Source organism: Brachyhypopomus gauderio, chromosome 2 (genome assembly GCF_052324685.1).
Source record: "Brachyhypopomus gauderio isolate BG-103 chromosome 2, BGAUD_0.2, whole genome shotgun sequence".
NCBI lineage: Eukaryota > Metazoa > Chordata > Actinopteri > Gymnotiformes > Hypopomidae > Brachyhypopomus > Brachyhypopomus gauderio.
This window is the reverse complement of record NC_135212.1, coordinates 34,812,136-34,955,702: the sequence shown is the minus strand read 5'-3', so window position 1 is coordinate 34,955,702 and position 143,567 is coordinate 34,812,136. Positions and strand designations below refer to the sequence as shown.

The 143,567-nt window shown below is 41.9% G+C and overlaps 9 protein-coding genes and 2 long non-coding RNA genes across 11 annotated transcripts; 8 read left to right on the top strand and 3 right to left on the bottom strand.

Moving 5' to 3' along the window:
- The first annotated feature begins 1,884 nt into the window (after positions 1 to 1,884).
- Positions 1,885 to 6,606, top strand: LOC143501286 (extracellular calcium-sensing receptor-like). Its single transcript, XM_076994927.1, has 6 exons — positions 1,885 to 2,123; positions 2,313 to 2,610; positions 2,721 to 3,506; positions 3,745 to 3,969; positions 4,236 to 4,359; positions 4,905 to 6,606. The coding sequence occupies exons 1-6, from the start codon at positions 1,888 to 1,890 to the stop codon at positions 5,816 to 5,818; spliced, it is 2,583 nt and encodes an 860-aa protein (XP_076851042.1). The 5' UTR covers positions 1,885 to 1,887; the 3' UTR covers positions 5,819 to 6,606.
- An 18,291-nt stretch (positions 6,607 to 24,897) lies between these two features.
- On the top strand, positions 24,898 to 31,181 carry LOC143508678 (extracellular calcium-sensing receptor-like). Its single transcript, XM_076997340.1, has 6 exons — positions 24,898 to 25,133; positions 25,311 to 25,611; positions 26,037 to 26,813; positions 27,022 to 27,246; positions 27,429 to 27,552; positions 30,268 to 31,181. The coding sequence occupies exons 1-6, from the start codon at positions 24,898 to 24,900 to the stop codon at positions 31,179 to 31,181; spliced, it is 2,577 nt and encodes an 858-aa protein (XP_076853455.1).
- A 3,738-nt stretch (positions 31,182 to 34,919) lies between these two features.
- LOC143508869 (extracellular calcium-sensing receptor-like) lies at positions 34,920 to 39,110 on the top strand. Its single transcript, XM_076997471.1, has 6 exons — positions 34,920 to 35,155; positions 35,347 to 35,641; positions 35,861 to 36,634; positions 36,949 to 37,167; positions 37,297 to 37,420; positions 38,197 to 39,110. Exons 1-6 carry the CDS (start codon positions 34,920 to 34,922, stop codon positions 39,108 to 39,110), a joined length of 2,562 nt encoding a protein of 853 aa, XP_076853586.1.
- Positions 39,111 to 41,175: 2,065 nt separating this feature from the next.
- Positions 41,176 to 47,311, top strand: LOC143501280 (extracellular calcium-sensing receptor-like). The gene is made up of 5 exons (XM_076994916.1): positions 41,176 to 41,475; positions 41,686 to 42,459; positions 42,714 to 42,938; positions 45,140 to 45,263; positions 45,913 to 47,311. Exons 1-5 carry the CDS (start codon positions 41,176 to 41,178, stop codon positions 46,824 to 46,826), a joined length of 2,337 nt encoding a protein of 778 aa, XP_076851031.1. The 3' UTR covers positions 46,827 to 47,311.
- Positions 47,312 to 56,619: 9,308 nt separating this feature from the next.
- Positions 56,620 to 78,984, top strand: LOC143501266 (uncharacterized). Its single transcript, XM_076994889.1, has 8 exons — positions 56,620 to 57,276; positions 72,151 to 72,413; positions 72,955 to 73,145; positions 73,269 to 73,362; positions 74,401 to 74,452; positions 76,562 to 76,824; positions 78,330 to 78,556; positions 78,845 to 78,984. The coding sequence occupies exons 1-7, from the start codon at positions 57,178 to 57,180 to the stop codon at positions 78,340 to 78,342; spliced, it is 975 nt and encodes a 324-aa protein (XP_076851004.1). The 5' UTR covers positions 56,620 to 57,177; the 3' UTR covers positions 78,343 to 78,556; positions 78,845 to 78,984.
- Positions 63,468 to 64,172, bottom strand: LOC143508952 (uncharacterized). The gene is made up of 3 exons (XR_013129554.1): positions 64,100 to 64,172; positions 63,652 to 63,757; positions 63,468 to 63,542 (listed from the first exon to the last, which is right to left on the bottom strand). It is a non-coding gene; the product is annotated as an uncharacterized LOC143508952 (long non-coding RNA).
- Positions 64,361 to 65,487, bottom strand: LOC143508868 (uncharacterized). Its single transcript, XR_013129520.1, has 4 exons — positions 65,436 to 65,487; positions 65,191 to 65,316; positions 65,031 to 65,096; positions 64,361 to 64,393 (listed from the first exon to the last, which is right to left on the bottom strand). It is a non-coding gene; the product is annotated as an uncharacterized LOC143508868 (long non-coding RNA).
- A 660-nt stretch (positions 78,985 to 79,644) lies between the features above and the next one.
- LOC143501275 (uncharacterized) lies at positions 79,645 to 82,559 on the bottom strand. The gene is made up of 5 exons (XM_076994901.1): positions 81,432 to 82,559; positions 81,063 to 81,191; positions 80,589 to 80,782; positions 80,265 to 80,412; positions 79,645 to 79,797 (listed from the first exon to the last, which is right to left on the bottom strand). The coding sequence occupies exons 1-5, from the start codon at positions 81,714 to 81,716 to the stop codon at positions 79,645 to 79,647; spliced, it is 909 nt and encodes a 302-aa protein (XP_076851016.1). The 5' UTR covers positions 81,717 to 82,559.
- Positions 82,560 to 87,052: 4,493 nt separating this feature from the next.
- LOC143508867 (extracellular calcium-sensing receptor-like) lies at positions 87,053 to 91,738 on the top strand. The gene is made up of 6 exons (XM_076997470.1): positions 87,053 to 87,428; positions 87,599 to 87,899; positions 88,703 to 89,476; positions 89,696 to 89,920; positions 90,049 to 90,172; positions 90,738 to 91,738. The coding sequence occupies exons 1-6, from the start codon at positions 87,193 to 87,195 to the stop codon at positions 91,649 to 91,651; spliced, it is 2,574 nt and encodes an 857-aa protein (XP_076853585.1). The 5' UTR covers positions 87,053 to 87,192; the 3' UTR covers positions 91,652 to 91,738.
- A 15,218-nt stretch (positions 91,739 to 106,956) lies between these two features.
- Positions 106,957 to 121,175, top strand: LOC143508866 (extracellular calcium-sensing receptor-like). Its single transcript, XM_076997469.1, has 6 exons — positions 106,957 to 107,192; positions 107,366 to 107,666; positions 107,948 to 108,724; positions 109,010 to 109,234; positions 109,445 to 109,568; positions 120,262 to 121,175. The coding sequence occupies exons 1-6, from the start codon at positions 106,957 to 106,959 to the stop codon at positions 121,173 to 121,175; spliced, it is 2,577 nt and encodes an 858-aa protein (XP_076853584.1).
- Positions 121,176 to 124,333: 3,158 nt separating this feature from the next.
- LOC143508677 (extracellular calcium-sensing receptor-like) lies at positions 124,334 to 128,150 on the top strand. Its single transcript, XM_076997339.1, has 2 exons — positions 124,334 to 124,982; positions 127,237 to 128,150. Exons 1-2 carry the CDS (start codon positions 124,334 to 124,336, stop codon positions 128,148 to 128,150), a joined length of 1,563 nt encoding a protein of 520 aa, XP_076853454.1.
- The last annotated feature ends 15,417 nt before the right edge of the window (positions 128,151 to 143,567 follow it).

Below are 143,567 nucleotides of genomic sequence, written 5' to 3'. Positions count from 1 at the left end.
CTAAGAAGGGCTGAGGGTAGGTGGGGTAAGGATAGTACTTGAAGAGATAAATTGTTTGGTGGGTGTGATGTTGAGATATGGGTAGGATTGTCACTTGGCTTTTCCGATAGCCGTCGGGTAGCAGGGTTGTTGGTAATTTTGTGATGGGCTGCATTGTGAGCTTGGAGGGGGGTGGGTCTGGGACGCCAGACTCCACTGATGAGCCTTCTGGAGGTGTTGGGGGCTCAATTCATCGAAACACCAACGAAGGGAGGTGCCTTCCTGATGACCCCAAGGAAAAGCTTGCAAGGTATTGTGTGTGTCCATGTCACTTTGTTTTGAAGGTCAGTCCAGGTTTGTTTGGTGGTCTGAGTACTTGGCAGTTGAGGCAATGGACCATGAACATAGTGCGCTGTGCTTCTGGATCCTTGTCGAGCCAGTATCAGATTGTAGCTGCTGCTGTGTTCTGTTCAAGCAACTAGTGTGTGCATAGGGTGTGTGAAATCTATCTTGTCTTCTTAGTAGTATTGTGTAGGTATTATTAGATCATGGTTGTTGGTTGGTTAATACATCCTAGCCAAGCCTGTTGCATGACTCTGGATGTTAGGTGCAGGATTTATCATCTTCCTGTTTTATGTTACCTGGAGGTGATGTGTGGGTGATCAAATATCAATCCTCTATTATTTTTATAGATCTTCTTGGTATAATTTTTGATGTCTGTCCACTTCTGGGCAGAGTGCCAGTGTTCTCTATTCATTCTGAAATAAATTTGACAGGCCAATTAAGAGCATTTCTGTCCCTAAAAATGCTATAGAACCAGTGTCATCTATTGAGTTTTGAGGAATTTGGATCAGATAAGATGATTCTTTGTGCTTCAGAATACATCCTAATTGTGTTGTCTCCCGTCACATCATCACATCAAAACTAAATGTCCCACAAGCTCACATAGATGCCAAAATATGCATTTTTGGCAATATAGTGTATCAGTACGTATCAATCACATCACTACATTATTTCTTCCATTGAATTTCCCAAACACTGAAATTGTGGAAAACATTCCATTTTGCTTGCTTACGTTATGATTTGTCGCGTAAAAATAAACACAACTAGCATTATTCTGTTTATTGCTAGCCTGTTCTGTTACTTTAAGGCAGATTATAACACTTGTTTTGCTGTGGCCCAAGTTCACAACACAGTTTATTCGTGGTCAGTACAGAAGAAGGACACATGAAAAAAGAAGAAATCATTGTTTCTGATGCCACTGCCTGGAGGTTAGTTATCAATAAAGACCACAGGCTCAGTGTTCCTGCATACATGACCATGCCAGCACGCTTCAGCGATTGTCATGTTTTGGTGCACTTTGGAGAAGCACTTTGTTCCCCATACTTGTTACTCCTCATCTGTCTAATACAGGTCCTCCTTTAAACATAAGATTGTTTGATGTTGACGAGCGAGAACAAATAGCTTTGAACACCCACATCTACAATTATGTCAGGTCCCTTAATTAGCTTTATTGTGTCTAAATATCATTTGGAGTAGCACATAGCTGAACAAACAATTTCTTACCCACTTTTCCAAGTATATGGTTCCCTGTGATGAGAAGGTAACAGTCTGCACTACAACCTCACACTGTTTCCTTACAAATACGTTTCATAGTACAGTACAAAATAAATGAATAAAAGTGGCTAAACTGTTAAATTAGACTAAGCAACTATATCAACTTATAATGCACACGCGCATGCACACACAACACACACGCACGCACATAGTCACCATTATGGTTATAACTTAATACAAAACCACACCTCATATGTTCACACCCTCATTTACCCACTACATAGTGGTTATATAAACCAGTGTAAATCAACCATCTAGACTTTCAGAGTGCTGGGAGGCACCAAGCCCAACATGCAGATCACTTCACGTCTGGTGCGATTTGTATCAGTGCTGTGGATAACTGTGTTCTGCCTTGCAGGATGTAAAGCAAACCCAGTCAGCTGCAGGCTGTGGGCTAAGCCTCAGATGCCTGTATTTTCACTGAATGGAGATTTTGTGATTGGAGGTATTTTCTCTATTCACTACAACATGAGAACAGAGCAGATCAACTATACCAGGCTGCCTCCACAACCACAGTGCTCTGGGAGGTCTGTCTCTGGGGGATTGGTGGGCATTATGTTAGAATGAAAGTTAAACGACAACTGTTATTAAATGGATAACCTCTCATTTTCTAGTTGTGTGCTACATATGTCAAGTTAAAAACAAAACTAAACATATAGGCCTATGATGTGATTTTGTCTATAATTCAGTGTTTTTATTTTTATGTTTATAAATAGCATGGACCTCAGGGAGCTGCGCTTTGCCCGTGCCTTGCAATTTAGCATCCACGAGATCAACAACAGAACTGATCTCCTGCCAGGCATCACGTTAGGATACCAAATATATGACTCGTGCTCTGCAGTACCGATGTCAATCAAAGTTGCATTTCAGTTTACAAACGGGTTGGACACTGTTTTCAGTGACAATCCTTGTTCAAAGTCTGCAGTGGCTGCTGTACCAGCTATTGTGGGAGATTCTTCTTCCACTCCATCAATTGGCATGGCTAGAACTCTCGGTCTTATTGGAATTCCACAGGTGAATATTGCAGGCTACATCACTAGGGTCTCTAATATAAGACTTAATGATTTAACAGTTTTGCCCCTCAAGTAAAGTTTCTTTCTTTTAATTTGTTAACTGATTTGCAGGTGAGTCACTCTGCAACCTGCGCATGTCTGAGTGATAAGAGTCAGTTTCCTGCCTTCTTTAGGACGGTACCTAGTGATCAACACCAAGCGGCTGCACTGGCAAAAATGGTGAAGTATTTTGGATGGACATGGATTGGGGCAGTGCGCAGCGACACGGACTATGGAAACTACGGAATGGCAGCATTTCTAAAGGCTGCGCAGGAGGAGGGGATCTGTGTGGAGTACTCCGAGGCCTATTACAGGACACAACCGCGCAGTAAACTGGAGAGAGTAGCAAACGTCATACGCAGATCCACTGCCCGGGTAATAGTAGCATTTGGTAACATAGGTGACATGAGGTTTCTTTTGGAAGAATTAGCACAGAAACCACCCCCTCCTCTTCAGTGGATCGGCAGTGAGGCGTGGATCACACATCCAGAATTCTTGCGGTTTAAAATTTGCACTGGTGCTTTAGGTTTTGGGGTCCCCCGGTCAGTTATACCAGGATTTCCTGAGTTTCTACTAGACCTCTCTCCAGCACAAGCCTTGAAATCGCCCATATTAACGGAATTTTGGGAGAGTTCATTTAGTTGTAACCTAAAAGTGCGAAAGGACACATCAACTTATCTGCGGGAATGTGATGGTAATGAGGACATCCGCTCGGTACAGAACCCATACACAGACACGTCACAGCTGAGCAACACGAATTTGGTTTACCAAGCTATGTACGCTATAGCACATGCCATCCACAGCGTCATTTGTAAAGATACACAATGTGACAGGACCAATATATTATCACCTTGGCAGGTACAACACTGCTCATTTTAAAACAATTTAAATTAAAAAATCAAATCCTGCTTATTGAAATAAGTAATTTTTTATGTTTCTACAACATATTGACAGAAATGTAAATAAAAAAAAACTTCTCTAATAACAATGCAGGGTATAATCATGTAATCAAACACTATTTGTGGGCTAAGGGTAATTTAATTGAAGACAACACTCAGCACTGCCAGGACTTTTTAATAAGTGTATGTTATTGCAGATACGCGACCAGCTCAAGAAAGTGAACTTCACCACAAAGAACGGTTACCAGGTCAACTTTGATTCAAGTGGAGACCCTGTAGCTGTCTATGAGCTCACAAACTGGCAGATTAAGAAAGATGGTGCTTTAGACTTTGTGCCAGTAGGCTACTATGATGCATCCAGATCGAGAGGACACGAGTTCAGAATGAGCAGTGCTATCAGTTGGGTGGGAGGACAGACTGAGGTACTGTATAACACAACCTGCACACTCACTACAGAGTGACAGTTTTCAAATGCTCGGTAACCTGCAACACATGAGTATTTTCACCACACACTTGCTTTAATTTATGAAAGCTCATGAATTATCTGTTTAATATAACTTAATTGATAATTGATTAGAGTAGGAAAAACTCTGTACAGTGACTATTGACTTACAGGGCAGATGCTTGAAACATACTGGATGTATAATTTGTTTCTCTGATTTTATATTATTCTTGTCGCCTTTACCAGATTCCAGTGTCTGTGTGCAGTGAGAGCTGTCCTCCAGGCACCTGGAAGGCTGTACAGAAGGGAAGGCCTGTGTGTTGTTATGACTGTATACCATGTGCAGAGGGAGAGATCAGTAATATAACAGGTTTGAAGATTTGTACCCTTATTATTTGTATTAGTTTTCAAACTAAAGATATTTGTCGGTGCTTGTTGCATGGGAGTTCACATATCCCAACATGGCAACTTGTGCATATATGTTATATATAGCAACAGCAGACTTATAATAGATCCTGTAGTACAACAGAGTGTTCCGATGTGTACAGAATGTATGTCAATTCCACCAAGACAAGAAAAAAAATGCTCCTAGACATAAAGTCTTTATGGATAGTTCTGTGTTATTTTTGTAATGCTGAAGAAAATATAGAAAGCAGTTCTGAGGTAATCTAGGTCCTGATGCCTAATGATCACATGAAAAGTGAAAAGAAAACTCTAAAAATAAGGATGTGAAAGGAGCCAAGACAACAGAAATCCCAACAATCTGTGTGACTCCAACAATGAAATTATAGTCAGAGATACAGTCATAATCTGGTTGGACAATTCCTTTGGGGGACTGTACTGTGTTTTAAGAAGTGATGCCTTATTTGAGAATGATGTATTTAAGGGTCTGATTTTGCTTTTCTAATTTCATAGACTCTTTGGATTGTATACACTGCCCTCCTGAGTTCTGGCCAAACACCAAACAAGACAGCTGCTTCCCCAAACCTATTGAGTTCCTGTCCTGGGATGACACGCTGGGCATCGTTCTGACAGTGTCCTCCATCACTGGGGCCTTCATGGCAGTGTGTGTTACTGCTGTCTTCTACAAACACAGGACATCTCCTATTGTCAGAGCTAACAACTCAGAGCTGAGCTTCCTGCTACTCTTCTCTCTGACTCTGTGTTTCCTCTGTTCACTTACTTTCATTGGTCGGCCCTCTGAGTGGTCCTGTATGCTGCGCCACACAGCGTTTGGGATCACCTTCGTTCTCTGCATCTCCTGTGTTCTGGGGAAAACAATAGTGGTGTTAATGGCCTTCAAGGCTACACTTCCAGGCAGTAATGTCATGAAATGGTTTGGGCCTCCACAGCAGAGACTCACTGTTCTTGCATTCACTCTCATACAGGTCATTATTTGTGTGCTTTGGTTAAAAATATCTCCTCCTTTTCCCTTCAGAAATCTAAAGCACTACAAGGACAAGATCATTCTGGAATGTCATGTGGGGTCAACCATAGGTTTCTGGGCTGTTCTGGGTTATATTGGTTTCCTGGCTGTTTTGTGTTTTATTTTGGCTTTTCTAGCACGGAAACTGCCTGATAACTTTAATGAAGCAAAATTCATCACATTCAGCATGCTCATATTCTCTGCAGTTTGGATCACCTTTATTCCAGCTTATGTCAGCTCTCCTGGAAAATTCACTGTGGCTGTGGAGATATTTGCTATTCTGGCCTCAAGTTTTGGTTTGATTATTTGTATTTTTGCTCCAAAATGTTTCATTATAATTTTTAGGCCAGATCAAAATAACAAGAAACACCTTATGGGTAAACTTCCCTCCAAAGCTCTTTAAGATGCATTTTTAGATGCTCCAGCAACATTGTGCACTGTGATCACTCATGATAAGACCAACATGACCGTAGTAAGCCATCCTCAGCCATAGACAGCCATTTATGTTTGTAGTATGAGCAAGCCTAATAAACTTACACAAGCTTCACATTATTGACAATAAAGTGCATTCAATAATTTTAGATATTCTTTCAAAATGTCAATTGATTGATGGTTTAACTGTTTTATTGTCCATTCCATACAAATAAATGACAGCAAGACTGCATCAAGCAACTGGCAAAAAATACAGACCACATCCTGTCATGGACATTCTCTGTCGCCAGCAACCAGGCTCTCTGTGTCAGTGAAAGTGTCAGTTAAAGCACCACACGCACGTAGAATGGTTACTTCTCCAAAGCACTCTAGTTTATTTCTCACAACGCCAGTCCTTATGTACCTTGAGGCACTGGTCAAGTGTTACAAAGTCATACTATTTACGGACACAGATTACACAGATATAGATATGTTAGTACCAGTAAAGCCTGTCTAAGCACAGAAATTCTGCACTCCTAGGGAAAACTTGCTCCTGTCTGGAACATGTCTTCTGTCTGGAACGTCTCCATTCCGGTCTTCTTCCTCCTCTCGTCTAGTCTCTTGACCCCAAGGATGACCTCAAGCTTCCTCATTTGGTTGCACGCTATGTTTAAAAATACTGTCTTATATCAGAAACTAGTAATTCTGCATTTTCTGCAACACTCCCTGCTTTTTGTACTCTCGCAGTTCAAACAATAAACATTATCACAGTAATCATAAACTTTGATTGTGAAATAATCATGGAATGAATCATTACTGAAATTAACTAGAGAAAGGGGAAAGAAAAACACATGACATACATTTAACATTACCTATTCTGGAATACAAAATGTTTTGGTGATTTGGTCAGGTGTCTGGTTCTGTGACCAGCACAGAATCGAGGGAAACCGGCCATGGCGCCACAGTCGTGAGAAGATGTCCACAGGGTCGAACCTGCACCTTTTCTCTTCACAAATCGTTATGCTGCGCACAATATCAATCACAGTTCCACAGTTGTTGTGGAAAACAATAGGATTGTCAGTCTTTTCCCATTTACCCAATTGGCGCATTCTCGCCAACAAACAAACTACACTTTGCCATGTCTCATTTTCCAGTTTTGCTAAGGAGACATGGGAAGGGATGTTAGTAAGTTGAAAACAACATACTTGGCAGCTGCAGCACTGCTGCAGTGCCCCGAGCAGGGCAGATAAGGGAACTGAGGGTGTGAGTGAAAGTTCAGTGTTTGCACAATCAGAAAATTTAACCACAACGTCAGAATATGAATTCAATGGGGACCAATAAACGTCTCCCAGCCACAGTCTCTCACGGTGGTTTGGCTTATCCCTAAACCACATCCTCTCATAACTCAAGTCAGGCCTGTCACACACCTTAGCTGTTAAATGAGGTCCCCAGCATTCATAATGCTGTGAGGGCAATCTCTCTTATGCTGCAGTTTGCTCTATCAACTTTTCAGTTGCTCATGTTAAAGTGTTACAACATAGCTTCCAATTATACACATATAGCAGCAGCCCCGGTGCATATTGGACAATTGTAAAATTATCATCAGCAAGCTGAATTTGCAACTTCTCACACAAACAATAGAAAGTAAATAACTGTGAAGGACCTCTCGTCCTGACTCACACACACATTGCTGATTGCTGCTGTGAGAGGCTCCTGCACAACCACCCCTGATGCCCCTTTTGTGCATAGTTTTCTACCTGACAATGGTGGTGTATTAAGTGCAGCAGTGTAGGCCTTCTTCATGTAGGCAACATCAGAGGTGGGGACTCGAGTCACATGACTTGGACTCGAGTCAGACTCGAGTCATTAATATTAAGACTTTTGACTTGACTTGAAAAAATATTCAGAGACTTAGACTTGACTTGGACTTTTACACCAATTACTTGGGACTTGATTTGGACTTGAACCTGTTTACTTGCAAAGACTTGATTTTTTTTTACCCCAAATCTAAATTTTAAAACGCATATTAATATTTATAAAGTGCGCCCCATTTCCGTCCTTCTGACGCAGACCGGCGTTACACCAGATTCTGTGACCGTCGAGTTTTGTGACCACAGGGGGCGCTATTTCACAGTTTCTGTTCAGAGGCACAAACGCTTTACGAATGCTACGTAAACTACGCTGATGCACTTTCTTTACTCGTTTTGTTGGTGTCCATGAGCCAAAATATGACAGATGTTTATATTTACATTTATTTATCATTTATTACATAAATGTACTTAAATAAGATTTACCATCCCCTCACCATTGCAGCCAACAAAGAAATCATGAATGGGATGTACAGGTGAGCCTTTTTAACTGGGGTCACCAATTCTGACGGCAGCCATCAGAATATGTGACCCCACTGAATCTCCAGGTAACAATAGTAGCCTACAATAACAGAAAACAATGAAAAAATAACCCTAACCTTTTATTAGTCTATATTTAAACATTTTATCCAAATGGTTAGAATAACCATTCGTAATGACAGCATCTTGCTTACGAAGCTTGCTATTTTCGTGTAAAATGATGTAACGAAACATTCTTGTTTAAGTACATTTATGTAATTAAGAGAAGATAAAATGTAAATGATCTGTCATCTTTTGGCTGGCGGACACCAACAAAACGAGTAAAGAAATGCATCAGCGTAGCATTCGTAAAGCGTTGGTGCCTGTAAAAAAAAAAAAAAGACTCGAAAGGACTTGAAATTCCAAGTTTCAGACTTGGGACTTGACTTGACGGTTGCTTGTCTTGACTCGAGACTTGACTTGAGTTGACTGTCTTTGCTTGAGACTTGACTCGGGACTTGAGGATAACGACTTGGACTTACTTGAGACTTGCAAAACACTGACTTGGTCCCACCTCTGGGCAACATTATCAGTGTTAAATACAATGACATCTTCATTATCAATGTTGTACTCTTGGAGACACTTCACAACAGCCATAGACACAGTGGAGTGGTTACATTGGTCTAGAAAGACAGTGTCTGCAAGGTAAGCCAACATTCTTCCAGATTCATCCTTCTCCAGTGGTGCAATTAGAATGTTCAGTATACATCGGCCCTCTACATCAGGTGTTTCATAAAAAATGACAGCAACTGGCTTTTTGGAAAAATTCATCTTGAGAGATTCTTTCCCTTGCTGGTAGACATCTCCCAAGTATTTCTCCTGAAGTTGGTGGCTCCCAGGAATTGCACCACCGTTGACCACCTTCTCCTTTAGGAATTTTCTCAACACTGGATGGTCACTCTTTGAAAGGGGAATATTGACAGCTGTGCATGTGGTTACCCAATCTTCACATATCTAATGGCACAAGGGAGGAATAAATCATCAATACAAGATAGAATTAACATTTTCTTTTCATCATTACCCTTTCCAATCTATATTCACTGTTGTTGAAACCCATTATGTAACAAAACCTCAATATGTAACAGGCTGACAAAATGTAATAAATTTTCATGCTATTATGTAATAATTTACACATTTTGTAACAATTTCTGCATTTTGTAATAAGTCGCTTGAACTCAATATGTAATATATTTCTCCACAATTTGTAATAAAATTATTACACATTGCGGAGGCTATTAAAAAATGAGGTAGCTGATTTTTTTGGGGGGTGCAAATGTAATAACATGGTGCATTATGTAATAACCAACAAAAAATGGTATTTTATTCAGCACTTATCTAGCAGATAACATTCACACACAGCCACATTTCACATTTGCCAAGTATGTATAGGCCTAAGGTTATATAGATATAGCCTGTCTCGTATAAAAATGTACTAGTATACAGAAGAATAGAACACTAGAATTTTGAACGGCCTGATGTATCTGGGGCTGAGTTTTCGGCAGGGCAGGCGCAGGTTAAAGTTTTTGGTGGAGAGCCACACGCGTTGTCCTGGGTGATATATCAAGGCGGGGAGACAGCGGCGGTCCGCGTTCATGCGGCGGGTATGGAGAGCTCGCCTTAACTGCACATGAGCGAGCTCCCAGGTGCGGGCGCTGTTCTTTAGCCAGCTGTCTAAGGAAGGAACATCAGAGGGAGTTTCATCCCACGGGAAGAACGAGGGCTGATAGCCATAAACACACTGGAACGGAGTGAGCTTCGTCGAGAAGTGGATGATAAAATTACGAGCATATTCTGCCCAAGGGAGGTAATTATGCCAGTCTCTCCGTGACGAGCAGTACTGACGTAGAAACCATCCTAGTTCTTGGTTATATCTCTCCACTTCACCGTTAGACTGGGGGTGGTAACCCGACATTAAGCTGACAGTAACCCCGAGTGCCTTGCAGAACTGGGTCCAGACTCGCGACGTGAATTGTACTCCTCGGTCAGACACTATATCTTCAGGTTATCCGTAGAAGCGAAAGACATAATGAAAGATGTCTGAGGCTGTTTCCATGGCTGTAGGCAGTTTGGGACGAGGGATCAGACGGCACATCTTGGAGAACCTGTCTACTATGATGAAAACAACAGTGTTACCCCCTGAAACAAGTAGGTCGGTGACGAAGTCAACCGCCAGGTGAGACCACGGTCGACGGGGAACAGGCAATGGAAGGAGTTTACCTGTGGGAAGTGTATGGGGAGTGCGTGATTGAGTGCATACTTCACACGCAAGTATATAATTGCGGATGTTGTCCTCCCACGAAGGCCACCAGTACTTCTAAGCGACGAGGTGTTTAGTACGCGTAATGCCTGGGTGACCAGTACTGGGCGTGTCGTGGGCTAGGTGAAGGAGGTGTCCTCTGAGGGATACAGGGACATACTGCTTTCCTTCGGGACGATCTGCTGGGCCCGTGTCCGTTTGGAGTGCTTTGTCCATATCCGCTTGTATATCCCATCGGATCAGGTCGATGAAACAGGATTCCTTGAGAATGCTCTCCGGTACTCCGTCACTCGGTGTCCTCTCGTGGATTCGGGACAGCGCATCTGCTTTGACGTTCTTGGAGCCAGGTCTGTAACACACGGTGAAACGAAACCGAGAAAGGAACAACGCCCACCTTGCCTGTCGTGGATTTAGGCGTCTGGCGGACTTAACGTACTCCAGGTTCTTGTGGTCAGTGTACACTAAGAATGGATGTTCTGCACCCTCTAGCCAATGACGCCACTGTTCAAGTGCGAGTTTCATGGCCAGGAGCTCACGATCCCCCACGTCGTAGTTAATCTCTGCTGGTTTTAGTTTCTTCAAAAAGTAGGCGCAGGGAAACAACTTCGGCAGATCTCCCTGCCTTTGCGAGAGGACTGCTCCTACACCTACTTCTGATGCATCGACCTCCACTATGAACGGCAGCTTGGGATCTGGAAGGTGTAAGATGGGGGCACTGGTGAACACCGTTTTTAGTGCGTTAAACGCTTGCTCCTCTTTATGAGTCCACGAGAAAGGGCGCTGAGGTCGGTGAGGGGAGCCGCCACGGACCCAAAGCCCCTGATGAACCGACGACAAAAGTTAGCAAACCCCAAAAACCGTTGCAGGTCTTTGACGGAGAAGGGCACTGGCCAACTTGTAACGGCATCCATCTTATCAATGTCCATGCTCATATGGCCCGGGGAGAGGGTGCCCTCGAGGAAAGAGACGGTGGAGACGTGGAATTCACACTTTTCCACTTTAACGTACAGACCATTCTCTTTCAAGTGCTGCAAGACCGCTGAAACGTGACGGATGTGGTCCGAAACGGAAGGGGAATAGATCAAGATGTCATCTATATAAACAAACACGAACGGATCGAAGGTTGGATGCATCCTTTCTGGAGGGCTTTGTTGACATAAGACTCCATGGCGGCATCCTCTGGACGAGAGAGGGGATACGACTTGGACCGCTTTGGTAAGGTTGTACCGGGAAGGAAGTCTATGGCACAATCACAGGATCTGTGAGGAGGAAGCAGACTGGCACGCTCCTTGTTAAACACCTCTTTGTATTCCAGATATTGCACAGGCACAGTCTCGGAAAGGGGTGTGTCAGGGCTTTCAACAGACGTGGACCGCAGCGGTAAGTGCATACAATGCGTTAAACAGTGTGATCCGCATCCTACTAATTCCCTGTCTTTCCATGAGAGTATTGAATCGTGTGTTGACAGCCAAGGGAAGCCGAGTATGACGGGGTCTCTGGGAGAGAACACTAGGTAGAACTACTTCCTGCTTTCCTCCTGTACAGACGCTTTTCTGTCAGCTCTGCCTGTCCTTTCATTTATTTGAGTTATATCTACAAGTTAGTTATTTTTACAAGTTAAAAGGATCCATTACTCGTTACTTCACTTGGTAAGCTTTTTTTACATTCATTTATAAAGGATAATTTAGCATTTTTTACATTCCGACAGTCCGACACTGCGAGTGAACTGTTTTTTGCGCCTCATCCTTGTGAATGGTTTTTGTGCACTGTTTTATCAGCAGCTGATATTGTTTTCAGCTGTGAAATACCTGCCAGAACTTCTTGGGTGTTAATTTTGCACTTTGGATTTTTAACTTGGATATTTGAGCCTTGTGCCCGGTGCTTTTGCGATTATGGCTCATGCTTCCACATCATCTATTTGCTCTGAGTGTATCAAACTGTCTCAGAGGGTTGCAGAACTTCAGGAAAGAATCCATACCTTACATTCTATAAGGGAGGAGGAAGAATATCTGGACTCGATTCTTGCCACACAAACCGCTGACAAAACCGTCCCTGTGACTGGCAAAGAAAGAGACGTTTCTCTCCATTGTCGCTGGGATGTACTGGGGGCAAAGCCTAAGCTCATCTTGGCCTCAACTCCTAATCCCGTTAACAACAACAATGATAAGGGCTGGACCCTTGTTCGGGGGAAGGAACGTAGCAGAAACCAGCACAGCAGCGGCGGCAAGCAGCAATCTCCAGAACAAAACATTCTTCTTGATAACAGATATGAAGCTCTCGCCTCAACTGAAGTAGCAGAAACTGAGCAGTCTCATCACAGCATACTGCCTCCCTCTCCAGGACATCAAGGACATCAAACACACCCCAATCAGCATCAGAGATCTGACTCCAGTCTGGCTGCTAAGCATGCAAATAACTCTGGCCATTCGCGGACCAACCACCAGGCTGCCAACTGTGTTAGCCAGCAGCATGCTAACAAGCATGCTAAGAGGGTTAGCCATCGGGATGCTAACCATGTTGGCCATCGGGGTGGTAACCATGTTGGCCATCGGGGTGGTAACCATGTTGGCCATCGGGGTGGTAACCATGTTGGCCATCGGGGTGGTAACCATGTTGGCCATCGGGGTGGTAACCATGCTGGCCATCGGGGTGGTAACCATGCTGGCCATCGGGGTGGTAACCATGTTGGCCATCGGGGTGGTAACCATGTTGGCCATCGGGGTGGTAACCATGTTAGCCATCGGGATGCTTACCATGTTAGCCGCCGAGGCATTAACGGTGAAAGAAGACAAGGAACACCGCCACAGCTCAAAACGCTGCTAATTGGGGACTCAGTCATCAGAGATGTATGGAGCAACAGTATTAAGGCCTTTTGCATTCCTCGTGTTACTGTCTGTGAAGTGATACCCATGATTCCACACATATTGCATGACCATCCAGCTACGGAAAGACTGATTGTACATGTCGGCTCTAGCGATGTTTACAAACAACAGTCTGAAATTCTGAAACAGGATTTTAACCATCTGTTCGACATTCTGGAGTTTTCCCGGTGTGAAGTGTTCTTTTCTGGACCGATACCAACTGCACGTCGAGGTAGTGGTCACTTTACCAGACTGCTGGCTCTAAACAGCTGGCTCACTACAGCCTGTGCACATCGGAAGGTAAACTTCATTGACAATTTCAACATCTTTTGGAGGCGTCCTGAGCTTTTTAAACCTGATCAGCTTCACCCTAACAGGGCTGGGACTCAAATGCTTGTGGATAATCTAATGTATGGAATCACTCACATGCGGAATCTGCACCCAACCGCCAGCAGTAACGTCAGTAATGTCAGTCAAAGGAGCCCACCATCTCCTGTCAGAGAATCTGTCCACAGTCTCAGAGGTAAACTCCAGGAGATTGAAGAGGTTCTGCAACACTACAGTCTGCTGTCTTGCAGGAACTCACCTCCTTCTCCTGCACACTCAGTGAATTCTTAGGTCTGATACACTGGAACCCATGCTCCTAGTCAGTGCTACATTCCAGTTATTTTAAATAGCCGGTGGCATGGCTCTCAGAATCGAAATAAAAATGTAATCAGAAGAAAACATAAGGGTACAAAACATTGTAACAAACAAAATTTGATCCCAGTGAAATGCACAAGTGATGTAGGCGATGCTGATCAAACACATCAAGTCTTCAAAGTCTCCTTACTAAACGTCCGCTCACTCACAAACAAGTCTTTTATAATAGCTAAATTAATTGAAGATTACTGTCTGGACTTTCTTTTTCTAACAGAGACTTGGCTTGATAGCAATGGAGCAATAGTGCTAAATGAAGCTTCACCTCCCGACTTTAACTATTTTAATGTCTCCAGGGTAAATAAGAGAGGTGGTGGTGTTGCATGTTTTTACCATAAAGCATTCCGCTGTAAGCAGATCTCATTAGGGGAACATCCTACGTTTGAATATCTGGCAGTACAACTCAACAGTACTTATTCAGTTCTTTTGATTGTTATCTATCATCCTCCCAGACTACATGCAGATTTTCTTGAAGATTTTGAAGAAATGCTTTCAAGGATTTTAATTGATTTTGATTATGTTTTAATTGCTGGGGATTTTAATATTCACGTGGATATATCCACAAATCCAATCACTTCAGAATTCATGAGGATGCTTAACTCTTTTGATCTCATACAGCATGTATCAGGCCCAACTCATAAGCATGGCCACATTTTAGATTTGATCATTTCTTAACGTATAGAGGTTAATAATACTGAAATTATTGATGTTGCAATCTCTGACCATTTTGGTGTATTTTTCAATATGTCATTATCTACTAGAACACTCAGTGAAAAGCGCACAATAACCAAGCGTTATCTCAGTGCTGGCAGTGCCGTGGCCTTCACAGACATGATACAGTCCCTCCTTCCCCTTTCAGAAAATGGGAATGAGCTAGTTGAAACATTCACACACAGAGTTAGGAGCTGTATTGATGCTGTGGCACCAAAGGTAAATAAAATAATCTCTGGTAAAATTAAGATGCCCTGGAGAAACACTCCATCTATTGTAAAATTTAGGCAAGATTGTAGGCAGGCTGAGAGACATTGGAGAAAGTCAAAATTGCAAGTACATTTTGATATTTATAAAACAACATTGCAGAATTACAACAGTGAAGTGAAATCAGCAAGGAAAAACTATTTCTCTACCTTAATCAATTCATCCAATAATAACTAAGCTGTCTTGTTCAGAAGCATAGATCAGCTAGTAAACCCCACCTCCTGTGGCTTCCCTGAGACTGTTTCAGTTGAAAAATGTGAGGAGTTTGCTATATTTTTTAGGGACAAGATTACTAGTATAAGGCAGAACATAGCAACAAGCACTAATAGACCATCAACCCTTACATCAGTTACTCAGCCTAACTTTAATATGTCTTATTTCCAAGAAGTTGACATGGTAACACTACTTGATGTGATCTCATCACTAAAATCCTCTACTTGTGAACTGGACCCTTTACCAACATGCTTTTTCAAGCAGGTTCTAAGCTCATTAGCAAATGAAGTTCTAACGATTGTTAATCAGTCTCTGCAATTGGGTGAATTCCCTAAAATTCTTAAAACTGCAATGGTTAAACCACTATTAAAGAACAGAAATCTTGATCCCACAATTCTTAATAATTATCGACCTATATCTAACCTTTCCTTTCTTAGCAAAATAATTGAAAAAGTAGCGTCAATCCAGTTGAATGACTATGTCAAAGTAAATCAAATAAATTACACTTTTCAATCTGGTTTCAGAGCTCTCCACAGCACTGAAACAGCCCTAGTTAAGGTAGTAAATGACTTGAGATTGAATAAGGATGCAGGCAAACTCTCAGTCCTTTTTCTGCTAGATTTAAGCGCCGCTTTTGACACCGTTGATCATGAAATACTTCTTGATCGACTACAGAGCTGGGTAGGCCTTAGTGGCTTAGTCTTAGACTGGCAGAGGTGGGACCAAGTCAGTGTTTTGCAAGTCCAAGTCTTTATCCTCAAGTCCCGAGTCAAGTCTCAAGCAAAGACAGTCAACTCAAGTCAAGTCTCGAGTCAAGACAAGCAACCGTTAAGTCAAGTCCCAAGTCTGAAACTTGGAATTTCAAGTCCTTTCGAGTCTTTTTTTTACAGGCACCAACGCTTTACGAATGCTACGCTGATGCGTTTCTTTTCTCGTTTTGTTGGTGTCCGCCAGCCAAAAGATGACAGATAATTTACATTTTATCTTCTCTTAATTACATAAATGTACTTAAACAAGAATGTTTCGTTACATCATTTTACACGAAAATAGCAAGCTTCGTAAGCAAGATGCTGTCATTACGAATGGTTATTCTAACCATTTGGATAAAATGTTTAAATATAGACTAATAAAAGGTTAGGGTTATTTTTTCATTGTTTTCTGTTATTGTAGGCTACTATTGTTACCTGGAGATTCAGTGGGGTCACATATTCTGATGGCTGCCGTCAGAATTGGTGACCCCAGTTAAAAAGGCTCACCTGTACATCCCATTCATGATTTCTTTGTTGGCTGCAATGGTGAGGGGATGGTAAATCTTATTTAAGTACATTTATGTAATAAATGATAAATAAATGTAAATATAAACATCTGTCATATTTTGGCTCATGGACACCAACAAAACGAGTAAAGAAAGTGCATCAGCGTAGTTTACGTAGCATTCGTAAAGCGTTTGTGCCTCTGAACAGAAACTGTGAAATAGCGCCCCCTGTGGTCACAAAACTCGACGGTCACAGAATCTGGTGTAACGCCGGTCTGCGTCAGAAGGACGGAAATGGGGCGCACTTTATAAATATTAATATGCGTTTTAAAATTTAGATTTGGGGTAAAAAAAAAATCAAGTCTTTGCAAGTAAACAGGTTCAAGTCCAAATCAAGTCCCAAGTAATTGGTGTAAAAGTCCAAGTCAAGTCTAAGTCTCTGAATATTTTTTCAAGTCAAGTCAAAAGTCTTAATATTAATGACTCGAGTCTGACTCGAGTCCAAGTCATGTGACTCGAGTCCCCACCTCTGTAGACTGGTTTAGATCGTACCTAACTGGGCGTGATTACTATGTAGCATTAGGTACCTCTTTCTCCACACGTCAAAAAATAACTTGTGGCGTCCCCCAAGGATCAATTCTTGGGCCGTTACTATTCAACCTATATATGCTTCCGTTACCACACATCATTAATAAACATGGTATTCGTTATCATCAATATGCAGATGACACTCAACTTTATATTTTGCTAGAACCTAAAGCCCTAAAATCAATTTGCTCACTGTTTGACTGCATAGATGATATACAGACATGGATGTCTGACAATTTTTTGCAGTTAAATAAACAGAAGACAGAGGTTCTTGTTCTTGGCAGTGATTCACAAAGGAATGATGTCCAGACTTATTTAAATCAAATGAATCTGAATGCCAGACAATGTGTTAAGAACCTGGGCGTCACCTTTGATAATGAGTTCAGCTTCAAATCACACATCATGACTACATGCAAGACAGCTTATTTTCACCTTCGAAACATTGCTAAGGTCCGAGATATGCTCACTCCTGCTGATAGTGAAAACTTGTCCATGCATTTATCACATCAAGGCTAGATTATTGTAACGCTGTTCTATCTGCTCTTCCAAAGAGCTCTATTTCGCACCTACAGCGAGTTCAGAACGCGGCTGCAAGGGTTCTGACCCGCAGGAGAAAGAGAGATCATATTACACCTGCACTCCACTCACTGCACTGGTTACCTGTCAGCTTTAGAATAGATTTTAAGGTTCTAGTCATGGTTTTTAAATGTCTTCATGGTCTTGCCCCTCTTTACCTGAGTGAAATGATGGTTAGATATGTTCCAGTCAGGTCTCTCAGGTCTTCAAATGGTAATCTACTGGTGATTCCTAAAAGCCGATTAAAGATTGGTGAGGGTGCTTTTAGCCACTATGGCCCAAAGCTCTGGAATTCTCTTCCTGAAGAGCTCAGAGGCATTTCATCCCTGCATAGTTTTAAGAGCAGTCTCAAAACATTCCTGTTTAGATCCGCTTTTAGTTAAGAAACTCTATCTTAATAGTTTTATCTTATTTACTTTACTTTTTATTATCTTATTTACTTTACTTCTTTACTTTTATGTTATTTTAATGTTTTTATCTTTAATTTCTTTTAACATTTTATTTTTGTCTTTTTGTCTTATCTCCTTTTAATGTTTCTTTTTATTTATACTGTAAAGCACTTTGAGTTACATGTATGTATGAAAGGTGCTATACAAATAAAGATTATTATTATTATTATAACTTTTTGACTTCGGAGTGAAACAACCCGACACGAAGAATCAGTGGTTTGGTACGTATGTTCACTATTCCGTTTCCAATGGGTTGGCCACTTACTGAATTTATTCTGAGAGGGGGATGCAATTCTGTGGGAATATGTAGCGATTTAGCTAGGTCAATGTCCAGGAAGTCGCCTCCAGCGCCCGAGTCTACTAACGCAGAGTAGTTATGTGTAATACCGCCCCAGGTGAGTTGTACAGGTAGGTCAAGCTGGGACTTGCTATATACAGAAAGTAACGGTATGCTTACGTTGTCTCGCGAGGGAGATCCTCCTCTGGAATGGGATGGCCGCACAGGACACCTGTCACGGAAATGGCCTTCCTCACCGCAGTAGAGGCAGAGACCATCTTGGATACAACGAGCCCTCTCCCGAGGAGTTAGCGGAGATCGGCCCAACTGCATGGGTTCTGGGAAATCGCGTGACATCTCACCCAGGGAGCGGGATGACTGCACAGGGGGAGTGGCCCAGCGGGATCTTCCAGAAGCAGGACGGTGAGTTGTCAACACCTTATCCACGTTCACAGCTGCTTGAATGAAATCCGCCAGTGACAGGTCATCACTTTGACAGGCCAATTCTACTTGCAGTTCAGTCTTCAGCCCATGACGGAAGAATGTTTTCAGAGCAGATTCACCCCAACTGCTTCCTGCGGCCAACGTGCGGAATTCTCGGGCGCAGTTGAGTACCGATGTTGCGTCCTGCTGCAGGATGATCAAAGACCGAACGGAACAGTGTCGAGAACAGAGCCTATGACTCTAAGGAGGGATCTCTACTGTCCCAGAGGGCTGTACCTCAGGCGCCTGCTTCTCCGGTGAGAAAAGACAGCATGAAATGCACCTTTTGGCGTTCAGTGGGGAACTGTGCAGGGTGGTGCGTAAAGTACATTGAACATTGCATTAGAAAGTTACAGCACCTTTCTGGGGATCCGTTGTAATGCTCAGGAACCGCAACGGGAGGATACTTGATGGCAACACGGCGGCTGTCATGGGCGGAGGTGCTGTGGCGGTGGTGGCTCGATGAACGGCTTCAGTAAGCACTCGGATGGTAGCCTCCTGGTTGCACGCTGTCTTGGTGAGCTGCCTGATGTTCTCCGACATCGCAGCGATGGTAGCCTCCTGGTGAGCCAGATGTTCTTGGGCTTCTGCAGGATCCATGTCATCAGGCGAAGTATTTTGTAACATATGAAAGACACGGAGAGGGATCCTTGTGCAAAAGCTCAATGTTTTATTTTGAATGGTGTGAGTGATAAATCAAATCAAATCAAAGTTTATTTGTATAGCGCTTTTCACAACACATGTTGTCACAAAGCGCTTTACAGGATTTAAAAGGTTAACAATACTATGGGTCCAGAACCCTAATGAGCAAGCCAAAGGCGACAGTGGCAAAGAAAAACTCCCTATGATGGTGGGGAATAGGAAGAAACCTTGGGAGAACCAAGACTCAAAAGGGAACCCATCCTCCATTGGGTGGCCCGTTAACACACAAATTACACAAAATACAGACAAATACACAAGTCACACACAAATCACATAGACTAAGTAAAGGGAAAAATGAAAGTTCTGGGTTTTGATATTGTCACTGTAAATGTCTGTTGATGAACGCCAGGCTTTCATTCCGTGTCGGAGCCGTGATGCTGGTATTGTAGGCTCCAACTGCAATGTTACTCTCCAGGTGAACCTCGGAGGAAAGATACGTGATGTAGTAAATATGTAACAGATTAATCAAAGGCCAAACTAAACAGATAAGTCTTTAATCGAGTTTTAAACATTGAGACTGTGTCTGAGTCCCTGCAAGCGAAGTGAACGCGCTGGGTTATATTGTTCAATAAGTTCACTAAGATAGTCTGGAGCTAAGCCATGCAGTGTTTTATATGTTAATAAATGTATTTTATAGTCAATACGGAATCTAATTGGCAGCCAGTGTAATGACGATAGTACGGGACTAATGTGATCAAACTTTTTAGTTTTTGTTAAAACTCGTACTGCTGCATTCTGAACCAGCTGGAGTTTGTTTATCGATTTACCAGAACATCCAGCTAGGAGACTGTTGCAATAATCTAAACGAGAGGATATGAATGCATGGATTAGTTTTTCCACATCACTAGTATTTAATATGTTTCTAATTTTAGCAATGTTGCGCAAGTGAAAGAACGCTACCCTAGTTATATTATTAATATGTGTATCGAACGAGAGATCTGGGTCTATTGTGACGCCCAAGTTCTTTACCTCTGCGCTGGGGGTTATAGTAAAAGAATGTAGATTCAATGCTACATTACGTATCTTGTCTCTCGCAGCCCTAGACCCAACTATTATTAATTCTGTTTTATCAGGATTTAGTGCTAGAAAGTTACACGCCATCCAATGTTTTATCTCTTCTACACATTTCTCGATTTTACTGTTTGCGCCTAAATCATCGGGTTTTGCCGATAAATATAGCTGAGTGTCGTCTGTGTTGCCGGCCTCAAGGCCTAGGGGTACCTGGGCCGTGCACAAAATGGCATCATAGCCGTGGATGGCTGTATGATGTCCGTAATCAGGTCTCTAGTGTAGTCTCTAGTCCTCCCTCTCTCCCTCTCTCTCTCTCTCTCTCTCTCTCTCTACAATGACAAGAAAAAACCCAACACGCAGATTAATGTGTTGTCAGCCCGATGCAGTAGGCTTCTTCTGAACCTCCTAAGCTACACGGTTTAATGAAATTCACATTTTAAATACATTACATACTTTTAGCTTTTTCAAGATGCATTTTACATCACATACACATTCCAAATTTACACTACAATGCTCTCAATGTAAAGGTCTCAAAGTGCACAAAATCACTCTGCAATATTAACATAACATCGCTGGTTCACATTTATACTAAAAAGTAAATAGCTTTCCAATATGAAGCTAATTTTGTAGCGGACATATATTACTAGAACACAATTTAGCTGTAAAACACGATACAAAGAACCTCATGGCTTCCATGGAGGCCGCCATTTTAGAACCCGCTGCACCGGAGAAGCTGAACAATGCAGCTGAGACACTACTTCAAATAAATGGGAAATAGTGCTTTGACAATCTTAAAACCATACAAATACACTTCTTTAAACATGTGTGGTATCAAATGCTTTAAATCTTTTAGTAAAACGTTAGGTTACAGCACCTAGGAAAGTACAAAAAGCTAGCTTTTACGTCCAAGCCGACTGAAACAGCCTATTCTAAGCTAAATCGCTAACGCATTTTCTATCTTCTCTTTTACCCAATATAACTCACCCAAAACACATTAAAACATGGCATAGGGTTTCACGAACATTTTAGTGAACAGGTTGAACCACTGAAATGTATTTAAAGACATTCCCTACCTCTACAATGACAAGAAAAAACCCAACACGCAGATTAATGTGTTGTCAGCCCGATGCAGTAGGCTTCTTCTGAACCTCCTAAGCTACACAGGGCTGTAGTTGCCTTGCCACTGCAGGCTAAGAGCGCCCCCTACTGGGTGAGACGACAATACAAGCAAATAATGATGTAATGAGAATTACACTATGTTTTGAAATCCAATTAAGTTAAATACAGAAAAATGTAAATAATTTAAAAAAATTATGGGTGCCTATTTTTACTAAAAATAACTTTTTTTTTTCAGTCCGTTACATCTGCGTAGGAATGGAAACTGATGTCGTGCTTATGCATAATCTCGCCTAAGGGTAACATGTACAGTGTGAATAGAAGTGGTCCTAGGACTGTCCCTTGTGGTACACCATATTTAACCTGCACAAATTTAGAGGTTTTATTATTAACACTTACACATTGGAAGCGGTCAGTCAAATATGAACTAAATCAGGAGAGTGCGACTCATTTAATACCTACCGTGTTTTCTAGTCTATCCAGCAAAATGTTGTGGTCTACAGTACCAAAAGCTGCACTAAGATCTAACAGTATAAGGAACGAGACGAGCCCATTATCGGCCGATATTAGTAAATCATTCACTACCCTGAGTAAAGCTGTTTCAGTGCTGTGGTTTGGTCTAAATCCTGATTGGAACTTTTCATGGATACTATTTGATTGGAGATAGTGGTTTAAATTATTGGAAACTGCTTTTTCTAGAATTTTAGAGATAAATGGGAGATTAGAAATGGGTCTATAGTTGGCTAGAATCTGCAAATCGAGATTCTGTTTTTTAATCAAGGGTCTAATTACGGCGCATTTTAATTGTTTGGGCATGTAACCTGTGTTAAGGGAGGAGTTAATCATATTAAGTAAGGGCCCTGCAATGGCTGGGAGTAGGTCTTTAAATAGACAGGTTGGAACTGGGTCGAATATACATGATGTAGGCTTAGACTAATTAATCAGTGTTGTGAGCTCTTTTGCGATATAGGATTGAAACCATTTAGCTCAGTAATATTTTTGGATGCATAGTTACTAATAACTAAACTACTGGGGTTGGATTGGAGGTTAGGCTGCGATGTATTATGACTCTGTAGTCGGATATTATCTATTTTATTATTAAAAAAGTTTTAAAATTCATCGCTAGTGTGTGTAAGTGCTGTATTTAGAACTAGTGTCGTTGATATTTCCTGTTAGTTTAGATACCGTCGCGAAGAGAAATCTAGGGTTATTTTTGTTGTTTTCTATTAGTGTCGAATAGTATGCGGCTCTAGCTTTTATTAGGGCATGTTTATATTTGACTATGGCATCTTTCCATGTGATTCTAAACACTTCTAGTGAGGTGGATTTCCATTTTCGCTCCGCTGCTCGAGCTGCCTGTTTTAGAAGACGAGTGTGGTCGTCATACCATGGAGAAAGCTTTTTCTCCCTAATTAAATTAGTTTTTTGTGATAGGTCGTGTCGCTGTGTTGCGGTAGTCGTTCCAGTCCGAGGTCGTAGGTGGTAAGCAGAGTCCGGGAGGTATCCGTGGATCAGGCAGGAGAGGAGGTCTAGGGAACAAGCAGAGGTCGGTACACAGAAGGAGAATAGCCAGAGTATAACGCTCAGTAGTCAACATAGTCGGCAATACTTCGCATCTAGGAAGTGGGACGAGAGTGATTAAATACGCTAGGAATGTGGGCGTGGTGATAGGAAACAACTGTACGAGGCGCAATCAGGTGACATTCCTGACAATGAATGAAATATTCTCATTGAATACTTTGTTCTGTACAAAGTTGAATGTGCTGACAACAAAATCACACAAAAATCATCAATGGAAATCAAATTTATTAACCAATGGAGGCCTGGATTTGGAGCCACACACAAAATTAAAGTGGAAAAACACACTACAGGCTGATCCAACTTTGATGTAATGTCCTTAAAACAAGTCAAAATGAGGCTCAGTATTGTGTGTGGACTCCACGTGCCTGTATGACCTCCCTACAACGCCTGGGCATGCTCCTGATGAGGTGGCAGATGGTCTCCTGAGGGATCTCCTCCCAGACCTGGACTAAAGCATCTGTCAACTCCTGGTGTCTGTGGTGCAATGTGACATTGGTGGATGGAGCGAGACATGATGTCCCAGATGTGTTCAATCGGATTCAGGTCTGGGGAACGGGCGGGCCAGTCCATAGCTTCAATGCCTTCATCTTGCAGGAACTGCTGACACACTCCAGCCACATGAGGTCTAGCATTGTCCTGCATTAGGAGGAACCCAGGGCCAACCGCACCAGCATATGGTCTCACAAGGGGTTTGAGGATCTCATCTTGGTACCTAATGGCAGTCAGGCTACCTCTGGTGAGCACATGGAGGGCTGTGCGGCCCTCCAAAGAAATGCCACCCCACACCATTACTGACTCACTGCCAAACCGGTCATGCTGAAGGATGTTGCAGGCAGCAGATCGCTCTCCACGGCGTCTCCAGACTCTGTCACGTCTTTCACATGCTCAGTGTGAACCTGCTTTCAACTGTGAAGAGCACAAGGCGCCAGTGGCGAATTTGCCAATCCTGGTGTTCTCTGGCAAATGCCAAGCTGGAGCTCGAACCTGGACCTCCCTGTCTTCGCGGTCATCTGGAACTTAGGGCCTTCAGTTATTTCTGTTTGCTTATTTCTGCTTGAGTTACAAATGGAAAATAAAGACCATTCAGTGCAACCCTCGCCTTCGGCCGCCTCTATTCCCGCGTCACATCTAAACCATGAATTTATAAATCATATTTATCTTATTAATGATGTAACATTTTAAATGATGTAACATTTTAAACAATAAAATAATTAAAACCTAAATAGACTGCATTTTGGCTCCTACAACTGCAGACAGAAATATAATAGGCTACAATAATATAATACAGTACAATAATAAGCAAAATAATTTTATTGTAACCCAGTACTAAAAAACCAGGAAAGAGTGAGTTCAAAATACACTCATGCTCTACATTATTATTTCAAAGTGCATATTGCTGCATTTGTCTTGAGGATAATGCAGCCTTCCCCTATGGATGCTCAGTCTTTTCAGCAATGAGACCTTACATGTCATTCACTGACAGAAATGACACTTAAGTCTAACAACCAGTCATGGCCATCATTGCACCCAACAAGCAACCACGCCTCCTATCTAACAGGGCATCATAGCACGATGGCTATTTAAAGCATTATGACACATACATCCTGACTTCAGAGAGCTGGAAGACCTGACACTGCCATGTCTCTTGCTTCAAGTCTGGTGCCATTTGTATCAGCGCTGTGGATGACCGTGTTCAGTCCTGCAGGATGTAAAGCAAACCCAGTCAGCTGCAGACTGTGGGCTGAGCCTCAGATTTCTGGTCTGTCTATGAATGGAGATTTTGTGATTGGGGGGATTTTTAACATTCATTACTACATGAGTGCAGAACAGAACACGTACACTTCGATGGCAGTCCAGCCACAGTGCTCTGGAAGGTCTGTATGTGTGGGAGGAACATAACGACTGCACCGCATTTAACTGTAGAAAGATGATAATTAAAATCAATTTATATTAGCTTAATTTTATTTATTTACTGTGTTTCTTATGTCATAATATGCTGTGATTTTGTCTTAAATTTTCAAAATTTTGTTTGTTTTACTGCGGCCAAACAGTATGGACTACAGGGAGCTGCGCTTTGCCCGTGCCATGGAATTCACCATCCGCGAGATCAACAACAATTCGGATCTCCTACCGGGCATAACGTTAGGCTATCAGATATACGACTCGTGCTCTGCCGTGCAGATGGCAATCAAAGTTGCATTTCAGTTTACTAACGGCGTGGACCCCGTGTTCAATTACACAAATTCCTGTCCAAAATCTGCAGTTGCCACTGTACCTGCTGTCGTAGGAGACTCTTCTTCCACCTCGTCAATCAGCATGGCGAGAACTCTTGGGCTTTTTGGAATTCCACAGGTTAATTTTGTAGACTACATCAATTTGTCTAATGTTTCCAGAAAATCTGCTATGTATTTTAATAGATAAATAGCTGCTGAGTGATTGACAAACTGTGCCACAAGCCTGTTGTTTAATGCAAAACACGTGGGCTAATGGGAGGTGTCTTGCATTAATTTTTGAGTGAATGCTGGAGAATACTGAGATACCTGCCTGCCTAAAATGTAGACTCATAGTGTAAGATACGTAGGCCAATGTTTATTTAATATAAGAAAAACTACATCACAGCAAAACAATTACCTGAAAAGACTGAATCAGGTTATTAAATGAATGTATCTTAATTATTTCCTTCATTGGCTATATCCTGTTACAAAACATTTACAATAAACAGAAGGGAATTAGTGTAGTGTTTTAACGTTTTTTTTCTTTCTTCCTCTAAATGACAGGTGAGTCACTACGCAACCTGCGCGTGCTTGAGCGATAAGCGTCAGTTTCCTGCATTTATTAGGACGGTTCCTAGCGACCAACACCAAGCCGCCGCACTGGCAAAAATGGTGAGGTATTTCGGCTGGACATGGATTGGGGCAGTACGCAGCGACACTGACTATGGAAACTACGGAATGGCAGCATTTTTACAGGCTGCACAAGATGAGGGGATCTGTGTGGAGTACTCCGAGGTTTATTACAGGACACAACCGCACAGTAAACTGGAAAGAGTGGCAAATGTCATCCGTAGATCAACGGCCCGAGTAATAGTAGCGTTTGTTCACGCAGGAGACATGAGGTTCCTCTTGGAAGAACTGGTACAGCTGCCATCACATCCGCTTCAGTGGATAGGCAGTGACACATGGATCATAGATCCAGAATTTTTGCGGTATAACATTTGTGCAGGCGCTTTAGGTTTTGGGGTTCCCCGGTCAGTTATCCCAGGTCTTCGTGAGTTTCTTCTAAACCTCTCTCCAGCACAAGCCTTAAAATCACCCATATTAAAGGAATTTTGGGAGAGCTCGTTCAACTGTAGCCTAAAAGGATGTGCAGGCATGCGGCGGAAATGTGACGGCAGTGAGGACATCCGCTCACTACAGAACCCATACACAGACACGTCACAGCTGCGCATCACTAATATGGTGTATAAAGCTACATACGCCATAGCACATGCTATTCACAGAATAATCTGTAATGACACGCAATGCAACAGGACAATTAAATTCGCATCCTGGCAGGTATTGATCATTTTGAATTACCTTGAGTTTACATACAAGTTGCATACATTAATTAATAAATGTAATATAAATATTCATGACCTATGATGTAAATACTTTTTTACTCAAGCACTCCAACACCAGTAATACTACTAGTGAACTGTATTTTCTGTAGCATAAAATTCCCTCAGTGTCATGGCCTCTAATAAAGTTGTATCTACTACTCCAGATACTCGACAATCTCAGGAGAGTGAACTTCACCACAAAGAATGGTTACAAGGTCAACTTTGATTCAAACGGAGACCCTGTAGCTATCTATGAGCTCATTAACTGGCAGTTTAGGAAAGGTGGTGCTTTAGACTTTGTGCCAGTGGGCTACTATGATTCGTCCAAACAGCGAGGACAGGAGTTCAGAATGAGCAGTGCTATCAGCTGGATGGGAGGACAGACTGAGGTACTGTATATTACACCCTCAGTTCAAAGCAAAGGATGTGAAACTCCAGTCTGGAGCAAAATACTGGACTGTTCATTTTTTTGGTTGCACTCATGTGCCAGAGTTGTAAACCATAAACCAGTGCTGTTTCATGATCTCTAGGACATTATTTCTCTTAAATGTTCTTATATTTACTTTTTTAGATGCCAATGTCTGTGTGCAGTGAGAGCTGTCCTCCAGGCACCAGGAAGGCTGTACAGAAGGGAAGGCCTGTCTGCTGCTATGACTGCATACCATGTGCTGAGGGAGAGATTAGTAATATAACAGGTTGTGTCATATACATTACAAGTTATGAATGTTTGTTATCATCATCTTTTGCTTTTTTTAAATTCTGTAGAATAAATGGTAATCATACACTACCGTTCAAAAGTTTGGGGTTACCTGGACAATTTTGTGTTTTCCCTGAAATCTCATACTTTTATTTTTCAAATGAGTTGCAAAATGAATAGAAATATAGTCCAGACAAAAAATATAGTTTTTTTTTTATTTGAAATAATTTTCTACTTTAAACTTTGCTTTCGTAAAAGAATGCTCCCTTAGCAGCAATTACAGCATTGCAGACCTTTGGCATTCTAGCTGTTAATTTGCTGAGGTAATCTGGAGAAATTTCACCCCATGCTTCCAGAAGCCGCTCCCACAAGTTTAATTGGGTTGATGGGCACTTTTTTCGTACCATACGGTCAAGCTGCTCCCACAACAGCTCAATGGGGTTGAGATCTGGTGACTGCGCTGGCTACTCCATTACCAATAAAACACCAGCTGCCTGCTTCTTCTCTAAATAGTTTGTGCATAATTTGGAGGTGTGCTTTGAGTCATTGTCCTGTTGCAGGATGAAATTGGCTCCAATCAAGCACTGTCCACAGGGTATGGCATGGTGTTGCAAAATGGAGTAATAGCCTTCCTTATTCAAAATCCCTTTTACCTTGTACAAATCTCCCACTTTACCAGCTCCAAAGCAACCCCAGACCATCACATTACCTCCACCATGTTTGACAGATGGTGTCAGGCACTCGTCCAGCATCTTTTCAGTTGTTCTGCATCTCAGAAATGTTCGTTTGTGTGATCCAAACACCTCAAACTTTGATTCGTCTGTCACTTTTTTCCAATCTTCCTCTGTCCAATGTCTGTTCTTTTGCCCATATTAATCTTTTTCTTTTATTAGCCAGTCTCAGATATGGCTTTTTCTTTGCCACTCTGCCCTGAAGGCCAGCATCCTGGAGTCGCCTCTTCACTGTAGATGTTGACACTGGCGTTTTGCGGGTACTATTTAATGAAGCTGCCAGTTGAGGACCTCTGAGGCGTCGATTTCTCAAACTTGAGACTCTAATGTACTTGTCTTCTTGCTCAGTTGTGCAGCGGGGCTTTCCACTTCTCCTTCTACTCGAACCAACAATTGTAATGCTCCAGATTCTCAACTAGCTTAAAGGAAGGTCAGTTTTATAGCTTCTCTAATCATCAAAACTGTTTTCAGCTGTGCTAACCTACTTGCACAAGGGTTTTCAAGGGTTTTCTAAATATCCAATAGCCTCCTTACACAGTTAGCAAACACAATGTACCATTAGAACACTGGAGTGATGGTTGTTGGAAATGGGTCTCCATACATCCAGTGATGGCTTACCTTGAAAAAGTAATCTGATTACTGACTACTGATTACTCCTTTTAAAAGTAACTTAGTTACTTTTAACTTAGTTACTTAGCTACGTTACTGATTACTTGATTTTAAAAGTAACTACGTTAGATTACAAGTTACTTTAGTAGTTACATTCAGCAGCAAAATAATTTTTTCCAATACTCACTTTATTGGAAGTGCATTTTTAACAGTAACAATGTATTGTTCGGGTTCGGTAACTGAGGCAGAAACTGCGTAATCCAAAAATCCCGAGGAGGGAAACTTTATTGATAACGCAACTCTGGCGCGCGCAGGCCCTGCCCCCCCCAGTGTCACTTAAAGGGCTAAGACTACTTGAGTGGTCAAGTGTCTGTCCGTTAGGGAACTCGCCGTGAGGAGTAGTAGTTGCTACAGTTTCTCCTGACATTACGTTTGTGTAGCTGCATGGTATTATTTGTAAATTTATTTGTAAACGTAATACAAGCGAACTATTCAGTCAGACAGCTTGTGAAACAAAATACCATTACAATTTCAAGCATTTTAAAGTAGGCTACATTAGCCAAAATTCCAGCACTTTTCAAATGTGGAACACAATGCAACATTAAAATTCTTCAGGTAAATGTTCCTTCCCCTGTTTTTGAGGGGTATTTCTTTATACTACCACATATACGGGAGTTACGGGAGAACACTGCAAAAAATGACTTGTAAAACGCGCTCGCGCTCTCACAGGTTCGCGCACAGCGTGCGAAGTCGAGCGCTACGGTCAGACGCAAAAGTGTAACTGAGCCAAGAAGAAAGCAAAAATATATATTTTTACTAGGGAAAATAAAAATAGTAATCCACAGTTACTTGGATAAGTAACTTTAATCTGATTACTGGACTGGAAATAGTAGTGCGTTATATTACTCATTACCATGTGGTAAGATTAGAGTAAAGTGGTAAGATTAGAGTTACTGACATTACTGCATACATCTATGTAGATATTGCATTAAAAACCAGACAGCTAGAATAGTCATTTACCACATTAATAATGTATAGAGTGTATTTTTGATGCATTTAATGTTAGCTAAATTGAAAAAAAACTGCTTTTCTTTAAAAAATAAGAAAATTTCTAAGTGACCCCAAACTTTTGAACTGTAGTGTATGTCATTCCTCAGCAGAACACCTGTTTGGGCCACATTCTGTGTTTATTTAACATGTTATATGTACAAGGTGCTGTCCTGCATCCTAAAATGCAGCACGTCACACTAATGCACATAGCATCCACTTTCAGAGTATTAGTGATGTCAACATGTTATTTAGAAAAAAAGAACCAAGATTTTAGAGTAATCAGAGATAAAAGTGTATTTATGCTTTGCTTTTTGTTCTCTTAGATTCACTGGACTGTGTGCACTGCCCTCCTGATTTCTGGCCAAACACCAAACAAGACAGCTGCCTCCCCAAACCTGTTGAGTTCCTGTCTTGGGATGACACTTTAAGTATTATCCTGATAGCATCGTCCATTGCTGGAGCATTCATAGCTGTATATGTTATTGCTGTCTTCTACAAACACAGGACGTCTCCCATCGTCAGAGCCAACAACTCAGAGCTGAGCTTCCTGCTGCTCTTCTCTCTGACTCTGTGTTTCCTTTGTTCACTTACTTTCATTGGTCGGCCCTCTGAGTGGTCGTGTATGCTGCGCCATACAGCGTTTGGGATCACCTTCGTCCTCTGCATCTCCTGTGTTCTGGGGAAAACAATAGTGGTATTAATGGCCTTCAGGGCTACACTTCCAGGCAGTAATGTCATGAAATGGTTTGGGCCTCCACAGCAGAGACTCAGTGTTCTTGCCTTCACTCTTATACAGGTCATTATTTGTGTGATTTGGTTAACAATATCTCCTCCTTCCCCCTTCAGAAATATAAAGCACTACAAAGAAAAGATAATCTTGGAATGTGGTTTAGGTTCTGCTATAGTATTCTGGGTTGTTCTAGGTTATATAGGACTACTGGCACTTTTATGCTTTGCATTGGCTTTTCTAGCACGGAAGCTGCCTGATAACTTTAATGAAGCCAAATTCATCACATTCAGCATGCTCATATTCTGTGCAGTTTGGATCACCTTTATTCCAGCTTATGTCAGCTCTCCTGGAAAATTCACTGTAGCTGTGGAGATATTTGCTATTCTGGCCTCAAGCTTTGGTTTGATTATTTGTATTTTTGCTCCCAAGTGTTTTATAATTGTGTTTAGACCAAAGCAGAATACTAAGAAGCACCTATTGGGTAAAGTTCCACCTCAAGGCCCCTAAAACCTTATGTAGCAAAGGTAACATGGAGGCATCTTAAGCAAAATGTGACCAGTCATATTTGGAGTTAAATACACTAGTCTTATACACTAAACACACTAAACTCATCAATAAATATGGGCAGTTTTTGTTGTACTTGAGAGTTGAATGGGTATGTACTGTGTTTACATGTAATAATACAAATCCATTAGATGTGCTCCATACTATTTCTAGTGATTTCACTTGATTTTTATGATGGTTAAAAAATAGGTCTGTCACGGTGAGGACCCCGGCCCCTCCCTTTTGGGCGTGTATCTACGTCGTCTACGTCTCCTAGTCTGCATCTGTGGATCTCCGTGGGTGTGGTTGTGTCTTGTGATAATCCGTCTCACCTGTGGCTCGTCTGGTAATCACGCGGGACATATGTGGTTTGTCTATTTAATGTGTGCTCGTGCAGTGTCCTGTGCTCGTCGTTGTCTGAGTCTGCACGTTGTGTGTGCATATTTTTGTTTCTCGTGTGCTTTTGTGCAATATCTGTCTCTCATTAAAAGTGACGTCTGCTATAAAGCAAGGATTCCGTGTCTCGTCCTTCGCCGCTCCACCACCGTCACAAGGTCAGATAATAATTTTAACTTTAAATTTCCTCTCCTAAGACTGGTGGTGTGGTTAGGACTGAAATGTTTATTTTCTGTGTGGAAAAATGTACCTGGATGCCTAACCATTATGCAACAATTTCACCAATGTCAGCATGTTTCAACTGCTCAGTTCAAAATCACATCTCTATAACATCCTATGCTGTCCTGGTAATGCCTTCCACTTACATTTTGGGATTATACTTTTTTAACCATTTGGCTATAAGAGCATTTGTGAGCAATGATATTCGACAAAAGGCCTGGCTTCTAATTAATGATCCAGTTAATCTCAAACGTATTTGCTTTGTGATCAGGGTTTTGTAATTTCATATTACAGTGATGAAATAAGACATTATTGTGAATTAAAAGGTTCATTTCTGGTCAGGCAGTGTACCTTTTGTTATGAAATGTAATTACTAACTTATTTAGTTCATGGATCTGAATCATACAACTTGTCATACAACTACAACCATAACTTGTGGGTACTGTAGCGTCCCTGACAGGCCAATTTGAATCAAACTTGGCATACCTCACAAGAACCTCAGTCTATAAAAGTCTTTCAAATTAGAAGTTAATCACTTACATGGTTCATGAGTTATAGTAATATAGCTGATATATGACATGGCCACAATGATATAATGAAAAAATGGCCCAGAATAAAAATGTAAAAATCCAACATTTCTTTGATAATTATTTACCTACAGAGCCTCTAGATTATGCCTACACAAATTATTCCATCATTGGATGAAAGTCCTAGGACTAGTTCGAAAAGAGCCGTTTTTATTCAATTGATACATGTGACAAAAGTATGCATTTATTAGGACTTTTAATGGGAAAGCTGTCACGTGTTCTGCAAGGAATCAAAAGAATCAAGTTGCATGTTCCTAAGTGAACATTTGGAGGAGTTATGTACGATTTTCACAAATAGTGCTACCTAGTGGCCAAATGATTTGAAACTGTACACAGTGACACAAAGTCAGGGCATATGTATAGTGTTCAGGTTTCATGCCGATTGGCAAATGGTAAGCCTGTCAAATGGGCAAAAATTTAATTGGCTGATGGCAGCCATGTTTTTTGAGTGATGACGTGACCACTAAGTGTCCTGATACCACATGGCCCCATATGGTAGTTGTAAAGTTTTGGCTTGATGCGGCCAATGGTTGATGATTGGGCAACCTTGGCCACCTTGACCTTTGACCTCATCTATGTGGTCTATAAGCCTATCAAGTTTCATAAAGATTAATTAAAGTATTGATGAGATATAGCTGTTGTAAATTAGGCCACGCCTCAGAGCTATTGATTGACATGTGACAGCTAGACTATATGCTAATGTTGCAATTTTTTGATAATTTTTGATAGAGATTCTTGTGAATAGTTTGGCACCAAGATTGTGGTGATCAGAAATGAGAAAAACCTAGGCCTAGTTCGCAAAAGTAGGTTTTGCATATTATGCAAATTAGCTTCAGCAACCGAGGATTGGTACGCCAAGGCCCCTCAAGTGGAGGAGTTCAAGTATCTCGGGTTCTTGTTCAGGTGTGAGGGAAGGATGGAACAAGAGACTGACAGGTGGGTCGGTGCTGCAGCTGCAGTAGTGCGTACGCTGTACCGGACCGTTGTGGTAAACAGAGAGCTGCGCCAAAAGGCAAAAATTTACTGGTCAATCTGCGTTCTGACTCTTACCTTTGGTCACGAGCTCTAGGTAGTGACCAAAAGAATGAGATCGCGAATACAAGCAGCTGAAATTAGTTTTCTCCGCAGGGTGTCCAGGCTCTCCCTTAGAGATAAGGTAGATAAGGTAATCTGGGAGGGGCTCAGAGTAGAGTCGCTGCTCCTCCACGTAGAGAGGAGCCAGTTGAGGTGGTTCGGGAATCTGGTCCAGATGCCTCCTGGGTGCCTCCCTAGGCAGGCGCTTCGGGCATGTCCAACTGGGAGGAGACCCCGGGGATGACCCAGGACATGCTGGAGAGATTATATCTCTCGGCTGTCCAGGGAATGCCTCGGTATCCCCCCAGAAGAGTTAGAAGTGGTGGCTGGGGAGAGGGAAACCTCGGCCTCTTTGCTTAGGCTACTGCCCCACGACCCATGCCCAGAAAAGCGATGAAAATGGATGGATGGATGGATGGATGGAAATTAGCAAAAAATCTAAGTGGGCGGAGCTTAATGGTTGTATATTAGCAGTCCTATTGCATTTAGCCAAGGAATGCATAAGAATTGGAATTTTGTATCTATGACTTACGGTGTGGGAGATTTTACCAAAAGGTAAAATGGTGTCCGATAGCGCCATCCAAAGGCCAGTGTTGGTCCCTGTACTTGAGACTGGTCCTTGAAGCACACTGCACCTTTTTGTCAAAATTTGTGTTTCTAGGCATTACGGTGTAGGCTGCACAATGCATTTTATGTAAAAAAAAAAATGGGAAAAGAGAAATATTCTAACAATTACAACAATCTAACAAATGCAATAAATATTGCATTGAATGTCTACCAAATATAACATAGTGGGTTGTTCTTCTTTGGACTGGGTTATATATGACTCAGCATTGGTGAACATAAACAGGTTATAAGGTTAATCTGTGATATCTATGCAGATGTTATGGGTCCTTTATTAATCATTTTGCAATTTGCCAGGATTTGAATATAATTTGAATGTTATTGTGTTCACATATACACCTTTTACTGGCATGCTGTAGTGTGGTGTTGTGTCTGGTCTGCCTTGCCATCCGAATTAAGCCAGTCACCCTTTCTATCTTTTAATGAAAGTATGAAGACCATGTAAAGATTCATGCTGCAAAAAATTCTGAGAACTCGGTCTGGTCAGTCTGGTAGCCCTAAAAGGCAATGTCAACAGATGAGAAGTAGGGAGTGAGGTCATTTCAGAGCATCGCTGGTTCATGGATGGATCTTGATTGTCTGCATTACTACAAGTGAGCAAACAAAAGAATCAAATTCCACTTTTAAAGCAAGATTAAAACTTGTGTATATAATTATGATTAACATTGAACACATAACCACTCCTCCTGTGCTCAATTCACACCCACATTTACTGACAGGCCTTCACTACAAGGCTGCCTATATAAACCACTGTAGATCAGACATCCAGACCTTCAGAGTGCTGGGAGGCACAAAGCCTACCATGCAGATCACTTCAAGTCTGGTGCCATTTGTATCAGTGCTGTGGATGACTGTGTTCAGCCCTGCAGGATATAAAGCAAACCCAGTCAGCTGCAGACTGTGGGCTGAGCCTCAAATGCCTGGGCTATCTATGAATGGAGATTTTATAATTGGAGGGATTTTCACTATTCATTACTACACAAACTCAGGACAGAATACCTACACCAAGCTGCCTCTACAGCCACAGTGCTCTGGGAGGTCTGTCTGGAAGGAGTGGACAGTTAACAGGAGTGCAGAGCATGTTATTACAATTACAGATAAATTATAATCAATTGATGTTTACCCCCTTTAAAACTTCACTGTCATAGCTAGTGAAACCTGATATGTTAACTTAAAGAAGGTCTGATTTTGTCTTAAGTTTTTTTTGTCCTTTTTCCGTCTTCAAACAGCATGGACTTCAGGCAGCTGCGCTTCGCTCGTGCTATGGAATTCACCATCCGCGAGATCAACAACAGAACTGATCTCCTACCAGGCATCGCTTTAGGATACCAGATATACGACTCATGCTCTGATGTGCAAATGGCTATCAAAGCTTCATTTCAGTTCGCAAATGGCTTGGAACCCATTTTTAATTATACAAACTCCTGTTCAAAATCAGCAGCTGCCACTGCTATAGTAGGAGATTCTAATTCCACACCATCAATTGGCATGGCCAGGATGCTTGGTCTGTTTGGAATTCCACAGGTGAATACTGGAGGCTACAGAACGATGACTAAAATTGCTGCTGTTTCTGAGAAAAAAGCAGCTTACATATTCTATTCAACGGGTAGTTTACCGCAAGCTCTTTATTAACACTAAGTAAATTCATTACATAAATAATTGAATGTCCTACCAAAACATGTACCTTAAAAAGAACGGAAGCACTGCTTGTCACTGTTTTTTCTTTGTTCCACTAAATGACAGGTGAGTCACTACGCAACCTGCGCGTGCCTGAGTGATAAACGTCAGTTTCCTAACTTCTTCAGGACAGTGCCTAGTGATCAGCACCAAGCAGCCGCACTGGCGAAAATGGTTAAGCATTTTGGATGGACATGGATTGGGGCAGTACGCAGCGACACAGACTATGGAAACTATGGAATGGCAGCGTTTCTAAATGCTGCGCAGAAGGAGGGGATCTGTGTGGAGTACTCTGAGGCCTATTACAGGACACAACCACGCAATAAATTGGAGAAAGTGGCTGATGTCATTCGTAAATCAACGGCCCGGGTAATAGTAGCGTTTCTTAACATAGGTGATATGAGATTTCTCTTGGAGGAATTGGCACGAAGACCACTGCGTCATCTTCAGTGGATTGGCAGCGAGTCATGGATCACACATCCAGAGTTTCTGCGGTTTAACATATGTGCTGGCGCAATAGGTTTTGGGATCCCCAGATCAGTTATCCCAGGACTTCGTGAATTTCTTCTAGACCTCTCTCCAGAACAAGTATCAAAATCGCCTCTGTTAACGGAATTCTGGGAGAGCTCGTTCAGCTGTAGCCTAAAAGGGCGAACAGGCATGCGGGAATGTGACGGCAGTGAGGACATCCGAGCGTTACAGAACCCATACACAGACACATCTCAGCTGCGCATTACTAACATGGTGTATAAAGCTATATATGCCATAGCGCATGCAATACAGAGTGTTATTTGTAATGACACACAATGCGACAAGACCGTCAAGTATGCACCTTGGGAGGTATCAAACTGTTTTGTTAATAACACAGCTCAATTAAAATTAAGAATCCTCTCTGATTATTAATTGTAAACATTATTCTGCTATTTTTGGTGATGTAAAAATTATGTGAATATATGTGTATGTATGTATACTGTATACACACACACATACACACAAGTGCCCTAAAGATCAAAGTTTATTATATTAATATTTTTTAAATTCATACATGTTTGATTTAACATATATTAGAGATTAATTTTATAACCCTAGTTCTATAAATGTTTTGTGTGTGGAGAGAAATTTGAAGTACCATGACTTTCTGTGCACCATTCCAGATACTCAACCAGCTCAAGAGAGTGAACTTCACTACAAAGAATGGTTACCAGGTCAACTTTGATTCCAACGGAGATCCTTTGGCTGTCTATGAGCTCATAAACTGGCAGAAATGTGGTGCTTTAGACTTTGTGACGGTGGGCTACTATGATGCATCTGAAAATAGAGGACAGGAGTTCAGAATGAGCAACGTGATTAGCTGGATGGGAGGACAGACAGAGGTACTGTATTACATCATTACTAAAATGTTACAGGAGGAGAAAACACCAAACTGCTGAATAAGATTTTTAAAGACTGGTGGTTGATGCATATTAAAATATTTGCATTCGTGTCATTCTCTAATGTCTTAGGTTCCAGTGTCTGTATGCAGTGAGAGATGTCCTCCAGGCACCAGGAAGGCTATACAGAAGGGAAGGCCTATCTGCTGCTATGACTGTATACCATGTGCAGAGGGAGAAATCAGTAACAACACAGGTTGTATATCACATAGTTCTGAAATGTTTTACTACCCTTGCTGTTTACCTTCTCAGTTTACACAAAAAGATGTATTAGTGCTCACTGGCATATAGCAGAATATATTATTTCACAGACACCCATTCTGCATTTATTATAAAAAATTATCACTGCACATTATAATATATCTGTTACCAAGGAAAGACAAAAATGTTGAAAACATTATATGTATTATAATGTATTTTTATTTTTAGCTGTAAAGTACTTTTAAAAAATGTTTTTTAAGAAAGAGTTTTAGCTGCTTTTTAGAAATTCAAACTCAGCACACTAATGGGTAGATCAAGGTCAACAGTGGTAAAGAAAATATTTCTAACTGATATAAAAAAACCCCCTTCTTGATTGCACTCAAAAGTGCTTTCATAGACAATTACAGTACCTTTACTGGAGGCAAAGGCATAGGTTTAGTAGTTTGTCTATGCTTCCATAATATGCTGTATGATGTAAGTTCTTTTATAGGTTTCCATACATGGATATCCCTACCTTTTGACTTTGCCTTTCTCATTTTAGAGTGAATTATAAAATTGTTTTGTTTTCCACATAGAAAATTTAACTGGGGCAAATAGGAGCTAATGCTATAGCAACAAACAGCCATATTATAGATTTGTCTGTTATAGGATACATTGTATTTACTGGTGAATCTCAAAGTTTCCTGATAGCCATCTGGTACTGTGTAATGTATCCTTATTACAGAGTTCAGTCTGTTAGAAGGTTCTGATTTTGGTTTTCTACTCTTTCAGACTCTTTGGATTGTCTGCGGTGCCCTCCTGAATTCTGGCCAAACACCAAACAAAATATCTGCCTCCCCAAACCTGTTGAGTACCTGTCATGGGATGACACTCTAGCCATCATTCTGACAGTGTTCTCCATCACTGGGGCCTTCATGGCAGTGTGTGTTACTGCTGTCTTCTACAAACACAGGACGTCTCCCATCGTCAGAGCCAACAACTCAGAGCTGAGTTTCCTGCTGCTCTTCTCTCTGACTCTGTGTTTCCTGTGTTCACTTACTTTTATTGGTCGGCCCTCTGAGTGGTCCTGTATGCTGCGCCACACAGCATTTGGGATCACCTTCGTCCTCTGCATCTCCTGTGTTCTGGGGAAAACCATAGTGGTGTTAATGGCCTTCAGGGCTACACTTCCAAGCAGTAATTTCATGAAATGGTTTGGGCCTCCACAGCAGAGACTCTGTGTTCTTGCCTTCACTCTAATACAGGTCATTATTTGTGTGTTTTGGTTAGCAATATCACCTCCTTTCCCCTTCAAAAATCTAAAGCACTATAAGGAAAGAATAATTCTAGAATGTGGTTTAGGTTCTGCTGTATGTTTCTGGGCTGTTCTGGGTTATATTGGACTACTGGCTCTTTTGTGTTTTATTTTGGCTTTTCTAGCACGGAAGCTGCCTGATAACTTTAATGAAGCCAAATTCATCACATTCAGCATGCTCATATTCTGTGCAGTTTGGATCACCTTTATTCCAGCTTATGTCAGCTCTCCTGGAAAATTCACTGTAGCTGTGGAGATATTTGCTATTCTGGCCTCAAGCTTTGGTTTGTTTATTTGTATTTTTGCTCCCAAGTTTTTTATAATTGTGTTTAGAGCAGATCAGAATACCAAAAAACACCTCATGGGTAAAGTTCCATCTAAAGCTCTTTAAACCATAAATAGCAACATTCCCCTTAATGTTTAGCATCATACAGAACACACTCCTATTTACTACCTTATTTCACCAAAAGTGAAATACTTTCCTGTTTGAATATTTTCACAGTATATTCACATATGTCCTTAGAAATGTATTGGCATCTACATGAACAGTTTTTAAAGAATAATCTGATATCTAATTATTCATATTATATGTACATTTGTATGATCACCTTATGACTTAAATACATGATCAAAATATTGACCTTTTGGTTTCAGAGTCTTTTATTGTTGTTTACAAAATAAATGTTAGTGCTTATTGATATATCATCTGAAAATAATTGGCAATTATACAGTATAATAAAAGCCAATTACTCTAGTTTTACATTCTCTACATTGCCTTCCTGTTAACGAGATTCCTTTAAAGCAAACTAGGATGTAAATCACTGAATGGAAAAGTCCCAGAACACCGCAGCGTTTAGCTTAAACGCCACATATGAGCAGAAATATCTCCTAATCAAACTCAGATGTTTGTTATATATTTTATTATTTTATCTTTAGCTTCTTAAGGTTTTGTATTTTATGTATTTATGCACTTACAGAATGTCTTTATGCTACATGCACATATAGAACAGTGGTCCAAAGTGGAGGCCAGGATAGTGAATATTGTTATTATATAATCTTAATATAGAACCCCAAGACACTCCGTTACAGCTGTTTCAGGCAATTATGCTGGTGCATGATGAAGCCTCGTCCATTATATTTTGAGGCATTTGGCTATGGAGTAACTGGAATTTATCTTACTGTAGAAAGTGTCCTGCTTGTCTGCAGTTACATCACTAATAAAACCAAGAGCAGCAGGACAAATGTCATGTTTACACCTTAATTCCTTTTTCCCCCTACACAATTTCATCTGTGCATAACCCGCAGTGTGGTCTTCGGGTTATTTGCTATTGCTGAGTTTGTTTCTTACATCTGGCAATGTACCTTATGCAAAACATTTTGGGTACATCTCTGGTTAAGGTACTATGTTAAAACTGCAGGTTCAAACAGCACATTTAGAAACGTGTGGAATGTTGTGCTTAAGCACAACATGATATTCACATTTAATAAAATTTTTGGTCAAATCAATACAATTAGTCATAGAATAAGTGTAACATATTCCTTAATATAACCATAGTATTAAATACAATATAATATCTTATTTCCACAGTGATACCATCAGTAGTTTTATAAGTGATATAAATTAAAATTAGCATATGTGAGTGTGAGTGTCTTTTCAGTATTTATTGTGCATATGTGTGTGGTGTTTCTGTGTTGATCGTGCATATGTGAGTGTTGTTTCTGTGTTTGTGTACATATGAGTGTTGTATTAATTAGAAATGATTAGAAATTAGGAATTATCTTGATCATTAATTAATGTGTTTTAGATAAGGAAACAAAATACATGAATAACACTTTTTAACACAAAACTTACAGTAAGGGTATAATTATGAGCAAGACTGAACACATAACCACACCTCATGCACCCAGGTCACACCCACATTTACTGACAGGCCTTCACTACAAGGCTGCTATATAAACCACTTTAGATCAAACATCCAGACCTTCAGAGTGCTGGGAGGCACCAAGCCCACCATGAAGATCATTTCAAGTCTGGTGCCATTTGTATCAGTGCTGTGGATGACTGTGTTCAGCCCTGCAAGATGTAAAGCAAACCCAGTCAGCTGCAGACTGTGGGCTGAGTCTCAGATGCCTGGGCTTTCTACGAATGGAGATTTTATAATTGGAGGAATTTTTACTATTCATTATGACACAAATTCAGGAGAGAACACCTACACCAGGCTGCCGCCACAGCTACAGTGCTCTGGGAGGTCTGTGTGAGTGGAGTGGGCAGTACAGACAACAGAACATTATGTTAGAATTAGAATTACACAAAAATGAGAACTTGTGTCAAATAATTTTACAACTTTTCTGTAGTTGTATGATATTTCTTGTAAAACGAATGTTTAAAAGCACACCAGTTACTAAGACTTTGTCAGAAATTGAATCATTTCCACTTGTATTCCTCTCCCACTAGCATGGACTACAGGGAGCTGCGATTTGCACGTGCCATGGAGTTCACCGTCCGCGAGATCAACAACAGAACCGACCTACTGCCGGGCATCACATTAGGCTACCAGATATACGACTCGTGCTCTGCCGTGCAGATGGCAATCAAAGTTGCATTTCAGTTTGTCAACGGCGTGGAACGCCTTTTCAGTTACACTAATTCCTGCTCAAAATCCACTGTTGCCGCTGTACCTGCTATCGTGGGAGATTCCGCTTCCACGCCGTCAATTAGCATGGCCAGAACGCTCGGACTTTTTGGAATTCCACAGGTATATATTCTCAAAAATGTTGGTTTCGTTTAATGATAAATACATAGCTTGATTAATGATCCATCCAGAACACGTAAAAGGTAAGCTATTGCAAATGTGTAATATAATAACTTAAATATATAAACTAAATGTAACAAGTACAAATCTAGCAAAAAAGTGAATCGTAGTACTTAAATAACTTTTTCCTTTCCTCCACTGGCTAAATGACAGGTGAGTCACTACGCAACCTGTGCGTGTCTGAGCGATAAGCGTGAGTTTCCCGCCTTCTTCAGGACGGTTCCAAGTGACGAACACCAAGCGGCTGCACTGGCGAGACTCGTGAAGTATTTCGGCTGGACATGGATTGGGACAGTGCGCAGCGACACGGACTATGGAAATTACGGAATGGCAGCTTTTCTAAAGGCTGCGCAGGAGGAGGGGATCTGTGTGGAGTACTCCGAGGTTTATTACAGGACACAACCGCGCAGTAAACTGGAGAGAGTGGCAGACGTCATACGCAGATCCACTGCCCGGGTAATAGTAGCGTTTCTTAACATAGGCGAAATGAGGTTTCTTTTGGAGGAACTGACACGAAAACAATTGCCTCCGCTTCAGTGGATTGCCAGCGAAGCGTGGATCACGCATCCAGAGTTTCTGCGGTTTAACATATGCGCTGGGGCCATAGGTTTTAGTGTCCCTCGATCAATCATCCCAGGGCTTAAAGAGTTTCTTTTAGACATCTCTCCATCGCAAGCTGTGAAATCGCCCCTATTAACGGAATTTTGGGAGAGCTCGTTTGGCTGTAGCCTAAAAGGGCGGACAGGCGTGCGGAAATGTGACGGCAGTGAGGATATCCGCGCGCTACAGAACCCATACACAGACACATCACAGTTGCGCATCAGTAATATGGTGTATAAAGCTACATACGCCGTAGCGCATGCAATTCATGGGGTCATTTGTAATGAGACGACATGCGACAAAACCATTAAGTTCGCACAGTGGCAGGTATTAAAAAAACCTTTAATGCCTTTAAAAATAATAATAAAAATTATTATATATATATATATATATATATATATATATATATATATATATATATATATATGTGTGTGTGTGTGTGTGTGTGTGTGTGTGTGTGTGTGTGTGTGTGTGTGTGTGTGTGTGTAAATTAGCTCTATAAACAGTTGGTGAATTGTATTGTTTTAGAGAGGAATTACCATATTGTCATGACTTTTTATGATGTTGTGTTTATCAAACAGATACTCGACCAGCTCAAGAGAGTGAACTTCACTACAAAGAATGGCTACCAAGTCAACTTTGATTCTAACGGAGATCCTGGAGCTCTCTATGAGCTAATAAACTGGCAATTTAAGAAAGGTGGTGCTTTAGACTTTGTTCCAGTGGGGTACTATGACTCCTCCAAACCGAGAGGACAGGAGTTCATAATGAGCAGTGCTATCAGCTGGATGGGAGGACAAACTGAGGTACTGTATATCACACCCTGGGTGGGAGGGCAGACTGAGGTACTGTACAACATGGCCTTTAAATTTTTCACTATGCAAAGTTTCTTAACCTTATACTGCAGATTCGCACGCCTGGTGGCCATTTTTAACATTTTTGACATAGTTCACATTAAAACTAGATATCTCAAGTTGTACATATAGGAAAATTATCATTCATGGCTCAAACTGAAGTAGGCAGTTGGGGGAACATATTAATACACTTCAATATCATATTCACATAATTTGGTTTATTTTAGAGCCTCTATTGCAGATGCTAATATGCCAGGAATGTCACAAATGCTGACTTGAACTTGAACATGACTGGAATGTATATTCACATAGTTATTCAAATGTGGTATCAGAAATTACAATAAATTTCGCTAGGGTCTTTTCTAACAACACAGAAAAAATGGAGCAAATCCATGCAAGCATTGAAAAGTTATTCAGCTTTATCCAAGGTATGTCAAGTGCACCACACCCATGTCTAAATATGCCACACCCGACACACACCATTAGCCAACTAAGCTAACATGCCAACAAATTCCTTACACGAAACCGAGGAGCTACGACAAACAACAATGCTGCACATATTACAGCAAGACCAGAAAATTCCAATGACTAAATTTCATGTCCAAATATGAACGTTATGATATCATATTTATGTCCAATATAGTCCGACAGCATAAGCTAGGTTACCGTAGCCAACTCCGGTAGCATCCGACACGATACAGAGTGCTGCAGCACTCAAACGCTCTAAAACTGTTTATAATCTAACGCTTAGTTAATGTTTAGTATTAGAATATATATTTTGTACAATATCGCTTATGAAAAATTATCCATTGTTACTCACAGTACGTAGAATCGCGTCGTAGCCGGTGTACCGTCTCACTTCCGGGTTGGCGAAAATTCCGAAAATTGCTCATATATTCCACACAAAGTAATCCGTTTATGTTCAAAAGTATCCACAATCCGCATAAAAACGAACAAAATAATCCATGGCTGCTTCAGTTTCGCCGAACAGTGTGTTCTGGGGAGCTTAGCTTAGGTTAGCAAAGGGTTAGCTTATGTTGCTATGCTAGCGGCCGAAATTGGAAATGAAGCGCCAGTTTCCGAGGGCTCAATTTAAAAATATACTTGACCAATCATGTCATATGAGGGCTGGTTAGCTTCGGAAGGATGTACACTATTGGTTAGAACAGCTTTCAATCACTTCTGAGGCGCCAGCTTGTCTCTGTGGGCTTATTGGTTCACCCTCCCCCCCTCCCCTTCGCACCTCGCCGTGGGAGAGGTTGTAAAACCTGTCATTCAAAGTCACTACCCCACTTTAGACCAATAAAAACCACTCAAATCAAAGCAGAACCGCTGCAGCTTTGTAATGAGGGGTCAAATCAGCGTTAAGAATGCTTCTGTGACGCTTAGGGGGCAGATTTGTCGGAGTGTCTCATTCAGGAAGCGGATTTTGGAAAATTTTGCAGTGAGGTGAGCAAGCTTTTTAAGGTACTTAACCACAACGGATCTACGCTGTTAAGGTCTTAAATTAAAGCCTTATTAGTAAACGATTTTTAGGTGACAAAACATTAAGACATTTCACAACATAAATATGTTTTGTAAACGGATATGTCGGGAGACCCCCTCGCGGGGTGCACTTTTGTGGTCAACTTCAAAGCCGGATATCTCGCGATCGGCTGCACGTAGACGGCTGAAACTCGGTAGGCATGTAGATGGGATAGGAAATTTTGATTTTGAAATTTGAAATTTCCGATTTGTTCGGAGATTCATTAATGTTTAATATGTTTTATATCGCCGTAAAGGAGCTGGGCCCGCCGGCGGGCCCACTAGGGGGCGCTTCTGCATTAAACACAGTCAGGAGAACAACACATTACATTTACATTTACATTTACGGCATTTAGCAGACGCTCTTATCCAGAGCGACTTACAAAGTGCTTTGCTTCTGATAACCGATTCACAGATCACTGAACACCTCATGCTTTAGTGTTTTCCTTTTTCCAGTTTGATAAATAGTGACTTCAGATATTCATGGTTGATACATGCCAGGAAGGATTTCTCTCATTTCTTTCTTAGGTGCTATCAGGATAAAGGGCTTTAAGCAGGATATATTATCTTTTATAGTGGCCCATAGCAGTGGTTTTCCAATGGAATGGTTAATTCAATCTATGTCACAGGTGATGGAATCTGTGTGCAGTGAGAGCTGTCCTCCAGGCTTCAGGAAGGCTGTACAGAAGGGAAGGCCTGTCTGCTGCTATGACTGCATACCATGTGCAGAGGGAGAGATTAGTAATATGACAGGTTGCCTATCACTGTACAGTGTATTTTTCTCCTTTGGCATTCTATAAAATTAAGATATTTATTGATGGTTATTGCATGATAGAACACAGCCCAATTTTGTTTTAATATTTTCGATCAGCAGTCCACACATGGACGTAATTTTGATGTCAAAAGTGGAGGGGACATAGATTCGTCGCTATTTAAATATTTGGTTTTAACCGTAAAAACTGGGGGGGACCAAAGCCGGCTTTTGAAAAAGTGGGGGGGACATGTTCCCCCCGTCCCCCCCCAAAATTACGTCCGTGAGTCCACACTAATTTGTTACTGATGTCAACAAATTACCCGAAACAAGAACTTTAACACAGTTAATAGCTCAAATGACTTTCAGTTAAATTTTATATATGTTTAGTTTTTTTATGATAGGCATTGCAACAAATGAACTATAAAGAGGTATTTTTGGAATGAGCAAATTGAACGTAACATTGGTCAAGAAGAAATTATTTTAAGACTTCCTCAAGTGGATAATGAAACCTAAAGCAATTTGCAGGAGGGAGCCATGATGTAGTTTTATGACACCCCCTGCTTCAGAAATGCTCTCTACGGTGTCAGACTTAATCATGGGTGTTAGTTCTGTTATACTACGTTTCTTACCTCCCTTTTACTCTTTTAGATTCTCTAGACTGTTTTCACTGCCCTCCCGAGTTCTGGCCCAACACCAAACAAGACAGCTGCCTCCCCAAACCTGTTGAGTTCCTGTCCTGGGATGACACATTGGGCATTACCCTCACAGTGTTCTCTGTGGCTGGAACCTTTGTGGCTATATGTGTAGCTTCCATCTTCTACAGACACAGGACGTCTCCCATCGTCAGAGCCAACAACTCAGAGCTGAGTTTCCTGTTGCTCTTCTCTCTGACTCTGTGTTTCCTGTGTTCACTTACTTTCATTGGTCGGCCCTCTGAGTGGTCATGTATGCTGCGCCACACAGTGTTTGGGATCACCTTCGTCCTCTGCATCTCCTGTGTTCTGGGGAAAACAATAGTGGTGTTAATGGCCTTCAGGGCTACGCTTCCAGGCAGTAATGTCATGAAATGGTTTGGGCCTCCACAACAGAGACTCAGTGTTCTTGCCTTCACTCTCATACAGGTCATTATCTGTCTACTTTGGTTAAAATTATCCCCTCCTTTTCCCTTCAAAAATCTAAAGCACTACAAGGAAAGGATCATCTTGGAATGTGGTTTAGGTTCTGCTATAGGATTCTGGGCTGTTTTGGGTTATATAGGACTACTGGCACTTTTATGCTTTGCACTGGCTTTTCTAGCACGGAAGCTGCCTGATAACTTTAATGAAGCCAAATTCATCACATTCAGCATGCTCATATTCTGTGCAGTTTGGATCACTTTTATTCCAGCTTATGTCAGCTCTCCTGGAAAATTCACTGTAGCCGTGGAGATATTTGCTATTCTGGCCTCAAGCTTTGGTTTGATTATTTGTATTTTTGCTCCCAAGTGTTTTATAATTGTATTTAGACCAGAGAAGAATACCAAGAAACACCTTATGGGTAAAGTTCCCTCTAAAGCTCTTTAGAATGTAAAATAATGTAAAATGAAAGGTTCAGCACATTATAAAAACATTGCAGGTCATCATTAGGTTTATTTATTAGCTCCTCAAATAAACCTTTAGATTGAATTACCTTTTATGTTTATATGTGAGAAAAACATTTCACATGTTCTTTCACAAAAAGAACATTAGTGAAAAATAAATTGTACTTACATAAGTATATATCTTTCTAAAACTGAAAATATTTGATGTCTTAATATTATATACTCATGCAGTATGTCTATTAACATAGTGATGTGCATCTTTTTATGAAATTTAAATGTGTGTTTTTGTTGTTACCTAGTGTTTAATATTTTAATATGTGTAAAGTTCATGTGAACATGTTCACTATAAAAATTCTGGACCTGGTTGCTGCCTTTCGCTGATGGTCAAATGCTAGTATGATTAAAGTCCATTTATTTAAAGTCTACTTTAATTATTAAACACATCTGAACTTGTTCAAATGGGTCAGTAATTAAATAATTTTAAATAAACTTGTTATCTTGCCAAATTTTCAACATAAATGTGTTTTAAAGGGAAAATGGACTGAAAGATGAGTAGGATTAAAATAAAAAGAGTCATCTATATAATTGTGCATTTAAGTTCTGTCATACACAGACTATACATAGAAATACAGCTTTCTACAAAGACAGCAGGATGAAAGCAGTGTTGTATAAAGTATTCGAGACCCATACTTGAGTAAAAGTACAAGTACTCTATCAAAACATTTACTTGAGTAGAAGTTGAAGTGTTCTTTAAAAACTTTACTTAAGTAGAAGTACAGAAGTATTCAGCATTTTTTGTACTTGAGTATTGCAAGTAGTTTAGTCTAAAATTTATTACTCAAGTACTGAAAGTAAAAAGTACAAGTATTGTGTTTTGAATTAATTAAAGAAAGTCATCAAAGTTTGATTATCAATTGTTTTTATATATCACTTACAAATCAAAGATGTCAAAGATCACAAATACAAGTGTTCTGTATGTACTTAAAAAACTGGGGTTAACACTTCGTACACAAAAAACAGATAACCTATGTCCCGCTACGTTGTAGGTTTGACGCAAAAGTACAAATTCGCCATAATTTAGCTGAGAAAACGAGGTTTATTTTGGACGTAAAATCCGTCCGTCGGATTCTAAGGGTGAGCTTACTGCCCTGCGTTTACCCCCAATAAATGCCCTTACCCTATAAAAACACTACACTATAAAATGGGCACATGATTAGTCAGCACGTCGCCTTTATTGCCAGCTAATGTTAAGTGAATTCTGCAGCACGCCATGAACATAATTAGGTTAGTTAGCTAAGATATCTAACCTAACTAGTGTTTACTGTGCTCTTCTGCTGTTACCAAACACGGTACTATCTCTTTTAATGAGATAAAAAGCGAATTATTTGGAATAATTTCGAATATATGTGTATAAATATGTAAATGAAGCTGAAGGTGCTGGAAAATACTGAAAATGGACCTTCAAAGTGCCGTACAAGTGCATGAATTCCACCTTGTAACTTCACACGCACAAAAATCGAGAGGTGCACAACCTCGCGACGCGACTGCGCGCGTGGTTAACGTGCATGGGCGGAGCCACCGCGATTGCGTCATTCTTGCCGCAGTAACAGCGTGTCAAGTGAACCTAGATTACGAAGCTCAAGTGTTCAGTGAAGGCAGCAGCAGAGTTAACGAGACGCGACCGGAGCATGCGCAGTTTTCATAAGACAGCCTGATCGCTTGACCCGATGACAGCGCCAGCTAACATGTATATAATTGTAACGAGTAACTATACAGCACGTAAAAAATATATCGGAGTAAAAGTATTAAACTGATGGAAAATATGTAGTGAAGTAAAAGTGGAAGTAGGAGAAAAAAATAATACTCCAGTAAAGTACAGATACAGCATTTTAGTACTTAAGTACAGTAGCGAAGTAGTTCTACTTCGTTACTATACAACTCTGGATGAAAGAAGCTTTGTGTTTTTGGTCAACAGTCTGGCTTTTATGCCAAGTGCAAATTATCTAACTTGAAAATTCCAAAGGTATCTAAGGCCATACCCATCCCTACTGGCATTGTTACTGCTTGTTCAGAACCACAGTTCCATATGCATTTGACCTATATAGGTACAGATTCCTTAACACCTATCTCTACCTTATATGGATTTGACCAGTGCAAATTTAAGGTGATATCATTTCGCAAAATGGCATTAGGACAGATCCACAAAAGTGCCTACAGTCAAGATAAACTGAGATGCAAAGGCTTTTGGGATTAGCCTTGTATTATAGGAAATTTGTTCATGATTTTCATACTATTGCCAGGCCTCTTCATAAGCTTACTGAAAAGGGGGCCAAGATGGTACAGAGCACCCAGTCTCAAGAGGCCTTTGATGAACTAAATAAATGACTATGACTATATTCGCTTTTTCAGATTCAGAAAAGCCATTCCTATTTCATATGGATGCCAGTGTTGTGGACGTTGGAGGAGTCTTACTGCAACTAGTGGATGGCAAAGAACAAGTGGTATCCTATGCAACTTGTGCCTTGAAAAGGCGTACAGGAACTACGCTACTACCAAGAAAGCTATTGGCAGTGGTCACATTTTTATAGCAGTTCTGGCATTATCTTTTAGGAAGATGGTTTATACTCAGGACTAACCATAGCTCACTGAGATGGCTTCATAGGTTTGAATAGTCTGAAGGCCATCTTACATGGCGGTTTGAACAATTAGCTTCTATTGATTGCATAATTAATCTGCCCTGGGATTGCTTACGTCCTGTCAGATGCCCCAAAGACTGAGGGCTGTGAAAATGATGAGGATGGCTCAATAAAGTTGCAATGGAGTCTGGAACGGGAAATACAGCTCAGACTAGGTGGAAAAGCACGGTCTAACATCTCCTGAGGAAGTGAACAAGACCCACAGTTAAGAGGGTACTGGAACATGTGAAGTACCCTTTGTGTGAAGGGGCAAAGGGGGTGTTGATGTATGTGAGCAAGTGGTTGTTCCTAGAGAAATAGTAGTAGTGACATAATTCATAGACAGGTGGTCATGTGGAAATGTCAAAGTTAAAAAGTCAGAACTCAGTTTTATTGATGGGTTGGGGTGATGGACCGGTGTACAAAATATGAATTCTGTGCAATTTATAAAATTACCGTTGCCGAACCATGGGTGGTATGATGCCCACCACAAGCAGGCTACCCATTTGAACAGTAGTTTCATTGACATAGTAGGACCTTCACCTCTAAGGGAAATGGCAATGGTTGTAGCAGTTTATTCTTAGGTGAATTTCTCCCTATTGTATCCTTACTGAGCAAAGTGTAGCACACTAGAATGGAGACCCTTCTGGCGGGAGTCAAATGCTGATGAGGTGGAGAGAGGGAGTAAAGGAAAAAGGAAAACCAAACCAAGAGAGATTAAATGAACTGTGGTTGTACCAGGGAAGGATGTAGCAGTACCAGGGAGTAGGGAAATGGTGTGAGAACAACTGAAACATGGAATGTGAGGTGAGTGCTTGGTGGAGAAGTGAAGAGGGCAGGTAGCTCACCAAACCTGATGGGATGGGTTTACAGGTGGGTCACCCAACAAGATGTGATATGCTTACAGGTGGGCCCTCTTTGCCAGGGGTTTCAATAGCGTTATGGATTCTTTAATTTAATCTGGCCCCACACATGCTAAAGGACACACTCTGGACCTTGTGTATACCCTGGGTGTAAATGTGGATTTTATTTATTCCAAAGACATTTTTATTTCTGATCATCACTGTATTCTTTTTAATTTGTCTTATTATGTCACTGGATCCTCTGTTCGCCAGGTAGTTACTTCGTGCCTTTTAAATTCCTGTACTGCATGAAAGTTTTCTGATAGGTTTATTTTAACTTTGGCTCCCAGTAATGATGTTAATAAGTTAACACTTTTTAATGAACACTGTCATTCCATTTTAAAAGAGGTTTGTCCCATTAAAACTAGATTAGCTCCTGCTGCTAAACCTTCACCCTGGATTAATGACAGTATCCGCTGTTTAAAGCGTGACTGTTGCAAATTTGAGCGCCTTTGGAAGAAAACTCGTTTACACGTTCATTTGTTTCATTTAAAGGATCTTTTAGTTTTTTTTTAATAATGCAGTCAAAGATGCAAGGGTGGTTTACTTCTCAAACCTGGTCGTAAAGAGTAGAGGGAACCCTAAAGTGTTATTTAACACAATTACTAATATTCTTACTCCTGCTCCACCCTATGTTCCAATCTCTTCAAATGAGTACTGTAATAATTTTCTTTCATTCCTGGTAGATAAGATCAGTAATTCAACTTCAACTTTATTTATAGAGCACTTTAAAACAACCATAGCTGACACAAAGTGCTGAACAATGCATAAAAACGGCAATCACACCAATATAAAAATGAGTAAAAGATATATATATCTATTATAGAAAAGAAAATTATAAAATTATAAAACAAACAGATAAGTACAATAGGTACAGTAGATAAATAAATATTGGATAGAATTAAAGAAATTAAGATAAATAAATATTAAAACAAAACACGAGGAGCAGAAGCTCACGTATTTTCGAATGCCACTGAATAAAAATACGTCTTCAATCTGGTTTTAAAAGTGGACAGTGAAGAGATCTAATATAAGATCTAATATTACCCCATCAGGTTCCTCATGGAGTGTACCTGCTCCAACTCGGCCTGTTATGGAAAGTTTTTCTCCTATTTCTTTAAGTGAACTAGAACAATTAGTGGATTCAATGAATACTTCTTCTTGCCCTCTGGACATTCTACCTACCACTTTGTTCAAAAATGTATTTCAACACATTAGCCCTTGTGTGCTGTCATTAATTAATACCTCATTGGTTTCTGGTCAAGTACCTGCCTATTGTAAGTACGCTGTCATTTACCCACTTTTAAAGAAACCCAAGCTTGACCCATCTATTTTTAATAGCTATGGACCAATCTCAAAAATACCCTTTCTATCCACAATCCTAGAAAAGGTTGTATCTAAGCAGCTGATATAATTTATGGTCAGACACAACATCATTGACAAGTATCAGTCAGGGTTTCGTAGATTCCATTCTACAGAAACAGCGCTTGTTAGAGTCTCCAGTGACATCTTGTCACATAGTGATGCAGGAGAATGTTCTGTTCTGGTGTTGCTAATCTTACCATTTTTTTCGGTAACGAGTAATATAACACGCTACTATTTCCAGTCCAGTAATCAGATTAAAGTTACTTATCCACGTAACTGTGCGTTACTATTTTTATTTTGCCTAGTAAAAATATATATTTTAGCTTTCTTCTTGGCTCAGTTCTACTTTTGCGTCTGACCGAAGCACTCGACTCGGCACGCTGTGCACAACCCTGTGAGAGCGCGAGCACATTTTACAAATCATTTTTTGCAGTGTCCTCCTGAAACAATATGTGGTAGTATAAAGAAACACCCCTCAAAATCAGGGGAAGGAACATTTACCTGACGAATTTTAATGTTGCATTGTGTTCCACGTTTGAAAAGTGCTGGAATTTTGACTAACGTAGCCTACTTAAAAATGCTTGAAATTGTAATAGTATTTAGTTTCACAACAAGTAGCTGTCTGACTGAACAGTTCGCTTGTATTACGTTAACAAATAAATTTACAAATAATACCACGCAGCTACACAAACGTAATGTCAGGAGATACTGTAGCGACTACTACTCCTCACGGCGAATTCCCTAACGGACAGACACTTGGCCACTCAAGGTCTCTTAGCCCTGCGCACGCTAGGGGTGCGTTTCAGTTTCTGCCTTGGTTACCGAACCTGCTTCAATACATTGTTACTGTTAAAAATGCACTTCCAATAAAGTGAGTATTGGAAAAATTAATTTTGCTCCTGAATGTAACTACTAAAGTAACTTGTAATCTAATGTAGTTACTCTTAAAATCAAGTAATCAGTAACGTAACTAAGTTACTTTTAAAAGGAGTAATCAGTAATCGGATTACTTTTTCAAGGTAACTATGCCATCACTGGCTAGATCTCACCTCTGCCTTTGATACCGTTGACCATCAAATACTACTTGATAGATTGAGATATTGGTGGGTTTATCTGGTTCTGCTTTAGAGTGGTTCACTTCTTATTTATCTGGACGTTCCTTTTGTGTGGCCTCCTCTAGGTTTAGGTCTGCCACAGCCTCCATTGTTTGTGGTGTGCCTCAGGGTTCTGTCCTAGGGCCTTTGTTATGTTTGTTATATTTGCTTCCTTTGCAGCATATCCTGAGTTCTTTTGATGGCATTTTGTATCATTGTTATGCCAATGATATTCAGCTGTATATTTCTTTTAAGCCAGAAGATTTCTCTAAGATACAGTTGCTGATTAGTTGTTTAGCTTCTTTCAAAAGTTGGATAACGGATAATTTTCTACAGCTAAATGAGAAAAAGTCAGAAGTCCTTGTCTGTGCCCCTGACAGATTTATACCCAAGATAATGGAAGCTCTTGGTCCCCTTGGCAAATTGGCTAATCCCGCTATTAGGAACCTTGGAGTAACTTTTGATTCGGCATTTTCCTTAGATACCCACATCAAATCTCTGGTTCACTCCTGTTTTTATCAGTTACGGAACCTGGCTAAACTAAGTTCCATTGTGTCACGTTCTGAGCTCGAAATTGCTATTCATGCTTTCATCTCCTCTTGGTTGGATTATTGTAATTTTTTATATACAGGTATTAGTAATAACTCCCTAGAGCGTCTCCAGGTTGTTCAGAATGCTGCTGCAAGGCTTCTAACTAAATCATCATAATACTGTCATGTTACACCTTTACTTGCACAACTGCACTGGCTCCCCATTAAATTAAGAATACAATACAATATTTTGGTCCTGACCAGGGGTGGAAAGTAACTAATTACATTTACTCACATTACTGTAATTGAGTACTTTTTATGAGTAATTTGTAATTTTTGAAATATGTCATTTTTACTTTTACTTGAGTACATTTTGACCCAAGTAGTTTTACTTCACTACATTTGAACGCCCTCACATTACTGAGTAAAAAATATTGATGGTGAAAAATTAAATGTGGGCAGAAATTTAAACTTCTGAGTCCCAGAACTGAAGGACAATTGGATGGCCTTGCCTTGCCCGCGCCCTTTCAATTGTGTCATAATCAGGTCATAATCTGGTGCACTTTTTTTCCAAAAGGATGAGATTGTTATATCTATCTATCAGGATCTGTGGGATCCTGTGGACATTTTATTGTGAAAAGTGGAATCCTGTGGGCACTGTATATTGAATAGTTGGATCCTGTGAGCGTTTAAAATAGTGGAATCCTGTGCGCATTTTGTTTTATTTTGAGTTGTGGCAACCTGTGGGCATTTTATTGTGAATAGTGGGATCCGGTGGGCACTGTATTTTGAATAGTTGGATCCTGTGAGCACTTACTTTTAAATTGTGGGATCCTATGAGCATTTTAAAATTTTTGATGTGGGATCCTGTGGGCATTTTATTGTGAGTAGTGGAATCCTGTTGCATTTTAGTTTGATTTGTGGCATCTCGTGGGCACTTAATTTTGGGTGCATTTTGTTTTTTGAATAATTTGTAATTTCCATTGGACAATAGGACTGAAAATTGTTTGCATTTTATGGTACAGGTTGTGACGTTCGGTGCGGCGTGAAGGACGAGACAGAAGTCCGACTTGACATTTGACGTCACGTTTTATTTCACACATATACTGCGCTCGAAGCGCACGAAGAAACATACAACACTCACGGAAACGTGTGGGCTCAGACAACGACAAGCACAGGACACTGCGCGAATGCACATTAAGTAGACAAACCACATAAGCCCCACGTGATTATGAGACTAGCCACAGGTTAGACGGATTATCACAAGACATAACCACACCCACGGAGATCCACAGACGCAGACGAATAGACGTAGACAACGTAAACACGCCCAAAAGGGAGGGGCCGAGGTCCCCAACGTGACAGACTCCCTCACCAAGGGCACTACCCGTCCCGGGGTGCCAACAGGACCGAGTGCCCCAAACCCACGTCGATGGGCGGATCCGACGCGCTCAGTCCTGTGCCTGGGAGGTGACCGCCCTCGGCGAAGAGTCCGCCACGAACCGCCTAGAACACCCTCCCTGGGAAGACCGGGGAAAACACATTAGACACACATAACGGGACGTTCACAAACATACAAACAGGCACATTGACACATGCATGAAAGGGAAAAAGGGATTCTGCAAACAGACAGGAATACATACGAACACTGGAACAGACACACATGTAACGGGCGCCAGGCTTCGCGCCAGGAGGAGAGCGGCTAGCAGGGAGAACCCGGGAGCTGCAGGAGCTGCGGTGGGCGGTCCTCTCCCCGCCCTTGCCGCAAACCCTCCACTGGGTGCAGCGCGACCGGCAGACGCGTCAGGTGCGGCGCGGCTGGTTTCACCAGTGGCCCCCGAGGGGCGTGCCGCAGGACGATTCCGCCCACGTTCTCTCGCTCCTCTCGGCAGAGACCGCTGGGGCGTGAGCCTTCCTAGCCTGGCAGTGGGAGAGCTGTCGGCGACTTCCATCTCCTCTTCCTCCTCACTGCCCAGGCTCCAGCCCATGGACTCCACCGGACTCTCACCCAGGGAGCAGTCCATAGCGCTCCCCTCGGAGTGGTAGGGGGGTCGCTCACCTCCGGGCTGTCCAGAAGGGGGCGAACTCCCCTCATCCTCTGTGCATAGCTCGCTGTCCGTGTACTCGGAAATACCCAAGCACACGGACGGAGGATATTCTTCTTCTTCGCCCCCACCGTAGCATTCGGTGGGAGCGGAGCATACAGAGGGGGGGGGGTAGTCATCTTCCTCTTCCTCCTCCTCACTGTAATCTACGGTGGGGGCAGAGCATACGGACGGAGGGTAATCCTCTTCGTCCTCCTCCTCCCCACCGTAGTCCACGGTGGGAGTGGAACACACGGATAGAGGGTAGTTCTCATCTTCCTCCTCCTCCCCACCGTAGTCCATGGTGGGAGCGGAACACACGGAAGGAAGGTAGTCCTCATCCTCCTCCTCGGTATCCTCTTCCCCAAACTCGCTCTCTGGGGTTGACGCGGTGGCACCTATCACGCAAGTGCCCACCCCCTCGCGGAGCATCTCCGCCATCTCGGGGTTGGGGATCGTCCAAGCCGAAGCCAGCTGGAAAGCACACACCGGGTCTTGCTCCAGCTGCGCTGGGGGGAGGAAGACACACGGTGATGCCACTTGCTGGGGCGCTTGCCCTTATTCTGCCGGATTGCATAGCCTGGCATTCTGTCTCTACGGGTGGCTCGTCGTTCTGTGACGTTTGGTGCGGCGTGAAGGACGAGACAGAAGTCCGACTTGACACTTGACATCACGTTTTATTTCACACATATACTGCGCTCGAAACACACGAAGAAACATACAACACTCACAGAAACGTGTGGACTCAGACAACAATGAGCACAGGACACTGCACGAACGCACATTAAGTAGACAAACCACATAAGCCCCACGTGATTACGAGACTAGCCACAGGTGAGACGGATTATCACAAGACATAACCACACCCACAGAGATCCACAGACGCAGACGAGTAGATGTAGACAACATGAACATGCCCAAAAGGGAGGGGCCGGGGTCCTCAACATGACACAAGTTGTGACTGTCCTTGTGCTGTGAGGAAGTATGTTCCGGAGCCCAGCTGATCTTTTTGCAAGTGTGGATGTGCACTTAAATACACTTTGAAATCAATTAAAACAACTTGTGCTGAATTTGGTTCATGATTCATCCGTGCATTAAATAACTGAAAGTAACTAATTAACTTTTACTCAAATTAAATTTTAAATGAAGTAATTTTGTACTTTTACTCGAGTAAATTTTGAGATGGGTAATTTTACTTTTACTCTGAGTAGATTTTAGGCAAAGTAAAGATACTTTTACTCAAGTACAATTTTTCAGTACTCTTTCCACCTCTGGTCAAAGTAAACCAGATAAATGACTTTTCAGTCTGGTTTCAGAGTTCTCCACAGGTCCGTGTATCTTTTGGTCATTGGATTTTCCGTCTAGAAATGGGTAATAAAAAACAAGAAACGACAGATTATTTGATTTTTGTTTTAAAAAACAAAAAAGAAAATTAAAAAACAAAGAATTTCTCTTTTTCAGTGTCAAAAAGGGATAATTAAATTTTTAAAAATCATTTGAGTTTCATTTTTCATTTCGGATAACAAAAAACAAAATTACTTGAAAAATTAAACGAAAATAGGCTTGTTTATTCCTTTTCTGAGACCGGATGTTGTCATTTACGCGACAAGAAGAGGGCGCCAACAGGAACACTACTGGAAAAAGTATGTGGTGCGGTGTTACGGAGTGAAGGTTTATAGCCTACATGGACATGATGGACCAATACGTTGTTTTCCGAAACAATAAAAGAGTCTCTCTCAGGGAAGAAGACATGACTGCAGAAAAACTAAGCCAAATTTTCCAGGTAAAAAACAAACCTATATGCCAGCTGTATCCATTACGTTAGCTAGCTAACTTTTAGGTCATCCTTTTTTAGTGTATACCGTAAAAGGCAAATGTGCCACACCGAAAAAACATATGAAGATTTTAGTAAAGTATCCAAACGTTAACCTATTAAAGTTAATGGAGGTGATGTCAAGCTTCAGTGGAAAGTCAGATTACGCATGGTGGATTATCCTTACTGCTATTGCTTTCATATCGTTTTTTAGCATCACCTTTCAGTAACACTGAAAAATATTAATTGCGAAAGGTTTGGAAATAAGCATGCTGTCATGAATTAACTTCTTTTTTAACACTATCACGTTATAACGTGAGTAATACTGTACAAACGTGTTTCGTCCATAATGTGGCAATTTTATGTTTGTAGCCTGCATATTACTGTTGCCTGCATGACTGTTAGGTTACCTGAGAACTCTAAATTGTCCTGAGGTGGGAGTGGGAAAGTGAATGGTTGTTTATCACTGTGGGCCAGTGCACTAGAGACCTGTTTAGGGTGATCCCCGCACTCCCACAGTGACTGCTGATTATGGGCATCAGTGACCTCCCAAGACACTGAATGGAATAAGTGAGTATAGATGATGGATAGATAGAAATTAATCTTCATGAGCATGCAGGCTAAAACCATAATACCGGTGTTACACCGAAATCTGCGACCGTCGAATTCTGTGACCGCAGAGGGCGCTATTTCGCAGTTTCAGTTAGTTTCAGTTCACAGGCACGAGCGCTTTACGAATGCTGCGTAAGCTACGCCGACGCGCTTTCTTTTCTCGTTTTGCTGCTGTCCACGAGCCAAAATATGAGAGATGCGTGTATTTACATTTTATGTCGTCTCGCGCTTTCTTTTCTTGTTTTGCTGCTGTCCACGAGCCAAAATATGAGAGATGCGTGTATTTACATTTTATGTCGTCTGTTAACAAGAATGTTTCATTACAACATTTTTACACGTGACGACAGGAGTAAAGTCAGCCAATACATACGCGTGACAATAGCAAACTTTTCATAAGTAAGTTATGTAAACTGCTGTCATTTGGACCTCATTCCGAATGGTAATTATACACTTCTGAATAAAATGTTTAAATATAGTCTACTAAAACGTTTTTGCTATCACTGTTTTCTGTTATTGTGGAGTCACAGTGGGTGATGTGTTTCCATGGTAGATGTGACAGATGTACCTTGGCATGGGGTCACCAGTTCTTAATATGTGACCCCACTGAATTTCCACCTATGATTATTTTGAAAACAGCCATGTCTTTCCTGGTGACCTACAATCCCTTCACCTTATTAGACAGGAAAAAAAAATTATGACTGGAATGGACAAGTGCACTTTGGAATAGGGGTCACCGATTCTGACGGCTGCTGTCTAAATATGTGACCCTACTGATTCTACAGGTACAGTTATTCAAAACACAGCCATGTCTTTCCTGGTGACCTACCATCCCTTCACCTTATTAGACAGAAAAAAAAATCACGACTGGAATGGACAAGTGCACTTTGGAATAGGGGTCACCGATTCTGACGGCTGCTGTCTAAATATGTGACTGCTGTCCATCTCCATACAAACTAGTTAAAACCCAACCAAATGTTTTCAGGTGACTTACCATCCCTACACCTGTTAGCCAAAGAAAAACATTCATGAATGGAGTGGACAGACTGACCGTGGCAAAGGGGTCACCCATTCTGACAGCTGCCAACTGGATCTGTGACTTTAATGTATCTTCAAAAAATATTAAAAGATCCACCAAACTTAAAATATTATAGACCAACAGTCTATAGACCAACAGTAACTTTATTTGTATAATGTATAGACAAATATTGATAAGGGGGGCATCACAATACTCCCATGCATCTCCACTAAAATAGTGAAACAATAATTTAGAACACTGAGTTACTTAAAGTGGGCGGCATGGTGGTGTGGTGGTTAGCGCTGTCGCCTCGCAGTAAGGTGGTCTGGGTTCGATTCTCGGTCTGGGCTGCTCTGTGTGGAGTTTGCATGGTTTCCCTGTGCCTGCGTGGGTTTCCTCCGGGTACTCCGGTTTCCTTCCGCAGTCCAAAGACATGCGTGTTAGGTTGTTTGATCACTCTAAATTGCCCGTAGGTGTGAGTGCGTGCGTGCGTGCGTGCGTGTGTGTTGGCCATGCGGTGGACTGGCGACCTGCCCATGGTGTACCCTGCCTTCGCCCGGAGATGCTGGGATTGGCTCCAGCCCCCCTGTGACCCCGACTAGTGGGATTAAGCGGTTCAGATAATGGATGGATGGCTGGATGGATGGAGTTACTTAAAGTTTAAAGTTTTTCTAAAGTCATAGGGTATAAATCACATAATGTCCATTATGAATAAGCCCAAATGATAGAAACCAAAATTTTACATGAACATTAATTCCTTTTATTAACAACCAAGTATAATAAACTTTTAAACAATTCACAAAAGTAACCAAAACTATAAATTATATTAATCCTTTGTCATTATTCTTTAAACAAGATTAAGACAGTGAGTCCTTTGCCACACGTATAATAATATATAATAAAATAATAATAAATAATACTCTCCTCATCCTCATACTTATATACATGCAAGGCAGGTGTAGGGCTTCTTTATGTTGGGATTTCCAACACACGTTATGTGGTACCACCGTGTGCAGTTGTCACACTGGATCTGTAATCAAGAAAAAAAAAATATATATATATATATATATATATATGTTTAGAGTCAATGTTCATGTAAAATGCAATAATAATAATCTTTATTTGTATAGCACCTTTCATACATACATGCAACTCAAAGTGCTTTACAGAATAAATTAAATATATATATATATATAAAATATTTAGTTATTGACATATCCATATTTGATCTTCTTTCCAACAATATTTATAGATAAAGGTGATTTAATTGTATCACGTTTGCAAAAACAATGAAAATTTGATTTTGTTATCATTCATTTAACAAAATAATGAAAAAAAGGAAAAAGTTATAACACCCTATGCTCTAACAGCTGTATATCCCCATTTGGCTAAAATAACTTCAATTAGACATTTCTTATAACCATCTACCAGTGTCTGACATTGACTGGGAGAACGGTTTCCCTCCTTCATGCAGAATTTTTTAACTGTGTGAGGGGTTTCTTGCATGCACCACCAGTGTCAAATCACCCCATTCCTTGGTGGATTTACTGGAAGTTTTAAATCACTGTCACTTTACATGGTCTACCTCTGTTTCAGCGTCAGTTTTTGGGCAGATGGACTCACACTTTCCTCAAGATTCTATGATGAACAGCTTGCCAAGCAGCCCCAAACCATGACCTTTGCACCCCCATGCTTCACAGGTTCTTGTGCTCAAATGCTGTTTGGCTTGTGGCAAACATGTCTTCTGTTACTGTGCCCAAATAAATCAACTTGGATTCATCTGTCCAAACGTGTGCTCTTTCTGATGGTAAATGCAGGTAATTTAACAACTGTCACAAGAGCTACATGTAGGGTCCTGTAATGACATTTTAGGATTGTTGGAGACTTCATTACTCATTTTGTGGTTTGCTCTTGGACTGAACCTGCTAGAATGGCCTTGGTAGGCCATGTTGGCAATTGTTTTAAATGTTCTCCACTCTAAATTATTTTCCAGAAAGTGGAATGGCTGATTTCTGATTGTTTTTAGATACATCCCTTCCCAAACTCATATACAGAAGCCCTGGCTGAACTGTGAGGTCCGCTCCGCCCTTAGAGCACGTAACGATGCTTTTCGATCGGGAAATACGCAAGAGTACAAGATAACCAACTACGCTCTGCGTAAATCCATCAGATCAGCTAAACGGGTGTACAGGGGGAAAGTGGAAGCACAGTTTAACACCAACAATACACGGAGTTTATGGCGGGGACTAAACACAATCACGGACTATAAATCTACCCCTCACACTCTGCCCAACACCAGCACTGATTTACTGGACGAGCTAAACCGCTTCTACGCTCACTTTGATAATAACATCGCTGCCCCGCTGGAGAACGCCCCGCCCACCATTGATCCCAACCCCCCTTCTATCTGTGTAGCTGATGTACGGAGAGCTTTCAGACGGGTGAATCCGCGCAAGGCAGCAGGACCAGACGGCATACCAGGTAGAGTGCTGAAAGCCTGCTACAGAGAATTAGCAGGTGTCTACGCAGACATTTACAACACCTCACTGTCTCTCTCTATCGTGCCAGCTAGCTTCAAACTAGCAACCATTGTGCCAGTCCCAAAGTCATCCAGCATTACCTGTCTGAATGACTGGCGACCTGTTGCCCTGACCTCCATCGTGAGCAAATGTTTGAAAAGCTGGTCAGGGCTGTTCCTCTGTTCCTCACTGCCTGCCACCCTGGACCCACTGCAATTTGCATATAGGAGGAATAGATCCACCGATGATGCAATTGCACTTACACTGCACACTGCCCTCTCCCACCTGGACAAGAAGGATACGTATGTGAGAATGCTGTTTGTAGACTACAGCTCAGCATTCAACACCATCGTTCCTTCGAAGCTCGACAGCAAGCTCCGGGATCTGGGTCTGAACAGCACACTGTGCAGCTGGATCCTGAACTTCCTGACGGACCGACGGCAGGTAGTAAGGATGGGCAGCATCACATCCTCCTCTCTGACCCTCAACATCGGAGTCCCCCAGGGTTGTGTGCTCAGCCCGCTCCTGTACTCTCTGTACACCCACGACTGCACTGCTAGACACCAACGTCCAACGTCATCATAAAGTTTGCTGACGACACAACGATTGTGGGCCTGATCTCCAATGATGACGAATCGGCCTACAGGGAGGAGGTAAAAATCCTGGAAGACTGGTGTCAGGAGAATAACCTCTCTCTTAACGTCAGCAAGACAAAGGAGCTCATCGTGGACTTCAGGAGGCGGGAGATTCACCCAGAGATTCACATAAATGGGACTGCGGTAGAGAGGGTCAGCAGCTTTAAATTTCTGGGTGTTAACATCAGCGAGGACCTGACATGGGCAGTGCACACCACACAGATACTGAAGAAGGCTCACCAGCGCCTCTACTTCCTCAGGAGGCTGAGGAGGTTTGGTCTGAAGCCCAGCATCCTCAAGACCTTCTACACCTGCACTGTGGAAAGCATCCTGACTGGCAGCATTACCACCTGGTACGGGAACTGCACTGCTCTTGAGAGGAGATCTCTACAGAGAGTAGTGCGAACAGCACAGTCCATCACCGGGGTTCAGCTCCCTAACCTGCTGGACTTATACACCAGCCGCTGCCTGAGGAAGTCCAGAAGGATCATGAAGGACCCCTCCCATCCTAGCCACTGTCTGTTCTCCCAGCTGCCCAGTGGTAGGAGGCTCAGAAGCTTTAAAGCCAGAACCAGTCGGCTCAGAGCCAGCTTCTTCCCCCATGCGACCAGGCTACTAAACAGCCAGTAATCTCTGCTCTGGCCAGCCAACACTCCGCAGTACATGCATGAACACCACAGCACATCTGCACTCTATTGCACTTTATTTCACACTGATACCTGCACTGCCGGACTATGGGACTTTAAAAAATACCAACCAGTGACAATACTCTACAGCATTACATAATACTCTATACAGCATTATATAACCCACAGACTGTTACATTCATCTTCATTCACTGTGCAATATCTCATGTATATTTAATATATTGTAAATTAGAACAACACTTATTTTATTACATGACACTACAGAGGAAGTTTTATATGTACATACACTAGCATAATTATTGTAATTTATACATCTTATTGTATATATTGTTACTGCGAATTGTGGAACTTGCACATAAGTTTTTCACTCACCGGTGTACCTGTACACTGGTGATGTGACAATAAATCTGATTTGATTTGATTTGATTTGATTTGATATACATCTACAACCTTAGTTCTGAAGGCCTCATTAATAACATTTTACAATTTATTTTTAAAAGATATTCCTTCAGTTTTATTGGTTTATTTAAATGACCTCTATCTTTCAAAATTATCAAAATGAAGATTAAATGTTCATGTTAGGTCAAAAACAAAGGTTTTTATGGGGTGCTATAATTTTTTCGCATGACTGTATGTACTAGATTTGTCCTAAATGTTTTATGCAGATCAGGAACAGGACAAAGAACTTGCTTAATTCAACAACTTCTTACCCAGACAGTAGTGCAGTCTTGTCCTTTCCTCTTTTTCCCACATTTGCTTTTTCCATTGTTTTTTTCTCCACAGTAGTGGCACAGCTCTTTGAGATCATCTGATTAAAATACATAATTAATTGCAGACTTTGATGTGTCATCATCATCATAAAGGCTTATGTCATTAGCTAAGAAACATAATTTTGAAGAAACTAATTTTAAAGTTACCTGTTTCTTCAATCAATGTCATTGCCACCTCTCGTCTGTATTTATGGACCGCCGAGGCTGAACTGGAAAAAGTCAGAGGCTCCCCTGCCAGTAATTTCTCAGCATACTAAGACAAAAAGAAGAAAGTTTAAGTGACTGAATGGTCAATAACGTACTTAGAAAAAGGTGCTGTCCACCCTTAAGGTGCCATCACAGAAAAGCAGTTTATTTTAACTGTTTAATGTATCGCCCCTAAAAAAGACAAAAACTCTAGACTGGACCTGAAGTTTTCTGCTTTGAGCCGAAGGAAATTTGGGCTTATGAATAGCACTAATTGTTAAAAAATTGTTGTGTTTCTTTTTGAAACCAAAAATAGACAAGGTTCAAGATTAACCATGTAATGGAAACATTATTTTTGAAGATCAACATGGATCAAAAAAATGGACAAGTAAATGGACAAGTAAATTACTTTCAGCACAAATACTCCACATGACGTGCCATCCTTCTGACTTGAATGTGGGACTGTGTCTGATGTCCATGTGGATACCTCAACTCCTCGCTTTCTCATGAATGCCCTGCAAAGCAAACAATGATAATGATAATGAGATATATATATATATATATTCCCCTTGTACTAGACAATGGAGCATTTGGATTTTGGAAAACCAGAGTACTTTGTGATCCTTAAACATCTGTCCAGTTTTGAGGTAGCGTTTCCTAAAGAATCCAGCAGAAGGCTTCTCTTCTCTGATGGAAAAAATGCCTATAGGATAATTATTGTATTTCAGTCACAGTAGATACACATACGCGCACACACACATATATATAAGCTCCCCAGACAAAAAAAATTAGTAACCTTGCACGTTTAAGGTGCTAGTAATTTCAGGCCCCTGCAAGGGTGTGCGACAGGATTCATAGATTGAGAAAAGGTGGTACAGTGAATGTCTCGTTCGATGTGTGGATAATTGGCCGCGTTAATGATTTGCACATTTGTTATTACATATGGGCGTCAAAAGCCCATAGTGTGAAAGAAATAGCTGAATTTGCAGGTATATAGAAGTGAACAGTCATATGGGTCTACCAGCTACCAGCAGTGGCAAAAATACCAGTCTACAGGAAATTCTCATCAGAAGTGTGTCCGAAAGACGAAACTGACAGACAGGGACCGCCGGCAATTATTTGATTGGCTGGACATTGATGTCGGCTACATCCAGAAACTTGTCCAGTCGGAATCTGACAAATTTTTTGTTAGGTGAGCATATATATATATATATATATATATATATATATATATATATATATATATATATATATTATTTATTTATTTATTTTCAAATCCATCATGGGTACTCATTTGGTAAAGTATTATACATTTGACATAATATTATATTCATGCTTACTGTCAACATCCAGTGGTGTGTCTCATTCACAGCTCCCAGAATGACATCATATTTAGTGGGGTCACACTTTTAAAAGTTCACATAGAAAAAAATAGAAAATCATTTTTAGAAATTCCAATTAATATATCTTTATTAAGAAGCAAAACTGCCCTTTGCCTACCTTCAGTTTTGTGGTCTTCCCCTGCCATATAGCAGACATCTCAAATGAATCGATGCACAGTGCCTGTTTGCCTCTTTGTTGTTGATTTCTCTTTTTAATAATGTGCATCAAGTAGGCATTGATCACCTGTGCGGAAAAAATCAATATGAATATGAATATAAATACATCACTTATGATTTTCTATCATGTCAGAGATTGTCTGGCTAAAAGTTAAAACTGTAGTAAATAAAAGTGATGTGCCTTACCTCACTTTCAAGCTCCTGATTGGGTGCAAGCTTTGCAATATCCCAATAAAACAGTTTATATGGCCCCATTTTAGATAGAAGGACATGAACATTTTTCCCTGCCCAGGCGTCTTTCAAATCTAAAGAAAGATAATTTCAAAAACAGTACACAGCACTTTCAGTAAACTTTAAGTGTTTGAAATACAGCTTTGCATATTGTGTTTTCCTAGATTTTATGTCATTTAATGAACGTGTTGAATGCAAAATGAAACACTGAACTCAAAGTCATCAAAAAAACTTTTTGTGTGTAGTTTCCCCACTTTTTGCCGTCTTTCTGGTTTATATATTGTATAGAATTTCATTGAATTAAATTTATATTCCAATTAAGTTGTTCATGCCTACATACATTTTCCTGAAAAGGAGAGGGTTGTTGGAGCACAGGAGATGCCAGCAGGTGGAGAAGAGATTCCACCAGGTGTAGAGGAGGCAACAGCACGTGGAGAGGAGGTGACAGCAGGTTGGATAGAAGTGACTGTGGCTGGTGGAGAGGAGGTGACAGCAGGTTGGGTAGAAGTGACTGTGGCTGGTGGAGAGGAGGTGACAGCAGGTTGACCAGAAGTGGCAGTGGTTGGTAGAGTGGAGGTGACAACAGGGAGAGAGGAAGTGACACAGACTTGGGACTGTACAGGAGGAGTGATAGTGCAGACTTCAGGATGCCCCTTCAACATTTTGGGTATCCTTGGGGTTTGTTCTTGGAATATTTTTAAATGATCAATGCTGACCTTCCGGAAGGATTTTCCATTAGAATCAACAAGATCAACGCTTTTCCCATCTATTTTGGTGACTGTGAAAGGACCAAGGAATTCTGGGTCCAGCTTCCCTCCTTTGCGTTGCTGGCTGCGGATATTCCTTCTCAAAACTACATCCCCCACCTGAAGGTTTTGCTGAGGTAGTTTCGCCTGCAGTCTTCTCCTTGTTCTGTCCTGAACATCCTGCACATTCTCTTGAACAATGTTCAGGATCTTGTCATGGCGTTCAATATCAATGGCCACGTCTTCCTCCGAAAACACATCCTCAAAGGAACAATCCACCTATAACAATTTATATCAATTATAAAATAAAAATGATGTACTTATTGTACACAGATGACATATTATTTACAGTTTTTGTAAGTAAAGAGCTACAAAGTGCTCCTATATGGCAAACAGAGCTATATAATGGAAAATGAGTGTAGAAACAAGTAGGTGGTTTTAGTGTTATGGCTGATCAGTGTATACAAATACTCTCAAAAGACAAAATTTTACATAACCTGATATATTTCTGGCACTTCCGCTGGATAGCGTGCTTCCCTCCCAAACATCAAAAAGAATGGAGAGAATTTCGTAGTTAATTGCTTCTTCGTGCGGAGTCCAAACATTACTGCATCCAGGTACAGGTCCCAGTTGTTTGCTTTCTCATCAACTAGTTTGCCAAGAGCCCTAAATATGCCACACACATATACATTTAGATTTTTTAAAAGTAGTCGTGATACACTGTTTTTTAAGTAAATTACTACATAAGAGAGCAACACTGTTCTCAAAGGTGAATGTCATGCTAACTTTAAAACTCTTTCATTTACCTTTGTATAGTGCCATTGAGTCTCTCTACCAACCCATTTGTTTGGGGGTGATAGGGGGCACAGAGACTCCTTCTAATGCCAAGTATTTTGCATACTTGTGTGTTAATCTATTGAGAAAGTAGAAAAGAATAAAATAAATATGAATTGCCCAAGAATTGCCATAGACATGAAACAGTAGACACCATGCATAATGGTATTTACTGAAAACAATAATCTTGTAAAGACAACTTAAATTTAAAATGTAATTATGACTTTTTAAAGTAGTTTTTACAGTTATACAATGTGTTACAGTTACATATCACAAAAGCATGTACAAATATCATATGTGAATAAAAATACTCACAGCATTGACAAATTCTCTTCCTTGGTCAGTCAGAATCCGTTTTGGCACTTCAAATTGGTAAACAAACTTTAAAATGCACTGTGTGACCTCTGCTGCAGATTTTGATTTTAGGGCATATGCCTGGGCCCACCTAGTACAATAGTCAATTATGACACATATGTACTGGTTGTTTTGGTCTGTCTCCACCAGCTTGCCAATAAGATCCATTCCGACCAATTCAAATGGAACCTTGGTCTGTCAAAATAGACAAGAACAGATGTAATTATTTTTTAATGAATAATATTCATCATAGGAAAAAACAAACTAATAGTGTCACGGAACAGCTCCGGACCCTTCCCTGTGGGCGTCCCGTTACGTTGTCTGCGTGTCGTTATGTCCATGTTTGTACTTCCGTGGGTGTGGGTTGTTTGTGAGCGTGTTCGTTTGTTACACCTGTGCCTTGTCTCGAGGTCACGTGGGTCTGTGTTATTCACCTATTTAATGTGCGTTAGCGCGGTGTCTTGTGCTCGTCTTTGTCTAAGTTTCATGCCAGTGTGAGTGTCACTGTTGTGTGCTTGCGCTACCGCATTGGAGCTGCGTGTCATCAACAAGTAAAGTTCGTTGTTTGCACCATATCTGTTCATGTCGTGTCAGTTCCTCCGCACGTCACAATAGAATTTTTAGGCATGTGAGGAGTTTCTTTCATCCAAATCATAGTTCTCCAAGGTAGTTTGGTACAGTCATAAAACAGAATCCAATATTCAGGCAAAAAGTAGTGAAGTACGGTACTATCATTGTAGTGATCATTTACTTGGCCACAAGTAAAAGTATTAATTATGTAAATTATTAAAGTAAGAGCAAATAAGTGATTGATTTGAAAAGTACTTCAGTAATTATTTTGAGTTGCTTTTTGTATATCTGCAATCACAATCTGAAAGTAATTCTGAGTTGACTTGGCTATATCATTGTAAATCAATTAAGAAAAGACTCCTGAGACTGATCACATCTTTCTGTGAACTGTGAAAGGAACAAGGTTGACATTAAACCTCAAGTATTTCATGATTAAATGATTATATAAGGTTTCATAGTTTGTGTTTCCAACTAAGTAGTTTAGAATCCTGAAATGCTGGGTGCAGTTTATTACTATTTAATAAAGTCAATTTGTTGATGTGACAACTCAGTTAGAGTACTGAAGTATAAGTCCTTCCTTAGAACTGAATTCAAGTAAAAGTAAAATTACTGTGATTTAATCTAATCAGGGATAAATGATCTAATCTACTTTTATAGGGACAAATGTTTTCAAGTATACAGTAATTAGATTAAGTATAGTTTACTTTAACTTTCCACCTCTGCATTCCTGTTTATTTTCTCAAAGACATCAAAATGATAAATACATGAAAGTTTACCATTTTGATTTACTGTTATGTTACATGTTGCTTGTTCATAAAATGTTGTTGTGTAATTAAGTCTCCATCAGCTTTGTCACAGAATGTCTCACTGCAGTAACTGCTTGCATTAAAACTGCATTATGTATGGATTACATTATCATTCATACCAGTCAGAAGAGTATATAGAGTCAGATGCAGAGCTCATTGAGAGTGGAGAAATATCAACAAAGAGAGGAAATCATCATCAAGATCAAAAACTCCTAGGAGCCCACTGGCCAACAAATTTTTAACTCTTCCTTACCTCCAACACACCTGATCCAGCTCAAACATGGTCTTGATGATAAAGTGATGAGCTGGATCAGATGTGTTGGAGGCAGGGAATATTACCTGTTCAGGATAGTGGTTTACTAGAACTGGATTTGAGAATTACTCATTTAGATTGTTGTCCAGATATGTTATCATTTAAATTGAAGATGCAAAAACTACTCCCAGATAAATAGTGTGGGCATAGAATATATATACAAGGAGTACAAGTGTGATTTGGTACAAAAATGCCAGTGTATACCTTGATTGGCTTGTATTCCATGCCAACTTTTAAATCTCTTTTGTTCTTCTGACACACTGTGCACTGTGACACCTATGGCACAACAGAAACAGATAAATACTATTCATATTATTTGATTTTAAACTTCATTAGTTATTCCAAAAATTTAATAATGAAGGTTGAAAAAAAATACCCATTTATCAATGTCTGCAGACATGCCAGGCCAGTAAAAGCGTTGCGATATAGCATCTCTAGTTTTTATCTGCCCACAGTGAGCGCCAATGTCATTGCTGTGGAATTCGACAAACAGAGCATCGGCCTCCGCTGCACTACACACAACTTTGACCTTTAGCTCTTTGTCAGTGCCCTTATGTCGTATGTAGAACAGGTCATCATCTAGAGAAAATATCGAGACTAATGACAACGAGATTGAGTATTCTAGAACATTTGCAGATTATTAAACGCTAACAGCACGAACGTTAGGCTACACATTTATTGACAACGCTAATGACAGCTTTCTCATAGATTTAACACTTATATCAATGCTAATGATATTCATACTTACCATTAACGCAGAAATTGGACGCTCTCCGTCGCAGTGTGTACCGTTGATGCTTGTCAAAGTTTTCAGGGCATTTACCTTTGGTAATAAATTCTCTGATTTGTTTTACCATTTCAGGATCCATACTGTACTCAAAGTACTCGAAAAATCGAAAGGTTCAGAAATAGGTTCAGAAATAAAGTGTCAAAGTTTACAGCTGCTATAGCTAACTTTGCTGTAAAAAAAACAGTCAAGGTGCGTCGTGATGGTCACGTTATTAAAGTTACAGAGGATGATTTATACATACAAGTTCGGGGAAACAAACAAAAGTGCAGTTAGAACATTGACTCTAAACATATTTATAGTTTTGGTTACTTTTGTGAATTGTTTAAAAGTTTATTATACTTGGTTGTTAATAAAAGGAATTAATGTTCATGTAAAATTTTGGTTTCTATCATTTGGGCTTATTCATAATGGACATTATGTGATTTATACCCTATGACTTTAGAAAAACTTTAAACTTTAAGTAACTCCATCCATCCAGCCATCCATCCATTATCTGAACCGCTTAATCCCACTAGTCGGGGTCACAGGGGGGCTGGAGCCAATCCCAGCATCTCCGGGCGAAGGCAGGGTACACCATGGGCAGGTCGCCAGTCCACCGCATGGCCAACACACACGCACGCACGCACGCACGCACTCACACCTACGGGCAATTTAGAGTGATCAAACAACCTAACACGCATGTCTTTGGACTGCGGAAGGAAACCGGAGTACCCGGAGGAAACCCACGCAGGCACAGGGAAACCATGCAAACTCCACACAGAGCAGCCCAGACCGAGAATCGAACCCAGACCACCTTACTGCGAGGCGACAGCGCTAACCACCACACCACCATGCCGCCCACTTTAAGTAACTCAGTGTTCTAAATTATTGTTTCACTATTTTAGTGGAGATGCATGGGAGTATTGTGATGCCCCCCTTATCAATATTTGTCTATACATTATACAAATAAAGTTACTGTTGGTCTATAGACTGTTGGTCTATAATATTTTAAGTTTGGTGGATCTTTTAATATTTTTTGAAGATACATTAAAGTCACAGATCCAGTTGGCAGCTGTCAGAATGGGTGACCCCTTTGCCACGGTCAGTCTGTCCACTCCATTCATGAATGTTTTTCTTTGGCTAACAGGTGTAGGGATGGTAAGTCACCTGAAAACATTTGGTTGGGTTTTAACTAGTTTGTATGGAGATGGACAGCAGTCACATATTTAGACAGCAGCCGTCAGAATCGGTGACCCCTATTCCAAAGTGCACTTGTCCATTCCCGTCGTGATTTTTTTTTCTGTCTAATAAGGTGAAGGGATGGTAGGTCACCAGGAAAGACATGGCTGTGTTTTGAATAACTGTACCTGTAGAATCAGTAGGGTCACATATTTAGACAGCAGCCGTCAGAATCGGTGACCCCTATTCCAAAGTGCACTTGTCCATTCCAGTCATAATTTTTTTTTCCTGTCTAATAAGGTGAAGGGATTGTAGGTCACCAGGAAAGACATGGCTGTTTTCAAAATAATCATAGGTGGAAATTCAGTGGGGTCACATATTAAGAACTGGTGACCCCATGCCAAGGTACATCTGTCACATCTACCATGGAAACACATCACCCACTGTGACTCCACAATAACAGAAAACAGTGATAGCAAAAACGTTTTAGTAGACTATATTTAAACATTTTATTCAGAAGTGTATAATTACCATTCGGAATGAGGTCCAAATGACAGCAGTTTACATAACTTACTTATGAAAAGTTTGCTATTGTCACGCGTATGTATTGGCTGACTTTACTCCTGTCGTCACGTGTAAAAATGTTGTAATGAAACATTCTTGTTAACAGACGACATAAAATGTAAATACACGCATCTCTCATATTTTGGCTCGTGGACAGCAGCAAAACAAGAAAAGAAAGCGCGAGACGACATAAAATGTAAATACACGCATCTCTCATATTTTGGCTCGTGGACAGCAGCAAAACGAGAAAAGAAAGCGCGTCGGCGTAGCTTACGCAGCATTCGTAAAGCGCTCGTGCCTGTGAACTGAAACTAACTGAAACTGCGAAATAGCGCCCTCTGCGGTCACAGAATTCGACGGTCGCAGATTTCGGTGTAACACCGGCACCATCTGGATAAAACATTTTTGTACAATATATATCACGTTACAATACGTGCACCATTGTAGCATGATGGTGATCAAAATTAAGGTTATTCAGTCACAGCAATGTGCATGAAAACACTGGTGTTTTTTTTTTTTCTTCTTTTTTTGACAGGTCTCAACTCATAGCCTTTACGTGACTGATGACGCAAACGTGGCCGTTTTTCCTGGAGCCTCTGGTGTTTTCAGCACATTGGACCTTACTCCAAGAGCTCACTATGAAGTTCATGGTGAGGAGGAGAACACCTCATCAGCTTCAAGTACAACAGCTCAACGTTTTACATTCATGCGAACACCTGCAACAAGTCAAAGTGCTGCTACACAGCGAGCTGCCTCAGCTCCCCCCCCCAGAGCCACTGCCTCTAAAACTTTTCAAAGGTAACTACTTGAACTAAGCTGAAATAATTTATAATTTTAACTGTACCAGAATGGTAAATTAAGTATAGATATAATTGCAAAACACCTACATCACATTGAATGATGCTGGCAAGTTAATGACATCCTGTCTTCTTTGTATTAATAGTGTAATATGAAACACCACTTGTACATTTTATTTACATTATTATGCAGATTTTCACCCCCCCCCCCCCCCCCCCCCGGATATTTATAATCTCTGTCAAGAAAGTAGCAGAGATAATGTTTGTGCAGTCTCTGTCAACAGGCTTATGCAAAACAGTATGAAAGTAATTACATGGAACTTTGTGTATTCTTTTGTCTTAAGCCAAAGAGATTGTTACATTCTCAAGCCAGTCAACCCAAAGATATATATAAAATATATGTATATATTATATATAACAACATAAATAGCAGCACATTTTATAGTTGCTGTAGATCTACAAAATAGACAAGACTATTAAGAAAGTCTAGAATTATGATTAGTGTGTGTCATAACAAATTTTTTTATACGATTTTCTTCCAGATCGATTTTTCTTGCTGAGGTGGTTGGTGGTAAGTTGAGTCCCAGCAGAATGGTGGTTGTCCGGTTCTTGGAATGTGAGGCTACCCTTCAGGGGATCATTGGAAAAGTGCAAGATGCCATTGGAAGTCATGACCCGATTGTATTGACTGATGCGCAAGGGAATGCAATTTTGGATTCTGAGGGAACAACAGGTGGGAAACATTTTTTAAAGCTATACTTTTGCAATTTAACATTGGAGGAGACGTGATTACTCATGAGGACTAAACCAAAAGTTAAGTTGAAATGTATTTTTGCCTGTTTTTCTTACTGTAAAGGGTCACAGTACTGGAAACAAAATGCACGCAAGATTCTTGCTGTACAGGAAGAGGGCTTCCAGGAGTTGCAGGGCACCAAAAGGAGGAGACTGAGGTAATCCTAAATATTTACATATATCTTGTTTTTCTAAACATTAAAAAACATTGTCTGTTAGGAAGAACACTGCTCCACCGTGTAGAGCAGCTCCATGCCTCTCTGTCCGGGGGCGCGGCACTGCTGCATGACCCTGAGAGCTCGTGGCTAAATGTTTGTGGTGTTATAGTTTTCTTTTCTTTGGTTTTATATATTGGTTATGGATCCTTTTAGAATGATGCTGGCCTTGTGCCTCTGTGGGTTTTTAGTGGACAATGCGTGCGGATTAACTATTACGGAACAAATCACATACACTCGGGAAGATCTGCTTTCTCTTCGTTTTGCGAAAGCAACTGGCCCAAGTACAAGTGGAATACCAGAGGATTGCAGCAGGCAAATTCGGAAAAGTCGCCGGAGGAAAACGCGTGTTGGAACAAAGAAAAGGGGATCACGAGGTGGGGTGAGAGAAAGACTTCGGAGACGCGGCGATCGGTTTCCCTTGCCGGTGATCACTCTTTCTAATGTGCGATCGTTGCATAACAAAGTGGAGGAACTCTCGGCGAAAGTGAAGTATGACAGAGAATTCAGGCAGAGCAATCTCTTGTGCTTCACTGAGACATGGCTGAGGAAGGAGTCGAACGAGGTGGCTCTGTCTCTACCCGGCTATACTATAATCCGAGCGGACAGAGATCATGGTACATCACTGAAATCTGTCGGAGGCGGTTTATGTATGTATGTGGATAATAATTGGGCCACTAACTTTTGTGTACGAGAGCAGTTATGCTCGCCCGATCTTGAGATACTTAAGACCCTTTTAGACCCTTTTATCTCCCCCGTGAGTTTGGGCAGGTGACTGTAATTTTGGTTTATGTGCCTGGTCCGGATTATGAGGGAGCAGCTCTCAGAATTATGGAAAGTTATAACAGTGCCCTCTTACACTCCGCGAATCAACCTGTTTTTATTTTGGGTGATTTTAATAAATGTGATCTGTCTGTATGCTTGCCTAATTTGCATATGTATGTGGATTGCCCGACTCGCTTAACACGGACATTGGATCAGTGCTATGGGAACATTTTGGAGGCCTATAAGTCTGTGTGCCGACCACCTCTGGGTAAGTCAGACCATAATGTTGTGCATCTTTTACCAAAGTATAAAGCAAAATTGAAGCAAAGTAAGCCACTAACAAAGACTGTTAACTTATGGACTGAACAAAGTATAGGAAAAATGAGGGATTGTTTGGAAGACACGGATTGGCAGGTGTTCTTTGATAACTGTTGTGATGAACATGAATTAACTGACACCATTGTTTCATATATTATATTTTGTGAGGGTAACGTAACTGAGAGTAAGGTAATTAAACTGTTTCCAAACAATAAACCATGGCTAACAAGCGAATTGAAGGACTGTATAAAAGAGAAGAAAATTGCTTTTAGGAATGGAGATGGGGAGGTGGTTAGGGAGAAAACTAGGGAACTTCGTGGGAAGATTAAAAAGGCAAAACTGGAATACAAGGATAAGATTGAGAAACAGTTTTGTTCAGGCAATGCCAGACAAGCTTGGGTAGGTCTGGATCAGATGATGGGTAGGACAAAGAGGGTAACACCTAATCTTACGTGTGGTTCGCTGCTTGTGGATGATTTGAATATATTTTATAGTAGGTTTGATATAGGAGATTTTAAAATACAGTGTGAGGGGGTTTTGAGTAGTATCCCTTCATATTCACCAATAAAATTGACAGAGAATGAGGTTGCAACCAGTCTTAACTGTGTACAGCCTAGGAAGTCTCCAGGCCCAGATGGCCTTGGCGGTCGTGTAATTAAGGCTTGTGTCCATCAGCTGAAAGGAGTCTTTACTCAGCTCTTTCAGCATTTATTAGATAAAGGTGTTGTCCCACATTCTTGGAAATTGACTAATATTATGCCTCTGCCTAAGAAAGTTGGGGCATCTGCTTTTAATGATTTTCGGCCAGTAGCCCTGACCTCTATTTTGTGTAAAACAATGGAAAGGGTTGTTAAAAAGCATCTCATATCCAGCATAGAGAGTGATCTTGATCCACTTCAGTTTGCGTACAAGAGTCAGAGGAGTGCTGAGGATGCTATTCTTATGCTCTGTGATAAAGTAAGTTGCCATCTACAGCAGCCAAAGGCCTACGCTAGAGCCCTTTTTGTAGATTTTAGTGCGGCATTTAATACAATGAAAACATATATTTTATTACAGCGTTTGGTAGAACTAGAGGTAAATGGTGGTATCATCTTATGGATTAAAGACTTCTTGACTGACCGCCCTCAACGTGTGAGCTTGAATGGGTCAGTATCAGATTGGATGGTTGTAAATAGTGGTGCACCTCAGGGATGTGTTTTATCCCCAGTGTTGTTTTCTATTTATACAAATGGTTTTAGAATTTGTGAATCTGGTTTTTATTTATTTAAATACGCAGATGACATGGCACTCCTCGGTTTATTTAATGGGAAGGAAGGCCATGATGGGGGACGGTTTCAGGAGCATGTTAGTGCATGTTAGATTTTAGTAAAGTATCCAAACGTTAACCTATTAAAGTTAATGGAGGTGATGTCAAGCTTCAGTGGAAAGTCAGATTACGCATGGTGGATTATCCTTACTGCTATTGCTTTCATATCGTTTTTTAGCATCACCTTTCAGTAACACTGAAAAATATTAATTGCGAAAGGTTTGGAAATAAGCATGCTGTCATGAATTAACTTCTTTTTTAACACTATCACGTTATAACGTGAGTAATACTGTACAAACGTGTTTCGTCCATAATGTGGCAATTTTATGTTTGTAGCCTGCATATTACTGTTGCCTGCATGACTGTTAGGTTACCTGAGAACTCTAAATTGTCCTGAGGTGGGAGTGGGAAAGTGAATGGTTGTTTATCACTGTGGGCCAGTGCACTAGAGACCTGTTTAGGGTGATCCCCGCACTCCCACAGTGACTGCTGATTATGGGCATCAGTGACCTCCCAAGACACTGAATGGAATAAGTGAGTATAGATGATGGATAGATAGAAATTAATCTTCATGAGCATGCAGGCTAAAACCATAATACCGGCACCATCTGGATAAAACATTTTTGTACAATATATATCACGTTACAATACGTGCACCATTGTAGCATGATGGTGATCAAAATTAAGGTTATTCAGTCACAGCAATGTGCATGAAAACACTGGTGTTTTTTTTTTTTCTTCTTTTTTTGACAGGTCTCAACTCATAGCCTTTACGTGACTGATGACGCAAACGTGGCCGTTTTTCCTGGAGCCTCTGGTGTTTTCAGCACATTGGACCTTACTCCAAGAGCTCACTATGAAGTTCATGGTGAGGAGGAGAACACCTCATCAGCTTCAAGTACAACAGCTCAACGTTTTACATTCATGCGAACACCTGCAACAAGTCAAAGTGCTGCTACACAGCGAGCTGCCTCAGCTCCCCCCCCCAGAGCCACTGCCTCTAAAACTTTTCAAAGGTAACTACTTGAACTAAGCTGAAATAATTTATAATTTTAACTGTACCAGAATGGTAAATTAAGTATAGATATAATTGCAAAACACCTACATCACATTGAATGATGCTGGCAAGTTAATGACATCCTGTCTTCTTTGTATTAATAGTATTAATACAAAGATTATTAATATTATAGTATTAGTATTAATTAATATTAATTAATTAATTAGTATTAATAGTATTAATATTCTTGGAAATTGACTAATATTATGCCTCTGCCTAAGAAAGTTGGGGCATCTGCTTTTAATGATTTTCGGCCAGTAGCCCTGACCTCTATTTTGTGTAAAACAATGGAAAGGGTTGTTAAAAAGCATCTCATATCCAGCATAGAGAGTGATCTTGATCCACTTCAGTTTGCGTACAAGAGTCAGAGGAGTGCTGAGGATGCTATTCTTATGCTCTGTGATAAAGTAAGTTGCCATCTACAGCAGCCAAAGGCCTACGCTAGAGCCCTTTTTGTAGATTTTAGTGCGGCATTTAATACAATGAAAACATATATTTTATTACAGCGTTTGGTAGAACTAGAGGTAAATGGTGGTATCATCTTATGGATTAAAGACTTCTTGACTGACCGCCCTCAACGTGTGAGCTTGAATGGGTCAGTATCAGATTGGATGGTTGTAAATAGTGGTGCACCTCAGGGATGTGTTTTATCCCCAGTGTTGTTTTCTATTTATACAAATGGTTTTAGAATTTGTGAATCTGGTTTTTATTTATTTAAATACGCAGATGACATGGCACTCCTCGGTTTATTTAATGGGAAGGAAGGCCATGATGGGGGACGGTTTCAGGAGCATGTTAGTGCTTTTCAGGAGTGGTGTGAGTTGAGTAGGTTGGAAATTAATGAGGAGAAGACAAAGGAGATGATATTTCATAGGAGAGGCCACAGTGAATCCCAGCCTCTGGTGAGTATCAATGGGAAGGCAATAGAAGTAGTCAGTTGTTTTAAATATCTGGGCACAGTTTTGGACAGTGGTTTGGCCTTTGAGGGAAACTGTGAGTTTATTTATAAGAAAGCTCTGCAGCGTATTTATCTCATCAAAAAACTGTGCGAGTTTGAGGTTAGTCCAAATATTGTGGAACTAGCATATCGCTCTTTGGTCGAAAGTGTACTGTGTTATAATGTTACAGTCTGGTTTGGGAACCTGAGCTGTAAGGGCAAAGGGAAGCTTATGAGAATAGTAAAATTAGGTAGTAAACTAGTAGGAAGAGGACAGAGACTTATGAAGGATCTTTATAGGGATCGTGTGCAAAGGAAGGCATTTAAGATTATAAAGGATCCTCTACACCCAATGAACTCACAATTTGAACTGCTGCCATCAGGTAGACGGTATAGAGTGCCAAAAACTACTAGGAATATTTATAAGCGAGCTTTTTTATCAAATGCTGTAGAAATTATGAATGAATGAATTTTTTTTTTTTTTTTCTGTTGTTATATGTTATATGTTGTGGGGTGTATGCCATGAGTGATCAAAGATGAATTTCCACACTGTGGACAATAAAAGATGAAGATGCTGCAGGGATTGGAGAGGTCAGTGAGAAGATAGAAGAGCTTGTACTGGCATCACAGAGCCTACCAGATGTGACTGCAGCAATCAGAGAGCTCACCAATGTAGCTGCCACACAAAGAGTGATCCTGACTCCTGACCAGCTACTGACCATAAAGCAAGGGTTCTGCTGTGTTGTTTGTATGAGTAAGTACACAGTAAATAATCATTGTCCCACATGTACATTTATTTAAGATGCATTTTGTGTAGTTTGTTCCAGAATTAGTATTTTCCAAATACACATAAATTATTAAATTTCATAAACGTAGTCTATGCCTCACTACAATAACAGATTCAAACCTAGCCCAGGGTGTTAACATTGGGAAAGATATGTTAGGTCTATTAAAAAGAAAGCATTATCACCCAGTACATCAATAAAACATTACAGTCACACACTCACACATAATGACTAGTTTTTTTACTTTTATCTTTTAGAGTTCATTGAGGAACCAGTCTTCACAGAGTGTTGCTGGAGTATTATTGGCTGCAAAACGTGTGTGGAACAGTGGCAGGAGAACTCCGTACACTGTGCAAAATGTAGAGGGAACACAGTAGGCAACAACATATTTGAAGTTAATGGTCTGTCAGATGCATTTTCAGTTCTGAGATCCCTTTTTGGAGAGTAAAGTTTTGCACTTTTACACACACAAGTATGTTCAAAAGCCATTTTGTGTTTAAGTTTGCTTTAAAGGTTCAAACATGTGGGTCAGACTTAATAGTGTAAATGTTATTGACACATTAGGGCTGTATTATGCCACTTTGGTTTTTTGGTTACAAGTTATAAAGAGCTAATAACTTTCACACATTGCGCTGAGTTGTGGTTATAAGACAGAGCAATGCCTGTTTGTAAGGAGCAAAGTCATTGTTCACTGCTCTAGAGAATAATTCAGAAATGTCTGAATATTGTTCAGCAAACTGGTTCTCAACTGTAATCTTGTCCTGTTCAGAAGAAAAAGGATCAACTCCGAAAGTTGAATGTGGGGTCAGTGAGGAGCCCAGCTGTTGGTTGTAAAGGTCTGCTGCTTCAGCTAAATGAGGCAGCAGCTCCAGTGGTATTTTTTTGGGACACCCTTGGCGAGCCAAGTCATTTGGTATACCTTTACCTGAAAAATAAAGAATGGTTTTGAAACTTGTGAAAGTCTGTTGTAATTATTGTAATCTTGAAAACACTGTTTAACTTCACCTGGAATGTAATGGGCATTCCATGATTCCACCAGCCTTTTAACACCAATTTCTCACAAGCGGCCAGTCAGGTTAGACACACAATATCTCACAAGACTGTCATTCATGTCTAGTTCCTCTTGATCCACCAGCTGCAGGAGAGCTGTCTTCAGTGGATAGTTGACACGATTGTTGACTTCAGGCCAGATTCGTTCAACTATATGATTCTGTATTTGCACAAAAGATGTGTAATGAGTCAACTTATTCCAGTGGATATATGAAAAATATAATGTATTTAGGTTAAATAGTCATTCAGAATTCTCAGAAAATCTGTACATTTACCAGCTCTGCAATAATTTTGCATATTGATTGCTGAGATAGTAAATTTAAATATTTACCTGTAAGTCTGCTTTCCCAAATACAGTTACATAAAATCAAAATGCTCATAATCAAGTAGAACATAAAGTTTGAATTAAATCCAGTGTAGTTGCTACTGCAGTTTAAGTTGTAACCAGATTTAAAAAATAACCCTGTTCTTGGCCATGGTTGATGTTTAAGTACTCTAACATTTTAACAACAATTTGTCTTGTGCATGCAAGAAAACAGTATGCGTCTGAAGTAAATATAAAGATAATATTAATAAAAGCTGGCTTATAAGAGTATTGCCAAAGCAACCAAACAAACTATAAAATACCCTTGTGGATGTAGTCTGTAAATAAGGGCTTCGCTCCTGGTTATGTCGGTGAGATGACAACAGCTCCTGCATGAACAGCGTCAAATAAAACTCCTTGCCATGATCCACTCGCACCTGGTCCCACATACCATAGGTAAGTACTGCTGGCCTATTGGATGAAAAAAGTCTTATTTTGTGTAAAATGGACAAGTTTATTTTCTCATGGTAATATGCATCATAATAGTGTAAATGTTCAACAGTTATTACACAGTTATATATTCTCTATTGATGGTTGCTATGTGTGTGCAATCCTTATTGTTTCTACAATAATGCATTCACTGTTACCTGAAAACCTCCTCATAGATGGCAAGGTTGTTTTTTATTGGCATTGTAGAATGAGCAACAACCTTTTTGCTGAAGCCATCAATGGCTACAACATGAGTGACCCCAAACATTGTCAGTTTTTCATTTTGGTCCAGATGAACCTTTTGACCCATATAATCAGCTTGATACGGTATGGGGTTGAGATTGCGGGCTCCCTAACAGAGATAGGAAAATGATGTAACTATTTCACACACAAAAAAATTGTTACTCACTGCATCAGTTGCACACTTTCTAAATACATCATGATGTCTCTTTGTGTCTGTCTAAAAATAAATTGAAAATTAAGGCAGTTTATTCTGATTACAATATCTCCAGATCAAGTGTTTAACTGCAACTAAATACATAAGAAAAATAAAATCATGCACTCGTTAGGTAATAGAAATAAATAAATTCAATGCTTGATTATGTAAAATGTTGGAGCTAACAGTAACATACCCTCTGTCTTGCTTCATGGTAAGGCTGATGTATAGTTCTAAGTGCTGATGAAATTCGTTTCTCTGCAGCATACACTCCTTTCATGGCAAGATACCCCTTCATCATCCTTCTTCCAAATGTTGGTCCAGTCTAGAATATAAATAAATATGATTTCCACATTCCTGCATACCAGCTGATGTAGCCGATCATGAAATAAGTTTGCGTTTTTGAGTTGGAATTATGTGTTGAAAAGACCCGTGTGAGGATTATGTTGACTGTGACTATAAGTAATGGAGGTCTGAGGCTATTTTATTTATTTATTTATGGAAGACACTGTAGGTGTGCATGCACATATTATGTTCGTTTTTACATCTCTCTCTCTAATCCTACCTCGGTTATAGCTTTTGCAACCTCCAACTCCAAATGTTCGTCAGGTAATCCCATCAAACTTAATCCATTTTCATTGCAAAACCTCCTCACGTTTCTTGCAGAACATCCTCTTGCTCCTCCACTTACTTCAGATATCTGCGCTGAGATTTCTGTAGATGACAGGCCTTGTTTTGCCATATCTAAAATCATAATCGAGAACGGTTCCAAAGACATTTTGCTGTGGGCTAAAGCAACACCGGCACAGTTAAATTTGGCGCCCTCTTCTTGTCGCGTAAATGACAACATCCGGTCTCAGAAAAGGAATAAACAAGCCTATTTTCGTTTAATTTTTCAAGTAATTTTGTTTTTTGTTATCCGAAATGAAAAATGAAACTCAAATGATTTAAAAAAATTTAATTATCCCTTTTTGACACTGAAAGAGAAATTCTTTGTTTTTTTATTTTCTTTTTTGTTTTTTAAAACAAAAATCAAATAATCCGTTGTTTCTTGTTTTTTATTACCCATTTCTAGACGGAAAATCCAATGACCAAAAGATACACGGACCTCCACAGCACTAGTTAAGGTAGTAAATGACCTGAGATTGAATAAGGATGCAGGCAAACTCTCAGTCCTTTTTCTGCTAGATTTAAGTGCCACTTTTGACACCATTGATCATGAAATACTTGATCGACTACAGAGCTGGGTAGGCCTTAGTTGCTTAGTCTTAGACTGGTTTAGATCGTATCTAACTGGGTGTACTAAGTTGCATTAGGTACCTCTTCCTCCACACGTCAAAAAATAACTTGTGGCGTCCCCCAAGGATAAATTCTTTGGCCGTTACTGTTCAACCTATATATGCTTCCATTACCACATATCATTAACAAACATGGTACTAGTTATCATCAATATGCAGATACTCAACTTTACATTTCTCTAGAACCTAAAGCCCTAAAATCAATTTGCTCTTTTGCGGCTCTTTTACTGGTTTCATGAGGTTCCCCGGTCCTCGCGCTCACCTGCACTAACGATCTGTGCTGTGGCCCGGTTACCTCATCAGCTCTGAGGGCGACACACTGCTACATCTTCGTGGTGCGCGGTTTGTTTACAAGCCTAGCGAGCCGCTAACACTTTTAAAATGGGCGTAGTGGAAAACACACATTTGACTGTCTTCACATGCTCACACGAGTTAGTAATTTGCCAACCACTGGTGATCGATCGATCGCGATATAATACTTATTTTTTGTCCATTACACCCCCACCCCCCCCCCCCCCCCCCCCAACAATTTACACTCGCCGCCCCCCCATTCGTCAACAATTTACATGTCCCTGTATGATGTGGCTCTTTGACGTAACACAGTAAATAAAAAAGTGGCTCTTTGTCTCTGACGGGTTGGCCACCCCTGGCATAGGTGATATACAGACATGGATGTCTGACAATTTTCTGCAATTAAATAAAGAGAAGACAGATGTTCTTGTTCTTGGGAGTGATTCACAAAGGAATGATGTCCAGATTTATTTAAATGTGTTAAGAACCTGGGTGTCACCTTTGATAATGAGCTCAGCTTCAAATCACACATCATGACTATATGCAAGACAGTTTATTTTCACCTTTGAAACATTGCTAAGGTCCGAGATATGCTCTCTCCTGCTGACATTGAAAAACTTGTCCATGCATTTATCACATCAAGGCTAGATTATTGTAATGCTGTTCTATCTGCTTTTCCGAGTGTAAAATGGACAGAAATTAAGTATTATGTCGCGATCAATCGCTAGTGGTTGGCGCCAGAGCGAACTAGTAACTCATTGAATCATAGATGTAGATCACTTCGTGTCTGCATGCGAAACATGCACAAAGAACAAAGTGTGTGTCAAAGTGTCAATATGTCATTGACTGGAAGGGTTAGGGGCCTGAGGAGCATTCATGGGTTCTCGCCTCTCTTATCCTTGATCGTTCCCTCATCCGCGACTTCCGTTGCGAAAGGACGATTGCCCTGGGCCCGCGAGGTCTCAGGCCTAGAGGGGGGGCTCTGTCAGGGCTGGCTCGGATGCCGTTCCTCCAGCCGCCACTACAGGCTCCCGAGTCAGTTCCAGATTTAATCAGCAGTGATCCGTCATAGCTGTCTACCTGGTTAAGTAAGGAAGCTTGTTTTGACTGATCACTGCTGAACTGAATCGTTTTGATTATGCCGTCATGCTTTCCGCCTTTCTCTGCTTTCACTGTTGATGCGTACCATTGCAATGTGTCTCACCACCTTTCTCTCTCTTACCAGTCTGTCACTTATTCCAGTCTCTCCTGCGCTGCTTATTAGCCATTCTCAAGTTTTCCTCCAACTGTTTTACTTCCTATTCATTTTACCTTTATGTTGGGAAGGTTTTGTTTGTTGCTGCATGTTTTGCCTGTTGCCAGTTACTTTCCCTGGCAAAGTTTTTCCGCGTCCTTTGTGTTGCCTTTGTTATTTTTCACCCATCGCTCTACGGTTAGGTTTTGTTTTGCACGGTTTAAGTTTTCAGCGTTGCCTTTTGTTCTCTTTTCTCCTGAGTACTTACGGCTTTGTTTTATTTCTTACGCGTTGATTTTTCTGTATGGTTTTATGTTGTTTATTTTCCATTGTGAGCTCACGTCTCTCACACTGATGATAGGCTCTGCCTATCTTACTGTCATCGTGAGCTGGCACTTGAGTCCACCTCTCTCACAGTTTTTACATGCGATGTGTACTCGTTGGTGTGATGCGGGGCAGAGGGAGATAGAGGAGGCACGAGTCCAACGGTCTTTGAACAAACGTCACTTTTATTTTTATACGAATATCGCAGACAGCGCACGTAAAACACTGACACATGAAAACGAGAATGACTCTAACAAAGATGAGCACGGGACACTGCGCGAATATACAAAACCACATAAGCCCTGAGTGATCACGAGATGAGCTACAGGTGAGACTGATGAATGCTCAGACACATCCACACCCACGAAGATCCACAGACGCAGACGTATAGACGTAGACAACATAAACACACGCCCAAAGGGGAGGGTTCAGGGGCTGTACCGTGATAGTTGGTACCACCGTTTTACACGATTATTCTTTATTTAAACAGTAACACAACACTAAATAATGGATGTTCTATTGTGCTCCACAAAAACCTGAAAAAGGTTTCTCCCTGCAGATGTACTGAGATTATACTGATGGAGAAATACCAGCGGTACACATATTTCCCATGAAGGGAAGAGAGACTGGATGCAGCTGCAGAGAGATTTAATGAGACCAGATAAGAGCAGAAATCAACAAGGGTGGCAAACGAGGGTGGGGAATACCTGTGGCAAACCACTAATACATGGTAAACAGAAGATGATGAAACAGAATAAGAGGTCAACACAAATGAACAGCTCAGAAACCAAGGGATTAGGGATTGAGGAATTCATACTGGGAGAGCATGTTCTTAAATGCAGGTAAAAGGTGTGAGCCATGACATTATTAGATGTGTTTGGTCACAACAATATAATATAATGAATTTAAATATAATATTTAATGTATATTACTTATTATATTCAATATATATCATGTATTTCAGTTCAGTAGTGCCCTGCCTGTGACGGGCAGGATGAGCGAAATAAAATGGAAGCGATCACGGCAAGTCTCAGGGAAAATGGAAGGTTTAATAGAAAAAGTGCACAAACCAAAACTCGTGACTTCGATCCAAATGAGGGATATAATAACCAGCGGTCAACTGGTACAAAGACAAGACAAAAAAAACGACCCTCAGGTGAGACGGATCGTGGACCCTGCCCACCTGAGGGATGTACACAACAACGACAACTGCTGCTGTGCACGGAGGCGACCAGTAGGGGGTTGCCGTACCGTGACACTGCTCTGGTTGTGAAGAGCTAATGTCCAGTCAACTTGGATTTTGACCCTGTTTAAACACGTTGTAACAATGTTGAAATGGTTTGTAAATATTTGTTTAAAAGGAAGTAATTACCTACTAGGTCATTGGACAGAAAAGGGAGAATGTGAGGAGAACGTTAGAATTACGTTCGCGTGAGGAGACCGTTAGGATTAGGTGGAGGGGAGAGATGAGCGAAGGAGAGATAGGAGGCAGTAGAGATTGTTAAGCCAGCTTTGGTCATCTTTTGGTAAAAGTGCTCGACAAGAGCTCTCTACGCAACCTGAATGGTGGTGAAGTTGGTGAGTTGAGTGGAAAACTTAACTGAAGGCTGATGTTAACCGAGTGAGCTGACGACGAGGACAGAGAACCGACGGAGCCGGACAGCGCTACGTGTGAGGACTGTGCCTGTGTCGTCTGCTGTGTCTACCCTCTCCATCCACGCGAATCGCCTCGTCTCATCATCTTCTCTTGCCATCCTTGACCGTGTGAGTGGTTATCTCCATCAGCAAAAGGTACCGTTTTTATTTTGCCCTTGAGGTGAAACGGCCATTTGTTTAAGGCTACAGCATTCCCGAGCAGCGTTCAGGCCTGCAACAGTTGGACTTGAGTCTTTTTTATTTATTTATTTCATTGCCGGCTTTAGTTTAATTATTGGGGCCCATAGGGATATTTAAGTTTGAAGTCTTTATTTTATGTTGACGGTATTGTTGGTTCAAAGTGAACTGAAAGAATGAAAACTTGCAAAGAGAAGGTGTAAATCATTCCTTTTAATTTTCTAAGTAAATGTTCCATATATTTTCAATTAATTGGTGTGTTTATTGACTGTGTTGATATTGTATGTGTATTAGTTAATACATGTTGTGCTTGATGGGTGATTTAAAGGATCAAGAGACTGTTATTTAAAAGGTAAATACCTGTTTGGCTAAATATACATTTGTTTAAATTCTTGGAGAAACCCCAGGTTCTGTGATTATTTAAAAGAACTCAGGTTAGCCACCTCTCATCATAGCCACACAAGCTAGAGGCGCTACAACGTGAACTGCTTCAACCAGGTCAGTACTTAAATTGTTTTACACATTTAAGGGCTAGTTATCTTGAAAATCCATGTGGAGTTTCAAAATATGTTCATTAATTTGTCTTAAGAATTTCAAAAATATGCCCTTCAGTGACTGTCTTTGGGATAACTGTGGCAACAACTGTGGTGATGGTATTATCAAGCAGCAGACAGTGGGCCGAAACACTTTCAGTTAAGCTTTAAAGTAGATTTGGTCTACAATCTGGAGAAAAAATATCTTATAAAGATGATAAAATTAGTAAATCAGCATTATAACAACAAAGCAAAACAAATATGAAGGTTTTTATTTATTTATTTATTTAGTAATCATTTCTGCATTTATGTTTGTATTTCTAAATTTGTTGTTACTTTGATTTTTGCTCATATCTCAGTGCTAATACTGTAAGTAAATATAATGTTTTCATCGGACTGTATTTTTCAAAGTATTTATTTATTTGTCTATCACCCCATTCCACCTACATGGTGATTGTGGTAGTACTAAAGTAATTAAGAGGGTGACCTTGCATTGCAAAACTGACTTGAAAACAATGAAAGCAAAATAAAAGTAAGATGAGGAATTTGCTTGAAATTAATTTGAATCAATTTAACAGCATCAGTTTATCTTGGCCATATACTACGTTTAAAAAACAAAAAGCGAATTACCTGTGTAAGTGTGTAAAATCAAAAGAAGAACAGGTATGACTATGAGTAATAACACATAACCACACCTCCAGGGCTCAGGTCACACCCACATTTACAGACAGGTGTTCACTAACAGGCTGCTATTTAAACCACTGTTGAGCAGACATCCAGACCTTCAGAGTGCTGGGAGGCCCCAAGCCCACCATGCAGATCACTTCAAGTCTGGTGCCATTTGTATCAGTGCTGTGGATAAATGTGTTTAGCCTTGCAGGATGTAAAACAAACCCAGCCAGCGGCAGAATATGGGCAGAGCCTCAAATGCCTGGGCTTTATATGAATGGAGATTTTATAATCGGAGGGATTTTCACTATTCATTACTACACAAACTCAGAACAGAACACCTACACCAGGCTGCCTCCACACCTGCAATGCTCTGGGAGGTATGTGGAGGGTGGAGTGGACTGCGCATAGAGTACAGCATTGTTAGATGATCATTAGAATCAAATAATGTAACACTGTGGCATGTTTAGTCATGTTACTGAAAACGCAATGTAAAGAATACCTATTGTTTTGTTGAGCTTTTCATTCTTTCCTGTCTGTTTCCTAACAGCATAGATTTCAGGCAACTGCGCTTCGCTCGTGGCATGGAATTCGCCATCCGCGAGATCAACAACAGAACCGATCTCCTACAGGACATAACATTAGGCTTCCAGATATATGACTCTTGCTCTGACGTACAGATGGCAACCAAAGCTGGATTTCAATTTGCAAATGGTTTAGATTCTATTTTAACTGAATCTAATTCCTGTTCAGTATCTTCTGCTGCACATGTAACTGCTATCGTAGGAGATTCTGCTTCGACACCGACTATTGCCATGGCAGGAACGTTTGGTTTGTTTGGAATTCCACAGGTGACTAATCGTACTCCACAACATTTAAATTCCATGTTCGTTCTAGGCCTATGGTATGTAAGATGTGGGTTATGTGTTATGGGTTATGGGTTACATGTGACTCCTCTGCTACGCTCTCTTCACTGGCTTCCAGTAGCGGCACACATCAGATATAAAACCTTGATGCTTGCTTACAAAGCCAAAAATGGACTGGCCCCTCCCTACATGATGTCCATGGTCAAAAGCCGAACTGTACAGCGAATACTCTCAAGCTTGGCTCGACTTGAAACTCCATGCTTAAAGTCTCATGGAAGACAAAGCTCCAGACTATTCTCCGTCCTGGCTCCAAGATGGTGGAACGATCTTCCATTAGCTGCTAGGACTGCAGAGTCTATTGCTATCTTCAAGCGTAGACTGAAGACTCACCTGTTTGTTGAGTTCTTACCAGAGCACTAACTCAGTTCATACCACTTGCAGTGTTCTTAAATTGTATGTCTGTCTATGGTTATTTGTGCTTCTTGGCAAATGCCTAACTCGCAAAACACTAGGTAATGATATTGACTCCTGTAGTTTAGTAGTAGTCTGACTCAATGGTGTCTTGAATTCTGGCCTATCTGTACTATTTCCTAGGATGTATTCTGTGATCAGAAGCAAAGCACTTTGTAAGTCGCTCTGGATAAGAGCGTCTGCTAAATGCCGTAAATGTAAATGTAAATGTAATGTTTTACAGATATTTAATGTAATAATGTAAGGTCCACACCAATAATTAAATTGAATCAGACCCTTTAAACGCTTTTTTTTTGTTTTCCCTCGCTGACTTACAGGTGAGTCACCTCGCAAGCTGCGCATGTCTGAGCGATAAGCGGCAGTTTCCTGCCTTCTTCAGGACCGTACCAAGTGACCATCACCAAGCGGCCGCTCTGGCGAGACTGGTCAAACTATTTGGCTGGACGTGGATTGGGGCAGTACGCAGCGACACTGACTATGGAAACTACGGAATGGCAGCATTTCTAAAGGCTGCGCAGGAGGAGGGGATCTGTGTGGAGTACTCCGAGGCCTACTTCAGGACACAACCGCACAATAAACTGGAGAGAGTAGCCAACATTATTCGCAGATCAACGGCCCGAGTAGTAGTAGCATTTCTTGCAGCAGGCGACATGAGGTTTCTTTTGGAGGAACTGGCACGAAAACCACTACCTCCACTTCAGTGGATAGGCAGTGAGGCGTGGATTACGCATCCAGAATTTCTGCGATATAACATGTGTGCTGGCGCAATAGGTTTTGGAATCCCCAGATCACTTATCCCAGGCCTTCGTGAGTTTCTTCTAGATCTCTCTCTAGCACAAGTCTTGAAGTCACCCCTATTAATGGAATTTTGGGAGAGCTCGTTCAGCTGTAGCCTGAAAGGGAAGACAGGTGTACGGGAATGTGACGGCAGTGAGGACATCCGCGCGCTACAGAATCCATACACAGACACGTCACAGCTGCGCGTCACTAATTTAGTCTACAAAGCTACATTTGCCATAGCGCATGCTATTCACGCTGTTATTTGTAATAACACGCAATGTGACAAGACCATTAAATTCACACCATGGCAGGTATCACATTTTTTCAAACTTTTTCTTATGATTTTCTCTCCTAAAAGTCTCTAGATCTGTTCACTATTTAAATAATTAATATTTGTTACAAATAATGTTATACCATTATTATTATAAATAAGTTTTGTGTATTCCAAAAGTTGTTGTTAGCGCTAGTTGAATTTCAGTCTGTAATGAGAAGCTATCTTTTATTTATGAAGATATCTTTTAAATCTGCAGATATATGAGCAGTTGAAGAGAGTGAACTTCACCACAAAAAATGGTTATCAAGTCAACTTTGATTCCAAGGGGGATCCTTCAGCTCTATATGAGCTCACAAACTGGCAGTTTAAGAAAGATGGCACTTTAGACTTTGTGCCAGTGGGCTACTATGACGCATCCAGACCAAGTGGACAGGAGATTGGAATAAGCAGCATGATTACCTGGGTGGGAGGACAAACTGAGGTACTGTTTAACACTGTACTCAAATGTTAGAGATGAGAACACTAAACTGGAGTATATGGGACTTAAAGACTGATGGTTGTTGGATACAACATATTTGTTTTTGTTTCATTCTCCAATGTCTTTCCCAGGTTCCAGTGTCTGTGTGCAGTGAGAGCTGTCCTCTAGGCACCAGGAAGGCGGTACAGAAAGGAAGGCCTGTCTGCTGCTATGACTGTGTACCATGTGCAGAGGGGGAGATCAGTAACAAGACAGGTTGTGTATCACAGAGTGCAATGCAGAATTTTCACCCTCAGTATTTATACTGGATATTGTTAGCATTCTTTACACAGCAGAATACAAATACTCCATTCAGCCTTTATTCAATTCTGGTCACAGAAGAATTACAGTAACTCCTGCAATATAGCAGACCATCCCAGCATATTAAAGCATCTTCATAAGTTATCACAAAATTAGCAGTAGTTTCATTCTTCATGAAATCTTTAATTTCTGTTATTTTGTTTTGGCTATCTAGGTTTTTTATATAACATTCTGTTTCAAAAGATTTACAAAAATCTGAATCCAATAAATCTAGCAGACATGTAATAAAAATTTGGTCTAGTGTCACAAGGAAAAATGTCCTGTTCTTGTATAAAGTATAAGCCTAGACTCATACAAGAAATTCTGGGTGACACCACAGAGAATGTACAGTCAAAGATATAGTGCTATTGCTGGCGACACTCTTAGTCTGCTTACTTCATTACAGTGTCTTATAAATTATATTTTTTTCTGCAAGATATTAATAGGTTTTTTTGGGTGACTGCTTTTTTTGGTCTTTTAGATTCTTTGGATTGTCTGTGCTGCCCTCCTGAGTTCTGGCCCAATGCCAGACAAGACGTCTGCCTCCCCAAGCCTGTTGAGTTCCTGTCCTGGGATGACACATTGGGCATTACCCTCACAGTGTTCTCCATTGCAGGGACCTTCATGTCTGTGTGTGTTACTGCTGTCTTCTACAAACACAGGACATCTCCCATCGTCAGGGCTAACAATTCAGAGCTGAGTTTCCTGCTGCTCTTCTCTCTGACTTTGTGTTTCCTCTGTTCACTTACTTTCATTGGTCGGCCCTCTGAGTGGTCCTGTATGCTGCGCCACACAGCATTTGGGATCACCTTCGTCCTCTGCATCTCCTGTGTTCTGGGGAAAACAATAGTGGTGTTAATGGCCTTCAGGGCTACACTTCCAGGCAGTAATGTCATGAGATGGTTTGGGCCTCCACAGCAGAGACTCAGTGTTCTTGGTTTCACATTTATACAGGTCCTGATTTGTGTGCTTTGGTTAAAAATATCCCCTCCTTTTCCTTTCCAAAATTTAAAACTTTACAAGGAAAAGATAATTCTTGAATGTCACTTAGGTTCCACTATAGGCTTCTGGGCAGTATTGGGTTATATAGCATTTGAGGCATTCTTATGTTTTATTTTGGCTTTTCTAGCACGGAAGCTGCCTGATAATTTTAATGAAGCCAAATTCATCACATTCAGCATGCTCATATTCTGTGCAGTTTGGATCACCTTTATTCCAGCTTATGTTAGCTCTCCTGGAAAATTCACTGTAGCTGTGGAAATATTTGCTATTCTGGCCTCAAGCTTTGGCTTGATTATTTGTATTTTTGCTCCGAAGTGTTTCATAATTGTGTTTAGACCAGAGCAGAATACCAAGAAACACCTTATGTGTAAAGTTCCCTCTAAAGCTCTTTAAGACCTTCACATGAATAGCAGGTCCCACTTAATATTTAACACCTTATAGGAAATAACCATATTTACTAGTCCTATATGCATCATCTGCCTCACCAATACACCTTTTTTTGCTTAAAAATAAAAAAATGAACTCTATGAGAACATTTACGAGTATATGAAACTCGTATAAGAATGAAACTACTACATTTACGAGAACTGCTGCCACTTTATGGAGGCCGCTTGCAAGGTAGGGCATCATCACACATATCATGAGAATAAGTGGTCCACCACAGCAAATATCATGTTTTCTTGATATACTGTACACTGACAAATGGTAATAAGTAATAACTACTAAAAAGAACATGATCAACCTCAATGTAAAAATTCAAGGACAAAATTGTGGGATTACAAAATTATTTGTTGGCAACACATGAAATATGAAAATGGTGGGCCCTACACAATAAATATATTGTATCACACACTACACAATTTTTTCCATTGTTCACCAGATACTTCCAATAATGCAGGGGTGTCAAACTCATTTTCATCGCGGGCCACATCAGCATAATCGTTGCCCACAGAGGGCCATATGTAACTTGTAAATGTAACTACTTAATGTTAAATAACTCAGAATTTATTACTTATTCAAGTTACATGTATATTTGCATAGATGTAAAAAAATTGCTTCTTGCTCTGTTATTATAACAAATCCTTTTAATTTGTTAGGTTATGAAACCCACATTACTCCATCAATCAACAATCAAACTATCCAAGTGATTAAAGAAAAATAACACCAAAGATATCACATTTACTTTGTTCAAAACTTGAAATATCAAATAACAGTGAAAATAGCAATTGTGCTTCGAAAATGCTCCCTTTTTCTTGATGCCTAATTTCAGCATACTTAAGCTCCATGTTTGGTCGCAAAATACATATGTATATTGTACTCTTTGACAACCGTCACCACTTCATACCCATTTTTCTTCTTGAAGCACAAACATGTATTTGCTTTCCCATGAAACACCCTTCCATCTGCATCGATTTTCTTTTCCTGGACATTTTGGGATCATTATTTGCATTTCTCAATATGGAAACACTGCAGCAGTGGTGCAAAAAGGGGGTATGCAGCATATGTGATGCATAGGGGCGCTGCACTAGAGGGGGCGCCAAATCGATGCCAGAAAATTATTTGCCGAGTTGGTGGGTGGTGGGGGGTGAAGTGTGGGGGGCGCCGATAGTATGTTTGCATACACCTCAGAAAGTAAGTAATTGCAACCCTGCACTGCAGTGTCGAGATGCCGTCACGTCGCGGGTAACTTAACCCTTTGCAGCATGGTGGTCACTATTAGAAACCACCTTGTTTTTCCTAATTTCTCAATTTGCATTGGTTTTTAAAGAGGGAACCTCTACATTTTCTGAAAATGTTTCATGTTTTTATACGGACCCTTAAAAAAGTAGCACATACGAAGTGATGTAAGCACTGTAATTTCTCTGCAAAAGCTAGGTCTGCAAGTTTGTTGGAGGGGTCTGTCCAAAATTGCTTACTAGGTGATCCAGGTTGGATTTGTATGTATGGCTGTTATTTTTAATTGTAGATAACATATTATAGACTGAGAAAATAGAAAAATAATAATAAAAATAAAACAATATATGCATTTATAGGGCTACAATGTGGTGGTTTTGCCTATAACCACTGTGAAAATATGTCAAGTATAGGGTCACATGGCTAAGAATTGGTGGTTACCCATAGTTACCACATTGCACGTAGGGCAAACAGAAATCACATGGAGAAATTCTGATAGACATTGAGCCTATATGATAAAAAACTTGTTAATTCTCAATTAGAGATATTTTACACAGCTACGTTGATATACTCTTTTTCGCAGTGCTTCATGGCAAAACAAAAAAATGACTGCTGAGGAGGTAGCAAGACTTTTGGTAGAAGCCATTCCATTAAGTTATTCATGTAGTGAGAGTGAGAGCAGTGATGAGGATGATGAGGAAGATCAGGGCAGTTATGGAATTGAGGGAAATGAAAAAGGACAGCAGTAGTGAAAGTGACCAGGACAGTGATGAGAACCAAAAGAATGAAGGTCAGGACGTAGACCATGCTGCAGCAGCTGAGGGCTTGAAGACAAAAACATGGCAATGGGGGAGTAACACTGTGAATATTCTCAATTTTTTTCCCCGCTACTATTAGAGATTGTCCGCGGTTTCTAGCGGTCTTCCCGCTTAGCTATCGACACTCGCTTAGCAACCCCCCGCTCAACAACTTTCGATCCCCCCCCCCCCCCCCCCACGCTCAACAACTTTCGTTCGATTGATCTGGTAGCCCTCTGTAATAATTGGTATCCAAGAAGTAGCTCCCAGTTTCAAAAAGGTTGGTGACCCCTGGTTTAGAGCATCCAATTAGAAGACTATTACAGTAGTCCAATCTCAACGAGACAAAAGCATGGACCAGCTTCTCTGCATCAGCTAATGAAAGTGTCTCAGCTTGGCGATATTACGTAAATGGAAAAAAGCAGCCTTAGTGACGTGTCAAATGAAAGATCCAATTCAATAGTGACACCTAAACTTTTAGCAGATTGAGGTGTTACTGAAAAACCATCTAGGGTAAGTGGAATATCAGCCCAATTGCTTCTAGCAGCTTTAGGCCCAAGAATCAGCACCTCAGTCTTGTCAGAATTTAGTTGATGAAAATTAGACGCCATCCAGTTTTTAATGTCCTGGACACAGTTCTCAATCTTGAGAGTTGGAGTAGTATCATCTGGATTAGAAGATAAATACAACTGAGTATCATCTGCATAGCAATGAAAGCTAATACCATACCTAAGAATGGTGGTGCCCAGTGGTAGCATATATAATGAGAATAATATGGGGCCCAGTACAGACATTATACTTTACTTCAGAATGCTCTGAGCATTCGTTATTTACTAGTACAAATTGGTAACGATCTGTCAGGTAGGACCTGAACCAGGAGAGTGCTTGACCTATTATGCCAATGAGTGTCCCCAGCCTATTAAGCAGAATATTATGATCAATGGTATCAAAAGCAGCACTGAGATCTAGCAGTACGATAAAAGAAATGTGTCCTTTATCAGTGGATATTAAGAGATTGTTCAGTACTTTAGTCAGTGCCGTTTCAGTGCTGTGATGAGCTCTAAATCCAGACTGAAATAACTCTAAGACATGTTCTGTCTGTAAGAAGGAAGAGAGTTGTGAAGAAACTACTTTCTCTAAAATTTTGGATATGAATGACAGATTAGAAATCGGCCTATAGTTGGACAGTTCCTGGGGGTTAAGACCAGGTTTTGTAATTAAACTAGTAGTAAATAGCACTACTATTTTTTTCCCTAATTTCATCAATCTTATCATTAAAGAATTTCATAAAATTGTTACTGCTATACTCTAGTGGAATTAGATAATTGATTTGTTCATGACTCCTCGTAAGGCTGGAAACAGTTTTAAAAAGGAGTCCTGAATTGTTTTTATGTTTTTCTATTAAGGCCGATAAGTATGAGGACTTTGCAGTGTGGAGGGCATGCTTATTTTCAATAAGGCTGCTTTTCCATGATAGTCTATACCCCCCATACTCAAATAGCGGCCTGCGGGCCTAAAGCCCGCGAGCTGTTTTGAAAAGTTTTTTTTTTTTATGATTATTTTTTCAATCGCGCTATCCACTCTTATTTTGACATTGCGCACCGCGATCTCAATACGGGGCTGGGGATTGCCTCTATGGCAACAATAAACCAGTGGGGAACCGTCAGGGCCCTCTACGCCCTCTTAGAGGGCATAAAATATTCTTAAAACATAAATATATATAATACAATTCATCCAATTTTTTTATCTACTTTATCTACAGATTTTTTTGTCTATTCAATCTGTGTTGGAAGGTGAGGGGTTAAGTGGAAGCCTGTGAGCCTGTGTCTCCCCAAATCAGCACTGTGATGCCCACTGTTCGTTTACAGAGGGCCTGGCAGTTATAATTCAGCGCAATACCCGTTTCAAATGACAGTAAAATTGACCAATCATATCTTCCCTCTTAGTGGGCAGGCTTAACTGTATGATAATTTCCGCCCGCTGTGGCGACGCTAGCTGTCGTTAGCGTACCACCGCTACCTAGTTTCGATTCATTCCTTTGATGCCCTCGTGCGCGTTGTTTACATATTCCGCTCCCGAGGAACACGGAGCTGTCAACCTTATTTTGTTGGAACCTTATTTTGCTTAGGTCAGATGTTATTGTTTATTGCGTTTCTAAAGCTGTACTGTCGTCTCAGTTTTTTTTTTATTTACTGCAGTTAATTAGAAAAGGAAACATTTTTTTTCGGCGGGTGGGGGGATGGGCACAGGCCCAGGTTTAATGGTCACGGTTCGCTACTGCAATAAACAGATAGCAGATGCCCAAATACGTTCGCCACCCCATCAACAATTTATGTTCGCCGCCCCCCGTCAACAATTTATGTTCGTGGGTCCCTGTAGGACCCACCACATTCTGAGTGATTCCCATTGAATCAAGAATTGCTTGAAAATGTATGCTAAAAAGAGTCACACAGATTTCCAAAATGGATATTAAAAATCACCAACTATAATCACCTTATTGGCTGATAGCACTACACGAGACAGGAAGTCTGAAAACTCCTGCAAGAACCAGGGGGGTGGTAAATAGTAATTAACATAAACAACTGCGACGCTTTGTTGGTTGTTAAATTTGAAACATTTGATACAGTGAGGATGAGATGTTCAAAAGAATTAAACTTAAACTTGGTCGAGGTGTTTTGATGGCTTGTGGAGGTTGTTGTAGCCAGAGTTAAAAATATATCCACAAAGTATTTGTAGATATATCAAATGTAAGCAAATTGATAGGGAAAAAGAAGGTAAAAATACTCTGCAGTAAGCAGCATCGGCATTTGGATGGGGGTTATGGACATATCTATAGCCAGAGTGAGAAGCTTCATTTAGGGCCATATAGTCATCTGGTCGGGTCCAGGTTTCCGTCAAGCAAAGCATGCATAGATCAGGAGTGGCCAACCCGCGGTGGCTCTTTGCCTGGTTTCATGCAGCTCCCCAGCCGGTCCGCGGGCTCACCTGCACAAACGGGGCGACACACTGCTACATTTTCGTGGTGCGCGGTTTGTTTACAAGCCTAGAGAGCCGCCAATACTTTTAAAACCGGCGTAGTGGCAAACACGCACTTGACTGTCTTCACAACTAAAAGTTTACACTCACCACGCCAACCCCCCCCGCGCGCTCAACAAATTACACTCAACCACCACCCCCTCCCTCAACAAATTACTTGCCACAGCCCCCCCGCCAACAATCTACACTCGCCCATGTATGATGTGGCTCTTTGCCGTAACACAGTAAGAAAAGTGCCTCTTGGTCTATGACGGGTTGGCCACCCCTGGCATAGATTATGATCAGTAATCATTTCATTAACAAGCAATGCTTTAGATGACAGGGATCTAATATTTAGTAGTCCTAGTTTCAGATTTAAACTGATTAAATTTTGTCTACTAACCAGAGCTTATTACGGCGTCTGACATTGTCCCCGCTAACTCACACACCTCTTTAATGTTATCCTTGGTGATTTCAGACTGTCTCAATTCCACATCATTGGTGCCGACATGTATAACTATCTTTGAATATTTACGTTTAGCCAGCACCTTTAAATTAGGGGAGTGCCCCACGTGGTGATGTCAGGTGCTATAGCCCCCGGGATACATTTGACTATGGCCGCTGGTGTCTGTAAAGGGGTTGCTACAATCACGTGTCAAAGCTGTGAATCTCCTATCACCAGAGCTCTTTTAATTAACAAGCCCGAGTTACGGTGCACACTATCAACGGATCAACGTTGCGGCAGCAACAGATTCACCGAATTACCTCCATCAAGCTTGTTAACGAGGCCCTTCCGGACTGAAACAAAGGTGATCAATTCCCTGTCATTAAACCATGGACGAGACTTACATTCCTGGACAATTCCCAGCACACCTGGACGATGTCGCTTTTTATCAACGAAGAGCCTGTGGTGGAAATTCCCTCCTAATTCTAGGAGAATTCAGAGGACGAAACCACCCAAAAATCCTCAACATGTGAAAGTCTAACCGATGGGCATAGTTTATAAAGGGCATATGTAGGTGCTGGCCAAATTTATTTAGTAATCAGTCTCATAAAATTACCTACGAAATGGTGGGAGTTCAGACCGTGTTAAATTTACCCAAATTTTATATAAACTCATTTAACTAAGGTCGCCACTAATTGTGGTCAACTCCCGTAGCCCAAATTGTTTGATTAACAAACTATAAATCTGAAGGTTACAGTTCAAATAATAGTTCTGGCTTCAGGTTGTAACAGAGAAACAACGACTCAAACGACAGTATTTAAACATAAAATATTTATTAATCACAAAGCATAATAGTTAAAAACATCACAAACAAAGGGGGCAACAGGGTAGGCTAGTGTGTGTGTGTGTGTGTGTGTGTGTGCGTGCGTGCATGTGTATTCGAGTGCGCGTGGATGCGCTGGCGTGGGTGCGTGCGTGTGGACGTGCGTGTGGGACAACTTTATTTTTATGTAAGGATCCAGTGTTATGTAAATGAGGTGTGTGTCAGCTGTGGGTGGTTGCTGTTGACACACCTTTCAATACACACCTTTGGCTGCCTCATGAGACTGCAAGCTCACTTGCAAGAAGTTTGCTCATCTACAGGACCATATGTTTGAGATTTGATTTGTGGAAGGTTGAAATAATGTGAAATTGACACAAACACAATATTTGAATTATAGTGGCACATTGATTATTCAAAATAATCCACCACCATCACCACACAGAGAGTAGCCTGTCCAGCCATACCAGTGTTATGAAAATGAGGCCATTACATTGATTCTAAATGTAGGAGTACTGTTTGTGTGTTTGTATGGGGAGGAGTGGAGGTGGGAATATGCAGGTCCAGAAGAAATGGTCCTCTGGAACAAGGTGAAGGTGAATTGGTGAAGCCACCCCCACCCCCAAAAAAAGTCAACATTGCCAGAAATTTATATTCAAGTTAGCTTTATTGGTATATAGGTGTATATATAAATACACCTATGAATATTCTGCACACACCTGGCACTGCCACATCATCTCCTTTCTGCACTTGCCACATGTGAACCTATCACAAGACACACAACGATTAGTGGCACGGTTACTTTTGCAACAACACTTGACCTGGCACCATGCCCTTTTCCCTGTGTCAGGTGTAGGTGGTTGCTGCTGCTGAGCCTTTTCCTTGGCCACCTCCTTGGCTGCCACATGAGCCTGTGCAAGCTCTTCTGTGAGGTTCACCAAGAACTCCGACCGTCTCTCCTTTACCCCAGTGCATGCTTGAAAAAGGACATAGGCATTCAGTGCTGCAATGTCAATCATATTATAAAACACAGCGACTGGCCAACGCCGTGTTCCGCAACGCACAGTGTACTTTCGTACCATCTGGTCCATTATATCCACACCACATTTTAGGGAGTTGTAGTCAGTGATTGTGTTTGGTTTCTTTTTTTGTGTGTTCCCAGTCTCCACCGTACTGTGCATGGTACTGAGGATGCAGACAGTCTTTCTACGTTTGGGTGCGTAAACGGTCAGTGTGGCACCAGAGGTTGAAAACACTTGTGTGCTGAATTCCTCACGGACCAAAGTCTTTTTGGCAGAGTCTGGAAGCTCTCGACGAATCCTGTTTACTGTGCCAAGGAGGGTGGTCTTCCGGCCCAGCAATCGTTTTGCTAGTGACAGTGAGGTGAAAAAATTGTCTGTGGTAACAGTTCTTCCTTTGTCCATAAATGGTTCCATGAGCTTCATCACCACATTTTCTGACAGTCTTTCCCCTGTGGGACGACTGGAGTCTTTACCAAGGTATGGGATGATGTTGGATACGTACTTGGTTTTCAGGTCACATGCCACCCAGAACTTTATCCCAAACTTGTCTGGTTTCGTGGCTATGTACTGAAGAAAACAGCAACGGGTCTTGGATGGGAAAAGTTGCTCATCTATGGTGATATGCCTTCCTGGGTGGTACGAAGTGATGCAGTTGCCAACGAAAGATTTCCAAATATTAGAAATTGCAGCAAACCGGTCAGTTGCAGCTCGTTCATGGCGTGTGTCCTTGTCGTCAAAGCGTAGGTGCCGCATGATGTCCTGAAAGCGGTTTCGCGACATTATCTTCATGATGGAGGGCACTCCCAGTTTTGCAGACCATGCATCATGCACCGCTGGAAGGCGGACAATCCCTCGCAGGATGAGGATTGCAATGAATGCCATTAGTTCAGGGATGGCCATGAACCAGTTTTCTTGCTCTTGCTGTGTCTGGCGTGCATGCTGGATAGTCCACTCCTGTATGGTCTGATGTATCTCCAAAGAGATGAAACAGAGGAAACTTTGCAAGCGACTAGTCACTTTCCTTCTGGAAAAAGCAGTTGGCTCTTCGTTCATGGGATGGCGTTTAGCACATGCATGTATGTATGAAAGGTGCTATAGAAATAAAGATTATTTATATTATAAAAAGGGAAGGGCAGAAAAAACACAGCTCAAATGACCACTGCAATGCTTCACCAACTGCTGCTACATTGGACATCCATATTCATCCAAACACAAAGACAATCTCCCTCATTCAGTGAACACATCCAGCTGAACAATGAACTGATGGTTCACACCATCACCCCCCCCCCCCCCCACCCACTCCCCGTCTACCTATAATGGCTGCATGTGCATAACAAAGGGTGGCCTAATGGGATGCAAATGTCCCCAGAACTGCCCCCTGGTGGAGGCCAGGTAGAAAAGTTTGGAATTAAAATGGTGGTAGTCCTAGTGTTAAAGGTCTGGACGGTAGTGTTGGGTAAAGTGATCGCGCTCTGCAGTGATATTCCTTGTCCTCGCAGCTTTTGTTGGTGAAGGTCTGTTGTCAGGACCTCAGCTTCTTCAGAGGGTTGCTGCAGGATCTCCTCCTCAAACCCTGGGTAAGGTTCTTTGGGGAAGTCAGCGGTCATCTCATTCGCAACAGGTTGGATCGGACTGCAATTCATGACTGCATAAATAGGCATCTCATTCTCCTTGCTGAGATCAATGCGACAAACCAAGCCTACTGGCATCCTGTCTGGAATGACGGCACTCATTCTTGCAGGCAGGTTGAAGAGCACATTGTTGTGAATCTGGGGTCCCTCAAGCAGCCTTGGCAACTTGCCAATCATGGGGGTGGACAGTTCCAAGCCCTGGAATGCGTGGTCACTTAAGTGGTCCAACGTTGTTCGAGCAGGCACCTGGGTAGTGTAGTTAACTGAATGACTGGTCAGTTCAGGAAGGGGAGTGCCCCACGTGGTGAGGTTCAGTTCAAGGAACCATGGGTAGTCCCTGGGTAGTCAAACTTCTGTCTTCTCAAGACCATGAGTCGAAACGGAATGCCAGCCGACCTGGCTGGGACAATCAAGTCCAACCCTTTTACCACCTGACATGCTTGGGGAATTGTTCTCCAGTCATAGTTGTATGTCTTAGTCCTGTCACTGACAGGCTTACAGACTGTGACTTGGGTCCATGACCACCTGATCAGAGGAGCCAGCCTATCGAGCAGGTCTTGACCGCTGAGCAGCTGTTCCGCGTCAAATTTAGAGGTGTTGACTGGGTCCACGTGCTTCATCTCTGGGTGTGTGAACTCCAACCAAGCTCTCTGGTTGGTTGGGGCATGGTCTTGCTTATAGCAGGTGATGCTAAGCTGACGGGACTCAATGTTGAGGCATCTCCCCATGGCGAGTGAGGCCTGTCTCATGGTGGAGAATGTGACGGTGCAGATGAGGCTGATCTCCGATCCGGTACCCAGTAGCGTGTTGACACTTGGGTGATCTTCTTGGAGGACACTGGTACAGATGCGTTGGGCGCTGCCTTTCTGGACCAGGTCTCCCTGGAACTGCAGGAGTGGAGAGGAAGAAGCAGAAAGACTGGATGAAGTATGCTCCGCAGCTGGTGGCAGTGCGTTCTCACTTGATGGTTCCCTTCCCCAGCCAATGAGATGGATCCGGGGTAGTGTTGAGGAGGGTTCTCGGCCTCCATCCTCACAAGAGCGTTTCTCACGGTCCTTGGTTGGCCGGTTGGTGTTCATGTCCTTCTCCTGGGACATCTTTGTGATTGCATCTTTGAGAAGCTGAAGCTCCGTCCTTAATTCAGCAGTGTCTTGTGACTCTGTCTCTGGACTTCTGCCTCGGTCTCTGTGTTCTTGGCGTCGAGAGGTCCGATCCTGGTTGTCCCATCTGTTCTCTCTAGGTGATCGCTTAGGCTCATGGGAGGAGTAGTGGTTGCCACGGCTCTTCTGGGGTGCCCTTGACTGGTGTAGATCACCCCCCTTGGACTGTTTGTGTCCATCTCTCCAATCCCTTGGCTTTTTTTCCAAGTGGGAGCGGTGAGACAGGCTAGCCCCATGGTGGACATGGTTACCATTTGGTACTTCCGCGCCCTCCAATTCTATGGGTTCGCTTGCGAAGTTCTGCATGGCGAGTACTTGGGGATTCTCTTCTCTCTTATCCCCCGATCGGACAACAGTCTCCCAGGCCATCTGTGCCATCTTCTGGATGTCACGCATGGATGGGTCACCTTGCCGGGTGAGAAGAGTCACGTGGGTGCGCACGCATGGATGCAGGTTGTGCAGGAAGAGTGACTTGAATGCTCTGTCTTCTTCAAGTCCTGGGCCGTTTCTTCCTTGGAAGTAGGCGTGTCTTAGGCGAGTGTAGAAGTCACGGGGATGTTCGTGGCGGCCATGCTTGATTTGGATGGCTAAAATGGTCGCAGACGTCTCATCCGCAAAAGGGGAGTATTCCTCTGCTAGTGCTTCACAGAGCAGGTCAAAGTCGTCACGGGTGTCAGCTGGCTGGACCTCTATGAATGCGTGGACTGATCTGGAAGTCGTCTTCCAGATTAACTTGACTCTCTCTCTCTGTGGGTGGAGTGAGGCAGGTCGAGAAAGCAATGCCTTATCTCTCTGAGGTAGTCTTCAATGTTGTGGTCGCGCTTCTCTGGATCAAAGTGCTCAATGTCTTTGGCGAGGGCGTCCAGCTGCTTCAGGCGTGGGGCATCACTAGGTCTTGGTTCTCGGGCAAAGCTATAGTGATGTGGCTCGCACCTGCCACGCCGAGGAGACTGGAGGATGCGTCTGTCATATCTGTCATGGTGCAGGGGCTCTTCTGTTTCCGGGGAGTAGTCATCAGGTCCGTAGTCTCTGTAGTCCTGGTAGGGAGGTCTGGAGTGTGCAGCTCTCCGCACCTCTAGGAGGCCCTTCCGCTGCTGGTCAGCAAAGCGAACTTGTTCCTGGTGCTGAGCGTCAGAACGGTAGGAGCAGCGAGTTGACTCTCGTCGTGGGGGTGAGAAGAAAAAGGGGGACATGGAGGAGGAGGAGTGCTGATGTGTAGTTTGGGGTCTCTCAGGCGCGTGGCGGGATGTGAGAACCCTGGAGGGGGTTCGGGGAGCCCATATTGGGCGGAGCTCTTCAGGGTGTTCCTCCTCTGAGTCATAACTTGAAGTGTGGTGGCGTGGAGCAGTTCTTGGTACTGTTGGCCGTGGCGGACTGAGGCGTAGGCTGGGTTGTTTGGTACCTCGTGAGTCCCAACGAGATGGTATTGGCTCCAGGGGAGGCACGACATGGCCATCTCTGGGGTTCTGGGAGCAAAGGGACATCCTGCTGACTGCCTTCACTATGGACCTCACCTCCAGGTCGCTCTCACCTCCCGAGCCAGCATCCTCCTGCCTCTGTCACGCACTGGTCAGGTCATCCACCTCCTCCTGCAGGGCATCTAGCTTCATCCTGGTTTTCTTGTGGAAGAGCAGGAATATTCGACCAATGGCCTCCTGAATGTTGACCTCAGAAGCTTGCTGGATAAAAGCTACCATTTCACCTATTTTCCTTTCACAATCCTCCCTGGAATAGAATGCTGTTCTCCTCTTCTTCAGGCAGCCGGATGAGTTGGCTGATCAGGTTGGGAAGGGAGATGTGAAGTGGGGTTGCTCCCCTGAGTTGCGTCGGGATGCTGATGCTGTGCTCATTCTCAGGCCTATGACTATGGCTCAGTTCTCCTAGGGGCAGGCAGGCTATGCACTGTACTCAACGTGTATGAAACCAGCACTAAGCCTTGACTAGGTCAAATGACAACAAGCACGCACTCTAAAGGAATATGAAGCTAGCAGCAAGCCTTGAATATATCAGATAGGGACAAGCAATGTACTCAAACGGGGTATGACGTTAGCACCAAGCCTTGAATATGCCTCAACTAGAAACCACAAGCAGTATATTAAAGGGGAATATGAAGCTAGCACCAAGCCTTGACTATATCAAATAGGGCAACAAGCGAGGAGCAGCAACTTCTGCAAACCCAATGTACTGGAGCGGCTAAGGGATCTATTCTAGTTATGGCAAGGGGGGACTACAGTTAGCACACGCGCTAGCTACCTCCAATGATGTGTACCAGCATTAAATTCTACTCAACAGGAGCAAGCAACCGAACTTTCAGTTAGGTGAAAAGGCTACTCTGAATTCAATCAAGATCGGTATATCAAAGCATCAATGCTTATTAATATAACAGTTAATTCATTACCAGTCAATGGTTACTGACAACACCCCAGATGTGATCAATAAGAGTCCTAATTAATATGAGTAGACAGTAAAAGTGGTTGCTCATTAATTAGCAATAATCAAATTAGAGTATGGTTAGTTGTTATTCTTAGGGAAAAATGTATTAAGTGATGTATTATGTGTTGAAATTACATCTAGTGTTATCCGATATGGATGAGTGTATATGAAACAAAACCTTTGCCCTTGTATACACCTTTGTTTTTAGATTTTGGTGCCACCTAGTGGCGGGATGGGTGTATATACCTTTAACTATGCGGTTGTTACTGCGCAGTCATTGTCGCGGTTACAACTGAAGCCAAGCAACTATCCCACACGCGGCGCACCAATTATGTAGGTCAGGGGTGGCCAACCCGCGGCTCGCGAGCCGAATGCGGCTCTTTGCCTGGTTTCATGCGGCTCCCCAGCCGGTCCGCGGGCTCACCTGCACATACGGGGCGACACACTGCTACATTTTCGTGGTGCGCGGTTAGTTTATAAGCCTAGCGAGCCGCTAATACTTTTAAAACCGGCGTAGTGGAAAACTGTCATTTGACTGTCCGGCGTAGTGGCATTTGACTGTCTTCACAGCTAATAATTTACACTCGCCACCCCCCCCCCCCCCCCGCTCAACAGATTACACTTGTCCATGTACGATGTGGCTCTTTGCCGTAACACTGTAAGAAAAGTGGCTCTTGGTCTATGACGGGTTGGCCACCCCTGATGTAGGTGCTGGCCAAATTTATTTAGTAATCAGTCTCATAAAATTACCTACGAAATGGTGGGAGTTCAACGACTCAAACGACAGTATTTAAACATAAAACATTTATTAATCACAAAGCATAATAGTTAAAAACATCACAAACAAAGGGGGCAACAGGGTAGGCTAGTGTGTGTGTGTGGGTGTGTGTGCGTGCGTGCGTGCGTGTGGATGTGTATTCGAGTGCGCGCGGATGCGCGTGCGTGGGTACGTGCGTATGGGGGAGGAGATCCTTTAGACAAAGAGAAACTCGATGCCGCGAAAACCAAACCGAGCTCTCACTACAGTCACGAACACAACGCAAATTTACTCTAACTAACTAAGGCACGGTTTCGTCAGTCACTATACAGCCCCAACGAGCGTATAGTGGGACACACGTTTAACAAGTACACAAGGAACTGGATATTAACTATGAAATAAAGGAATCAGTGTGAATAACTGAACAAGTTTAAACAGAATACCTATTTAAGCTTTGAACAGAATATCTCTTTAAGCCTTAAACAGAGTACGGTTTAACATGAACGTGATTATAAACACCACTGCAAACAAGCATTCACAAAATATCGATCTAAGCACACAGAAAAGAGTAAAACAAGATATAGTTCTAAGTCTGCCCAGATGCACAGTCTTACTTTGAGTTGTTCAGTCCGCAACCCGCGCAGTAGGCCAGGTAGCCTCTTGAGGAGGACTCCTTCGTGCGCTTTTGAGGAGAAGGTTCCACTGGATCGCGTTGCTCCGTCCAGGGGAAGCTGTGGTGGCCGTTCGATCGGCAGTCCCTTGGTGGTCCGTTGCATGGTGTCACGGGGAAGTTATCGCTGTCGACGTTAAGATGAACTCGCGGAGGTCCGGCCGTTGCGCGAATGTTCAAACAGTTCTTAATCGTCGGCTAGCTGAAGCGATTGGGTTTTAGCGAACTCCGCAAAAGAAATAAAAGTAGCGAACTAGTTACTTCTAGGGCCCGAGTGCAGAACCAATACTGCTTTGTTCTCGAAGGTGTGCGTGCTCTTCGTCTCTAGGTAGCTACTTTGATGCAGCCAGATAGAGAGACCGAACAATGGGGGATCCCCCCTTTTAAAGGGGATTCGTCTGATGACGTAGTTCCACATCCGTCCTGACGTGGGCCATGCACCTAGGGGGAGCACCCCCCTTCCTTTGTCTGTGGAGGCATGGTACCTACACATAGTTATTTAAACTGTAAAACCTTCTGTGTTTTGTATTCAACTTTGTTTAGATAATCTTCAAGATTTGTACATACAAAGTTCTCCACCTTACATGCGATTTCTCTTTGTCTTTATCCTCTGTAAATAACTGACATTGTCTTCCTTAGGCTCAGACACACCATTTTATTTTTTAGTTATTAAGCCTGCGCCATTACCCTTTGTTCTGACCACGTTGGAATAAACCAGCTGAGCTCATTAACATACAGTCACGTTACTCTACTGTTTAAAGTCAGCGCCATTTTAGTTGCTTTGTTCTCCATAGGAGAACTGGGATTACAACTCCCGCCTCCTCAAACACGCACGTACACACTCCCCCTTCTGCACATTCACACACACTAGATGCCGAGTCTTCACTGTACATATACTGATCCTTGTTGTTGCTGTGTGTTTTAGAATAGTTGGTTTTAAATAAACGTATCATTTATTTTCAGCAAATTGTCTGTGTTGATATCATTCAAAAGTGGTTGCTGTCAAAACCTCCAAAGAACTAATTCATTTTATGTAGGTGAAACCCCTACAATGGGATCTTTTGCTCAGGTGTTTGCTTTAAAGACACCAAACAATAAAACACAGACAGAGCAAATAGTGACGGCTATTCTCATTAACACTGAACACATAACCACACCTCCTCAGCCCATTTCACACCCACATTTATTGACAGGTCATCTCTGCAGGATGGCTATTTAACAGCTATAAATGAGACTCCCAGACGTTCAGAGTGCTAGGAGGCACCAAGCCCACCATGCAGATCACTTCAAGTCTGGTGCCATTTGTATCAGTGCTGTGGATGACTGTGTTCAGTCCTGAAAGATGTAAAGCAAACCCAGTCAGCTGCAAGCTGTGGGTTGAGCCTCAGATGCCTAGTCTTTCTATGAATGGAGATTTTATAATTGGAGGGATTTTTACTATACATCACTATGCAAACTCAGCGCAGAACACCTACAACAGGCCACCACCACAGCTACAGTGCTTTGAAAGGTCTGTGAGGGTAGAGGAGCAGAACATTGTTACAAGTACAGAGAAATTAAGACTGATCAAGCAATGAAATATGTGTATGTTTGTGTGATACATTCTATGAAAAATTAAGTGCAGGCGAGAATGACTTTGTCTGAAGTTTTGTAATTTCCATTCGTATTCCTCTCCTCCTACAGCATGGATTACAGGGAGCTGCAATTTGCACGTGCCATGGAGTTTACCGTGCGCGAGATCAATGACAGAACCGACCTACTGCCGGGCATCACATTAGGATACCAGATATATGACTCGTACGCTACTGTGCAGATGGCAATCAAAGTTGCCCTTCAGTTTGCCAGTGTTGTGGACCCTGTTTTCAGTTACACTAATTCCTGTTCAAAATCTATAGTCCCCACTGTACTTGCTGTTGTAGGAGATTCTGCTTCCGGCTCATCAATTCCCATGGCCAGAACACTTGGCCTTTTTGGAATTCCACAGGTAAATATTTAAAGCTACATCGATTGGTGTAATTTTCATTTAAGAGAAATTAATAGTTTAAAAATAATGATTAATATTAAACCTGCACTAGCACTAATATAAGCAGCAGGTTTATATCTGTAACCAGAAACTAATGTAATCTAATTTAATCTAATGTAATTATGATGTAATATTTCACATATATTAACATAATAATTTAACTATTAAAATAAGAACCCAAAAGAGAAATGAAACATAATACTTAAAGAATTTCTTTCTCCTCTTCACTCATTAAATTACAGGTGAGTCACTACGCAACTTGCGCATGTCTGAGTGATAGGCGTCATTTTCCGACATTCTTTAGAACCATACCTAGTGACCAACACCAAGCAGCTGCTCTGGCAAGAATGGTGAAGTTTTTCGGCTGGACATGGATTGGGGCAGTACGCAGTGACAACGAATATGGAAACTATGGAATGGCAACATTTCTAAAGGCTGCACAGGAGGAGGGAATCTGTGTGGAGTACTCCGAGGCCTACTTAATGACACAACCACAACGAAAACTGGAGAGATTGGCAAACATTATCCGGAAATCAACGGCTCGAGTAATAGTAGCATTTGCTCATGCAGGAGACATTAAAAGTATCATCGAGGAACTAGCACGACAGTCACTGCCTCCGATTCAGTGGATAGCCAGTGAATCATGGATCATTCATCCAGACTTTCTTAGATTAAACATGTGCGCTGGCGCACTAGGTTTTGGATTCCCTCGAGTAGTTATCCCAGGTCTTCGTGAGTTTCTTTTAGACCTCTCTCCAGCACAAGTCTTGAAATCACCCTTATTAACAGAATTTTGGGAGAGTTCATTCAGCTGTAGCCTAAAAGGTTCCTCAGAGTTCCTGCGGCAATGTGACGGCAGTGAGGACATCCATGCGCTACAAAACCCATACACAGACACGTCTCAGCTGTGCATCACTAACATGGTGTATAAAGCTACATACGCCATAGCACATGCAATCTACGGAATTATCTGTAATGAAACGCAATGTGACAAGACCATTACATTCGCACCGTGGCAGGTAAAAGTCTTTAAAAATAAAAACTTTATTTATAAAGCAAATTTTTATAGTTTTATAAAGTTTATGTGTTTTGAACTTATGCTGCATTTATTGATTGTATATATTAAGGCCCCTTTGCATAAATATTGACTAATATATAATATAAAATATCAACATAAATATGTTGCAAGATAAGAGTGATAGCTTCATGAGTCATGTATTTAAGCACTGCATGGCTGAACTGTCTGTAAAAAAGCCACTGTCACACTGTTTTAAACTTTCATGGAGTTGTGTCTAATGCTGCAGATGCACAATCAGCTTAAGAGAGTGAACTTTACCACAAAGAATGGTTACCAGGTCAACTTTGATTCCAATGGAGATCCAGAGGCTGTCTATGAGCTCATAAATCTGCAGTTTAAGAAAGATGGTGCTTTAGACTTTGTGACAGTGGGCTACTATGACTCGTCCAAACCGAGAGGACAGGAGTTCAGAATTAGCAGTGCTATCAGCTGGGTGGGCGGACAGACTGAGGTACTGTATAACACATTATGTACATATGCACTAGAGTTGTTCTCCACCTCCAGACCAGAAGAACAACACCTAACATTTTAGTGTTGTCCTTGCTCATTTAATCAGTGAATCTGACAAACTCTGCATTTTGTCATTATGGATTATTATTATGTATTATTGGAGCCTCAATGCATTGATTTCCGTTGCATTCCTCTCTAATGTCTTGCCCAGGTTCCAGTGTCTGTGTGCAGTGAGAGCTGTCCTCCAGGCACCAGGAAGGCTGTACAGAAGGGAAGGCCTGTCTGCTGCTATGACTGTGTACCATGTGCAGAGGGAGAGATCAGTAACAGGACAGGTTTTCTATCAATTATTTACATTCTACATCTTATGCACCAGATAACACTTAAGTGATATGTTGCATACATACATGCAACCGGTGGATGTCTGTCATGCTACCACAATTGTCAAATAGACTCACAAATAGCTGTGTTGTGTTTTAATGTATATATATCAGTGGGGAACCGTCAGGGCCCTCTACGCCCTCTCAGAGGGCCTAAAATATTCTTAAAATATAAATATATATAATACAATTAATCCAAATTTTTTATCTACTTACAGTTTGACAATCGACATCTAAACAATTACAGAAATATAAGCAAATAAATTATTCACTCGTGTCTATTCAATCTGTGTTTGAAGGTGAGGGGTTAAGTGGAAGCCTGTGAGCCTGTGTCTCCCCCTATCAGCACCGTGCTGCTCGCTGTTCGTTTACAGAGGGCCTGGCAGTTATAATTCAGTGCAATACCAGTTTCAAATGACAGTAAAATTGACCAATCATATCTTAGTGGGCAGGCTTAACTGTATGATAATTTCCGCCTGCTGTGGCGACGCTAGCTGTCGTTAGCGTACCATCGCTAGCTAGTTTCGATTAATTCCTTTGATGCCCTCGTGCGTGTTGTTTACATATTCCGCTCCCGAGGAACACGGAGCTGTGAACCTTATTTTGTTGGAACCTTATTTTACTTAGTTCAGTTTACTTAGTTCAGATTGTTTATTGCGTTACTAAAGCTGTACTGTCGTCTCAGTTTTTTATTTTTTATTTACTGCAGTTAATTAGAAAAAGAAACAATTTTTTTCGGCGGGTGGGGGGATGGGCGCGGGCCCAGGTTTAATGGGCACAGTTCTCTACTGATATACACCCACATTGAGGGAAATAAGTATTTCTCCCCCTTTAGAAATCATGGAGGGGTCTAAAATTTTCATCTTAGGTGCATGTCCACCATGAGGGACAATCTAAAAAAAATGCAGAAATCACAATGTATGATTTCTTTTTATAATTTCTGTGTTACTGCTGCAAATAAGTATTTGAACACCTGTGAAAATCAATGTTAATATTTGGTACAGTAGCCTTTGCTTGCAACTACAGAGGTCAGACGTTTCCTGTAGTTTTTCACCAGGTTTGCACACACTGCAGCAGGCATTTTGGCCCATTCCTCCACATAGACCTTCTCCTATAGGTCTCCTATAGGGTTTAGGTCTGGAGACTCGGTGGCCACTCTAGAACCTTGATATGCTTCTTACGGGGCCACTCCTTGGTTATCCTTGCTGTGTGCTTTGGGTCATTGTCATGTTGAAAGACCCAGCCACGACCCATCTTCAATGCTATAACTAAGGGAAGGTGGTTGTTCCACAATACATGGCCCCGGTCATCCTCTCCTTAATACAGTGCAGGTGTCCTGTCCCATGTGCTGAAAAACATCCCCAAATCATGATGCTTCCACCCCCATGCTTCACAGTAGGTTGTGTTTTTGGGATGGTAATCATTCTTTCTCCTCCAAATACGGCGCGTGGAAGACCAAAAAGTTATATTTTGGTCTCATCTGACCATAGAACTTTCACCCATGACTTCTCTGTATCATCCAAATGGTCATGGGCAAACTTAAGATGGGCCTGGACATGTGCTGATTTAAACAGGGGAACCTTCCATGCCATGCGTGACTTTAAACTATGACGTCTTAGTGTATTACCCACAGTAACCTTGGGAACAGTAGTGCCAGCTCTCTTCAGGTCATTGATCAGTTCTTCCTGTGTAGTTCTGGGCTGATTCCTCACTTTTCTTAGGATAACGGTTACGCCACGAGGTGAGGTCTTGCATGGAGCCCCAGTCCGAGGGAGATTGACAGTCATGTTTAGCTTCTTTAATAATTTAAAGATAGCTTCTTTATGTGGCAGTCAACAAATTAGATCCCGTGTTGCCTTTAAGGGTTAATTGTTAGGTTGGAGGTGGGTTTTAATTTGTACACGTTAGTGCTTAAAAGGGACCTAGGGGGAGGTCTTGGTGAACCTGCCTTTGAGCCCCCACCTCTTCCGGGTCGTTGCTTCAGCGCAAGGTAGGATTGCTATTTGAGTAGGTTTCTGTCACAGTAGTTTGAATATTCTTTTATTTAAGAATATTCTTTTATTTAGATCACACTGCGTTTCGTGAATCCCCTTGGCCTGTATCCAGTGCTTGCAACCCTCAGGTAATGTTAGTGAAGGGGGAATTGGTAAAGTTGTGTGATTTTAAGATATTAATTTGCGTGTTTTATTCATTGCAGTGCTATTAGTTGGCAGCGACTGGTTCCCTAAATTTAAAGATTTCCGCGTGGTGTTGCGACCGGATTGTGCATCCAACCAGCGCGATTGGATCAGAGCACCTGCTGTTTGTGTGTGATTGCAGCCTGCCTTGGCGTAGGAGCTGCCGTTTTGCCTTAGAATCATCGCGATTGTGTCGTTCCTGGTGTGGGGCTACTGAATTAAGCTCTTTAATTATTTGGTTTCCTATTTCTTTAACGGGCCGACTGGAAGTGTGCCGCCGCCTATTTCTAGTAAAGTGCGTGTAATTCCCGAGCGGCGTGCCACGGTCGGGTCGTTTATTTTAAGGCTGTGTAAAAATTATGATTAGTATTATTTATAATTATTTCCATTTTAGGTTGTAATCTTATTTTGGTTATTTTTGAATTATTGTCGTGTTCCTTTTTTTTGTTTAAGTTTGTTTCTAGAGCTGTAGACATTGAGTGGAAGAGACTGGTTTTTCTTTGGTTTGTTGTGTTCACTGTTTTTCATGGCCTATTTTATTTAATTCGAATTGTGCACTTGTGTGTAGTGAAATTTTGTTTGTAAACTGGTCCTCTCCACTCTACGCCTTTATGCCTTTTTAGTGCTGGGAAAGCGTAATTGGGGAATTAGTAATGAAGGGTGCATGTTTTTAAATTAAAGTTAGAATAAAGCGCTTTGTTTTTAATATTCGTATCCATTTCCCTCGTAGAAGTGGGTTTGTGTTGTGTGGAATTGTTAATAAAACTTCATGTTGTTGTGGATATATCTTACTCTGCCTTTTTGGTCTCAATGAACCTGTGAGCCGATATAATTCTCAAGGTGAAAGTCCCTGAGTGGCGTAGACGGTCGTAAATTCCTTCAATTTATACACGGTTAATTCTTGGTCTCGGAATCTATCTTGTTATACACCTACACCCTCGCCACATTTTGGCGCAGGCGGCAGGATCGAGTACCATTTAAAGGCAGAGATTTTGTTTTGATTTAATTTTTGGGTGTGGTAAATTTGTATTGTAGTTCTTAAGCAAGGCAAAACGGCAGTCAGTATCCTCAGATTGGAGACATCCTGAAAGGTTTTTACCTTTATCTTGTTATATTCTTTAGGTGAGTGCGTGCAGCGGTCATGGAAGACGAAGTGCGGCAGCTTAAAGAGTTGGTGTTGCAATTGAAAGCTGATAATGAGCGGTTGCAGCAGGAGCGTATGGCGGCGGTATCGGGCCCAGCCTCTGATGTTTTACCTTTAGCAGCTTCAGCTAATGTCATTCCTGCAGTAACTGAAAGGCTTGTGTATGTGCCTAGGGATAGAAAATGCCCTATGTTTAGAGGTAAAACTGGCATCAGTGTAAATGACTGGGTAGAAGAGGTGCAAGCCTGTATGCGTGTCCGCCACTTGTCTCCTGCTGACCAAGCATTCTTTCTCTTTGATCACTTGGAAGGTGAAGCGAGGGAGGAGATTAAATATTGTTCTCGTGTAGAGAGGGAGGATCCAGCTAAGGTAATTACCATTTTGAAAGAATTGTATGGATGTTCTCAGTCGTATGTAGCCTTGCAGGAAGCATTTTTTTCAAGAAAACAGCAAGAGGGTGAGACGTTGCAGGAGTTTTCATTGGCATTACTGAGCTTGATGGAAAAGATTAAAGAAGCTGCGCCTACTGGGATGCCTAATGCAGAAGTATTGTTACGCGACCAATTCATCGAGTATGTGTCAGACTGTGCCCTTCGTTGGGAGTTAAAGCAATTGGTGCGGCGTCAACCTATGACTACTTTATTAGAAGCGCGTAGAGAAGCAATTCGGTGGGAACAGGAAGGAACAGTAGGGGGTGTTAGGGCCCGAAGTCAGTCTGTTCCATCCTTTGGTATTCAGTATGGGGTCCAGGGAGGCTCCAGGGCAGGTGTGGGTGGTGGCAGCTTACCAGGGTCAGAATGGGGGGAATTAAAGGAAATTTTAAGGCGGCAGCAGGGCCAATTGGATCAGCTTGCCCAAACTGTAGCTGCATTACGGGATTCCCCTAAGCATAGGCCGCGCCCCAATGTAATCATCTGTCGGAGATGTCAAAAGCCAGGCCATTTTGCCAGAGAGTGTAGAGAGCAAACACCCCACCCACAGCAATTCACTCCAGGTCTAGGCTTTGCCTCTAATTCGGTTAGGTCTTCCCAGCACAGTCAGATGTCGGAAAACTAATACCCACCGAATTTTTGAGCCACAGTTCGGATGGGGTGTCTATGGGCTCTGAGAGTATGCATACGCCCGGTACTGCATTAAGGTTAATGTCCTCTTGTCCGCATATTAATGTTCTGATTGGGGGGGTTAGTGTGCCGTGTTTGTGTGACACGGGGTCCATGGTGTCTACAATTACAGAGAGCTTTTTCCTCCAACATTATAAACCTTGGGGTCCAGATCGCCTCCAGTCGTGTCAGTGGTTGCAGTTAAGAGCGGCAAATGGACTGGCCATTCCCTACTTGGGGTATATGGAACTGGATGTGGAACTTTGTGGGAAGGTGGTACCAAACTGTGGGGTGCTAGTGGTTCGGGACCCCCCAGGGGGTTTGTCTGTTCAAGTTCCTGGTGTACTGGGGATGAATGTAATTAGTAAATGCTACCAAGAGCTGTTTGGACAACATGGTGCCGCTTTATTTGATTCCCCCACGGTGTCACAGGCCCCTAAGTTGGTTGTACAAGCTTTGCAGTATTGTCATCAAGCTACATCTCAACCGCTCCCTAGTGTATTGGGAAAAGTAAAGGTGCGTGGGGGACGGGCACAACGCATTCCTAGTGGCACGACAAAGCTGGTGGCTGCAACAGGTGGAACCCGGCCATCTGGAAGTTCTGTTCTTTTTGAGCCTGTGGATTCTGGCTTGCCTGAAGGCCTATTAGCCTCTCCAGCATTGGTGAGGTCAGATCGGGGTACTGTATATATACCCATTGTTAATGTGAGCACCAGTGATGTTTTGCTCTACCCTCGTAGTCCTTTAGGCACTTTGACTGATGTTCACGTTGTGAGTCTGCCCCCAGGAATAGCAGAAGTGCGTACCGTGGCCGCCGGTGTGTCAACAGGGGCTAATTTACTTCAGCAGAAGGTAGCCGAAATTGATTTGTCGTCATTGTCAGATCAAGAACAGAGTCAGGTAAGATCACTGTTACTGAAGTACTGTTCCATTTTCTCGGCGTACGAAGGTGATTTGGGTTGTACCAATCTCCTTTCCCATGAGATTTCACTTCTGGATGAGACACCGGTGAAACAGCGGTATAGGCGTATACCCCCGTCAGAGTATGAGGTGGTAAAGGCCCATATTAACCCGCTTTTAGAGTCACAGGTCATCAGAGAGAGTAGCAGTCCATATGCTTCCCCCATCGTGCTGGTCAAGAAAAAGGATGGCACCCTTCGGATGTGTGTGGATTACAGGCAATTAAATGTTAAGACCAGGAAGGATGCCTTTCCATTACCTCGTATTGAGGAATCTTTGGATGCGCTCTCCGGGGCCTGCTGGTTCTCTACTCTGGATTTGGCGAGCAGTTATAATCAGGTTCCGGTAGCAGAGAGGGATAAGGCTAAGACGGCATTTTGTACGCCATTCGGCTTGTTTGAGTGGAATCGGATGCCGTTTGGTCTGTCGAATTCAGCTTCCACTTTCCAGAGGTTAATGCAGAGGATGTTCGGGGATCAACAGTGTCAATCGTTGCTACTTTACCTGGACGATGTCGTGGTTTTCTCCTCTTCCGTGTCCCAGCACTTAGAGAGGCTAGAGATCGTTCTGGGGCGCCTACAGCAGCAAGGGCTTAAAGCTAAGCTGGAGAAGTGTGCCTTTTTCCAGCGGGAAGTTAAATATTTGGGGCATGTGATTTCCAACGCTGGGGTCTCTACTGATCCGAGTAAAATCGAAGCGGTGGCTAACTGGAGACGACCCTCTCATGTTTCAGAACTACGCTCGTTTTTAGGGTTTGCCAGCTATTACCGCCGATTTGTTGAGGGTTTTGCAAAACTGGCAGCTCCTTTGCATAAACTGGTGGCGGAACTGGGTGGGTCGAAATCGCGTAAAAGGTCGGATCAGAGTTTCTCTAATGGGTGGACTGACCAGTGTGAAGAGAGCTTTGTGGAATTGAAGAATAGATTGGTTAGTGCCCCAGTACTGGCCTATGCCGATTTTACTTTGCCTTTCATTCTGGAAGTGGATGCCAGCTATAGTGGCCTAGGTGCCATTCTGTCCCAGAACCAAGGTGGTAAGGTTCGGCCCATTGCGTACGCTAGTCGTGGTCTGAGGCCCACTGAGCGCAATATGTCAAATTATAGCTCCATGAAATTGGAGTTTTTGGTGCTTAAGTGGGCCATGACCGAGAAATTTAGAGATTATCTGTTGGGGCACAAGTGTACGGTTTATACCGACAATAATCCTCTTAGCCACCTCTCCTCAGCCAAGTTGGGAGCGATGGAGCAAAGGTGGGCTGCGCAGCTGGCGGCGTTTGAGTTTGATATCAAATACAGGTCTGGTAGGAGTAACGGTAATGCCGATGCCCTATCTCGACAGTATTTACCTGGGAGTGAGACGATAGACAGTGTGGCTCTGGGTACATCAGTCCCACATCATCTTCAGCAAGCTAGAGTTCTCCAACAACCTTCACAGGTGACTCAAAAATCAATCGCTGTATTGCCTTGTCACTCTGACAGCGATTTGTGTGCAATGCAAGAAGCTGACCCGGTTATTCGAGAGATTCTGTCATTTTGGCAGAAGAACCAACCTCCCGGTCCGGAAGAACGCAAGCGCCTTTCTCACTCTGCTTTGGTGTTGTTGCGCCAGTGGGACCGTATAGTGGAGGATAGAGGTTTGCTATACCGCCGTGTGTTGAGGCCGGATGGGCACGAAGAAATTCGGCAGCTGCTTCTGCCTGCACTGTTAAAAGAAGAGGTATTGACGCAGCTGCATCAAGAGCATGGTCATCAGGGGATTGAGCGGACCACAGAGTTGGTTCGTCAGAGATGTTATTGGCCAGGTATGTCATCTGAGATAAGACGCTGGTGTCAAGAATGTGAGCGATGCCAGGTTTCCAAAGATGCACAACCGATGGCCCATAGTTTTATGGGTCATCTGTTGGCTTCACGGCCTAACAAGGTATTGGCCATAGATTTCACTGTGCTGGAACCCTCTCAAAAAGGGGAGGAAAATGTCTTGGTATTGACGGACATTTTTAGTAAGTACACTTTGGCTATTCCTACTCGAGACCAATGTGCCACGACTGTAGCTCAGGTTTTGGTGACGGAGTGGTTTTGCAAGTTTGGGGTGCCAAGCCGTTTGCATTCTGACCAGGGTCGAAATTTTGAAAGTGCTCTTATCTACCAACTCTGACAGTTATATGGGATTAAGAAGTCTCGCACGACTCCCTATCACCCGGCTGGTAATGGTCAGTGTGAGAGGTTCAACAGGACTCTGCATAACCTATTGCGAACTCTGCCCTCTTCTAGAAAAAGAAATTGGGTGGCCTATCTCCCTCATTTGATTTTCTGCTATAACACCACACCTCACCAAACAACAGGTGAATCGCCATACTTCCTCATGTTTGGTCAAGAACCACAGTTGCCCATTGATTTTCTCTTGGGTCGGGTGCAGGAGCCAGTGTCGGGGACCGTGCATGACTGGGTGGTCGAGCATCAGGCTCGGCTTCAAGTAGCCTTTGAGGGGGCTAAGGAGCGGCTGGTGGTTGCTGCAGGTAAACGTAAAGAACACCATGATCGGCAGGGGAGAGAAGTGCCGTTAGCGGAAGGGCAGTTGGTGTATCTCCGCGACTATGGGGCGAGGGGTCGTCATAAGATTCGGGATTTGTGGAGTTCAGTGGTGTACAAAGTGCTGAAGGCACCGGTAGGAGCAGGTTCGGTGTACACCATTGCACCTACAGACGATCTGAGTAAGAAGAGGCAGGTACATCGTTCTCTGTTAAAAGCTCAGCTTCAAAGGGAACCCCCCGGTTCGTCCGAGGAGGAGGTTTTGCAGAACACCACACATCAAAGACGGGCGGAGGTTGAGCCTTCTAGCGAGGGCGAATTGTATGTGCTAGTGTCCCACCCTATTCCTGAATCGCAGGAATCGGCAGCAGTAGCACCTGGGGTGATTGAACCAGTTTCAGGAGTGATGGAGGCAGAAGAGAGGCCAGCCAGTGACCCTCAGGTAGCCAGTGACCCTCAGGTACAAGCTGAGGTTGTGACACGTAGGACCACTCGTGCTACCGCTGGCCACCATTCAAACCCACACCACCTTCCCCAGTCGATTGGGGGCGTAGCTAGTATATCAACTGACCGGGTGACTCTGGTACATAATGTTTTTAGACCTTGGCAGTAAGTTACAAGTACCATGGAAGCATGCCATTGCCAGGGACGGCAATGTAAACAAAAAGGGGGTGGTTTGTGGCAGTCAACAAATTAGATCCCGTGTTGCCTTTAAGGGTTAATTGTTAGGTTGGAGGTGGGTTTTAATTTGTACACGTTAGTGCTTAAAAGGGACCTAGGGGGAGGTCTTGGTGAACCTGCCTTTGAGCCCCCACCTCTTCCGGGTCGTTGCTTCAGCGCAAGGTAGGATTGCTATTTGAGTAGGTTTCTGTCACAGTAGTTTGAATATTCTTTTATTTAAGAATATTCTTTTATTTAGATCACACTGCGTTTCGTGAATCCCCTTGGCCTGTATCCAGTGCTTGCAACCCTCAGGTAATGTTAGTGAAGGGGGAATTGGTAAAGTTGTGTGATTTTAAGATATTAATTTGCGTGTTTTATTCATTGCAGTGCTATTAGTTGGCAGCGACTGGTTCCCTAAATTTAAAGATTTCCGCGTGGTGTTGCGACCGGATTGTGCATCCAGCCAGCGCGATTGGATCAGAGCACCTGCTGTTTGTGTGTGATTGCAGCCTGCCTTGGCGTAGGAGCTGCCGTTTTGCCTTAGAATCATCGCGATTGTGTCGTTCCTGGTGTGGGGCTACTGAATTAAGCTCTTTAATTATTTGGTTTCCTATTTCTTTAACGGGCCGAACGGAAGAGTGCCGCCGCCCATTTCTAGTAAAGTGCGTGTAATTCCCGAGCGGCGTGCCACGGTCGGGTCGTTTATTTTAAGGCTGTGTAAAAATTATGATTAGTATTATTTATAATTATTTCCATTTTAGGTTGTAATCTTATTTTGGTTATTTTTGAATTATTGTCGTGTTCCTTTTTTTTGTTTAAGTTTGTTTCTAGAGCTGTAGACATTGAGTGGAAGAGACTGGTTTTTCTTTGGTTTGTTGTGTTCACTGTTTTTCATGGCCTATTTTATTTAATTCGAATTGTGCACTTGTGTGTAGTGAAATTTTGTTTGTAAACTGGTCCTCTCCACTCTACGCCTTTATGCCTTTTTAGTGCTGGGAAAGCGTAATTGGGGAATTAGTAATGAAGGGTGCATGTTTTTAAATTAAAGTTAGAATAAAGCGCTTTGTTTTTAATATTCGTATCCATTTCCCTCGTAGAAGTGGGTTTGTGTTGTGTGGAATTGTTAATAAAACTTCATGTTGTTGTGGATATATCTTACTCTGCCTTTTTGGTCTCAATGAACCTGTGAGCCGATATAATTCTCAAGGTGAAAGTCCCTGAGTGGCGTAGACGGTCGTAAATTCCTTCAATTTATACACGGTTAATTCTTGGTCTCGGAATCTATCTCGTTATACACCTACACCCTCGCCACATTTAGTAATAATTGCTCCAGCAGTTGATCTTTTTTCACCAAGCTGCTTGGCAATTGCCCCGTAGCCCTTTCCAGCCTTGTGGAGGTCTACAATTTTGTCTCTGGTGTCTTGGGACAGCTCTTTGGTCTTATCCATGTTAGTAGTGGGAGTCATACTGATTGTGTGGGGTGGACAGGTGTCTTTATGCAGCTAACAACCTCAAACAGATGCTACTAATTTAGAATAATAAGTGGAGTGGAGGTGGACTTTTTAGAGGCGGACTAACAGGTCTTTGAGGGCCAGAATTTTTGCTGATTGGCAGGTGTTTGATTTTTTTTTTTTTATCATACTTTGTGATTTCTGGATTTTAATTTTATTTTTTTTATTGTCTCTCTCAGTGGATATGCACCCAAGATGAAAATTTCAGACCCCTCCATGATTTCTAAGTGGGAGAACTTCCAAATCATGAGTAGTTTCAGATCTCTTGAAAACATTAAATGCAAGATTATTATAATATTTCATAAAGGGATTAAACAAGATTGTCAACACAAATTCCAGTCCCCTCATGAGCACAAGTGTAGAAGGAAATACCTGAGAGTACATAAACAAGAAACCTTGAGAGAGATAGAGATGGCTTGACTCAAAATGAAAGTCACATGTTTCTATGGACAGCACTGCATAGTGATTACAGCACTGTTCTACTGTAGTGTACGTCAATAGAAATATGAGACTTTGTTTTACATTCGTATCTGAAAGCACTGTGACTGTGTTTTTGATCTTTTAGACTCTTTGGACTGTATACACTGCCCTGCTGATTTCTGGCCAAACACCAAACAAGACAGCTGCCTCCCCAAGCCTGTTGAGTTCCTGTCATGGGATGACACTCTAGCCATCACTCTGATAGTGTTCTCCATCACTGGGGCCTTCTTGTCTTTGTGTGTTACTGCTGTCTTCTACAAACACAGGACATCTCCCATCGTAAGAGCCAACAACTCAGAGCTGAGCTTCCTGTTGCTCTTCTCTCTGACTCTGTGTTTCCTCTGTTCACTTACTTTCATTGGTCAGCCCTCTGAATGGTCCTGTATGCTGCGCCACACAGCGTTTGGGATCACCTTCGTCCTCTGCATCTCCTGTGTTCTGGGGAAAACAATAGTGGTGTTAATGGCCTTCAGGGCTACACTTCCAGGCAGTAATGTCATGAAATGGTTTGGGCCTCCACAGCAGAGAATCAGTGTTCTTGCCTTCACATTCATTCAAATTCTTATTTGTGTGCTGTGGTTAAAAATATCTCCTCCTTTCCCTTTCAAAAATCTAAAGCACTACAAGGAAAAGATCATCTTGGAATGTGGTTTAGGTTCTGCTGTAGGTTTCTGGGCTGTTCTGGGTTATATAGGATTCTTGGCTTTTCTGTGTTTTATTTTGGCTTTTCTAGCACGGAAGCTGCCTGATAACTTTAATGAAGCCAAATTCATCACATTCAGCATACTCATATTCTGTGCAGTTTGGATCACCTTTATTCCAGCTTATGTCAGCTCTCCTGGAAAATTCACTGTAGCTGTGGAGGTATTTGCTATTCTGGCCTCAAGCTTTGGTTTGATTCTTTGTATTTTTGCTCCCAAATGTTTCATAATCGTGTTTAGGCCTGATCAGAATATCAAGAAACACTTTATGGCCAAAGTTCCCTCTAAAGCTCTTTGATATACAAAATAAATAAAAGGAAAGTTTCTACATATTATATCAACATTACAGTTCATCAATAGGTTTATATATTAGAATTACCAACCTTCAGACTGAATTAATGTTTATATGTGAAAACATACATTGGCAACATAATTAACTTTCACAAGACTAACTCTAAAGCTCTCTGAGACATAGTATAGTATTGAAGAGTAACTATAACTGATGTGGATAACTGATACCGTGGAAAGTTGATCCCCTCTGTAAGGGTAGACTCAGAAAAGGGAATGCTGAATACATGCAAAAATCTTAGAAGTAAATATCTACATATTGTAATGTATTCACTAATAATGTAAGGGATAATATTGTAATGTAATCACTAATAATGTAAGGGATATATAATTAGTGTCTTATTTTATTGCTGTCACTCTGTCACATTTTTTTTACAAATTCAGGATGAAAAGTCTGATCATTTATGATTGTGCTATTGCATATTGCATTCATCACACAAGACTTTTGTTTTGTGAGTCATTGCTTCTGCATTGTGTGTGTGTGGGTACAACATACTAGCATAATGGCACTAGTGATACAGCATGCACCACCTATGTGGAACACAGATAATATGTAAAGCATGACAAATAAATTGGATTAGAAATAAGTCAGGGTCACATCATTATCATATAACAAAAAGCAAATAAATAAACATAAAAGACTCATCATCATTCAGCAATATGAAACCAACGGACAAATAGATATTTCAAACAAAACAAGTGAAAAATATATTTATAGAACTTTTAAATCAGAATATTCTGAACACCCCTTGTTTGGCCAAGAATGTCACAGATGCCACTTGACAAAGTTTTCCACATATATACATAAGTGAGTACACCAGTCAGTTGTAACAGACTGCAAAAACAATGCTCATGATCCAGTCTCATATCTGATATAAAATAAATACATTACGTTGTCATTAATGGCATTTAGTAGACCTTTTATGCCAAGCAACTCACAATTATGAGCAAGTACAAATGGAGTCATTAAGGCTTAATCCTTTCAAGTCCAGTATCAACTGCTGAGCTACACAGAATACAGAATGTAATGGAGTTTTAATGGTAAGCGAACCCAAGTGCCAGTCCATGTAGAAAACGAGAAACAAAAAATCTCCATGCAAGAGAACACTGGAGAGGGGAAAAAAACGGGAGATACAAAACACTCAGCGTGAACAAAACTGAGGATGCCAGGTGAAATAACTTGCTCTCTGTATCGAGTTATAAGTAAAACAAAAAACCTCCCAAAATAACTTGAGTAAACCAACAAAGGATGCAAGGAGGAAAGCTGGCTTTCTCACTAACGATGTAAGGAACAAAAGGGAATTTCTCAAATCAACTGATAACCCTGATAGAGAAGGAGACAGCACAGGAAAACTTGAGGTAAGCCAGTGAGAGTGGCACACTCAAACTGGCAGGGTAAAGCATACAATAAACGAAGAAAGAGACTGGGAGGCGAGACAACCAACACAACACGATACAGAGAGACACATTGATGCAAATTATCGATTAATTCATTAATCATTGTGACGGGCAGGGTGAGCGACTAAAAAGGAAGCGATCACGCCAAGTCTCAGGGAAAAAGGATGGTTTAACCCTTATATCGTGTTGGGGTCAATTTTGACCCGTTTTCAAAGTTCAGGTGTGTAAAAAGTACTGTTTGCTTTTTTGTATTGGAATAGGATTTCATGAGATCTTCAGAAACAGCTATTTTAACACAATAAAGGCATTTTTATAATTTTAGTAAATTTTAAAATGTCTCAAATTCAAAAGTACCCTTCATGGTGTTACGGGTCACCACTGACCCGGCATAGAATACTTGCTGTTGCTCCCATCACATAAAAGGTGTGACTCACCGCACACACCCAAACACCCACCCACACAAACACACACCCATGCACACTCCCACACACACACACCCATCCACACTCCCACACACACCCAAATACCAACCCACCCACACACACCCATCCACACTCCCACACACACCCCCACACACACCCAAATACCAACCCACCCACACACACCCATCCACCCACCCACCCACAACATTCCACACTCCCACACACATACACACACCCACCCACCTACACCCACCACACCACACACATATACCCACACACATACACCTACCACACACACACCCTACCCAAGCCCTCTCCATCTGGAATACAAACTTTCCCACAGAATATTGATACATACGTATACACACACACACAAACCCCCACACACACCCAACCACCCACCAATCCACACTCCCACACACATACACCCACACCCACCACATACATATGCCCACACACATACACCTACCACACACACACACACACACCAATCCACACTCCCATACACCCACCACACCACATACATATACCCACACACATACATCTACCACACACACACAGACACACCCTACCCTAGCCCTCTCCATCTGGAACACAAACTTTTCTGCAGAATATTGATACATACGTACACACACACGTGCACACATACAAAATTTTGTTTTTCGATGTTTATAGCTTACACACACAAACAATTGTTCTGGTCATTGTTCTGGTCATTGTTCTGGTCATTGTTCTGGTCATTTTTCTGGTAATTGTTATGGGCATTGTTCTGGTAATTGTTATGGGCATTGTTCTGGTCATTGTTATGGGCATTGTTCTGGTAATTGTTCTGGGCATTGTTCTGGGCATTGTTATGATCATTGTTATGATCATTGTTCTGGGCATTGTTCTGGTAATTGTTCTGGGCATTGTTATGGTAATTGTTATGGTAATTGTTATGGTAATTGTTCTGGGCATTGTTCTGGGCATTGTTATGGTAATTGTTCTGGGCATTGTTCTTGTCATTGTTCTGGGCATTGTTATGATCATTGTTCTGGGCATTGTTCGAAATTTTGAAAGTGCTCTTATCTACCAACTCTGTCAGTTATATGGGATTAAGAAGTCTCGCACGACTCCCTATCACCCGGCTGGTAATGGTCAGTGTGAGAGGTTCAACAGGACTCTGCATAACCTATTGCGAACTCTGCCCTCTTCTAGAAAAAGAAATTGGGTGGCCTATCTCCCTCATTTGATTTTCTGCTATAACACCACACCTCACCAAACAACAGGTGAATCGCCATACTTCCTCATGTTTGGTCAAGAACCACAGTTGCCCATTGATTTTCTCTTGGGTCGGGTGCAGGAGCCAGTGTCGGGGACCGTGCATGACTGGGTGGTCGAGCATCAGGCTCGGCTTCAAGTAGCCTTTGAGGGGGCTAAGGAGCGGCTGGTGGTTGCTGCAGGTAAACGTAAAGAACACCATGATCGGCAGGGGAGAGAAGTGCCGTTAGCGGAAGGGCAGTTGGTGTATCTCCGCGACTATGGGGCGAGGGGTCGTCATAAGATTCGGGATTTGTGGAGTTCAGTGGTGTACAAAGTGCTGAAGGCACCGGTAGGAGCAGGTTCGGTGTACACCATTGCACCTACAGACGATCTGAGTAAGAAGAGGCAGGTACATCGTTCTCTGTTAAAAGCTCAGCTTCAAAGGGAACCCCCCGGTTCGTCCGAGGAGGAGGTTTTGCAGAACACCACACATCAAAGACGGGCGGAGGTTGAGCCTTCTAGCGAGGGCGAATTGTATGTGCTAGTGTCCCACCCTATTCCTGAATCGCAGGAATCGGCAGCAGTAGCACCTGGGGTGATTGAACCAGTTTCAGGAGTGATGGAGGCAGAAGAGAGGCCAGCCAGTGACCCTCAGGTAGCCAGTGACCCTCAGGTACAAGCTGAGGTTGTGACACGTAGGACCACTCGTGCTACCGCTGGCCACCATTCAAACCCACACCACCTTCCCCAGTCGATTGGGGGCGTAGCTAGTATATCAACTGACCGGGTGACTCTGGTACATAATGTTTTTAGACCTTGGCAGTAAGTTACAAGTACCATGGAAGCATGCCATTGCCAGGGACGGCAATGTAAACAAAAAGGGGGTGGTTTGTGGCAGTCAACAAATTAGATCCCGTGTTGCCTTTAAGGGTTAATTGTTAGGTTGGAGGTGGGTTTTAATTTGTACACGTTAGTGCTTAAAAGGGACCTAGGGGGAGGTCTTGGTGAACCTGCCTTTGAGCCCCCACCTCTTCCGGGTCGTTGCTTCAGCGCAAGGTAGGATTGCTATTTGAGTAGGTTTCTGTCACAGTAGTTTGAATATTCTTTTATTTAAGAATATTCTTTTATTTAGATCACACTGCGTTTCGTGAATCCCCTTGGCCTGTATCCAGTGCTTGCAACCCTCAGGTAATGTTAGTGAAGGGGGAATTGGTAAAGTTGTGTGATTTTAAGATATTAATTTGCGTGTTTTATTCATTGCAGTGCTATTAGTTGGCAGCGACTGGTTCCCTAAATTTAAAGATTTCCGCGTGGTGTTGCGACCGGATTGTGCATCCAGCCAGCGCGATTGGATCAGAGCACCTGCTGTTTGTGTGTGATTGCAGCCTGCCTTGGCGTAGGAGCTGCCGTTTTGCCTTAGAATCATCGCGATTGTGTCGTTCCTGGTGTGGGGCTACTGAATTAAGCTCTTTAATTATTTGGTTTCCTATTTCTTTAACGGGCCGACTGGAAGAGTGCCGCCGCCTATTTCTAGTAAAGTGCGTGTAATTCCCGAGCGGCGTGCCACGGTCGGGTCGTTTATTTTAAGGCTGTGTAAAAATTATGATTAGTATTATTTATAATTATTTCCATTTTAGGTTGTAATCTTATTTTGGTTATTTTTGAATTATTGTCGTGTTCCTTTTTTTTGTTTAAGTTTGTTTCTAGAGCTGTAGACATTGAGTGGAAGAGACTGGTTTTTCTTTGGTTTGTTGTGTTCACTGTTTTTCATGGCCTATTTTATTTAATTCGAATTGTGCACTTGTGTGTAGTGAAATTTTGTTTGTAAACTGGTCCTCTCCACTCTACGCCTTTATGCCTTTTTAGTGCTGGGAAAGCGTAATTGGGGAATTAGTAATGAAGGGTGCATGTTTTTAAATTAAAGTTAGAATAAAGCGCTTTGTTTTTAATATTCATATCCATTTCCCTCGTAGAAGTGGGTTTGTGTTGTGTGGAATTGTTAATAAAACTTCATGTTGTTGTGGATATATCTTACTCTGCCTTTTTGGTCTCAATGAACCTGTGAGCCGATATAATTCTCAAGGTGAAAGTCCCTGAGTGGCGTAGACGGTCGTAAATTCCTTCAATTTATACACGGTTAATTCTTGGTCTCGGAATCTATCTCGTTATACACCTACACCCTCGCCACATTTAGTAATAATTGCTCCAGCAGTTGATCTTTTTTCACCAAGCTGCTTGGCAATTGCCCCGTAGCCCTTTCCAGCCTTGTGGAGGTCTACAATTTTGTCTCTGGTGTCTTGGGACAGCTCTTTGGTCTTATCCATGTTAGTAGTGGGAGTCATACTGATTGTGTGGGGTGGACAGGTGTCTTTATGCAGCTAACAACCTCAAACAGATGCTACTAATTTAGAATAATAAGTGGAGTGGAGGTGGACTTTTTAGAGGCGGACTAACAGGTCTTTGAGGGCCAGAATTTTTGCTGATTGGCAGGTGTTTGATTTTTTTTTTATCATACTTTGTGATTTCTGGATTTTAATTTTATTTTTTTTATTGTCTCTCTCAGTGGATATGCACCCAAGATGAAAATTTCAGACCCCTCCATGATTTCTAAGTGGGAGAACTTGCAAATCATGAGTAGTTTCAGATCTCTTGAAAACATTAAATGCAAGATTATTATAATATTTCATAAAGGGATTAAACAAGATTGTCAACACAAATTCCAGTCCCCTCATGAGCACAAGTGTAGAAGGAAATACCTGAGAGTACATAAACAAGAAACCTTGAGAGAGATAGAGATGGCTTGACTCAAAATGAAAGTCACATGTTTCTATGGACAGCACTGCATAGTGATTACAGCACTGTTCTACTGTAGTGTACGTCAATAGAAATATGAGACTTTGTTTTACATTTGTATCTGAAAGCACTGTGACTGTGTTTTTGATCTTTTAGACTCTTTGGACTGTATACACTGCCCTGCTGATTTCTGGCCAAACACCAAACAAGACAGCTGCCTCCCCAAGCCTGTTGAGTTCCTGTCATGGGATGACACTCTAGCCATCACTCTGATAGTGTTCTCCATCACTGGGGCCTTCTTGTCTTTGTGTGTTACTGCTGTCTTCTACAAACACAGGACATCTCCCATCGTAAGAGCCAACAACTCAGAGCTGAGCTTCCTGTTGCTCTTCTCTCTGACTCTGTGTTTCCTCTGTTCACTTACTTTCATTGGTCAGCCCTCTGAATGGTCCTGTATGCTGCGCCACACAGCGTTTGGGATCACCTTCGTCCTCTGCATCTCCTGTGTTCTGGGGAAAACAATAGTGGTGTTAATGGCCTTCAGGGCTACACTTCCAGGCAGTAATGTCATGAAATGGTTTGGGCCTCCACAGCAGAGAATCAGTGTTCTTGCCTTCACATTCATTCAAATTCTTATTTGTGTGCTGTGGTTAAAAATATCTCCTCCTTTCCCTTTCAAAAATCTAAAGCACTACAAGGAAAAGATCATCTTGGAATGTGGTTTAGGTTCTGCTGTAGGTTTCTGGGCTGTTCTGGGTTATATAGGATTCTTGGCTTTTCTGTGTTTTATTTTGGCTTTTCTAGCACGGAAGCTGCCTGATAACTTTAATGAAGCCAAATTCATCACATTCAGCATACTCATATTCTGTGCAGTTTGGATCACCTTTATTCCAGCTTATGTCAGCTCTCCTGGAAAATTCACTGTAGCTGTGGAGGTATTTGCTATTCTGGCCTCAAGCTTTGGTTTGATTCTTTGTATTTTTGCTCCCAAATGTTTCATAATCGTGTTTAGGCCTGATCAGAATATCAAGAAACACTTTATGGCCAAAGTTCCCTCTAAAGCTCTTTGATATACAAAATAAATAAAAGGAAAGTTTCTACATATTATATCAACATTACAGTTCATCAATAGGTTTATATATTAGAATTACCAACCTTCAGACTGAATTAATGTTTATATGTGAAAACATACATTGGCAACATAATTAACTTTCACAAGACTAACTCTAAAGCTCTCTGAGACATAGTATTGAAGAGTAACTATAACTGATGTGGATAACTGATACCGTGGAAAGTTGATCCCCTCTGTAAGGGTAGACTCAGAAAAGGGAATGCTGAATACATGCAAAAATCTTAGAAGTAAATATCTACATATTGTAATGTATTCACTAATAATGTAAGGGATAATATTGTAATGTAATCACTAATAATGTAAGGGATATATAATTAGTGTCTTATTTTATTGCTGTCACTCTGTCACATTTTTTTTACAAATTCAGGATGAAAAGTCTGATCATTTATGATTGTGCTATTGCATATTGCATTCATCACACAAGACTTTTGTTTTGTGAGTCATTGCTTCTGCATTGTGTGTGTGTGGGTACAACATACTAGCATAATGGCACTAGTGATACAGCATGCACCACCTATGTGGAACACAGATAATATGTAAAGCATGACAAATAAATTGGATTAGAAATAAGTCAGGGTCACATCATTATCATATAACAAAAAGCAAATAAATAAACATAAAAGACTCATCATCATTCAGCAATATGAAACCAACGGACAAATAGATATTTCAAACAAAACAAGTGAAAAATATATTTATAGAACTTTTAAATCAGAATATTCTGAACACCCCTTGTTTGGCCAAGAATGTCACAGATGCCACTTGACAAAGTTTTCCACATATATACATAAGTGAGTACACCAGTCAGTTGTAACAGACTGCAAAAACAATGCTCATGATCCAGTCTCATATCTGATATAAAATAAATACATTACGTTGTCATTAATGGCATTTAGTAGACCTTTTATGCCAAGCAACTCACAATTATGAGCAAGTACAAATGGAGTCATTAAGGCTTAATCCTTTCAAGTCCAGTATCAACTGCTGAGCTACACAGAATACAGAATGTAATGGAGTTTTAATGGTAAGCGAACCCAAGTGCCAGTCCATGTAGAAAACGAGAAACAAAAAATCTCCATGCAAGAGAACACTGGAGAGGGGAAAAAACGGGAGATACAAAACACTCAGCGTGAACAAAACTGAGGATGCCAGGTGAAATAACTTGCTCTCTGTATCGAGTTATAAGTAAAACAAAAAACCTCCCAAAATAACTTGAGTAAACCAACAAAGGATGCAAGGAGGAAAGCTGGCTTTCTCACTAACGATGTAAGGAACAAAAGGGAATTTCTCAAATCAACTGATAACCCTGATAGAGAAGGAGACAGCACAGGAAAACTTGAGGTAAGCCAGTGAGAGTGGCACACTCAAACTGGCAGGGTAAAGCATACAATAAACGAAGAAAGAGACTGGGAGGCGAGACAACCAACACAACACGATACAGAGAGACACATTGATGCAAATTATCGATTAATTCATTAATCATTGTGACGGGCAGGGTGAGCGACTAAAAAGGAAGCGATCACGCCAAGTCTCAGGGAAAAAGGATGGTTTAATAGAAAGTGTGCAAACCAAAAACCCGTGCAATAGTCCAAATTAAGAATATAATGACCAGCGGTCAACTGGTACAAAGACAAGACATATATAGGCAAACAAACGACCCTCAGATGAGACGGATCACGGGCTCCGCCCACCTGAGGGATGCACACGACGTCACAAAACAACAACAACAACAGCCGCTGTAGACGGAGGCGACCGGTAGGGGGCCGCCTCACCGTGACAATCATTAGTTGATTGATCTTATCAATCGACTTTTGATTAATTGATAAGCAGCGTTTTTCACCTGAATTTCAGTGTTTCAATAGGGCCTTTAAAAATATTAGCTAAATAGTTAAAACACTGAGTTCAAAAAGTATTTATTATATTATGATAATTATATTGTATTATACATTCCTCAAGTAATTATGCATTAGACATGCATAATTATGTGATGTGGGTATAGAGGCAGCCGGATGCACTGGTTGTATGTCAGGAGTTTTATTATCCATGACACAAAAACAAAAGAGCACGCAAAAGCAAGGCAATCTAAACGTACAGCTCACAAAGAGCAAATAAACAAGCTTAGAGTAGCAAGCTAAGGCACGTCGTCTGTGCAGAACGTCTGAGACGCTGAAGTCCTCCAAAGAATGTGCAGCACTGGACTGCACGATCTGTGGACATAAAAAGGGGTGCAAACTGATGGTGTACAGGTGTCAGTAATTAGGTCAGTTGGACCGGGGAAATGGCTTGGTGCAAGGGGGCGTGTTCGTAGTGTGTCAAATTAGACATGCATTAGAAAGCACACGTATTTTATGGTATAACAAAATTAATCATTTAATTAAAAAAAAGAAATAAATTAAGGACTGGCTCAGTTCTTGCATTTGAAACAATAGACATAAAAAAGAATAGAAGAAATTAAATAGAGAGCCAAACAGAATGGCTCATATGCGTGCTACCCAAGTAATGACTAAAAGTCAGATTTTGAGATAGGGTTTCTTAATACAGAGGGTGCATTAGTCCACGGGCTCATCTCCTGTTTCCAAAATGCATCAATGACTGCTTGAGGAAGCTGTTCTACTTTGATACTTGAAGAAAAAAAAAACATGCTCAATAAAATGTAGGCTACTCGTTTTCAACGGTTTATTCAGTTAAACATGAATTTGTAAGCCTACATACTGTACATTAAAAGGGGTTGATAACATCAGGGTTGCCAACTCTCACGCATTGAGCGTGAGACATACGCATTTGACCGTCTTCACTCCCTCTCACGCCACACTTCCGATATCTCACGCCAAAAAATATCCAGTTTATTTACCTCTGATCCACATATATGATTCAATGAGTTACTAGTTCGCTCTGGCGCCAACCACCGGCGATCGACAGATCGCGATATAACACTTTGTGTCCATTCTACGTTCGCCACCCCCCCTCCCCCACTCAACATCTTACGTTCGTACGTTCGCAATGTACACATTAAATTACAACAATTTACACTCGCCACCTCCTCCAGGTTAAAATCTCACTCCAAGCGAACGTCAAAAGTTGGCAACCGTGTAACATGTTTATTCAGCTAAACATGATATTTGAAATGTAAGCCAACATTTAGTACATTTAACCTCACGGACGTAATTTGGGGGGGACTTTTTCAAAAGCTGGTGTTGGTCCTCTGCAGTTTTAACGGTTAAAAATAAATATCTAAATAGCGACGAATCTAGCTAGGACCATGCAGAAAACGACCGCTCCGAGCTCCGCTCCGGTAACACTTTACGTTCATAAAATGAATTTTCCATGAAGCAAACCTGGCGACTTTGTGGCTGCATCCATGTACACACGTACGATTTGTAATTCAAAGGTTTGAAAACTCGTTCTCGCCCCTACTGTGCAATTTGGTTAGGAATACAGCCGAGCTAAACTATCAAGTTGAAAGTCATCATAGTTTGCTTACCCATTTTGACCCAGTTCCCAACCCAACTTTAAGAATAGATTAACGGCGATAATTTTTATATCGCCCGATAAGAGTATCAAATTAACGAACGCCGTTAATGCAGTTAACGGCCCACCACTAATATATATATATATATATTAGGGGTGGGCATAGATTAATTTTTTTAATCTAGATTAATCTCACTGAAATCTTGAAATTAATCTATTAATCTAATATTAAAATGGCTCATATGCGTACTACCCAAGTAATGACAAAGTCAGTTTTTGAGATAGGGTTTCTTAATACAGGAGGTGCATTAGATCAGGGACTCATCTCCTGTTTCCAAAATGCATCAATGACTGCTTGAGGAAGCTGTTTTACTTTGATACTTGAAGAAAAAAAACATGCTCAATAAAATGTGACTACTCGTGTTCAACGGTTTATTCAGTTAAACATGAATTTGTAAGCCTACATACTGTACAGTAAAAGGGGTTGATAACATGTTTATTCAGCTAAACATTATATTTGAAATGTAAGCCAACATTTAGTACATTTAACCTCACGAACGTAATTTGGGGGGACTTTTTCAAAAGCCGGTTTTAACGGTTAAAAATAATTATTTAAATAGCGACGAATCTAGCGCTAGGACCATGCAGAAAACGACCGCTCTGAGCTCCGCTCTGGTAATACATTCCTAAAAATGAATTTTCCATGAAGCAAACCTGGCGACTTCGTGGCTGCATCCATGTAAACACACGAACAATTTGTAATTCACAGGTTTGAAAACTCGTTCTCGCCCCTACTGTGCAATTTGATTAGGAATACAGCCGAGCTCAACTATAAAGTTGAAAGTCATCATAGTTTGCTTACCCATTTTGACCCAGTTCCCAACCCAACTTTAAGAATAGATTAACGGCGATAATTTTTATATCGCCCGATAAGATTATCAAATTAACGAACGGCATTAACGCCGTTAACGGCCCACCACTAATATATATATAAGATATATATATTATATTAAGATATATATATTATAATATATATATAAGATATATATATATATAAGAGTTTGGTTCCAAAACGCGATAAACGCCATAAAAAAAAAAAATGAGTTAGAGCCGGAATCAGAATGGTATGTGACCACTCTTGAAAAGCCAATATTCAATTTTGATCAAAACGCCACATCCGCCGTGTAATACTGCCCTACTTTCTCTCTTTCTTTCCAAAATGCAACAAACGCCAATCCTGATTTCCCGCAGAACGCCACATCTCCACTCATCCAATCACAGTGCACCACCACGTATGGAAACGTCATAGAACGCGACCTGTTGAGCCGCCCGGCATTTCTTGTAGCCTACTTTGTTAAAATATATCTCGTTTTTCACTCTCAAAATACGCGAAAATGAACGGTTTTGATAGTATAGAGGAGCCTGTTCGTATAGCAGTTATACTATTTATGTTAATAGTTATACTATTTTACTATTTATGTCTGTAACGGGTGCGAGGGAGTCGAGGATGCAAAGACGAGGTGCGTTCAAAGGCTACGATTATTGAGCTTGACGCTGGACACACTCACGGCGTCTTGAAACAGCTGTCAATCACACTGAACAGTAAACGCTCGGCGCATCATAACACCAGTAGAATACACTACACAGTACACGCTCACGGCGTGCTGACACGGTTTAACACACACAACGAATGTCACGTTAAAGACGAGCACCAAACGATACAAACACACACACTATATACACGTAGCCTAACAAGCACCGCGTGAAACACATTAGTCTTAACGAGACAAGTGAACACACACACACACACACCAACGGACGTACATGTAAAGACACGGACAACATTAACACACGCTCGAAGGGAGGGGTTCGGGGCTGTAGCGTGACAATGTCTTGTTCGTTAATGAAATGTTTTGAAATTTGTGTTTTTAGGCCCAATGGTCAAACTATTATATTAAGATGTACAATTTACAGTTATTTGTTATTGTATTTTGCACATTTTCAATTAAAAAAATGTTCTATTGATGCCAAAGGATATACAAGACATTTTGAAAAAAACATGGCATGGATTTATTGCGTTTTGCGAAAAAATGAATTTTTTTTTTAAATAAATCTTTAAATATTAAAATCTTGATTTGATTTGTTTGTGTTTTTTTAACTTTAGTATGGTATTTGAAAGTTTGAAACAGAAAACAGTGGTTTTCAGCCTACCACGTTCTTGCTAAAGAAAACACATTTTTACTCAAATTGATCAAAATGGATTTATAGCGTTTTGGAACCAAACTCTTCATATATATATATATATATATATATATATATATATATATATATATATGAATATAACATGCATATGCGGCAAGAGCTGCAAAAACCTGCAGGGTCTGAAGATCCACCAGACCAAGATGGGATGTTTGAGGAAAGAGCAGCCAGTGCAGCGCACAAGGAACAGCCTCTGTGAGCCACAAGAGAAGCCAGTGGGGGACGAACCCCATAGCCCGCCACACACTCCAGAGGACCTTGGTGAGACGCAGGAGGATCTGGACCAGTAGTCACCCCACAGCGCCCAGAACCTCCAAGCTTGCGAAGCCCTAGCTCCAGACAGCACACAACACCAAAAGCGGGTCAAGTGGCCTCCTGCTAGTAAAGCGAGGGACAGACAGGAAACTCCAAATAATGGCCACAATGGTCATCAGCATTGCCTCTGAGAGGTTTGGAACAGTTGAGAAGTGTACTACAGCAAACCCATATTCCAAGAACCGCAGGGCAGAGAAGATCTCACAGCTGCAATGGGAACTCAGGGACCTGAAGAATCAGTTCAAAAGGGCAAGTGAGGACCTGAAGCCGGGGCTAGCAGAAATGTGCAGTGTCCTGAGAAAGAAGTTGCTAACCCTCAGAAGAGCAGAGTGGCATAGGATACGGGCAAAGGAAAGAACTAAAAGACAAGCTGCATTCCTAGCTAACCCCTTTGGGTTCACCAAACAGCTGCTAGGCCAGAGGCAGAGCGGCCATCTAACCTGCGCAAAAGAGGAGGTAGACTCATACCTCCACGAAACATACAGTGATGCAGTGAGGGTGGAGGACCTGGGAGAATGCAGAGACCTAATCAAGCCACCTGAGCCAACTTGTGAGTTCAATATCAACGCCCCCACCTGGAAAGAAATTCAGTCTGTGGTCAAGGCTTCAAGGAACAACTCAGCACCTGGACCCAATGGAGTACCTTACCTGGTGTACAAAAGGTGCCCCAAGCTCCTGAGCCATCTGTGGAAAATCCTAAGGGCAATCTGGAGGAGAGGGATTGTTGCCCACCAATGAAGAGCCGCAGAAGGGGTGTGGGTTCCAAAAGAAGAGAGCTCTACCACCATCGAGCAGTTTAGGACCATCTCACTGCTCAATGTAGAGGGGAAGATATTTTTCAGTATCCTTTCCCACCGGCTATCAGACTACCTACTTCGGAATCAGTACATTGACCCTTCAGTAAAAAAAGGGTGGGATTCCAGGGGTACCGAGGTGTCTGGAGCACAGTGAAGTGGTGACACAGCTAATAAGAGAGGCTTGAGAAGGAAAAGGGAACCTATCAGTGCTTTGGCTGGACCTAGCTAACGCATATGGCTCTATACCCCATAAGCTGGTGGAGGTGGCACTGGAGAGGCACCATGTCCCAGGCAAGATCAAGGTCTTAATCATGGACTATTATAACAGCTTTTACCTGAGATTCTCTTCTGGCGCAGTTGCATCAGAGCGCCACCGGCTAAAGAAAGGGATCATCACCGGATGTACCATCTCAGTGATTCTCTTTGCCTTGGCCATGAACATGCTGGTCAAGTTGGCTGAGCTGAAGTGCAGAGGGCCCACAACCAAGTCCGGGATCCATCAGCCTCCCATCAGAGCATACATGGACGATCTGACAGTAACAACATTGTCAGTACCAGGATGCAGATGGATCCTTCAGGGCTTGGAGAGGCTTACCAGATGGGCCCGTATGCGATTCAAGCCGGAGAAATCCAGGTCTCTAGTCCTAAAGGGAGGGAAGGTAACCGGCCGGTTCAGCTTCTTACTAGGAGGCGCTAAGATCCCATCAGTCACAGAGAAGCCTGTGAAAAGCCTGGGGAAGATATTTGACTGTTCCCTGAAGGATCTCTCTCTCTTTGATCCTTAGCTGGCGACCTGCTGTGGACGTTTCCGTAGCCAGTACGCTGCTGTAGGTGCCGATGGTTCTCGAACTTGGCTCACAACGTTTTTCCATTCCTTCCGGTTCATTGCTGCTGTCTTTGCTTGGGTTAGATTCAGGCGTTGGTTCTGCAGATCCTTTTCTATCTGCTTTATCCAGGTTTTCTTAGGCGCAGAGCTCTGAATTTTCCAGTGGTTGGGCCGGACTTTCCAAAGCAGTTGGTGTGGTATCCGGGACTCGCTCATCCTACACACATGTCCAAACCACCGAAGGCGTCGTTGTTGGATCATCTCTTCGATGGTCGGTTGCTTAAGACACCTTGCTCGAATTGTGTCATTGGTGAGATGGTCCCGGAGGGAGACTTTAAGAATTTGTCTGAGGCATCGCATTTGGAAAGCCTCAAGCTTGTTTGTGTCCATCTTGAGTAGGGTCCACGCTTCTGCTCCATAAAGGAGAATTGGTAGAACGAGTGTCCGGAAAATGCGGATCTTTGTTGCTGTTGCAATGTTGTCTTTCTTCCAGAGACACCACCTAAGTGAGGCAAATGCTGCGGTCGCCTGCCCAATTCTAGCCTGGATGTCAGATGACGAGGTCACTTTCTTCGCTTGAACAAGGGATCCGAGATATTTGAAGACTTCTACTTGCTCAATCTGTTCTCCCTCAAGGTGTACATGAGCAAGGGATCCATCTGTTGTCAGCACTTTTGTCTTGGCCGCATTGATCTTGAGGCCGCATGATGCAGCAGTGCGGGCGATGTCATAGAGAATGTCAGTGGCTTCTGCGTCATCCTCGGAGGCCACTGCGCTGTCGTCAGCAAACATCAGGTCATTTAGATGGTGATCAACACTGAACTGAACACCATCTCGTCCTTGGAAGACTTTCCTCATGATGGCATCAATCACAGCATTGAATAGAAGTGGTGAAGATGCGTCTCCTTGACGGACGCCAGTTCTGACAGTAAACTGTTCTGACAACTCATTTCGGATCCGTACCTGGCTGGTTGAGCCATCATATGCTTTTTGGAGGAGAGAGATGACTTTCGGTGGGATGTGCTCAACCTCCAAAGTTTTCCATAGCGCTGGCCAATGTATGCAGTCAAATGCCGCTTTGAAGTCAATGAAGCAGAGGACTGTCCGTTTGCCACATCGTATTCGTTCTTCCATCAGTTGGCGAAGGGAGAAGATTTGGTCAGTGCATCCTCGTCCAGGCCTGAATCCGGCTTGTTCTTCTCGACTTGTTTGTTCCCGGTGTTTCTGGAGCCGTGTCTGGATGATTTTTGTGAAGACTTTGCCTAAGATTGATAATAGACTGATGCCGTGGTAGTTCTTACATTCCTGGCTGTCATCCTTCTTATGGATTGGGATGATGATTGCCTTCTTCCATTGAGATGGTATGTCCTCTGAGCGCCAGATCTTTATGATGAGGAGGTGAAGACGACGTGATAGGACTTCTCCGCCAGCCTTGATGGCTTCTGCAGTAACTTGGTCAACACCTGGCGCCTTTCCATTCTTCAATGCATGGATGGCCGTCTTGACTTCTAGCTCTGTTGGTTCTGTGTCAGCCATAAGTGTCATAGGCGGGCCTATATCTGGTGGTTCCATGGATGGTCCGGTTGGCGGATTGTGATTATACAGTCCTTCAAAGAATTGTCTCCAACGTTCTAGCCGTTCACCAGGTGACTTCACAAATCCTCCATCTGCCTTCTTGATGTTGTCGTTGGTGGATGTAGTTCTTCCGCTGAGTCGTTTCAGGGTTTGATAGATGGTTCTGTATTTGTGTTTTGCTGCTGCTTCTTCCAGCTCTTCTGCCACCTGGTTCCAATAAACGTCCCGTTCTTCTTTCATCTTTTGTCGGACCTCGCGGTTGAGTCGTCGATACTGGTTGTGGTCAAGCTGCTTTGCTCGTTTCCGTTTTGCCACCAGGTCTAAGCAGTCATCTGATATCCAAGGCTGAGTGCGGCGAGGAATTGGTGGGCAGAGAGGCTTGGCACACTCCATAATGGTGGTGGAGATGCATTGCTCCTCGTCATTCACGTCGTCTGACATCATCAGAGTCTCAAAGCGGTTTGCGAGGCTGATTTGGAATTTCTCCTTGACCACTGGGTCCATTAGCTTCTTCCAGTTCAGTTTTGATGTTGGTCTGGGCCGTGGTTTAGCACGTTGCAATTTTAGGTGGATCTTGGCACGGACAAGGTGGTGATCGGATCCACAGTCTGGTCCTCTCATCGCTCTGACATCCCTTAGTGATGATCGAAATCTGGAGCTAATGAGGATGTAGTCTAAGACTGCAGAGTCCTTGCCTGATGGGTTCCGCCAGGTCAGTTGGTGCCTGAGTGGGTGCTGGAACAAGGTGTTACCAATGACCAGGTTATTGGCTGAGGCGAACGAGAGGAGGCGGAGGCCATTGTCATTTGTGGTCCCGTGCCCAAAGGCCCCTATCGTTGATTCCCAGCCGGCTCTTTCCTTGCCAACATGGGCGTTGAAGTCACCAGCTAGTATGGTCATGTCTGTTTTGGGAATCTGATCTAATGCTTCTTGAAGTTGGCAATAATAGTCCTCTTTAACTGAATCGGGGCTGACTTCTGTTGGTGCATAGACAGAAAAAATGTGTGTTTTGACTGTCCCATTTAATGTAATGATAGCCAGCCGGCTGGAGATAGGCTGGAATGCGATGACGCTTCGGTTGGCTCGAGAATCTAGCATAAATCCGACGCCAGCCTGGTGTTTGGTATCACCGGAATAATGTAAAGTCATTCCCTCATCGGTCGCTGGAGGATGAATGGTCATTTGTCCAGAGCCAGTGAGTCGTAGTTCAGATAAGGCTGCAATTGATATCCCAGAGTTGTAAATTTCTTTGGCAATAATTTCTTTTTGACCGACTTTGTGGCCTGTTCGAACATTCCAAGCGGCAATTTTGATGCCGATTTTTGGCGTGGTGAATTTGGTCATACTTTGGCCCATAGTTAACTTTTCACCAGCGCCCTGGGACCATAAAGCTGGCGCATCGGCTGCCCCGGATGCAGTAGTAGAAATCGTTGATAAGTTTCCTTCGTTTTCCATCGGTTTCGTTGCTAATTTTTACGTAGTTCGCAGCTACAACCCTCCTCCTTTTTCAGCCGGGCTTGGGACCGTCCTTGGCGGAGTTGAAGGATACATTTTCCATCAGGGCTACCAATAAACTGGATGGCTGGCTAACTGCAGTGGACAAATCTGGTCTCGTGGGGAAGTTCAAGGCATGGGTGTACCAGCATGGCATCCTGTCCAGGATACTATGGTCACTGCTGATCTAGGAATTTCCCATGTCTACCATGGAAGGGTTTGAGCGGAGGGTCAGCAGCCACCTCCAATGCTGGCTGGGGCTTCCTCGGAGTCTCAGCAGCATCGCCCTCTACGGAAACAACAACATGCTGACCCTACCAATCAAAGGCCTCACAGAGGAGTTCATGGTTGCCAGAGCAAGGGAGGTTCTCCAGTACAAGGAATCGAAGGACCCAAAGGTAGCTCAAGCTGGCATTGAGGTGAGGACAGGCAGAAAGTGGAGGGCGCAAGAGGCGGTGGACCAGGCAGAAGCTCGACTGTTCCACAAAGAGCTTGTGGGATCTGTGGCTACCGGCCGAGCAGGACTGGGAACCATATTAACAACCCACCTTGGCAGGTTTAGGGGCACAGGAAGGTAGGACCGGGTCCAACTTGAGGTGCGGGCTGGAGTTGAAGATCAGCGTGCAAGCCAGTGGGTGAGGCTAAGGCAGCAGGGTGCGTGGACTAGATGGGAGGAAGCCATGAACAGGAAAATCTCATGGCCAGAGTTGTGGAAGGCTGAACCGCTCCGCATAAAATTCATCATACAGTTAATTTACAATGTCCTACCATGTCCGTCATACCTCTTCCTGTGGGGCAAGGTTGAAGCTCCAACTGCCGCAACAGGGGGTGGAGTGCAAGATGCCTACCCATTGAGGTCGGGGGAAGGGGCTTTGCAGGGAAGTCACTCTGCAGGACCTACAGTCTCCTAGGCATCACAGGGGCATGTAGGAGGAGAGCCATCTGTTCAGTGACAGAGGCAGCTGAGAAAGCATCTCAATGGCTGTGGATGTGTCCAAGATTCTGTATCAGAAGATGTATTAAACAACCAAAGAAACTGCATCTAGGCTATTCATTAATAAATCCTCAACAATCCTCAACTGACACATCCACAACATTTTTCTGCCTTAATTTGTATAGGGTTACAGCAAAATAAAATGAAACTAACGTCTACTCTGCCCCAACGTTACAGAAACATTCACAGGGTCCCTGGACACAACACAGAACATTACAGGGCCTCAAATCAGAACAGTCAAATAAAGTAATGGTCAAGTCATGTTAACATTTCCTGTCTGAAATGTGGCAAATGGCTATACAGCTCATATCACAACTGGATATGAGATCAACTGGATCACAACTGGATATGAGATCACTGACCTAAGAGGAGTTTGTGTGCTCAAACGCTCAAGGACAAGCTCCTTGCTAAATTCTTCATTCTGCTTATCTGCATTGGTGCCCAAACAAATTTCTCCCAGGAGGTTGTCATCTTGGTTACCTGCTCCTATCCCCACACAGAGACTGTCAGAGATGGCTCTCGCCTTCCACCGTGAACTTTGAGACAAAAACTGTGTGCCAGGCTTCTGGCTCCCCTCTCCCCATCTGAATGAATCACGCCTCTCTCTGCTTGACTGCCTGTGTTATCAATGCTTGTATGTGCTATGGGGATTTTTTGCGTGCATACAGACTGTTGTCCTGTTGTAAGAATAATCTGTGGTCATATTTTTTTGTCTCCTCCTAGTGTTATCTCTCTATGTTTCTCCCCCCACCCTGCGGAGCTTGGCGGCGCGTCTCAAACACTGCGGCTGCTCTGGGTTCCCGGTGCTCTTTATCGATCAAGATGGTGCCGAGGATGGCAGCCACAGTGACGAGCTCCTCCGTGTTGTTTGTTTTTGTTAATTAACACTAGAAGCGCCGCGCCTCATTTACATACTTATAACTAGAAGCACGGAGGGCTGGTCATCTGACCACTTTCACCACCTCCTACTAGCGCCATGTTGTTTTCACCTACTTAAAGTACGCCTCGGGCGGTCAAAAGACCGCTGAGTATTTACACAGGGGAGCTGGTACTGACACATAATTAACGCTAGATGGCGTTTTGCACAAAAGGAAGAATGAGCCACCCAAACAAATATTCGTAATGGTGACATTTGCATGTAACATCAATATTTTAACAAATTAATGTGACTAAACCTTTTAAAATCAGTGCCTTGTGACCTTGTTCTCAGTAGCTTCCCCATTGCCAGTTTTGTTTAGTTTCATATTGCATTTCCTAGTTTGTGCGAAAATGTAAATCCAAAATATAGTTTCAGTTTTGTTTCTTGGTTAGTGTAATAGTTTGCTTATTTGTCTGTGTGTTATTCTGTTGGCATATATGTCACTATATTATTGTGTTCTTCGCCACACCACAAACCCACTGGCCCGCACCCCCCACTGTGAAGCGTTCACGTCTTTTGTCTTGCTAATGCTACAGACTGCGCTGCAGCCTTCCACCCCCACATCCACAGAAAGCTTGTTCGATACTCAGAGTAGCAAAGTGAAGCCCGCAGACCAAGCTAAAGCAAATTTGTTTGTGTACTCAATGTTACGCCATTTCAAGTTTTAATGTCTAAAAGTTGTGTATGTTAGTGAATTGTAGGCTATGGTGAACATAACAAATCTACAAATAAATGTCTATGTTTTGTGTTAGACAAAGAACAAAAAGCATAAATAGGCAAAATTAATTACAAAAATATCATTATAAAAGGTAGGCTATGTACCTTTGCGTAACAAAATTATTAAAATGATATGGATGGCTTCACAAATATAGTTCCCTCTCTCCTCTCTAATGTTTACTTTTTTATCTTGCCGTATTGTGTTGCCGTTTCAGATGAGGTGTTTGATCAGTGAATAGCCGATGTGTGATCCCATGTCCTAACGACCGTGTTATCACCAAGCGTTATCACCATTCGGTGATTTACATGTAGATTATATTGCATTTCGTTCACCACCTCAAATTAAGTTCCATTTATGTAGTGAATTGTCAACTTGAGAATAAACCTCCGCCGCTGTGGTTAATGTTCATGCACTGTTTGAACAATATTTATTAATTACAGCCAGGTTTTGGAGGTTGTAGAACACAGCTACAGGCCAACAACGGGTGCATCCCGTCTCTCGAGACCCACAAATGCTTTCAGTTCGTCAGCTGTTAGTTTGAACTGAGCATTATTTTGTTCAGCCTCTGCCTCTGTGTATTTCAGAATTGCGCCCCACATTTCTGTGTCAATCAAACACAGTAAGCTGGTCAGTGGACTTTTAAATTTGTCCTTGGCATAACACGTAGGCCCTGGGGTTTCTCTCACAATATTGCACTCTTGTGCTCTACCCCAAGGTTTGCCAGCAGTTTGTTCAAACCACACCATACCGTCTTTGGCCTGAAATGAGTCACCACTACACTCAGTTTCAGAGTCCGATTCTGAATCAGATTCAAGATTCAGATCCATTTCACTTTCGCCCTCTCCATCCGACACCTCACATTGTTCGCCCTCCGATTCCATCTCATCAATATTGCACAGCATGTCCAGCACTTGCTTTGGGGTGTACATGATTCTCTGTGCCACTTTTATAATGTACTATGCAACCTTTCAAACGCCCAAACCGAGGAGTCACGCAAACTGTGTTGCTGTTTGATCACCCAAACCAAGCTTTCAAGCAAACTGTGTTGCTGTTCAAACGCCCAAACCGAGGAGTCACGCAAACTATGTTGCTGTTCAAACGCCAAAACCGAGCTTTCAAGCAAACTGTGTTGCTGTTCGATCACCCAAGCAGAGTTTTCACTCAAACTGTGTAGCCGCATCCCAACGAATTTATAGCTTGCGTTGCCTCATGAATGCTATTGTGAATAAAGTGTTCATAACAGCACCACCCATGCCATCATCTCAGTTTCACTCGCAAAGGTATGCATTTACATACATAACTTGCATTCTGCTTAAATCATTTGTAATGCCAGTGTGTCAAAAGCAGCCATTCATAATGTATGTGTCTAACAGCTAGCCCTGGCGAAGACACGAGAGATCATTTCTTTGAGATATTGACTTGATAAGTAGGCTAATTACCATTCGCAGAATTCCTGCAAACTACTAAAGCATTTATTATGCAAAGCAAGACTCTCATGGTTTGAAAACCATTGATGTAAACTTATATATAGTATATATTCAATAATATTAATAAATAAAGTATATATTTTAAGACTTTGGAAAGTGAAACACTTTCACTTTCGTTCAACGAACGAATTCTGTTTAGTCTAATCAGTTTGAACTTTGTGAATAATTTAGTTTTGAAAACTATTGATCATTATTTAGTTATACTAAATATTAAATGACATACGAATCTTTGTGACACCCGCTGGCAGAAAAGAGAATCACAGTCTTGAAGTGTAGGCGACGACAACAATATTACAGAGATACGAGTGAAATCGATTGAAACTAGCCTGTGCAGGGTTTCTTTTAACAATGTAAAAATACTAGTTTATTAAAAGGACAATTCTGGGAAAAGTCATGAAAGGAGGGTTCTGAAATTGGATCCAGTGCAAAGATATTATTTTTTTGTGCTGCTGCGGTCAAGTGACCGGTGCTCGGTGCTTCTAGGTATAATTAGGTCGAACAGA

Coding starts and splice junctions, on each gene's coding strand:
- LOC143508867 (XM_076997470.1), top strand. CDS start 87,193: ATGCAGATCACTTCAAGTCTGGTGCCATTTGTATCAGTGCTGTGGATA. Junction 87,900..88,702: donor GTTTGTTTGGAATTCCACAG/GTGACTAATCGT, acceptor GCTGACTTACAG/GTGAGTCACCTCGCAAGCTG. Junction 90,173..90,737: donor GGAGATCAGTAACAAGACAG/GTTGTGTATCAC, acceptor TTGGTCTTTTAG/ATTCTTTGGATTGTCTGTGC.
- LOC143508866 (XM_076997469.1), top strand. CDS start 106,957: ATGCAGATCACTTCAAGTCTGGTGCCATTTGTATCAGTGCTGTGGATG. Junction 107,667..107,947: donor GCCTTTTTGGAATTCCACAG/GTAAATATTTAA, acceptor ATTAAATTACAG/GTGAGTCACTACGCAACTTG. Junction 109,235..109,444: donor GGGTGGGCGGACAGACTGAG/GTACTGTATAAC, acceptor TGTCTTGCCCAG/GTTCCAGTGTCTGTGTGCAG.
- LOC143501275 (XM_076994901.1), bottom strand. CDS start 81,716: ATGTTGTCATTTACGCGACAAGAAGAGGGCGCCAAATTTAACTGTGCC. Junction 81,192..81,431: donor TTGCAAAAGCTATAACCGAG/GTAGGATTAGAG, acceptor TTTATATTCTAG/ACTGGACCAACATTTGGAAG. Junction 79,798..80,264: donor TACAGACTACATCCACAAGG/GTATTTTATAGT, acceptor GTGCAAATACAG/AATCATATAGTTGAACGAAT.
- LOC143501280 (XM_076994916.1), top strand. CDS start 41,176: ATGGACTACAGGGAGCTGCGATTTGCACGTGCCATGGAGTTCACCGTC. Junction 41,476..41,685: donor GACTTTTTGGAATTCCACAG/GTATATATTCTC, acceptor GCTAAATGACAG/GTGAGTCACTACGCAACCTG. Junction 42,460..42,713: donor TTAAGTTCGCACAGTGGCAG/GTATTAAAAAAA, acceptor TTTATCAAACAG/ATACTCGACCAGCTCAAGAG.
- LOC143508677 (XM_076997339.1), top strand. CDS start 124,334: ATGTTTGGTCAAGAACCACAGTTGCCCATTGATTTTCTCTTGGGTCGG. Junction 124,983..127,236: donor ACAAGCTGAGGTTGTGACAC/GTAGGACCACTC, acceptor TTGATCTTTTAG/ACTCTTTGGACTGTATACAC.
- LOC143501266 (XM_076994889.1), top strand. CDS start 57,178: ATGGACATGATGGACCAATACGTTGTTTTCCGAAACAATAAAAGAGTC. Junction 57,277..72,150: donor AACTAAGCCAAATTTTCCAG/GTAAAAAACAAA, acceptor TTTTTTTGACAG/GTCTCAACTCATAGCCTTTA. Junction 73,363..74,400: donor ACCAAAAGGAGGAGACTGAG/GTAATCCTAAAT, acceptor ACATTGGATCAG/TGCTATGGGAACATTTTGGA.
- LOC143508678 (XM_076997340.1), top strand. CDS start 24,898: ATGTCTCTTGCTTCAAGTCTGGTGCCATTTGTATCAGCGCTGTGGATG. Junction 27,247..27,428: donor GGATGGGAGGACAGACTGAG/GTACTGTATATT, acceptor TTACTTTTTTAG/ATGCCAATGTCTGTGTGCAG. Junction 27,553..30,267: donor AGAGATTAGTAATATAACAG/GTTGTGTCATAT, acceptor TTGTTCTCTTAG/ATTCACTGGACTGTGTGCAC.
- LOC143501286 (XM_076994927.1), top strand. CDS start 1,888: ATGCAGATCACTTCACGTCTGGTGCGATTTGTATCAGTGCTGTGGATA. Junction 2,124..2,312: donor CAACCACAGTGCTCTGGGAG/GTCTGTCTCTGG, acceptor GTTTATAAATAG/CATGGACCTCAGGGAGCTGC. Junction 4,360..4,904: donor AGAGATCAGTAATATAACAG/GTTTGAAGATTT, acceptor CTAATTTCATAG/ACTCTTTGGATTGTATACAC.
- LOC143508869 (XM_076997471.1), top strand. CDS start 34,920: ATGCAGATCACTTCAAGTCTGGTGCCATTTGTATCAGTGCTGTGGATG. Junction 35,156..35,346: donor CAGCCACAGTGCTCTGGGAG/GTCTGTCTGGAA, acceptor GTCTTCAAACAG/CATGGACTTCAGGCAGCTGC. Junction 35,642..35,860: donor GTCTGTTTGGAATTCCACAG/GTGAATACTGGA, acceptor ACTAAATGACAG/GTGAGTCACTACGCAACCTG.